Source organism: Callorhinchus milii, unplaced genomic scaffold (genome assembly GCF_018977255.1).
Source record: "Callorhinchus milii isolate IMCB2004 unplaced genomic scaffold, IMCB_Cmil_1.0 Scaffold4, whole genome shotgun sequence".
NCBI classification, from domain to species: Eukaryota; Metazoa; Chordata; class Chondrichthyes; order Chimaeriformes; family Callorhinchidae; genus Callorhinchus; species Callorhinchus milii.
In genome coordinates, this window is record NW_024704745.1 from 52,265,264 (window position 1) to 52,409,442 (window position 144,179).

At 40.3% G+C, this 144,179-nt stretch overlaps 2 protein-coding genes, 1 long non-coding RNA gene and 1 other non-coding gene across 4 annotated transcripts in view; 1 reads left to right on the top strand and 3 right to left on the bottom strand.

The window, feature by feature from the left end:
• Positions 1-36,093: 36,093 nt before the first annotated feature.
• mao (monoamine oxidase) lies at positions 36,094-113,436 on the bottom strand. The gene is made up of 15 exons (XM_007901666.2): positions 113,268-113,436; positions 89,733-89,827; positions 86,201-86,338; positions 65,148-65,252; positions 61,298-61,389; positions 60,867-61,008; positions 59,113-59,262; positions 58,774-58,933; positions 58,324-58,420; positions 57,237-57,290; positions 55,929-55,986; positions 54,963-55,060; positions 53,574-53,685; positions 40,135-40,197; positions 36,094-38,505 (listed from the first exon to the last, which is right to left on the bottom strand). Exons 1-15 carry the CDS (start codon positions 113,314-113,316, stop codon positions 38,350-38,352), a joined length of 1,569 nt encoding a protein of 522 aa, XP_007899857.1. The 5' UTR covers positions 113,317-113,436; the 3' UTR covers positions 36,094-38,349.
• On the top strand, positions 76,512-76,584 carry trnai-aau. The gene has a single exon. It is a non-coding gene; the product is annotated as a tRNA-Ile (tRNA).
• A 5,524-nt stretch (positions 113,437-118,960) lies between the features above and the next one.
• LOC103183912 (norrin cystine knot growth factor NDP) lies at positions 118,961-121,904 on the bottom strand. Its single transcript, XM_007901667.2, has 2 exons — positions 121,716-121,904; positions 118,961-119,759 (listed from the first exon to the last, which is right to left on the bottom strand). Exons 1-2 carry the CDS (start codon positions 121,863-121,865, stop codon positions 119,535-119,537), a joined length of 375 nt encoding a protein of 124 aa, XP_007899858.1. The 5' UTR covers positions 121,866-121,904; the 3' UTR covers positions 118,961-119,534.
• A 21,767-nt stretch (positions 121,905-143,671) lies between these two features.
• The window catches only part of LOC121848917, a 12,907-nt gene continuing 12,399 nt past the window's right edge, over positions 143,672-144,179 (bottom strand). The window contains exon 2 of the long non-coding RNA XR_006085057.1: positions 143,672-144,015. This is a non-coding gene — a long non-coding RNA (uncharacterized LOC121848917). The remainder of the gene's footprint in view (positions 144,016-144,179) is intronic.

Genomic DNA, 144,179 nt, shown 5'->3' on the forward strand with positions numbered 1-144,179 from the left:
ATAATCCCTCAAAAAAAATAATAATTTGGTCACTCAATCCACGACTGTTTGTGGGACCTGCTGTGTGCAATTGGCTGCTGCGTTTCGCCCACAATATACAGTCAATTCACTTTACAGTATATTCTACGAAGCGCTTTGAGATGCCTAGAAGACATGAAATTATTATCTCACCTCCCTGATACCGGCAATGCTGTGTTAAACAAGTCCCGTTTGCCTGTTCAGATGGATGTTCAAGATCCCACGTTACCATACGAAAAAAGAGAGTTTGTCCCGGTGTCTTGGTCAACATTCCTCCAGCTGAAATTGATCATTTACCTCATGGCTATTTGTGGGAAGACATTGATGTGTGCAGATGTTTACTTACAAATAGACTTTACAGTAAATCCTGTGAAGGACTTGAAGACAATTCAACAACATGATAAAGTGCTATATTCCGTACAACGATTATATTTAGATTTGACAGGAAACCACTGTGGTTTTCCATCACATGTGCAGCTCAAGCACGAATTGCTAAGGCCACATGAAAGAAATGGTTTGAGGCGCGATGGGACTGAGTTCCCTTTCACATTCTCCTTCAGATGCTCTGGGAACTCTGAACAGAAGATTGGAACTCTTATAATTCAGTATTGTGTTACCCTCCCTCAGCTTTGCACAAGACTTTAAAATTGTGAAAAAATTATTCCAGCATCTACTTCTGGATTGAATTTCATTCCGATTTTACTCTCTGATTTCCTAGATGCTATGTTTTCAAACCCCATGTGGGTATGCAGAAAATTAGCTAATTTGGACACAAACCCATGGACAAAAGGGCTTGACTTGCATCAATATTGGAAAACACGATTTTGCTGTTGTAAGCTAGGGGCCATAAAATTAATAGTAATGAAACAGGCTAATGAAGTGGCTGACCGTTGGAGCATACTTAGCAACCAGTCTCCAAGATGCAAATGGGAGGAATATATGCATCTGTTAGGTCCACATTCCTCCCATTGCTATCACATGTATGTTCATTTTTATTTAGTTTGGTCTTTGCTGGCTTGCTGCTCTCTTTCCCTGACTCTGACATAAGTCTGTAACCCGACTGTAAATTAATATCAAGAAGGAAAAAATTCTACTCCTTCTAGCCTCTATGTATGGACAAGATTTTCGCTAGTTGCCAACGTATCTGAACACAGCATATTAACTGGGCATAAACAAAGAGGCTGTTGCATGTCATTAAATATCCAGTAAACATTGGCAATTTGCGTGGGCAATTCAGAATTCATGCCTATGAAAAGGCTGCAAGTGAGATTGGAAGTGAAAAAAATACAAGCACACACTTCTTCTAGTTCAGGGGGCCTGGCATGAGGCTGTGACATGAACACTGGTTAATGAATGTGGTGCACTCTTGTTGGGTGCTGTTGCAATGTCTGTGATACGTGTAAGCTAAGAAATTGTTACAACAACTGAATACAGCTAACTCTGGCCAGATGCAGTAATGAAGTGCAGCATGGTCAAGTCATGTTTAGTGCAGAGGTGGATCCATTGAGGACCTCCTGCTGTTCACCAGCACACTCACATCTGTAGATCTGTTGCTTTTGGATTTGGACCTAGAACAATTGAACTATCATGGTGAGGTTTTATTTTTCGAACCTGCTGTCTTTCCTAATTCATTTATAATAAGAATCCTAGCATTTACTATAGGGCCTATAACATCAAACCATTTCAAAATGCTTTACAGTAATCAATTGTGTAGTTTCAGGCAAATGTGTGAGCCAATTTTCTGCACAGCAATGCCCTACAAACAGCCAAGAGTTAAATAAATTTATTGGTCCGCTAGAGCAGGTAGACAGGACCAAGATTTACCGTCTCTTTCAAGGGATAGCAATTTCCCATTATATCTCCTTTTAACTCATAAAACTTTTCAATTAATGAAATCTTCTGCAGACCTCAAGACTTTGAGAGCAATTTATTAGCTCTTTCAACAAGGCACTCTGTGCTCTAAGATAGTCCTCCATGGTCTGTAAAAATGAAAATAATATAAAAATGTTGGAAATCTAATATGAAAACTGCAAATGCTTGAAATAGAATGGAGATCTGAAGGAGAAAGAGAAACTGTGTTTACAGCTCTTATCTCTGACTAAACAAAGATAAAGGACGTTTTGGAGCAAGAATTCATTATTGGCCATTTATTCCATGAATCCCATTCCTTTGATGCACAACTATTCTGGAATCACCTACGCACTACCTGATTCACTTCTGCCGACCTGTTACTGATTATCTTTGTGAACATAGAGAGTTTTAGGGGTTCACTTCTTCATACCATCTATAATAATAATTCTTGCATTTGATATAGTGCCTTATCATGTCTTCGAGACATCTCAAAGCGCTTCACAGAATATACTGTAAAGTAAATTTTGTGGGCAAAGCACGACAACCAATTACGCACAGCAGTGTCCCACAAACAGTCGTGGATTGTTGGAACAACCATCTTTGTTGTTCTGACCAGGATTTTCTCCCTTGATTTCATTACACTTTACAGTATATCCTGTGAAGCATTTTGAGATGGCTCGAAGACGTAATAAGGCGTTATATCAAATGCAAAGATTATTATTATTATTATTCTATATAAGGAGCCAAAAACCTGATTTGATAAAGGCTTGCACTCACAACCAGCAATGCATTTCCAGTCTTTTTGCTTTTTAAAACCATGGTTTTGCAGTGATTCTCAATTGAGAAATCCAAATCAGCAACTCCTTCCTGTAAACCAGAGCACGACAGTGACTCGAGGGAATGCCACTCTGAACAAAGATTGAGATGAAGCGACATTCCTGAGTCTTGCATCTTGTCCTTCCAGATTTCTTAATTAAGAAATACTGCAATAAACTCACCCCTTTATTTCGATGACTTTTAAGGCGCTGCAGAATATAGGTTTCAGGCTTTTATCTTGTGAAGTCAATAACAGATTCAATTTCATTGAAAAGGCGCGTGTGTCTTTCTGATCCTCATCTGTCGGCACCAGTTCCATAAGTGACATCAGTTACAAATCCCAAGTGACCCATTCCTCCTCAGCAAGACACTATATTTGAATCATTTAAATTCACCTCCAATTTGACAGTTCAAACCAGAAAGTGACCATGGTTTAAGTTTTTAAGATGGTTGAAAGACAAATAGGTAACTCAAATCAGGGCTTCTTTTCACCTGCAGAATCACGTTTCATGTTGAAAAACAAGGAACATTGTTACCAGCAGAATACTAAAACTGCATTAATTTGGTCAATGCTAAATAAAGGCATAAATAATTGAAATATTCAACCTGATTCCACTGTCTCTGCATTCCCGAAAGGGTTTCAGAAAGAAACTTTGATAGTGCTATGGAGCATATAAAATGAAAGTATATCTTTGAGATATACGCATTTTAATTTAACATTTGAAAAAGGGTATGATTGATGGATAATAATAATAGAAGTATTCCTTGCATTTGATATAGCGCTTTTCATGTGTTCGAGACGTCTCAAAGATTTACTTTTTTAAGGATCTTGATTTATGCATAACTCAAAGGCAATTTTAGAATTTTCTATTCACAGAGCTTTATTGCTGAATTTGATTGAGCAACTTTTATTGTGTAATGCACATATTATTGTATTGGTATTTTAATGGGCTAATCAAAAAGCTCAAATTGTAACTCAGCACTTAGAACAACTTGTTTTTTAGAACTATATTCGTTGATATTTTGTCTTTTACCATGGAATAAATTAATTAAATTAAAAGGCAATTCATAATCGCAGGAGCTGAATAACATGGAAGAGGAGTAAAGTAGTCTGAATGAAATACCTGTACTGTGAACCTCCAGCTAATTACACTGGAGATTTGAGGCTTGAAATTTCTCATGTTCTAGTCTCAAGACCATTCATTTAAAAGGCAAGATCATGCAGAAGTTTGGAAAATTCTTAAATTCAGTCATAACGTTTTTTTAGAAATATCCAATTTCAAACACATCTCTAAACATGAATTTAAAGACTGTAGACTGTGGTTCAGTTTGCTGATTTATGAGTCAATAATTCTCATTGTATAAGTGGACTTAATTTGCAATCTTTTATAGCATTTGTACTTCAACACACAATTATATTTGTACCATTTCGAAGAGTGTTATAAGCCCTGTTTAAAGAAAAGTTCAAGTCTATCTGTAGAGACATCCTTTAATGGCAACTAACTACTAACTTCATGAGATTCTTCCTGTTAAAATAAACTAGATTAAAAATAAAGGTTTTGGTCATAGCTTGTCCTGTGAGTACACCCAAATCATTAACGCAAGCCCAGCTTTACAGTGAGTACGAAAATAAGGTCACAAAGCTTCTTCAGTACAATATATATGCTTGAACCAGGAAGTTGTGCATCATCCTTTGAATCATTCTAGTCATACAGTATTTAGAAGGTGAAAGTCACACTTTAGGTAAGTGTCATCGCTAAAGAGAGTGTAATCCCTTCTCTAAATAGAAGCACTGCACTAATATCATTTTGCCATAAATTATTCCAACATGCCTGCTCCAGATTGCACTAATCCAACTTGATGGGTATAGTTTTCCACAGAGGAGGCCTAAGAATTTACCTTTTTCTTTACTCTGATTGTGGAGGCAGAATCATCTTATGTCTCAAAGGTGAATGCATTGTACTGTATACAAACTGACCCTGTCCTATTCAGTTTTCATAATTACTTACATTACTAATGCAGCAGTGAAAAATGATGCCTCCAAAATCTGCCAATCAACTAACAACGAGTTCCTATTTACTGCTAGGTAAAACAGAGGTGTGTGGAGTAAGAAACATGCCCAACGTTTCGCCCTGCCGGATTTTTGTGCATTGCACATAGGAAATTACTCCAGTGTTGATCTTACAACCCAGAATTGGGCCATTTTTCATATTTTGGTTAGTCAGTTAATGCAACCGCTTAGACATTAGACCCAGACAACTGCATTATTATACCATATCATATAATGTGTCACAATGCATTTATCCCTCTATAATTCCATTGGTAATGGTCAAAGACACAGAGATCTCCCAGATGTCAAGGGAGAATATTCCACAACCTTCTTTTGTTTTTTAACAGCATGGTATAAAACAGAAGGTTACATGTCATCAAAAGCCATGTCATCCTTAAAGGCTAAAAGGAGCCATTGTCTTTAATTTCTTCAATGTCATTTTGCAGAATTGGGCATGTTTTAGCAAAACTGGCAAGCAGGGCTCCAAAATAGCGATATAACCACCTGTCATGATTTATCATAGTTGGTCAGCAAAAGCAGAACATGCCGATTTATTGTGATTATTAAGCAGTTTGGTAGGTAAATCTGGAACTAAATTTTTTTTTGTGGTTACAAGCAGATGAACTTTGGGTGCTTAAACCTGTTTAATGCATCCTTGAAATAGGTTTGACTGAAAATTATGTCTGAAAATTCAGTGGATGAGTTTGTAGATTTTGTCAGATTTCCCATTCAGGTCACCTGGTTGGGTACAACCTGATTGTGGGCCACTGGAGAACTTATTCCACCTCTACACCAGAGGACTACAGCGGAGTCTGGAAGCAAGTTCTCCTTCACTGGAATTCAAGGGAGCTTGTGGGAATAAAATGGTTTGATAAGGTTAACATAATAAGCTTTTCCACTGGTTGGGGAGTCGTAACTTGGGGACACAAGTATAAGATGGTGACTAGGGGATCAACAAGAGCATTTAGGAGGAACTAATTCATGCAGAAGGCGAGTGAGATTGTGGAATTTTCTGCCTGAAGCAGTGGTTGAATCAAATAGTATAGATGCATTCAGAGGACGCTATATCATCAAATGAAGGAGAGGGTAACAGAAGATTAGAGACAGTCAGTAAGGAATGGGTGAAGACTCGTGTGGGGTATAAACACCAGCACTGGTTGGTGCGTGTGGCCTATTTCTGTGCTGTACCTTCTTTCTTTGCATTTGGTTAGTGTTACATGTAACAGCTTTAGGTATGTTGGGTGCCAATGGAATTTCCCCCATTATAATCATACATCACCAAAGGCCCTATGCATAATGTTCACTTAAATTTCAGGCCAATAAAACTCATTACTTATAATGATCTTATAAAAAGTGGAGCCTCTTTCTCACAATTCCCCCTCCCCACTCCATGTAGACAATTGAGGCCCAACATTTCTCATGATCTTTAGCTGAAGATCATTTTGAAAAAGAAACACTCTGGGAAAAAAATGGCTTTCAAAACAAAAACAATTGATTTTTTCCCAACATTCTGACGAATTTAAATGTTAAGACCATGAAGGTTAAGAGTGGTCCTAAGGGAAGAGTTTGGAACTCCTGCTGGAATCACTTGAAAAAGTTGCCATCATCGAGACACCGAAGAAGTCCTGCAGTGTTGCCACATTGTTTAATTTTAGGTTAAAATTAATGTTGTTATTCAGAATCAAAATTCAGCCAAATTCTGCTTTGATTCAGATCAGATTTGTCCTAAGCTTGAATAAAAAGAGCCACATTTTTCAGACACACTCAATGCCTAGGATATGGTCAAACTCTGGTTATTTACATCTTCCCAAAGCACGAAATAACAGTTACTTATGGAAGCAGCTCACACAATGGTTTCAATTAGTAATGCAGTACCTTCAAACAAAATCCGATCAACACCGAAACAAAGAGATAAACAGCTTTAATTAAGATGCTTAATGTGATAAGAAGCTTTCTGGAGCAGCTTGTTTACAGCTTTTGAACAGATAAATTCTTTATTTGAAGTGCGTGAATAATTTTATGTCAGAGGGCTGTGTAAACCGAGAAACATGCTGTAAGTACTCCAAGGGAGAACCTTTTGTGATTTGATATCTTGTTTTAAATACCACAAAACTTTTTTTAAAAAGTATAAATGATGCAAGTGAATTAATGCTTTGGTTATAAACATAATAACTTTGTTACCTGTAAAACATAGAACTTAATACAGTTTTGGGTCATAAATTTATGAAAGTGTTCAACAAGCCCAAGCTCTTAGCTGCTGATTATGAACCATAACTTATAAACACAGCCTCCTGGGGTTATCCTAAATTTGGATGTTATTTGAGCATTTAATGCAGAGCAATTGCCCGCATTTGTCTACTCAAGCTGAAACATATTATTCCAGTGCTATTGTTTGTAATTTTACTGACAATGGCAAATCAACTAGAATCACTTTTTTAGGAACAGGAAAATAATTATCCTTGCATTTGATATAGAGCCTTATCACATCACTGAAATGCCTGAAAAAGCTTCATTGAATATATTGTATAGTGGATTGACTATATATTTTGTGGGTGAAATGTAGCAGCTAATTATGCAGAGTAGTGTCCCACACAGTTGTGGATTGAGTGACCAATTTTTTTTAAAAAAGGTTATTAAGTTTGTCAACCACTTTCTACTGGAGTCCCAACCCCTACCTACCTACCTTCTAACCATATCATTAATTCCTTTTCTCTCACCAATCAGTTAATAGTACTTTCCCTGGTAACTCTTTCCCTCAATCCCTCCACCTTGCCCCCTCTCTAACCACATTAAAATCCAGCCTAAAGACCTTCCTTTCGCCCATAAATATACAGTTAATTCACTCTACAGTGTATTCTGTGAAGCGCTTTGAGACGTCTAGAAGACGTGAAAAGCGCTCTATCAAATGCAAGGATTATTATTATTATTATTATTTTTGATCGTGCTTGCGGTCACCTCCCCCCTCCCTCTTCCCCTGGCACATTGTCAGACTCCACCACTGTGAAGCACTCTGGGACTTGTGAAAGGCGCTATATAAATGCCTGTAAAACCATTTTGATTTAAGATGTAAGATTATGCAGAATTATGCAACATTGTTAAATTCAGTCTCAATATGAAAATTGGGTTTCTGCAATTCTTAAAAAGAACTTGCCTCTAAATTAAGAATTTAGGAATTTTCCACAATTCTGTGTCATATAATTTAAGGAAAATGGTCTTACACCATGAGACTAGCTGAAATATCAGGTCTCCAGATCTCTCTGCCAACAAGCACATTCTAAGGCTGTACATTAAAGCCATCCACTGGAACATAAGTCAGAATCAGGGAAAATGGTTAAACCTTTTAACATCTGGAATTGCACCTCTTGATGTACATTAATTACTTTTTTCACACAAGTACTAATTGAGGCAACGTAGCAAAGTAAACCACACTGAGATGTCTGCCACATTTCAGAGAAAATCATTTAGTAAGAAATCATCTCTGAAAGGAAAGATTTTTCTCCATCCACATAAAATACAATGCATCATTTGCCAATGTACAGCAACAAACAATGATGGGATATAGGCTTGACTTTGCCATTTATCAAAATTCCCAATAAGGTACCAGTCACCTAAAGGAATTGTTGCATAAAGGCCAGTGTCTCCTCCTCCCTCGCCAGTGTGGGAGGGGCGATGGAGGGAGAGAGTTTAAATTCATATATTAAATGGGGGAATGTTCATTGGGCTGTAGGATTTTTAGGATTCCATCTGACGAACATCAGCATTCGAGTTGTGCAGAGAGCAGGCTGATTTGGCTTGTTCTCTCAGACAGAGGTATCTGCCCTGGGAGAACTCTGCAAGAGAATGGAAAGGAAGGAGGGGGGAAATGAATGAATGAATGAATGAATGAATGAACAGATAAACAAACAAACAAACAAATGAATCAATCAATCAATTAATAAATAGTCTTCCACAAAACTGAGGTGAAGAGGAATTAAGAACTTGTCAATATATCATTGATACATCGGAATCTGACATACCTTGATTGTTAAAGATAGCAATCTTTTCTTTACATCTTTATCATCATTATACTAGAAATGGTTTTCACACATAGAAATGTAGCAAAAACATTACAGGGCATCATTTACAGATTAGACCGTCATTACACCCTACGGTAAGTCCTGTGAAATGCTTTAAGACATCTTCCTAACATGAAAATCAGTAATATCAATTGCAAGGATTATCAATATCATAACAATTATTAATAATAATATTGATAAAAACATTTTAATAATAATGTAAAAATAAACTCTTTATCATAATCAAAGTGAAAAGTGGGAGATCGGTCAATTGTACTGCTGGCAGCATTTCTAGTTATATTTTTTTCACCCCTTCAGCAGTATTTACTGCCCTCAGCAACAACCTAGCACCTGAAATTAGTGCCAAGTAAAATTCAATCAAAAGTAAAGTGGTTGCATGCTGCCAACATCAATACTTGGCCAGGAAGTCAAGTGCAGTTTCCACAGCCTTTTTCTTATTTGTAAGCTAATTTCAAATTTCAGATAGTCCAAGTTTGTGGTAAATTCTGACCTCATCAGACCCTAAGAAAACTGTTGCTTAAAGAGTCATAATAGCCGCTGCCTTGAAGATACAGTCTATTCCACTCAAATAAAGAGCAACAGAAAATGTCAACGTTGCAATAAATAGCAGTCAGGTGGTTACTATGAAGCATTTGAATACAAGGGTGAGGATCTTGAAGTTGATCCTCTCTGGGATAGGCAGCCAATGCAGTCTGGCAAGGACTGGGGTGATTGGTGAGTGGAGTTTCGTGCGGGTGAGAATGCGGGTGGCAGAGTTTTGAATGATCTGGATATTATGGATGGTAGTGGATGGGAGACCGGCGAGGAGGGCGTTAGAATAATCCAGCCGAGAGGTGAGAAAGGCATGGACCAGGGTTTCAGCGGCTTGCGGAGAGAGGTATTGGCAGAGACGGGCGAGGCGTCGGGGGTGGAAGAAAGCGGTGCTGGTGAGGGACTGGATATGGGTGAGGAAGGATAATTGGGGGTCGAACCTGACGCCAAGGTTGCGTATGGGTTCGTAGAGTTTTAGCGGGAGATCGGGTAGGTGGAGGAGGTGAGAGCTGTGAGATTTTAGACGTTGATGAGAGCCAAAGAGTATGGCTTCCGTCTTGTCAACGTTCAGCTGAAGGAAATTCGGGCTCATCCAGCCCCTGAGATCTGACAGGCAGGCTGACAGAACATCAGGGGACTGGGGTTTGCAAAGAGAGGTGGAAAAATAGATTTGGGTGTCGTCCGCATACATGTGGAAATGTACCCCATGTCTGTGGATGACATCCCCAAGATCCGAAAGTGTAGATCAGAAAGTGGAGAGGGCCAAGGATGGATCGTTGGGGTACCCCGCAGATGACCGGGTGAGAGCAGGAGGAGATGTACTGCTGGCAGTTTGTGAGGTAGGACTCGAACCAGGCGAGTGCAGTCCCACTGAGGTGGATGACGGAGGAAAGGTGGTGGAGGAGGATGGCGTGATCGACTGTGTCGAATGCAGCAGAGAGGTCCAGGGGAACAAGGAGGCAGAGGGATCCCTGGTCACAGATAGAGAGGATGTCGTTGGTGACTTTCACAAGTGCAGTCTCTGTACTGTGGGCAGGGCGGAAACCGGACTGGAGGGGTTCGAAGAGGGAGTGGGAGGAGAGGTGTGCGCGAAGTTGGTTGGCAACAATGCGATCTCAGACTTTAGTGAGGAAGGGCAGGTTAGAAATGGAGCGGTAGTGGCTGGGGTTTTAGGGATCCAGGAAGGTTTCTTGAGGAGGGGGGTGATGACAGCAGTTTAGAGGGGGCAGCGGCTAATCTGGAGGAGAGGGACTGGTTGATGACGTCACCCAAAGTGGGCAGAGGAGGGGGAGCTGGGAGATCAGCAAGTTGGTGGGGGGGGGGTCGAGGCAGCAGGTGATGGGTTTCATGGAGGTAATGGTGGGTGAGAGGGAGGAGGCAGAGATGGGGAAGGAATGTAGGATGGGGGTGGTGGTAGGAGTAGATGATGGGGAGGATGAGGGGGACTGAGAGGGCATGGTGGTTGGTGATAAGGGGCAGGTGGATGAGGCTGCCTGGCGGATGTTGTGAATTTTAGATGAAAAGAAGTCCATGACCTCCTCGCACTTGGCACTTGATGTGAAGATTAAGGAGGCCTGAGGGGGGGCATGGAGGAAGTAGTGAGTGGTGGAAAAAAGGATTTTAGGGTTGTGTTTAGCCTCCAAGATGATGTTGGAGTAGAAAGCCGTTTTTGCACGTGTCGAGGGATGGCAGTAGCCGTGGAGATGCTCAAGCCACAGTTGACGGTGAACTGTCAGGCCAGTTTTCCGCCAACTGCGCTCGAGCAGCCGGGTTTGGGTTTTTAGGCGGTGGAGATGATTGTTATACCAGGGGGATCGGGTGGGTTTCGAGATGGTCCTGGATTTCAGGGGGCTAAGGGAGTTGAAGGTGGAGGAGAGGTGATCATGGAGCAGCTGGATGGCTGCTTCAGGATCTCCGTGGGTGGAAGGCCAGAGGGATAAGATGTTTGATGATGTGAGGGCCTTTGTGAGGGTCTTAGGGGGTATCCTTTTCCAAGGGCGGTAGAGGATGGTTGAGGGCTTGGTGGAGGAGAGAGGAATGTGGGACGAGAAGGAGATGAGGAAGTGGTCCGAGATGGCCTTGTCCACTATGCAACTGAGCTACAGGACTCCACGTAACACTTAGTGACACTTCCAGGTACTAATATGCACTGCTTACATTGTAAACATTATTCTCTCAACTAACGGTTATATATCAGTAAATAGTTGTGATGTATACAGTCACTTTGGTCTGTTTATTGACCTCTGTTGCTCCTTTTAGATGATATGCCCAATTTATTTAACAGGGTCTGCCTGATAATTACTTTTGGCACCTAGTTTACTTTTATGCTTCAGCGGCACGTGTGATGTTCAGTGATCCTATGTGTCAACACCACAGTGAACTTGATGTAAATCTGTTTATCTGTGCAAGTTGTTTGTTATATGGCTATCTGCCTTCCTCAAATAGGAATCCACATTGAATTTGACGTGTCACTAAACCACAGATCAGCAAGTCGGAGTCCTATTTTCTTTCCCCCTTGCATAATTCTATACTACTGTATTTCCTTTAGAAGCAACAACATTCAGCAATATGAAATGTAATTTGTATTGTATTGTATTGCGATGGAAATTATCACTGTATCTTTTTTCTCTCTCTCTCTATTTGTGCTATATTTAATAGTTGTAATCAAGTTTCCCATTTGGATAGACATTAGAGCATATTAAAGATAGTAATAGTGTTATTTCTAGGCAGCGTGATTGATATCATTTTAATTTTGCCTGAGATTCCCTCCTTTGTTGAGATTGTGTGCCTTGACATAGATCAAAAGGCCGAGCCTTGAAGTGTGAAACTACATCACTGGCGACTCATTAGTGCGGAGACCATACTGTGGGATTTAGTCCTGTTTCTGATGCCACCTGTGTTGCCATGGATACACGCCAGCCAGATACTGATCCAGCAAGAAAAGCTCTTTCGAGTCAAGAGTAATTTTGCAACAAAAGAGGCTGTGAAGCCAAGCTCGGGCTGAGCAACATGGGTCTAAAATAGCAACTGTCACGAGACAAGTAAATGGTATTTAGAGACAAAAAGCAAAAGGAAGTCTAGCAACCAAAGATGAGCCCCAAGTAATGAGGAAATGGTGCATTTTAAGCCTAATCAGAAGCATCGTGATTTCAATAGCTAATGACTGGCTGTGGGTGTGAAACTTGCACCCCCTCATGCCCCACCCAACCTCAACTCCCCAGTTCAACCTGCACAGAGGGCAGACTTCAGCCCCGTCATTGCTGTTGTTGATCACAGAGCATAGTGTTTCAGTAACGCTTTACACATTACGACCTTAACTGAGATTCAGTACTGCTGCATTGTCATTGATGCTGCCTATCAGCTGGGGTTTTAGATCTATGCTCCTTCTGCCTGATCAGGTTTACATTAAAGATCCAGGACACTATTAATGCAGAAAAAAGGGAAGTTTCTTCCAGTGGTCTGGCCAGTAATCCTTCAGATGAATTGGTCCGTGAATTCATGGCTGTTTGAGAGACTGTTATATTGGTCACAAAACGTGACAGTAATTATCTGTGAAGCACTTTCAGATTATTTATCATGATAATGCAAATGCAAGCTTTTTTCATTCTTTACACATGCTGAAATCAATAGAAATAAGGAGGATTAGGAGACGGTGAGCTGCATCTGATTTAGTTGTGTAATGGGTAATTGTTTGATTGCAGTATATTTTCTCAGGAGGACTGTGTCTCTGTGCATGCCAAAAAGATGTGAAGTTTGTGACCTCCCCATCACAGCCTCTCCAGCAATTTGTTGATAGGAGACACATGGCAATTCCAAAGGTTAATCTGTTTCCATTCTCTTAATTTATTATTGATAATTGATGATTATTGATGATTCTCCCATTAATAATAATAATCCTTGCATTTGATATAGCCCTTTATCACGTCTTCGAGGTGTATCAGATCGCTTCACAGAATATACTGTAAAGTGAATTGACTGTATATTTTTCATTGTCATTTAGGTATTATTCAAGATCACTTTCCCATGTTATCCTGACCAAAGATGGTGTATCTGTTTGAAGTTAGTTTGACCTCTTCAATAATAGGTATCTATCAAACCTTATTTACAACATGTTCAGTGAAATTAGCTTCTGAAAGAGAAGAGGGTAACTTTTCTTTTTTGTATACAATGTAACCCTTTTAAAAATGTCCCTTTTGTAAAGGAGAACTTCTTAAGATGCCCAACCTATATATTTTGTTTTAAAAGGTTAATTGTATGTTACTATCGAAACACATTTGGGAAATTTGACTTGACCTTGTCACATTTGTGACTATAACATATACCGTTGCTGCCAAGATTCATATTGTAAAATTCTGACGAAGGGTGGCAACAGAGGCATTATCCAGTCTTTCCAGATTCTAACCTATCATGCATTTCCAGTGCAGCACATTCTTATTTTATTCCAGCATTCACAGGGTTTCTTTTTATCTTTGTTTTCTCTGTTCCTTTAGCACTACTTGTGTGCTTCTTGAATTAGGTAAGCAGAATGTAGCCTTCCGGCACAAGAGAGTGTATTCCAGACAAAGGGAAATATTCATGCGTAGTTTGCATGAGTATGTGGAACACTCAGTCTGGTATGGCTACTTTTAAGCATGATGATGGGTTTCTGTGTGCTTCAGACACCTGACTGACCCAAAAAAGTACTTCCTTGTAGATGAGACTGAAGGCAATACTGATGTCCTTTACACAGCTTTATCTGCAGACAATTGACCAAGTTCAGAATGGCTCAGGAGGTCAATACAGAGATAAATGGAGAAGGAAAACAATTGCAAAACCATATTTTTTTTAAAATGAAAGGTTCACATGCATTCTTCTGGCGATAAAAAACAGAAAAACTTTGTAGTTCTAAAATAGTAGGACTATATGTCTAAGTACGTGACACATAATGAATTGCAATGCTTTGACGGAAAATGTAAGCAGGTGCGAGAGAACAAATCGATCCCGTGGTGTTTTTTTTCTTTTTGTTAAAGCAGACACACTTCTTCACTCTTGGAGAAAGCAGCATGTAATTCAATGCACATACAGCTGTCTCCTGGAACAGAAATGAAACCTTTCAAACTCTGCTCTACTTACTCTGACACAGCCTTGTTTAAGGGATGTTGTTAAGACTCCTAAGTAGATTCTTTCTTGGCAATCTCACTCCTCTGGTTCCCAAGGGATCTGGGTACACAGCACAAAACTCGCAGGAGCTTCAATACTTCAGTTCCTGTATGAACTTTGCGGCCATGATAGAAAGCTCAGAAACAACGAGTTCCCACAAGAAAGAACGTTATGTGCACTGAGGCAGCCCCTTTATAAACCAATACTCAAGAGTTCAGGCAATTTATATCCTGACTGTTCATTGTAAGCAAGACATCAATTTAGCCTTTGTTTTCTGGCCTAATTGCTACAATGGAAGTAATTGAATTTTGTCAAACCACTGGTTTGAACTTGATCTGGAAATTTGATCCATGCGTTCAATACGTAACAGATTTGTTCATATGGACCAAAGTCTATCCATTCAGTCAGCTTAGCAGTTTCTTCCCTGTGTCCATAGAAATAAATACAATGCAATTTTTAAATTATACATTGCAATTATTTCACATTACAGCAACAAGAGTTAAATTAATGAACGTATTTGCAGAATAACACCGAGGACATATCAACAATTCTGCTACACAGATTGCACAGATGTGGAATAATCCCCTCTTGTTACCCTGCAGATTGCCTCATACAGAGATAGAGGTTCCAATGCTATTGAGTAGTCCACTCAAGAATGAGCAAATCAAGATTGGGCAACTGAACTTAAGAACCTAAGAAAAAATGTAACATGAAAAGTCCATTTGATCTGTATATATCTACGCAACCCTATTCAATTCAGGATGATTGCCTTCCAAAATGATATTTTCTTGGTCTCAGCATCACAGAAACCATTGTTCTCAATGGGATTTGATTAGCTGTGACCAGATGTATCCTTATAAAGCTTCAGTTCTATTACTAAACACTTTCATTTGATGACTTTCAAATGTATTAACTGAAAACGACATGAATTTCTTTTGCTTGAATTGTGTTCTATACATATTCTGCTATATGGGGGCAGAAGAAAAATTTCTTCTCATTCCCTGTATCACCCGAGATTGGTTCATTTGTAATTGTGTTGTCTATTTCGCACTTGAATTGCTTATCTCGATACAACAAGAACGACAATCTTGTATTTATATAGTGCCCTTCACACAGGATATTTGTGGAGTCCTGTCGTTTAGCAGTTAGAGCACTTGACACGCAAGTGAGAGATCTAGGTTCGATTCCCGGCAGGGCGAAACCTTGGGCAAGTTTCTTTTCTCCACATGCCTGATAATAATCACTCAAGAAAAATAAATAAATAAAAATGTAGTCACTCAATCCATGACTGTTTGTGGGACACTGCTGTACACAATTGGCTGCTGCATTTCGCCCACAAATATGCAGTCAATTCACTTTACAGTTTATTCTGTGAAGCGCTTTGAGATGTCTAGAAGATGTGAAAAGCGTCATATGAAATGCAAGGATTACTATATTATTATATCATCTCAGAGTGCTGCACAGTGGCGATTGGATGCCAAGCAATGGAAAAGGAGAGGGGGTGACCATATAATGCATCCTTCTCATCACTCGAAAGACCTGGTCCATCCCTTGCATCTCTGTTCAAGAATTTCAATACAATCATCAATTTACAATTACATTTGCAATTATTTGAAATTACAGTGATTTAATGAATAATTATTATATACTAATAAAGACAAAGTGTCTGTGTGTTAATGTATCTGACAATCATGCAATAACTGATTGACGTAGAGACATGATTTATACCTCATCGGAAAGTTCTTGTATCTGGCAGGGTCATGGGCATATTTTTGGGGGATCTCCTATCATTGATGAGCTATATTAAAACATGCTTTAATTAAGTCCCAAAATATGAAATATACATCTCATTCTGCAACTACGTAGTGACAGAGGAAAGCACACACCCTTCAGAGAGATACATCTATATTCTGCAACAAATGTATAGCACTTTTTGCTGGTTGTCATGGTAGCTAGAGACCTCCCATGACAGACAAAGAGAGAGACTGACAAAGAGAGACTGAGATAGTGAGAGAGACTGAGAGAAAGAGAGAGAGAGAGTGAGACTGAGATAATGCGAGAGCCTGAGAGTGACTGAGAGAGACGGAGAGAGAGAGAGATTGAGAGAAAGAGACAGAGAGACTGAGAGAGACTGTGAAAGAAAATATATTAAAGGAGTCCTCCCACTGAGTCCTCCCAAAAGGTGTCCTCCCACAGGAGTCCTCCCAGCTCAGTATAGATAAAGATGAAATGTCTGTCTGTATGTGTGTCTGTGTGTCAATCTACCATCCATATTGGATCCTTTGGTTGCAAGCGAAGCTGCAATGGGTACAGCTAGTTCTTTATAAAACTCAGATTTGAAATATCATTAAATGCCTCTTAAAAAAAACCTAATTTATACCCATCAGATAGCCTTCAGCCACCGGTTTAGGTACCTTGTCAAAGATTCCAGTTGATTTGTAGCAATATAATTTATTAGGACATATGCACAATTCACAAAATGATTTGTAAATAAATGGACCGAAAGGTATCCAGAGACATATTAGGCTAACTTTCCGGAATTCTGTTATGAACTGATCTCCTGCCAAACACCAGGAGTCTCTATTTTGCCTGCAATCCAGCTCCATGGAAGATCAGCATCTAAGTAGATTTCTGGAGAGTTGGTTTAAGACACATCCATACATCTGCCAGATTCACTACTGTATGAACAAATCCTTTTGTGAATCTCCCAGATGTGAACCCTATTGTTTCTACATCTATGCAGCTTTGCTTTTTACTGCTGCTGGACTTTTTATTAAGGAATTCCATTAAGCAATATTATGAGTCAAACTCCAGTATCTATCTCTATATGAAGCTAAAAATGGATCCCTCCTCCTTTTTACAATTCATCTCTTTTTTGCCCTCACACTTCTTATAATAGCAATTTTCAATATCCTCAAGTTTTATGAATGATTCCCATTCATCAACACGTCCTGTTTCCTTGTTAATTTAAAATATTTCTGCCTGGCCTTTGCATTATATTGACTGCCTTTGCCATGTTTCAGTGCCTTGGGACGTACTCCCAGTGTGAAAGAAACTATACAAATGTAATTTGTTGTTGTTGTTCTGTCTACTTCTTAAACTGTCTCACTTTGCTTCCATGTTGTCTTTGAAAGACAATTGACCAGCAAGTAAAGAGAACAAGGAACTGAACTTTTTATCACTCTGATTATTAGGCCATGTGCTCTAATACACATGTTGGTAATGTTAACATAAATCTGAAGATCTTCATACAAAATACCATTCTCTTACAGATGATACAAAACAAAACATAAATAACCTTCAGTTCACATGAATAGGATATCTGAGTCAATTTATATGGCAAAGACCTCTGAGGAAAACAAAAATCAATGCATAGCGTGCAGAATATAATTGGCTGTAGATAGGATTCAATTGGATTTAATGGAAACAGAATTTTTTATCAAGGAAGGTGGCCTTTGGCCCATCACATCCGTGTCCCCGGTAACTCTATTTGTTAATACATTTTTATTAATGCAATTTACCAGCAATTGCACATATTCTTTAACATTTTACTTCAGATCAGGTCATTGTTAATAGCGTAGCATAGTTTTATTAGCCTCACAATCCTGTGGTTCTGGGTACTCCAGATGTTGCCTAGTGCTGAAAGCTACCAGATGTAGTTGCAAGGCATAATCTGTTATTAAGCTCAGCTTCGTATAATTAAAAAGTACAGTATGCTGGACTTAGTTAACTTCCTACACGTCTATGTTCACAGTAAGGAATCAAGAGTTGTACAAAAGAAGACTCTTTCTGGTAACCGGAAATATGTCACATTGCACTGCTGAGAATTCTGTTACAATGCAATCGATCTGCTCCTGGATTGAGGTTCCCACAAATCAACCGGAATTCCAATTGAATTCCTCATTAGGATGTTGTTAAGAAATGCTGCAAATGAGACCCCTAGTGACTTTTGTGCTGCTGGAGGGGCTGGGTGGAGAGGGAAAGTCGAGAAGAGAATATTGTTTGTGAAGGAAAGAAAGCCAAAGAGCTCTGTATGTTTTCTATCTTTACTGAACAGTGCAATGGACTCCCAACAAAAGCAATTAATGCTGTGTGGATTAACTTCTAACAAAAACAAAGTAAATCTCTGCCTTGGAATGTCATTATATAATAAATACTATGGAGGGCACTGTGATATTTTTTTTCCCATGGCCTAGAGCTAATGCGTCCATGGAGGAAAGCAGGCTAGAGTGGAACAGTGCAAATTTCAAAGATGGATGAATATTGTGGGAGTTTTGATTGTCTTTGTAGTGAGGGAGTTTCTTCCAGGAGATAGCATTTGTGTGGTGCAGTTCATGATGTAGCAGATTTTTGGGTGATCTTTGGAAGGAGTGGGCTGGGTGGGCTGCATGGTCCGTTACCATTTCCTGTTTATTATGTTCCTAGAGTTCAACAGATGACCATCCAACAGATGGCCAACTGGTCTGGACTTCTAATGCAGTACTATTCACTACTAGAGCTACCAGCCAGTACACAGGGAAGAGGTTTTGTCATGGAAATGATTCCACTAGACAGCTCCTTAATTAACGCTTATCATAGCAAAATGATTTTTAAAAATACATTTCATGAATCATGCACAGTATTTACACAAACAAATACAATATCTATTTACTCAGTGACCGGGAAGCAGCATTAGAATGCAAATCTCTTGCCACCTTCTGGTGATTTTGAGTTACTGCTGGAAAGTTGGCAGCAAATCATCGCTTTCTATCATGGTCATTTGTATTTAGTATTCATTTATATTTCAAAGCACATATTTGTGCCTGATGGCCTCCCTGCTGGTATTAATTATTCCAGAAGGTTTCTGTGATGGAGATGGATGGTCAAGGCTGAGCACAGAAGCAGGGTGGCAGGTCTGTGGGCTTCTCCACAACTGGAATTAATAGCAATTTTATGCCCTAGATTCTGTGTTCAGTGTAGTGACCGGCAAGGAAACATCATTAAAATAAGCCAATGTTGACATGCAGCATATATAGAGTTTCTCTTTCATTACTGTTCTGTGATTAGTCTACAACTATGTCAGAACTGAATGTGCGATCCACTACAATTCTATTTAAAATGAAGTGTTTGTGTTTTTTGTATTGTCTGTTGCTTAAAGAAAATAAAGGAAATAACCAATAAATGCTTACAATATGCCATTTGTTGAAATTCATGAATGAAAATGTTGCTGACAACCAAATCTAAGTGATATCTGCTGTTAATTGGGTATTTTAACCTTATTGGTTGTTGGTAGAAATCTCAAAAATCTTTTTAGATTCTCACCTAAGCCCTATATTGGTCCTTCACTCCAGGATAACAATATCACTATCAGCTTGTATTTGTATAGCAACTATCACCTACGGTGATGGCTCAGAACGTTTATAGGAATGGGGTTGGATGCCAAGCATGGGAGGGGGAGTTGGCCATAGGGGGGTTCAAAGAGGTAGGGTTTGAGGTGGGACTTCAAAACAGAAAGAGAGTGGGCGAGACGGAGTGGTAGAGAAAGAGGGTGCCAAAGGGTGCCAATCTTGACAACAGCTTGACAGCAGCCATCATATTAGAGTTTATTAGTAATTAAGTATTGTTTTCATGTTAATGCTGTTGCATGTTAATAGTGATTGTTTGTCAATGAGTACTATTTATTTATTCAATGCTGCTGTATGAATAACAACATCTAAAGTATATGACTGTTTTAGCTAAAGTACATCATACAGAATGTACTGTTTAGTGTCATGACCAGCTTTAGACTCACCCAGATTTACTGTGCTAGGATTGGAAATGTTCTTAGCTTATTTCAGGTCTCTAATTCTACTAACATGTAATGGAATATTAGGAATTTTGTGGATAACACATCAATCAATACATGTTTCTCATGTGGTCAAGAATGCAGTCTTACTTTTACAGATTGTAAAAGTTCCAAGGGAAACTGATCAAGAAATGTTTCTAATAGTAGCTTGCTTTTATTGAGGATTTCATGTCAAATAAACGTGTCTCAAAGTACTTTAGAAAATATAATTGATGAGAAACGTAAGTGAATGTTGTTATGCAGGCAAACTACAGTTAACTACAGTTAATCTGAGACACAATGTCCCATCAACACAAATTGGGTATCGATTTGGAGGAGACGGGAACTGAATATAAACCAGGATAACTGGGAAGAAATCTCTTGGATATAACAATGAAAATAAATAGTTTTACTATAATACACTAAAAAACTTAAAAGTGAAAATAGGAGACTGCTTGTACAAAATTGGATAGTCATAAGTGAAAGGAGTTGCCCTGATTCTAACAGAGGTGTGGTGGATAAATGCTATATTGCCATGCACAATATTCAAATGTAAAAGATCTGAAAGAGGGTTTAGGAGGAACATCTTTATACAGCGGGTGGTGAAAGAAATGTAAGCTAAATGGAAAATGTATTTCATTGATGCTGCTCAGATTTTGATTCATGGTTTTGCCACTTACATTTGGTATAAATTGTCAATATTGTCAAAGGTCAAAAATAAGGTAGTGAAAATTATAGGTGCAGGATAAGTTTAAGGATGATTTTTATTGAAGATAAATGTGACTGTGCTATTTTGGGGCTCATTGAGTCTAACGTATAATATTGCTTTATGGAAGCACTTTACAAAAAGGATGGTTCTGCTTTTTGGGAAAGCATTTTAAATCAAAAACAGTTTACAATGTGTGCCTCTGGCCTTTTGCATTATCAGGTCATCTTCTAAATTGCATTTGAATAGATAAAGAAGTGGATTTGAAGATATATCCCTTTTATTTAATGACTGTTTAATGTAGTTAATGATGAAACCTTGTTGTTTTTACACTAATGTAGTTAGATAATATGGTGGAAATTTATTTCATATGTTAAATTCTTCCTGACTCATATAGTGTCCCGCGGCACAAGCACAGATGTTGAAGATGAGGTGTAGGATGTCTTTCTGCCTCTAATGTAGCTTTGTCGATGTGCATTTGTACAGGAAAATTATAGGGTAAGTCCCACCAATTGGAAAGCTGGTGGCATGCATTAATGATAAGGAAATCCCATCGCAAGACAGACCACTGAGAGTATAAAGATAGCCCAGAAGCTTTCACTCTACATCATTTAGTGATGATGTCAGTCTGGCTCAGTTGCTAGCACTCTCAACTCTGAGTCAGAGGGTTCATAGAATCATAGAAATTTACAATGCAGAAGAAGGTCATTTGGCCCTTCAAATCTGTACTATCTCTCAGAGCAAACTGTTCTTTCAATCTCACCCTGCCCTATCCCATCTCCCTTCAAGCCTTTAACATTCATATACCAATTTCCGTCTTGAAACCCACAATGGACTTCTTGAAGATGTTATAAGGCGCTATATCGAATGCAAGGATTATTATTATTATTATAACCCTTCATCCCTGGGATGATTCTCATCAACATATTTTGCTACCCCTCCAACGCCTTAACTTTGTTCCTGAAGTGAGGAGTACATCCTGTGAAATGCTCTGCAATGTCCTTCTGATGGGAAAGGCGCTATATCCAATGCAAGGATTATTATTTATTTATACTACAGAAAAGACGAATAAAATGAAGCATGATCTAGGTCTTCAAACCATGAATAAAGTAGATGAGTGCAGGTTTTTTACCTTGATTGATTTAAAAACTAAAGGGCACAAGGACAAAATTAACATGCCTCAAGCAAGACCAGAGTTCGGATGTGAAGTACATTAGAAATGGATCTGTGTAACTGTGTAAATGTAATGTTGATTAACAACTAACTACATAAATATCTGATTTGGACTGAATTCAAGGAAAGAGCTCTCCGAATGGCCTACAACGCACATTAGTGTCTCTGGGCTCGATAGGTGAAACATGTCTCACACTCAGCATTTTGGAATGCCTCGCATTCATGTATTGTCTCTAACATTTGGATCACAAATGATTTTAAAATAGGTTTTACACCCATTTTATATGATCAGAGTAATTCCTAAACCTTGGCGTTTGTTACAAGAGCAATTTTCCACACTCATGTCCCCACTGTGAGTTCTGGAAGGTTGTGTTGTGTCCTGAGCACTGTTGATTTATTCTCTGGGTTCTAATTTCCCTTTAAAATTTATGCATTGCAGAGGGTGGATTACCTGGTGCCAATTTCATTTTAAGAATAAGCTGTATTTGGTGAAAAGTCTAATTGTTAGAGCATTATCCAAGCCTCTTTCAAGTATAACATTCACAAAATAATTATTTGTTCCAAATTAAAACATCACTTAATGAAATTAAAATGCACAATAGTAAATGATAACTAAGCCCTGAGGTTATTAGGCTAATAGTAAATTAATGTTTATGTAAGAAACTTGGCATTTCTGCGAGCAGGCATTACTGTTAGCCAGTGGGTGGTATTAGACCTCAATTCAAGTTTGACTTAAATAGCACACATTTAGTGTAAAAAAAACAAAAGCCGAAACATTGTAGTCTAGATTGTTCGACTGTGATCCACCCTATCTTTAATTGGTGTTTTAGGCAACCAGTGCTTTTCAATTAAAATTGTGTTCAATATTATTTGGGCCATGCAAGCCAGTGGTAATTCCCAAACGTTGAAATTATACACAGTGGTAACATACTGCTTACACATTAATCCTTCTTAACTGCACTGATTCCTCTACAAGTATCTTTCTTATTTCAAGACTTTCCACTCAATCCTCTTTCTTACTACAGGGAGATACTGGACACTGAATGTCCCTTTCTCATCAGGATAGCAGTGAGGATGGTCCCCAGTGTTAAAGGGATGAGCTACGAGGAACAATTAGATAAGCTAGGCTTTTTGGCCTTGAAACTAGACATCTCAGACGGAACCGTATAGAGATACATAAAATTCTAAATGGGATTGAGAAAATAACCCAGCCAGAACAGCACTGTCAGATACGCCAGTGCAGAAGAACAAGTGGGCACAGGTTGAGATTTGCAAAGGCAATTTCAGAACAGACACCAGCAAGTGAAGAACTAACAAATGGACAGGTAGGGTAGTTAATCCCTGGGCGCTAGACTCACATAAGAAATGAATGGATGGTACTATTCCAGCAAAGGACCTTCTTCATCTAAACTTCTCTTGGGATTTTGTGATCTGAACATCATGACAAACTGGGATCCTTCAGCTTATTGCTCTGTGGTTTCAGGCTCCAGTCACTCTATCACTGCTTCAACTCTGTCAATCCAATATCTGAAACTATTGTATTTGAGTGAAATATGAAAGGTTGTAAAAGTTACCCAGTTTATACAAATTTCTTCATAATGCCCACAAAAGATACAGTCAATTCACTTTACTGTATATTCTGTCAAGCGCTTTGAGACGTCTCGAAGACGTGATAAGGAACTATATCAAATTTAAGGATTATTATTATTATTATTAACATCGGCATCAGAAAAACAACTGCACAAAGTTCTAAGTGCCAGACCTTTCCCAAACAATAGCCTGCATATCATGTTTGAGCACCAATAACCTGAGCACAAAATGTCAGTCAGCATCCTCGGAGGCACCAGTACCACATTACACTATCACTACTGAAAAGGAGAGTAAAGAGCTGCTGCATGGGAGATAGAGGGAGAGGTAGGCAATGTTCCTTCAGCAACCTGCCACCTGCCCTTCATCCCTTTAGTTTCTCCTGCTGTCCTGGCTAGCAATCCTACAAATAAAATGGATCATCCCCCCTCGGGGCTGTTTGTGGGACACTATGGTGTGTGTAAATTGGCTGCCATGTTCATCTACAGAAAATATTATCAATGCACTTTACAGTATATCCTGTGAAGCGCTTTCAGGGCGAAACCTTGGGTAAGTTTTCTTACTCCACACACCTAATAATAATCCCTAATAATAATAATTATTATTATAATAACGCCTAATAATAATATTAGTAAAAAAAATTAGTCATTTTCAATCCATGACTGTTTGTGGGACATTGCTGTGCGCAATTGGCTGCCGCGTTTGCCCACAAATATACAGTCAATTCACTTTACAGTATATTCTGCGAAGCGCTTTGGGACGTTTAGAAGACGTGAAAAGCGCTATATCAAATGCAAGGATTATTATTATTATTTATATTATTGAGATATCCTCCTGACATGAAAGGTGCTAATAATAATAATAAATAATCCTTGCATTTGATATAGCGCTTTTCACGTCTTCTAGACGTCTCAAAGCGCTTCACAGAATAGACTGTAAAGTGAATTGACTGTATATATTTGTGGGCGAAATGTGGCAGCCAATTGCGCACAGCAGTGTCCCACAAACAGTCGTGGATTGAAGTGACCAATTTTTTATTGTTTTTTTGAGGGATTATTATTAGGCGTGTAGAGTAAGGAAACTTGCACAAGGTTTCACCCCGCCGGGAATCGAACCAGGATCTCTCGCTTGTAAAGCGAGTGTTCTAACCACTGAGCTACAGGACTCCATTGCTACAAGGATTATTATTATTATCATTATTATCTCCCACCCAGTTCGGCCTCCCTCTGTAAATCACTTTGAGACATTCTACTACACAAAAGATGCTATATAAGTGCGAGTTGTGCAGATGCTGCCCCACATAAAGGGTGCAATATAAATGCAAGTTGTTGTTGTTGAGCTGTGTTCTTGTTGTTGGCAATGCTGGAAGCTCACTGCAGCATAAATAATACATTTACAAGTGCTGTGGTGCTCAGTGAGACTCGGGTTGTGGGGTGGGAGTGAAATTTGGCATTCTCAGTGTAAATCATAAATAACTTACAAAGCATGATGTGATGACATAACAGATGGTGGGACACCCTTTCATTTAGCTGGTGAGCTATTCTGTGGAATAATTGGTTTTCAAATGAAAAAATATTTCCAGTTACATGTTCCCCATTAGGCTTATCCAGACAATATGCATATGAGAGAGAAGCTACCTTAATGATGTTAATGAAACACAGATGTTAGAGCAGCCCCATGATGGTAGGTCCCACCGCTACCCTGAGTAACTGGCAGCAATAATAAAACAACACAATTGGTTGAGCCAGTGCTCCACACAAGGTTGCTACTTAATTTATCAGGAGGGTTCTTGGCAGTTGCTTTATGTACTTGGATTATAAATCCCCTAAAGCAAATATAGCTTTTCTTTAATTAGTCTTTTTTCAAGTAAGAAACAATACTAATATGCACTTGAAGGCTTTTCAGAAAGTTTCTGCACTGGTGTTAACTTTATCTCTAGGGAAGAGAATAACATGGCTCTGTACCATCATTCGCACCCAGCAATTCCTTAAATAATGCTTACAGGGGTTGAACAAGCACTGCTTTGGGAAGCAACAACTTCACTGGTGCCTGAACACTGGGAAAGATGCTCTGCCATACAATCTTTAATTTTATATATATATATATCCACTTATATACAGAATATATTAATAAAATATCCTTGCATTTGATAGAATCTTTCATGATAGGAGAACATCTCAAAGCACTTCACAGGATTTACTGTAAAGTGTAGTGACTGTATATTTTGTAGGCAAACTTGTCAGCCAATTTTCACAGAGCAATGTCCCACAAACAGTGAATGGTGAATTTTATTTGGGGGATTGTTGCCCAGAACTCCAATAGAAACTCCCTTTTCTTTTGGAATAGTGCCATGGGACTTTTAATACCCACATGAACAGGCGGAGATGGGATAATGCATCAGGTGAATGCCTCATCCGAAGACGGCATCTCTAACAATGCAGAGCTCCCCCAAGCACTGCACTGGAGTATCAGCCGAGACTGGGGCATGAACTCACAATTTTGTAACTCAGAGCCAGACTAATACATGTCTGAGTCTATACCAATATATGGTGTACATATCTATAGTTTTGTACAAATATCTATGTACTGTGTGCTTGTATGTGATCTGATATGAACTGTGTGTGTGGCGGTGTTTAACACATCTACGAAGGCACTTTGACCTAAGAGTGAACAGAAAACACCCTCACATATGACGAGTGCAACTATAGTAGATTGATAAAAGATCCCCAGCAATTCTCATTTTTGTCACATTGAATATATCTTACTACTAGCACTATGAGTGATAGTGAACAAGAACAAGATTTAATATTCATTTACAGTGCAGCCTGGAGTGGTACCTTTACTGCAAATTGTATTATAATTTGGATTCTGTTGTAAGTAGATATGAGAATGCCTATTTTCCAGTTGCAATTGGGCAGAAACAGCTGGAGATGCTTCAATAAGTCAAGGGATTCTTCATTACAATTTATGCTTTTTGCAGCACAAACTGTTCAAAGACAATTGTCATTTTCCAAGGACACGTTTTTCATTTAAAATATGAAAAGATCAGCCATTTTCAATCCACAATATTATTTAGGAATTCATGGTCAGTGCTAGGCAACCAGCATTTGGATAAATTTAAAAAGTGGTATAAATTCCTATGAGCATCAACCTTCAAACAAATTGTCTGCTCTAATATTAATCACAAATTACATATGGTTGTGCTTATAGTCTGGGACATGGAACCATTTGCACTGAGCTAATCATTGGCAAATGGAGTTCAGTACAGATCAATGCAAAAACCCTCATAAAGAAAATAAAAAAAGGCACATGTTCTTTATAGATGGGGTAGAATTCACCAAGGGGAAAGGTGAAAGAGACCTCGGAGTGGTAGTTGACCATGTCCTAAACAATGTGAAGTAGGAATAAATATGGCATATAAGAAGTTGGCTCCATTATCAAATCAGTTCCGTTTAGGTCCCCTGAAGTCTTAATCAATTAGACTGTACCTCAATTATTGTATACAATTCTGTCCCCTATAAGAGCTGTTCAGGAGCTTTCAGGTTTGCTACAGGAGCAGGAACGTGATATTTTGATAACACCGGGAGGTATTTCTTTCACAAACAGTTAATCAATTGCTTAGAAAAAAGATTCCCAAGAAGGGTGTTAGAGACCAGAACAATTGGTTTGAAACATTTTTTAAAAAACCTTGATGATTTATTGGGAATACAATGAATGAATGCTGTGGAAGGAGATAATAGTAATAGTAATAATCATTGCATTTGATATAGTGTTTTATCATATCTTCGAGATGTCTCAAAGCCCTACACAGAATATACTGTAAAGTGAAATGACTGAATATTCTGTGGGTGAAACGCGACAGCCAATTGTACACAGCAATGTCCTACAAACAGTCGTTGAAGTAATCAACTTATTATTATTTTTTAAGAAATTATTAACCCCGGAAAATCGACTAACAACTGGGTTCCTACTTACTGCTAAGATCAGATGGCCATACGTGCCTTCTTTAACTATACCTCTTGTGATTATCTGAGTTCAATTCAAGAAAGTTAAAACCCATTGTGTTTGCAGTTGATCTACATTACTATTGACATCTTTTACATGTTGAATCTGGTGACATTGCACGCTGTCCTTCAGTGAGAGATATTCATTGGTTAGATCGTTATCTTTTTTTAGACATGGAGAAAAACACCAGTGTGGGCTTTGATAGGCGTTACCTGCAAAATATACAGTCACTACACTTAATAGTAAAATCCTGTGAGACACTTTTAGATTTCCTTTTGACGTGAAAGGTGCTACATCAAATGCAATAATTATTATTATTTATTTAAAAGGCCTGTGCCTGTACTGGAACATTCTACAATTTTACAGCTGCCTTCGATTGGACACATCCTGTTTCACATTAGATCTACCTGTTTAAATTCCATATGGGGTAATAATCCCTCAAAAAATAAAATTTGGTCACTCAATCCACGACTATTTGTGGGACAATGCTGTGTGCAATTGGCTGCTGCTTTTCTTCCACAAACTCACTTCACTTTACAATATATTCTGTGAAGCGCTTTGTGATGTCTCGAAGATGTGGTAAGTGCTATACCAATGCAAAGATTATTATAAAATGTTTAGCCATTTCCCTTTCAAATGTTATAGATATAGATGATCCCATGGAGGACAAGTGAAAACCAATGATAAACAGTTTTGATGACTCCACAGTAGCTCAGCAATATTCAAGAATGGGCACTTGGACAAGGTATACAAAGGCATCCATGAAAATGCAATCAAAATTAGATTCCCCTATAGAAACACCGGCCAACATTCAGTCGTGATTCAGTCTGGATGATAAAACGTACTGTGTGTTGAGTTTTCATTTGACAATCACATACATAATACAAGAATATCATCTGGATTCTATCTAGTCAAACCTTTCTTGTTTATTAGCTCATTTTCATCCTTTGCTGACATAAAGTTAGAGTCGATGTATCCAGCGTTGCATAAACCTATAATTGGGTTTGGCTGGTGCTCAGTTTCCTTTCTTGTGCAAGTGATACAATTTCTAATCTGTGCAACAAGCTGTGAGAGAGGAATAAACAAAGCAGATTGGATTAGTTCAAACCAGTACATTGATAAAATGCTGAACTGGTTCATAAATTTGTTGCTGAAGCATTAAGAATGCCCTTTGATGCCTTGGCTGAATGAGAGAAGTGCCTCTAATATCCTTTTAATGTAGAAGTGTTTAAACCTCAGGATTCTCCTTGCTGACACTTCCTACTCCTATTTTTTTCCTTTGACCCATACAAAGATTTTCACCGGGATATACAGATATTCAATTATATAATTATACTCTTTGTACCCAATGATTCAATATTCTAGCATTGATCATTGTTTAAAATGATCACACTGTAATGTATTCAGTAAAACAGTACAAATGAAGTCAGTTTTAAAATGCCCTCCTCCTTCCAGTCAGGAATCATGTATCCATTCCTCTGCATTTCCATCTAATGACACAGTGAAGGCAAGGAACTTGCTAAGTGGGCAACTACATTTGCTATCCCATTATGGCCCAATGCATTGGATCAACAACATGTGGCACATCTATAAGAAGATGTAGGTGAATCATCCCAAGTGCAACTGTTCAAGTATTTGATTAGGAATTAAATAAATAATGCTACCTAAGTGCTTCCACATGAGCTATTTATTGTTTATAGATTGACCTCCCATGGTACGTTAAATCATTTAAGTCAATCTTAGATGCAATCACATAAATCAGTGAGCTCTAAAATGAACCACGTGGCTGTTAATAAGTTTCTGCTGGTGTTAATCCTGGGAAAAAAAACATGCAAAACTAAACTAATACAATAATACCTACTTTAAGAAATACAAGCTTGTTGTCTTATTGAAACTGTTCTTGAAAACAAAACAGGCATTTGAGATAAAAAAGTTGTTTTCTGTGCAGTGCTCAAAAATTGGAAAAGAAGTAGCTTCTCACACAATAGCCATGAAATGAATATCATGGATCTAAGCAGCCCACACAAAGGGTTGAGAAGCAAATAGCAGAGACAAAGTAGTTCAACTTCCACTGGAGAAACAACAGCTGCTATCCTGCACAACAGGATCAAAAAGTGGACTTTTGCAACAGAATTCGGGATTACAGCCTCAAGAATCTAATATGGGCTGATCCTATTGTAAACCACCACTTGCTCGACCCCATTGTGTACTATGTTGATGCTGGCTTATAGCAATTCTCCTTTGAAGCGCCAGAAGTATCTTCCTGCAAGTCGTCTGTGATGTTTGGCCATCTCTGGCAGGATTCTCCATTGGTGACTGAGTTCACTATAAGTGAATGCTGGTCCAAACCGACACATTTTCCACCCAAATAAATCAAAAGAAAACATAGAAATTAGAACCATAGAAATTTAAAGCACAGAAAAGGCCATTTGCCCCATTGTGCCTTTTAAGAGCATATCTTCCCATTCTCTCAATATGATAACTTTTCTAGGACTTTGGTTTTGAATTAATTTATCTTTACACTCACCAAGATGGCAGATGTTAGAACTGGAAAATAATCACTTTTCTATTTGGGGAACTCATTATTAGCACTAAGCCCTTTCTGATCATGCTGTTATAATAATGATTATAGTAATAATAATCCTTGCATTTGATATAGCACCTGTCACATTGGGCGGACATCCCAAAGTACTTCACAGGATTTACTATAAAGTGCAGTGACTGTGGATTTTGTAGGCGTACACAGCAGCCATTTTTCACACAACCATGTCCCACAAACAGCCATGAAGTGATGACCATTTTTATCTTGGGGGGTGTTGGTCAGGATACTGAGTACAACAACAACAACTTGCACTTATATAGTGCCCTTCACGCGGAGTAGCATCTCAGAGCACTTGAAAGGGAGTAACCCTCCCTTCTATTTTCAAATAATGCAGTGGGATGTTTAATGTCTACCTGAACAGTTAAACGGGTCCTTGGTTTAAAATCTCATCCAAAGGATAGCACCTCTGACAATAAAAGCAATGTAAGCTCAAAGTTCCAATATGGCTTGAACCCACAACCCAATCACTCAGAGGCGTGAGGGCTGCTAACTGAGCTTGGCTGACACTTGGTTAGATGCGAAGTAAAGCTCTTCTGTTTTGCTCCAACAATAGCCACAAGAGAAACCTCATATTAAACCAGTGTAATGTTTTTTGCTTTTCCCTAGCCAGCACATCCACCTCAGAGTGAGATTGTCAATTCAGTGCCATATCAGAGGCAATGTTTTGCAGTGAGCCTGCTAAGAATTGTGTCGAGACTTCCCAGATTAATTTCACAGGTTTCACAGCCAACAGAGTGTAGAGATTTAATTTCTTTAGCCTGAACTGGATTTGAAGGCAACTCCCACACCTGAAAGGCTAATGTTTGACCCACTATGATATTCAGCTCAGCAACATTATTTCTCCTACGACTGCCAGGATTATTATTATCATTCTCAGTTTTGTTAGAAAACAATACTTAACTGTTTCTTAAATGAGTCGAATCTCCTGACCTCTACTGCCTATACTGATGACCCTTTTCTGCTTGTAATCACCTTTCGTTTAATGAAATTATTCCTTTTTTCCTGGCCTAAATTTGTCCTTCACACCCTCAACTCAAGCCCTTTCGTCCTGCTACCTTGCTATCATAGAATCAAAGAATCTTACAGCACAGAAGGAGGCCATTTGGCTTTTTGAAAGAGCTATCCAACTAGTCCCACTACCCTGCTCTAACCCCATAGCACTTCAAATGTTTCCTTGTCATGTACCTAACCAATTCCCTTTTGAAACCTACTATCGAATCTGCTTCCATCACTCTTTTAGGCAGTGCAATCCAGATCGTAACAACTCTCTGGGTAAATTACCTTAAATCTATGACCTCTGGTTACCGACCCACTCACCAGAGGATACAGCCTCGCCCTTTCTAATCTTTTCAAAACCCCTCATCATTTTTTAATGATATATCTGAAATAATTGTTATGAGTTTAGGAGTTTAGTTTCACAATCACAGTTAGCATTCTTCTTTAAGATCCTGACACATTCAGCGATGACTGTCCCCTTTTATGTACTTTGCAAATATGCCAAGTTTCTGCCGTTGGAATGATGTAACATCGCTTCCAGCTGTGCACATTTGGGAACAGTGAGCAGAATTTATATTTCCTATTCTCAATCTCTCTCTCTGGGGCCGGAGAATGCTACACAATTAAAGCAAATGTGCAGAGCTCCATTAACCAGCATTAGATTTTAATGTAATTTAAAAGGCTCCCTTTAAGGTTTCAAGGTGGCCTGAGCGCTTTTAAGGGACTATTTTTGAGCAGAGGCTAAATCAATACCTGCCTGTAATTTCACTGAATGATATCCTGGTAAAATCACCCACTGAAGGCTGAGACCAAGTGATAGGGAATGCCCTACATGCTCTTGGCAGAGCTGAACAGAGGCACCATATCCTTGTTTCACAGTATGCAGGTTGCCGAGACAACATCGGCCAAGGTGGTTACGCCATCTGCCAACTATACAGACCTGCCAGTGTTCTCTGTGTGGTTCAGTCAACAGTTAAATCCCTTAAGAGTCCTCTGGTCACGATATCAGGGCTAGGGATGGGGTTCAGTGGCATTATGGCCGATACGTTACTTTTCTGAACCTGGACCAATGAAAGATCCGTATAAAAGTACACAATTACTACATATTTATAACTTGGGATGTACTCCTGATGTGAAAGGCGCTATATAAATTATACAGTAAATCCTGTGAAGCATTTGAAACATTTCGACAATATACCAAATGCAAGGGTTATTATGTCAGATAAAACATTAAACCAAGGTCCCATCTGCCTGTTATGATTAGAGATCCTATTACACTATGCGAAAAGAGAAGGGAGTTTCTCCTGGTCCCTGGCCAATAAATCCCCCCAAATAAAATTGGTCACTCACTCCATGGCTGTCTGTGGGACATGCCTGTGTGCAATTGGCTGCTGTGTTTTGCCCACAGTCAATTCACTTCACAGTTTATCTTGTGAAGCACTTTTAGATGTTGTGACGACGTGATAAGGTGTGAAATTCAAGGTTTATTATTATGAATATCAAATGTAAGGATTATTATTAAAAATAAATGATGAAAAATAGTATTGTATTCTTAGGTTGTTGTTAATCGTCACTGTTGTTAATCTATTCTTGACGTAATTAACTTGCAGGAAGAATTAACAGTAACAACAACAACTTGCACTTATATAGCGCCCTCCACACAGGGTAGCGTCTCAGAGCGCTTAACAGTGGTGGAGCCTGACTCTGAGCCGGTGGGAGAGGGGAGGTGGCCATTAGCACGGTCAAAGAGGTAACTTTTCAGGCTTCACCAAACACCAAACAGTAAGAGTCACCAAACATACTTTCCTCTTAGTTATAACAGACAGGTCGATACAACAATCCAAGATTGTATCTTGGAAACATTGTCACACAGTTATTTCAAAACCAGATTGATCCCCAATGTGTTTTTATACTCTATCCTGAGCAGTGAATCACTACTATATCTCAGCAATTTGCTACCAAATTCAGGATAAATTTGGTTTAAATCACTTGGATCACACTGGAGCAGCTGAGTTCAGGAGCAGTGGGATTGGAGCCTGTCACGGTATAAACACAGCGGGTAAGAAATGAACTGGGCTCTCTTCCCTGTGGGCTGCTAAACGTTGTCAGGATATTCCTTGAACCATCTGGAACAATGCGACTCAGATGGTTCAATGAATGCTTCAGGATCTAAATGTGGAATTTCTAATGGGATTTCTTAATAAAGATTTTGAATCACGCAAATAGCAACTCCTTCCAGCAGAGGAAATACATGACGCTAATTTCCGGGAACTCCGAATGAGGACAATCTGCTTCCAAAGCATCATTCTGGGAATTTAATTGGGAATCCTTAGTAAGGAATTCTGTTCGACCCTTTGATATCCACATTGACAGAGCAAGGACAGAGCCCACCACCAACAACAAAAAATTATATTTGTATAGCACCTTTCAAGTAAGGAAGACGTCCCACCACCCTGGAACTGTCAAACCTCGCTGTCAGTCGGTCTGAAGGAAGGTGTGTGTCCCTGCCCAGCCCAGAGCCATAAAGGATGTGGAAAGGTTTAGAAACACTGATCCATCCTCAGCAAGTTCCCAATGTTAGTAGTCGACGTAGGAATCTTCTCAGAAACCCTGCATTATTAAGGCGCTGATTGCACAACCAGTTAGGTACACATTGATTTGTAAGTGCTAAGATGGATACATGCAAAACCCAGAAGCAGCACTTTTTGAAAGAGCCCGATGGGATATTGTAAATCAAGCTTTCTACTTCACATTACTCTACCCCTAGGAGCAAAATGAGTTCGCTCCCGGCAGTATAAACGCAGCATTAGTCTTTAATTCTCTGCATATGTAATGAATGAGCAACCTTGATAATCAGCTGGAGTGCTGCCACATTTTTTGACAAACGAATACTGCTCCTCATTATTCAGAAACCCATTTATCCGTGCGGAAATGCCTGCTTGTGACGGACTCCTTCACATGTTACAATTTATCAAATCAAAAAAAGATTCTTCGTTCTCCACTGGCATTCGTCTTGAAAGATTATGTCCTTCGTTATGTCGAGCTCATCTTTCTCTCAGAGCTATGAACAAAAACAAAGCTGCTGCTCACAGGAATTTTAAAAATTATCTAAAACCAGTATTAAAACCTTCAATTTTTACAATAAAAACAAAAAGCAGACCTTACTCATGACACGTGTAAATCAGATTTGACTTCCTTACTTAATGGATATCCCTCTCAGTTCTGAGGGGTTGTGTGTGCTGCATTCATTATTATTTTATTCAGTTTTTATAAAACTGAAGCAGCTCTATTGTCATTAAAATAAATGGTTAATTGCAATATTCCCCCAATTTTTTATTCTCTTCAATAACCCATTCCCTCACCACCACATAGTCAATACCAAAAAAAAGTAATACTAGAATCAAAGAGTTGCCTATGAAAGTGAAAGCCATCAGATGCCGAAATAGTTTGAATTCCACGGTTAACAATAATCCTTACCCTTCATGTAGGACCTTTTTATGTCGAGAGCCAGATGTTTTATTCCCAAAGGCCTTCCCTTTCACTATGCCCACCCCCGGAGAGGTTTTTCCCATCTGGCTTCAAATCTTTGAATTTAGAGTTGTATTTAGCATGCTGGGTATCTGGAGTTAAAAGAACCCTCAATACATAGAGAAAAAGAGCCTGCAAATTGACAACTAACAAGGCACATTGAAATTTCATGTTTTCTGATTTCAAAGATAGCATTGGGCTTCCTAGTAGGTGAAGCACAGTCAATACAATGCAAAATGCAAGGCAATGAGGCTTACACTGGATCTTGAAATAACATCTTGGTTCCTGTGATGTCTAAATCAGTAGATCTCTATCAGCAGGCCCTGGGATGCTCACCTCCAGATCTTTTTCATCCATTTCTGAATCTGGTTTGCACTGTAGATTCTAGAGGGATCTATTTAGGTTCTATTTCCCCCCTGCTCGGGTCATGACCCAACTGTGCAGCGCCTTGGGACGTCCTCCTGACGTGAAAGGCGCTTTATAAATGGAATCTTGTTGTTGTTGTTGTTAGTTGTCATATCACTGGTATTGTGAAATATAAGTTTGTAGAGCCAATGCCACTTCTAATTCCTCTCTGGCTGAGCAGTCCACACTAGCCTTGCATAAGTGCTAGACAGATCATGCTTCCACACCCCCACCCCTCATTCCCTACTCCTATTCTCAGATGTGAGGTCAGATATCTGGAACTTATTCCAGCATTGAATTTTTATAGGTTAAGTATTGGTGTCAATGTAATGTCCATGCTAGTACAAGGATATACTCCTACAGATGCTATTTTATTGTCATGGGGGAGTGGTAGAGTAGATGTTTTGGAAGGATGAGATCGAATGGGCCAAAGAGCCTTCTTCATCCAAACCAATCTTGTGATGACTAGTCCATCCCAATGTTTTGGTGTTAAGATGTGTAAGTGAGGTGCTTTTCAAAAGTAACACTTGAGATACATTTTTCCAGATCTTGCTGCACGGGATCCTGACAATGCAATCCTATGATTAAATCACTGCCATAAGACTGGACTTTTCACCATTTCAAACATATCTTTAGAAAAAACGATGGAATGAAAAAAGACCAGAAGAGCATCTTGCCTGCAAACTGTTAGGATGTGCACTCCAACAATTTTCTGAGTTGCAAACAATAATTCTTTCCCAGTCTGTTATAATGTACATACAGAATTTCCATTTCTTTATATAAATAAATAGACTGTTACACCCAGACTTTTTTTCACATCAGTTTTATTATCAGATCTGTAACCAAACTGTATTAATTTTTATATAATAAACACAAGACTGGATTGGCCCTAATTTATCCAAAACAATTTTACACCAAATGCTTGATTATCCAATTGCATACCTAATCTCGTAACTCTGCGCTCACGGTACAAGTTACCTGTGCATTCTCAAAGTTGCTCATAAATTCTGCAAGGTCTAGTAATAAATTACAAGTGGCTGACCCTGCTTATTGGTGGTTCCTATTCACAATTAAGCCATAATTAGTTCTACCAAGCAACACTTTAGACACTGGTTTAGCATGAGATTTGCACAATGTTCAAATAAACCCAAAAAAATCCACTGACATATTTATCCATTAACAGCTGACACCAGCTTCACATTATTGTCTGCTTATCAACATTAGAAATAAAAATGTCACAGTTGACAATAGAAAACTTTGAAACATTACAGGTTGAAATTGTGTACATTAAAGACAGTCACGTAGGCACTTGAGAAAGGAAAATTACCACAAAGAGATAAGGCACAAGATCCAACAAAGACTAAACACAACGTCTTTGGAAGAGGGACACAATTAGCATCACTGTAAGATTTCAAATACATTGATTTCAACATAGCCAGATACGCAAATTGCACCATTCATCACTGTAATTCCATGTCAGCTCCACCACGATTACATCGAGTTCACGTCTATGTTTATTGACAACTATTTAGGCAATTCCCTGCTTAATCATTACACACATTAGTGGTGTAGTCTCCCCCCTTTAAATTAATTGAATAAAACAGTGATGTGCTGCTGCATTGTGTCTGGTCACCTGCTCAGCTCCTGATATTTAACATGAAGTTGAATTAACACAGTTCAATTTCCCTAAGTTATTAAACATTTAACATCACAAAAGATAAAACTGCAAAAACGGCATCTTCAGTCAGCAAACTGGTTGCAAATGCATTATCAGAAACGTTAGGATTTTAGTCCAGAAATATAATGTTTAGAGTAAGTGCATATTGGTAAAATCAAGTTTTAACTTCACTTGGGTTTGTACATTGGAAAAATGCATAAGGGAGAAAAAGGACAGAGCAAAGACTTTCCGAATCATTAACTGAGAGGATTACATCAAATCCGGATTAAATGGTTCAAATTTTCCCTGGTGGGGACTATATGGTCCATTTGAGTAGCAATTATTATACCTGTAGTCTATTGGGGTTCTTGACTTGGGACATCTGGAATAAGTTTAGTGGCCCTGGTTAGTCAAACTAGACAAAAGCCACACCATCACACCTTTTGATTTTTAAAAATATATCTGTAGTTTGTATAACTACTTTAATCAAACACTTGCTTTTAACATAAATTCTGAATTAGGACATTGGCTTTTTACAAAAAAGAATATATTATTCATGAAACAAAGACACCTGTCGTGAACAGAGAGGCAACTTAGCTGCCTTATGCTTACAGACTTTTATAATGCTCAAGAAAGCTGTGGATCATATCCCCAGCTGTCGTACCATATATACTTTATAGTCTTTCAACAACAACAAATTCCACATGTATAGAGCATTTCACTTCGAGAGGACAGTCAGGGATTTGGATCACTAAACTTATCTAGCATAACTTGTCATGTACTTGTTTACAACGCTATCCCTTTGTGTCTCAATCTGTCTCTGATGGGTCTCAAAGTCATTAAATAACATTAAGGATCTAAAATTTTAGAAAGGCGTCACTGTCTAAAATAGGCTGATAACAACGAGGAGATTCATGAGATTTTAGATTGTATTTCCTATACTGGACACAACTATTTATTAAATAAGGTTCAGCTACCTGTAATTAGAGACAAAAATGTAATCATAAATGCAACTTCTTATTTAACATGATTAATATTAAATGCAAGCATTAAGGTGCAACTATAAGCAAATTATAATCATAAGTTTAAGGGATCTAATGATAATGTGATGAGAAAGTAGATGCAGAATAAAAAACATCAAGTGCCAGGTGATTCTCAATAGATGCAAACCCCTTTTTTATTATTATAAATGCTAAATTAATGTTCTCTAATAGATCAGAGGAATTTTAATGGAAAACTTACAGGATTCGCAGTGACTGTCTATCTTTTGTCATGTGAAACCTAAACGATCATGCGGATCAACGGGATGGAATTTCTTTTCAGATTACTGAATCGGCAGGTGACATGAATGTGATATCGTGCATTAAGGAAAAGGTAGCACGTTTCATTGTGGAAGTCTTTACAGCTCAGTTCTTTCCCAGGAGTCCCTTTTTATATGCAAACAGACCTGCAGCCGCTCCAGAGGTGAGGACTGTAGACCACCCGACAAATTTAAGACATGTTGACACTGAAGGCAAGTTTCTCTCCCAGAAAGTCATTTTGAATGGAATTGCAGGGACATCCTGAAAGAAATAATTGAGCCTAGGTTAGGGTCTTGTTCAATTAAAATATACAATGCCTCAGTATTTTAAAGACCATACAGATATGATGACATCTGAAATAAGTTCTCTTTGAATTCATTAATCTGCCCCTCTACCATATGCTGTCATAGAGATGGGATCAGTCTATAGAGAGGTGAGCAATTCCACATGTTATTTTCAGTTTCATCCGTGACTTGTCCTTGCAATTTTCTTGGCCAATTTTCATGCTTCTTGTTTCCTGCTACAGTTTGATGGGGGGGGGGGGGGGGGGGGGAGGAGATGGGGAAGGGTCAGGTGTCAGGTGAGGTATTTTTCACCATGAAATAGATGTTATTCACTCTATTCCAGATGTTGGCAGTGAAATAACAAAAGGGTTTAGTTTCCCCATTTTGCACAAAGCAGATACATTTGCAAAACGATAATGGTCATAACATGGATCTGCTCCCTCCAGCCCTCCCCCACCCCTTAATTTCCATTCCACCACAACTCTGGTGCTGAAACACAGTTGCTTCATTAGCATTTGAAAGGAAAGCCACCTTATTAAAATCTACCCTGAATATCTGAGACAGCATTAAGCCACATCACTTTAATAACTAGGTTATTAAGTGGACAATGCTTTATCCAAACATAGTCAGAATTGCAATCAACCTCCCAGATAAGTGGTGCTTCATGTAGACTAGAATTGTCTAGTCTAGTGTATGCAGAACAAACTCAGTGCTGTTGGCTTCTGTGATATGTTCGAAATCACTTCCCACATCAAAAAAATGAAACACAAGAACATTTTAAAAATACACTTGATGCTGTTGCATCAAATTTTGGTTTGGACTCCAACGGAAATGAAATTACACAGAAACAAAAGATCCTTAAACTTGAGAACTTTCTTTTTAAAAAATTAAATAGAATAGAATATGAGAGAGGGGATAAAAGAAAAAGAAAAACAATCGGATTCAGAAAGGGCGTCAATGGGAAAATCACAGATTATCACACGTGACACACCTTATGTATCGAGGCATTTCTTTCCAGTGCTCACACCAATTGCACCAACCAACATTTTCCCACTCAAGCCCTTTCTTTCATGCTATTATAATGCAGCAGAGAGATTCCTCTCGCTCTGAGTGCAGGACATAAAAAATTAATCATGTGATTTGGGGGTGAAACACTGAGTATTTAGGCAGTGAGGTGACAGGCAAAAGAAATGCTGGTTAAATATGATATTTCATGGGAGGGAGGGAGGGAGTGGGCTGGGCTTCCAAATGGGTGCTTGCTACATGATCAGTTTGATAATTTTAAACCATGTGACTGGTAAACAGGTGAGCAAGCGTACAAATCTATGTATAAGGAAGACAGCACTGAAAAGCAGCTTTGCATCAAATGGTCTAACAACCACTTTCTTTAACATTAAGGGCCAGAAGGCGTACAATTAATCATTTTAGAAATGCATGGAACAATATATTTAACAGGAGCACCCAGAGGTCTTTATTGACCAATATAAAGAGTGACAGGTTAACCCCAATGCCAGCAATGCCAGTTTGCTTCCAGCAGGCAATAAATGAGATCGCAGACAGGACACAGTGTGAAGCATCAGGAAATAATGATCAATCAGGAACTCACCACAGACGCTGGCTCGTCTTGCCAGATCTCACATTCTGAAATAGTCCCCATTTTGTGCAGAATCTGGAAGAAAAATGCAGAATTCTCTGTCAGAATAAACCCTAGTAATAGGTCTGGATGCAGTGACAGAGGCTGGATGAAAGCTACAAGTGGGTTGACATTTACTGAGTGACTCCTGTTATCAAAGACTACTAAAAGTGACAATAATGCCAATTCACATGAGCATGGCTACATTCTAATGTGGGGAGTTAGCAGTAACTCTCCACCTTTCCGCATATAGGTTCTAAAGCGTAAACTCCTTCTGTGAATGATTAGCAGCTTAAGTGAAAATATGGCTGTTTGTGGGGCATTGCTATGCACCAATTGGCTATCCCATTCGCTTGTCAAGTACACAGTCACTTTACATCAAATCCTGTGAAATGCTTTAAGACATCCTTCTGATATGAAAGGCGCTGCGCTAAATGTAAGGAATATTATTATTACAGTTTGTACATAATTTTTATGACAGCGTAAAGTCAAGTGCTAGTGTTAATCTTCCCAAGATTGTATATTTTGCAGGTGATCAGTATAAGTGCAAAAAACGTGCGTCAGCTGTCAGAATGGTGCAAGACCCTCCCCTTCTAAAGGACAACAAAAACAACAAATGACCCTTGTATAGCGTCCTTCACGTCGGAAAGACCTCCCAGGATGTTGGACAATCAGGAGTTTTGGTTCCGAGCTGGGAGTTGGGGTCAGAAGGGGAGGGCAAGGGCTGGTGGGTGTGGGAGGGTGGCCGAAGGCACGATCGAAGAGGAAGGTCTTCAGATGGGAATTGAACGAGGCAAGAGAGGGGGTGAGGCAGAGGGATTGCGGGATAGAGTTCCAGAGTGTGGGGGCAGAGATGCTGAATGCCCGACTGCCACTGGTGGGGCGGGAAACACGGGGGACCTGAAGCAGCCGGTGTCTGCCAATCGGAGGGAGCGGATAGGTTCATATGGGGTCAGAGAGCTAGGGCAGGAGCAAGACCATGGAGAGCCTTGAAGGTAAGACTAAGTGTTTTGTACTCAATTCTCTGAGGAATGGGGAGCCAGTGAAGCTGGGCAAGAACAGGGGTGATAGGTTCCCGGAGCCTGGTGCGGGAGAGGACACGAACTGTGGAGTTCTGAATAATCTGCAGCTTGTGGAGGGAAGAGTTGGGAAGTCCAGTGAGCAGGCAGTTGGTGTGGTCAAACCAGGACATAATGAAAGCCTGGATCAGAGTCTCGGCGGCCTGCGGTGGCAGAGGCGGGCAATGTTGCGGAGGTGTGGAAAGGCAGAACGGACAAATGTTTGACCTGTAGCCAATGTTGCCCTACAACAGCAGAGCTGAGATCAGCATGATCCAGCGGGTGGACACACACTCTGCGCCATGGCTCGCTCCTGCTCAGCGACACATGCTAGAAATCTGAAGCCCTGCACTGCTACGTTTCACACACTGGCACTTTATTGGCGCAAAACATTTCTAGTGTTTAGAGTCAGCACAATATTGGCATTAACTCAGATAATAAAACAGTTTTTCATTAAAAAAAAATTAAAAAACACTTTTTGGACACTCAGTTGTTTTTATGACCATTCCTACAATATGATCCACTTTGTTCATGTTTTCTTCTCCCTAAGCCTAGTCATATCCCTCTGGGTGGGCAGCTGTTCCTGCTTCACATTGGGCAGAGCTACACTGCTCTCCCATTGCTGCTATTTCCACTCCATGGGGTTTTATGACATTAAAAGTGATTTATGAACAGGCATAAGGACTTGCATGAAGGCAGTGAGTGTGTCTATTTTATGTGGAGTGTTCAAATGATTTAAAAGCTAAACCCCGCTACACATTTACTTAGATCCTCACATTTCAGTGGCAGAGCCATCATTCCATTTAGAGTTTCACTGGCCTTCAAACATCGCACTATGGATTTCAATCATACAGCATTATCAAGAACACACTTGGATTGCTAAACATCTGTAAGTTAGGCCAATAGATATGTCACTTGTTTACGTTTTAAAAATCTCCTAATGGCAACACATAGACAAGTTCCAGATTTATTAAAACTCAACAAATTAGATCTCACATATCTAAATATTTCTTAACAGAAAACAATGTTCAAATATTGCCTTTTTCAACTCCTTTTTAGAGTGCTCAAATCATTCAAAAAGTAATGCCATACACTTTGAAGCGCCTTGAGATGTCTCAAAGACATGATAAGGCACTATATCAAATGCAATCATTATTCTTATTTATTTGGCATGCAGTTTCGCAACAAAGCTCATACTCGATTTAGAATTTCCCTGCATGACAACTACACAATGGTGCAAAATATGTGCAAGTTGTTGTTGCTGCTGCAATTCTTCTTCTTGCTTGCCATCATTTGTGCCCTGTAGGTCTACATTCCCTGGGATCGAGGTTGTGCTAACTTTGTGTAAACTGTTATGTGTAAAAGGGGTCACGGGTACCCTTAACTATGAGTAATGAGACATGGCACAAACTATGACACATTAAACTAATAAGCAATGATAAGGTTAAAGAATTAGGTGTGATCTTCTTTGATTACTAACTACATAATTAAGGTACCCATGATTCCCTCAGTACATATGTGATTGCACACAGTTAACACAACCCGCAAACTAGACCCCACAAAATGTAAATGGTTTAGAAATGAGTTGAAAAAAAACTAACCAGAGCAAATAGCTTAAAATCATCTTAAAAAGAGTATTTGCCACTTCAAGAAAGGGCAATGAAAAGAAAATACAAGCAATCTTTTTAATGTTATCGGAAGGAAGGAATTGATCACGTCTAAATATGATAATTGTTAAGAATGATGCATATTTCATGTGAACGCTATAAGAGATGCTATCGAGTTTCTTTTTTCCAGTTTGACAATGGGAATTGATTTGCTGCAACCTTGTTCATCTTCATGTTAATCATTAACCAAACCTGAACAGGTCAAATTGCCTGCATCACAGGATTTTGTCACAAATTGCAGTGGTCAGTGGAGTTAAACGGGTTGTATATTAGAAAAGGGGAGCTTGTGCAACATCAAATTAATTCTTTCATCGAAAAGGTTAACTCGCAGTGAACTGTTCCCATAGACTCACTTGATAGTGGAGCACTGGCTGCATTCCCCAGCCTAGAGCAGCAGTGAGGTGGAAAATCTCCTTCCCTCTCAGCTGAAGCAATGACACAGAAATAACCTGGTCAATGGACTTCACCAGCAGTCAAAATCTCTGATGGTGGCAGGAGACTGTCACAGGAATGGAGGAATCATGGTACTAGAGGTTTGTTGACAGTCACAAAATCAAACCACATAAAATCATAAAGAGAGAATATAATTTAACCAGTGATCTGCAGGCTTGAGACTAACAGGTTTTGTGGGAAGTTATGACTGAGTAGTTAATCCGTACAAATCAAGTTAAAATCATATAAACTAATAATAATCCTTGTAATTGATATAGAGCCTTTCACGTCAGGAAAAAGTCTCAAAGCGCTTCACAGGACCTACTGTAAAGTGAAGCGAATGAATAAATGACTAGTTTTATCTGAGGAATTGCTGGCTAGGATATCGGGAGAAACTCCCTTCTTTTCAAACAGTGCCATAGGATCTGTGACATCCACTTGAGCAGGCAGACAAGGCCTCATCTTTATTGTCTCATCCGAAGGACAGCACCTCCAACAATTCAGTACACCTTCAGCATCATATCGGCCTAGATTATATGACATTAATGTTCTGACTTGGAGCATAAACCCACAACCTTGTGACTCAGAGGCGATAGTGCTGCCAACTGAGCCAGGTTAATCACTGATATCCTGATTGCAAAGTTGACCTGTGTGAATCCCATATCTTGAATGTACAATAATATTCCTGGAGTTTATTGCCTCCGGTAGTGATGACGAGAGGAAATCTAGATTAATATTCCTCCTTCCCAATCTCGGTTAACATGGGGGTGAGTGCTCTGTGCGTTTGCAACTAAACATGTCCAAAGCTCTGCTAATTAGCATTAATTTTTAATCCTATCAATACTTAGGTTTGATAATGTTACAAACTGCTCCTTGACTGTTCTTGAGCTGTCCATGGGGTGGTCAAATACTTTGTTTTTGAGTGGAGGCCAATTTGATTTACATTTATACCAGAGCTAATCAATATTCTGGGATGGGCTCTGGTGCCAATCATTTCAAGATCGAATGTCTCACGGCAGATGTATACTGAATTTCACGGGGATTCACTGGGCTTGAGTGAAGGGAATTTGTTAAACTGGCTTTCAGATAATGGGCATTTTGTCCCTTGTGGGCTAAAACACAGCTCATGTTGCTCTGCATTCTGGTTAACAATCCCACAGATTCAATTAGTCATTCATTTCAATGTTGTTTGTGGGAACGCTGCTATGCGCAAACTGGTTGTCATGTTTGCCTGCAAATACACAGTCACTACATTTCATAGTAAAATCCCACTTTGAGGCAGCTTAACAAAGTGGTAAGGTGGAATATCAAATACAAGGATTATTACTATTATCCTGCTATGAGACGATTATAAAGTCTGTTACTCTGCTAGTGTGCTTGGGTGATCATCATGTGATAGGAAGCAACAACACTACACCGTTTCCCCCACTGACTCTAGCTGCACTGTCTACATGTCTTTCCAACTGTGGAAAGGTAGAAAAATTAAATTCATGCTTCACATCTTGGAAACAACTCTTGGTACTTGAATTTGCACATAAGCAGTTATGTCCTTGTTGGTGATATTGCTGCAAATTTCACCTCAGAGCAAACAGTGCAGAATACTAGCCCCAGAACCTCTTTATTTGCCTGTACAGGACCTGAGGTAACCCTGTTCAGAAATCTGTCATTCATACCAATTATGTCCATTGTAGACTTTGAACGACTCGCATTGATTGATTCAGGTTCAGCTTTGGATTTACAAAGGTACAATTAAGATGAGGCCTCCTGATACAATAACAACAAATTACATTTGTATTGCATCTTTTATATCGGGAGGACATCCCAAGCGCTGGACAGTCAGGGATTTGGACTCGAGCAGGGGGTTGGGATCAGAGGGGGTGGAGGGCACGGAGGGTGGGAGAGTGGCCGAAGGCACGGTTGAAGAAGAAGGTCTTGAGATGTCCTTTGAAGGAGGCAAGTGAGGGAGCAAGGCAAAGGGACTGTGGATGGAGTTCCAAAGAGTGAGGGGGGGACATTGAAGGCCCGACCACCAACGATGGGGCGGGGCGGATGGAGGATGTGGAGGAAGCCGGAGTCTGCTGAGCAGAGGTAGTGGACAGGTTGATATGGATTTAGCAGGTCACAGAGGTAGGAAGGAACAAGGCCATTGACGGCCTTCAAGGCGAGGATTTTGAACTCTATCCTCCAGGGGATGGGGAACAAGAGGAGCCAGGAGACGGTGGGGGTGATGGGGTCACAGAGCCTGGTACAGGAGAGGACACAAGCTGCAGAGTTCTGGATGATCTGCAGCTTGTGGAGGGAGATTTGGAAAGGCCGACAAGCAGGGAGTTGTGTAGTCAAGCCTAGATGTAATAAATGCGTGGATGAGGGTTTTGGCAGCTTGAGGGGAGAGGCAATGTCAGAGTCGGGCGATGTTGCGGAGGTGGGGGAAGGCAGAGCGGGTTATAGCATGGATATGGGGTAGAAAGGACAGTTGAGGGTCAAACAAGATGCCAAGATTCTGGATTGACTCAATGAGGTGGAGTGTGCGTCCATGGACAAAAAGCAAACAGGTACAAAGCGCGAGCAAAGGCTAATGGAACGTTGACCTTTATCTCATGGGGGTCGGAACAGAAAAACAAGGAGGTGATGCTTCAGTTGTACAGAGCTTTATTCAGACCCCATCTGGAGTTGTGCATTCGGTTTTAGACACTGCACCTCAGCAAAGATGTACTGGTCCTGGAGGAGGTATGGCACAGATTCACCAGAATGGTAATGGGGATGGAAAGGTTAAATTATGAGGATAAGGTGCATAAACTTGGTTTGTATTCCCTGGAGTTCAGAAGGTTGAGGGGTGATCTAGTCGAGGTGTTTAAAATGATGAAGAGACTCGATAGAATAGATTTAGAGAAACTATTTCTTCTGGTGAGGGAATTCTCCCATAAGGGGACATAAGCATAAATTAGAGCTACACCTCTTTGGAGTGAAACCAGGAAGCATTTTTTCCACACAAAGGTGTGCAAATCTGGAATCTTCTTCCTTAGAAGCTAGTGGATGCTGAGTCAATTGGAACTTTTAAAATTAAGGTCAACAGGTATTTGTTAGGTAACAATATCAAGGGATGTGGAGAAAAGCAGAGAAAATGTAGTTCAGGTACAAATCAGCCGGGATCTATGTAACAGGCTCAAGGGACTGAATGGCCCATGTTCCTATGAGCCCGACTCAGGAAACGCTACACTGTGGATAAGAGTTAAATTAGGGAAACAATTTAGCATTGTAAGTAGACTTGCCGTTAAACCACAACTGCACAACAAAAGAACAGATTAGGATAGATAGCAATACACCGAGGTGGTATTAACATTGAAAGGAGGAAGTTGAATCACAAGTTAAATCCCCTCAATTTTCAGCCTTCTATCTGAAAGAGGACATTGCTGTATTAGAAAGGTTGCACAGAAGTGATTGAAGAATTCTGCTGACTGAGCTCACTGTGCTACAAGTGGTTAGAACACTTGCCTTGCAAGCGAGACATTTGGGTTCAATTCCAGGCAGGGTAAATCCTTGGGCAAGTTTCCTTACTCCACACGCCTAATAATAATCCCTCCAAAAACAAAAACGATAATAAATTGGTCACTTTCAATCCACGACTGTTTGTGGGACACTGCTGTGCGCAATTGGCTGCCACGTTTCGACCACAAATATACGGTCAATTCACTTTACAGTCTATTCTGTGAAGCGCTTTGAGTCCTCGAGAAGACGTAAAAAGTCCTATATCAAATGCAAGGATTATTATATTATTATATAACTTCTTTCATCTTTGCACTGAAGGTAGAACACAGAATAATATTAAACACTGGGAGCTTTCTCTCAGTGGATTGCTATGATTAATTTATGTGTCTATACCTTCAGTACAAAGACAGTTGAATCAGCAGTTATTTAACAAAATTTTTGAGAGGTTATAGACTTGAACATTTGGTAGATTAAGATGTGTTAAGAGTCTGAGGAGCACAGTGAATCTAAAATACTCCTAAAAGGGCAGGCAAGTAACCAACTAAGAGCAGCAAATTCGCTGGTTTAGTAAAGGACTGAAGTACCAAAGGCCTTTTGTGTTCTTTATATTGTTGCAGATTATTTTCCTCTTGTCTTTAAGTAAAGTGACATTAACAATAATAATCCTTGCATTTGGTATAGCGCTTTTCACGTCTTCTAGGCGTCTCAAAGCACTTCGCAGAATATACTGTAAAGTGAATTGACTGTATATTTGTGGACAAAATGACATTGATGTTATTATAGTTGCTATACATTGCAAATGTGTCTTACAGCGTTTTTCCCCCCATGAGAGGATGATGTCGTTCCTAATGTTTCTTAATTCTAAACAGGATTACAAGAAATTAAAAATGTAAAATTCAAAGTTCAGGTTCCCAGATTCTGAGCTCCCAGTTCATTCAGCAATCCATCTCCTGTTATTCAGAACTGCAGCCAGCAACAAGGGACACAAACTCAAACAATAGCAATGTCAATGTGTTGACAGCAATTATACAGCAGGCAGGTGGATTTTTATATCTCGATATGCCTTGAACACTGCCTTTATAGTTTGATAGGCTACTACAATAGAAATCAGTGCATTTGCCAAAGGAGAATAAACAGTTCTCTTTAGGTCATGCGGTTCATTGAGATGAAAGGAGATTGACTGCTGGAAACACATTTTCTAGTGCTATTGGCAGATTTAGCTGTGGTCCATTAAGTGAGTGGGTTTAACCAGGATTGAATGAAACTATATTATGCGCTATGTGTAATCACATATGTACAGAGAGAAAGATTTGGTTAATTACATAATTTGATTAATTGCATAATTAAGGCCACCTAACCTTTTCTCGAACTTGCATAATAGATCCCAGTATCGAATTTTGTTAAAAAGAGACCATTCTTCCATAAGGAAAACAGCTTCAAATTATTTATGACTCATGTGAAGAAATTTGTATTCCTTGTGGGAAGATAGAAATATTAGTGGTTTGGGAATATTTGGAACTTTCCACACATCATTAAGCTATTTCAATTATACAGACAGTAATATTCAGCAAGGATACTGGTAATTTTAGGTGCAAAAAATAGCAACAATTTACCCTGCAACAACTGCAATATATACTTTCAGTTTTCAATCTCTTACATTTATTTATGTCAAATTTAATGTTTTCAACTAAAGCTAAAATGTGCACAACAAAATATCTAACTGTGGCCCTTCACTGCCCCACGTGCAGTATTGGTTGGGGCAGAAGGAGTGAGAATGGACTGGGTCAATCTTGGTGCAAGCACGGGAAGAGTAGGGAAAGGGTGAGTGTTTTTCTTCATTCAATGGAATAACATAAATTAATGTTACTGTACATGGATACAATTGCTCTGCCCGGGCTGCTTCTCATTATTTCTTGGCTGAGCTGGTAGATAAGAGAGCCCCAGGACAGGAAAATGCTCGACCTCAGGGAAATAAATTCTATTATGCTTATTTGGCCAAGCACCAACAAGTGCAGATATCATCCACTCAGCCTGGCCTTTGCTTTTAGCCTAAAGGAACCATGACATGCAGAACCATGTGTGGAGGCAGATGAGAAAAACGAACACAGACACCAAAAGTAGTAACAGCAACACAATAAGTAAATCAATATAAAACATAGTTGTATCTAGCCAACTGGCAGCCGTGCACACCTGTGTTTGTCTTGGATGTATTGGCGGCAGTTTCATGGGTTGGTGCTTTTGATACGTGACTATTAAGTGAGTGGCCCAGAAACACAGAGACAGATGACCTCTGTAGACAGGCAGTCTATTGCCTCTGCAAAAAAAAGGATGTGAAATCTGCCGGAGCTTTGGGAGCTTTTAGAGGCCATTTGCTGCTGAGGTTACATTATGTAACAATCCAAAGCATTTAATCTCTTCTTCCCCCCTCCCCCAATCCAGCTATTGGATCTAACTTTTAAACAAGGACCCCCTGTAACATGGAAAAAAAACAACTTGAATTTATACATTACCCTTCACGCAAGATAGTGTCTTGGAGTGGAGGAAGGGAGTGAGAACAGCATGAAATGTTTGAATGAGTATGTGATGGAAAATATTCAGAGTGCTTTATAATGCAAATCCAGAGAAACTCACAAATCCAGAGGTTGTCATCTGATAGCCAGTCAGCAGTGGCTTTCAGTTCCCCTCAGTGAACACTGAGGTATTGAAGGAATCCTTGATACCTCAGGACTCCATGGTGACAGGAAATGCATTAATGGTATTAATAGATTTAATATTCAATAATTATAATACAAATTACATTTTTAATGAGTTTAACGGCAGCAAAAACTGCATTTCAAGATTACTTTTACATCAGAAACCAATTTATTCTGCATGCGCTGATGCACTCCAGATTAAATTTAAGTGAAATGGCAAATTAATTCTGACATGCATTACGCACCAATAATAAAACTATTTATTTATCTCTGCTTAATTAAAGCTGTAGTATACTACAGGAGGCATTTCAATTATTTTATCAATATAGTGTATATTGTTCAGGCAAAATAAAATTTCCTGCAGAATTTCAGATGCAACCTCCAATTCGTACTTATCAATTTTCCACCATTTCTATTCAGTTGTACCAATCTTTAAACAGTATTTCATCTCTCTTTCTTTGCCTCACAGATTACAAGATCACAAGATTGCTTTGGATTACGAAGGACCTGTAGCCCATCCAATCTCATCCTTCCAGAACACTCAGTTTTCTCCCATCACAGCATCAAGCTGATTTTTATTGAAACCAGTGCCCTGACCTGTCACCTTTCCTGACAACTTGTTCCAGCCGCTAATTACTCTCTGCGTGAAGAAAAAGTTCCTGGTGTCTGTCCTGAAATTGCTCTTTATAACTAAACCTGTGACCTTGTGTTCTACTAAATTAAAGTGAAATGAGTGAGTAGCCAAGTTCTAAACTTAGCAAAAGTGGGTGCAAGGTCAAGTGCCAAACTCTACCTGAACCTCATCCTTCGTGCTGTACCCATAGGAAGCATAAAAAAAACAAAATTCCTCATGATTTTAGCTTTATAATCATTAACGTCAGGACTACTATTCTGTGTTTTTGATCATCTTTCCCTTCCCCAACCTCTCTTGGCTCCATTCTCCAGCTCCAGTGCCAAAGCAGTATTGTTAAGGACTTTGGGACATCCTCCAAACAGGAAAGACACAATGTAAATGTAAATTTGTATTGTAATTTCTATTGTATTCGTTTTAAAATTTAAGACCGTACAGAACTTTGAAAACAATTCTTAAATTTATCACAATTTGGAATCTGCTGCGGAGAACAACAGCTTCCAAATTGTTCTAAAGAAGCTGTAGGAATTTCCAGGCCTCTGCTGAGGAAACTCTGAAGGCTGCTTTTGTGAGGCCAACTATCTGCACTCTGAAAAGTGCTCAGCTTGTGGCACTGACACGCAAGCATCACTCTCAGTGCACTCGCATGTTTATGTTCTATGTTCAACAATCTCATAGGCGGAATTCCTTATGTCTGGCACTTTAAACAGCAGCACCAACAGGCAATGTCCCAGCAGGAAGGGCAATTACGCTTTAAACCTTTTTAAAACATGTTTTCCCTGATCAACTGCTACAGTAACAATGGAATAACAATACTAATCTTTGGATTTGATATAGCGCCTTATCATGTCTTCGAGATATCTCAAAGCGTTTCACAGAATTTACTGTAAAGTGTAGTGACTGTATGTTTTGTGAGTGAAACGTGGCAGTCAATTGAGCACAATAGTGTCCCACAAACAGTTGTGGATTGAGTGACTAGATTACTATTTTTTTTAAAAAGGGATGATTACCCCCAGAAAAGCGATCCACCAATCGACTAACAACTGGGTTCCTACTTACTGCTAGGTAAACCGAGGCATGTGTGTGGAGTAAGGAAACTTCCCTCAGGTTTTGTCTTGCCCGGGAATCAAACCCAGGTTCTCTCGCTTGCGAGGCGAGTGCTCTAACCACTAAGCTACAGATCTTTGACCAAAAGGAACAGGGAACACGGTATGAGGACAGTGAGATGTACACGCACATACACACAGACTTTAAGAGGTTCTTTTCCCAGAAAAAAACACTGGATAAATCTCAGCACTGCACATCAGACAACTGTGCCCCCAGCTGTTTACCTCCAGTTATGCTACTCCTATTTAGGTGGTATTAAAGAGTTTTAAAACTCCTGTGCAGGATTGACCAAGTAAGTCTCCATTATCTCTGCAGCTGAGGTTTCAGATAATGGAATAGGGGCAGTGACACAAGACAGACCCACCAGTAGTAAGGGTCAGCTACTTGATAAGTGACCGTTTTTTCATTCTGATTTGCCTGCCTGCCACGAGAAGGGTTTCCAGCAAATCTGTATTGTAAAAGTGGGATAACTCTATCACTCTGTGTCTACCTTGCAGTGTAAAAGAGGGTGGATTTCACAGCACCAGGGACTCAGGATATGACATTACTGCTTCCACTTGTAAGATAAGAGCAACAAAAGAAAAAAAAATCCATTCATTCTCAACAGCTGCAAATGTCACTACCCAAGGGATCAATATCACATCTCCGAAAATCCAAAGTGCTAAATTCACAGATTAATTAACACTTAAAAGCAGCAATACCATAGAGTCATTGATTTTTACAGCACAGATGGAGGCCATTCAGCCCACTGTGTCTGTGTCTGCTCCTTGAAAAGAGTTATCCAAATCAATCCCATTCCCCTGCTCTCCCCATAGCCCTGCAAACTTGTCCTCCCCAAATAATTATCTACTTCTCTCTTAAAATCTGCTATTGAATTGGCTTCCACCGCTCTTCCAGGCAATGCATTCCAAATCCGAACAACTCGTTGTGTGAAAAAAATGTCTCCGCACCTCCCCTCTGTTTCTTTTAACAACTATTTTAAATCGGTGTCCCCAGGTTAGCGACCCACCCCCCAGTGGAAATGGTTTCTCCTTGTTCACCCTATCGAATCCCCTCATAATTTGGAAAACTTCCATTAAGTCTCCTCTTAACCTTTTCTGCTCCAAGGAGAATAATTCTAGCTTCTCTAGCCTTTCCTGATAACTAAAGTCCTTCATTCCTGATACCATCCTTTGCACCCTCTCCAATGCCTTGACATCCTTGCTAAAGTGTGGGGCCCAGAACTGAACACAGTACTGTAGCTGAGCCCTAACCAGTGTTTTATAAAGTTTCATCATAACTTCCTGACTTTTGTATTCTATGCCCCTATTTATAAAGCCTAGTATCCCGTATGCTTTTTTAGCAGCTTTATTTTCCTGTCCTGCCACCTTCAAAGATTTACTTATATGAACCCCCAGGTCTCTGTTCTTTCACTCCCTTTAAGATTGTACCATCAGCTTATATTGCCTCTCCTCATTCTTCCACCCAAAATGCATCACTTCATATTTTTCCATATTAAACTTCATCTGCCACGTGTCTGCCCATGTTACCAGTCTGTCTATGTCCATTTGAAGTCTGCTATTAACCTCCTCACTGTTTACTACTTTCCTAGCTTAGTATCATCTACAAACTTGGAAGTTGTACTCCCTATACCCAAGTCCAGGTTATTTATATAGATAAAAAAAAACCTGACCATGTTCCAGACACAGAAAATTACCCTGCTTGGTGTGGTGAGATGTACAGTGTCCTTCCAAATTTATTGCACGGGTCTTTCAGATTCACAGCAAGCTCTCAATGGCAAGCTAAGCAGTTTTAGCTGGTTAGACGCCAGCAGTACCCCAACTTACACTCTGGGATCCCCAAGCATTGCTTTTGCCAGCCTGCGCCTAATACCCCCCAGAATTAGGTAAATTGGTGCATTGTTCCAGGAATGGTGGCAAATAATGTCTGGGTTAGATACTCTTAAGCACAGCGATGAGTGTCCCCATGTGTCAGGTACCTGAATGACCTCACAAAAATTCAGATTCATGAAAGAATTAGTGTAACTTACAATCACTAGTCATCTACCTACTCCAATTCTGAGTCTCAACATTTCTCAAGGTCTTAGCCTTTACACCATTTTCTTGGTTGAAAGTTGTGTAGATTTTGGAAATTACTTTAATTGAATCTTAAGCCAGTTTTCTGAAATTTCTTTTAACAACCAATCTCCAAATTAAGACTAGGTTTAAAATAAATTCCAAAGTTCTGCACAAACCTAAATTTTAAGACGATAGTCACGAGGCCAAGGCCAGGCAAAATTTCAAGCAAACATGGACCAAAAACACAAGCATGTGATATTACAGTATTCCGCTCTCCATACCTCTCTGGCAGCTCTTTCACCAGCCTGCACAGCACCCTCCATGTACCCACTCCACTCGGTAGCTGTCTCAGTACCAGCAAAGTAGATCTTCTTAAACGGCTCCCTCAGGACTCTTCATACAGACAAAATTATTCATTAGCAATGTCAAATACAAAGTTCTAAACATTAGTGCAACTACTCAGGGGGAATATTTATGTGCATGAATGTAAAACTAGTTATTATTAATAATCTTTGCATTTGATATAGCGCCTTATCACGTCTTCGAGGTAACTCAAAAAACGCGTCACAGAATATACTGAAACATGAATTGACTGTATATTTTGTGGGCGAAAGTTATTTAGTTATTCCATATATTTGAAGCAATATTATATATACATAGCCCAGTATAGTACATATACATACAAGATTGTGGATAGTAGACCAGTGCTAATTCTATTTTCTTTTGGTTATTTTTTCTCTTTTATATGCTTCTCTAAATTGATATAAGCACTGGGGATGGACTACTAAGGTTTTTTGCTCCCTGCAACAGAGTGATGCATACTCAAGTCAGCTACAGCACCCAAATACAGAGACTTAATTTTTTTAAAAACAGTTTTGCGCAGTGTGCCTGAGATCACAAGGTATTGTTACTTTGAGATGTCCTCCCGACACTAAAGATTCTATATAAATCTAAATTGTATTGCATTGTACCAGGTCAAAAAGGCCCAAATTCATGTCACATAGGACTTTTACAGACCAACAGACAAAAGAAGAATTTTATCCTGTAGGTCTTGGCTGGATTTCGTACCAGGGGATGGATAGGTGAAAGGGTCATCCAGACCCTCTGAGTTAATATTTAGAAAGTAGGCAGCTTGCTCATACATACATATATACATAAATACATACTGTACATGGTTTATGCATGCAAAATTTAAGTTTAAATGTAATGAAAAAGTGGAGAAATGTGTTTTTAAACAGTGTTCACTTTTGTGACCGAAATAGTGACTTCAACAACACAAACGACTACACTCAAAATGTCTTGCAATTGAGTCACACTGACGATTGCATCAGTTAATAAATGAGAAATGCGCTGCACACTTTATTAAATTAGGTTAACAAGGCACAGTAATCCAAGGAACACATCACAATTAACAGAAACAGTTACAGTTAGCAATGCACAACCTTTTAATTTAATCCAGGGAAGACACAGCAAATGTTCCCAGTGCCTCCAGGAGGTGTCGAGGTCTCCTTTTACTCTGCCTTAATGGCAGTAAAATTTGTTTGAATGTTCCGTATTAGTGCTCTGATTCATTTGGGCTATTTTCTTCCCTAGATGCACCAACCTAAATCAGTCCAATATTTTACAATTGTTTTAACTGCTAATGTAGATAATAAAATTGCTGGACTTACTTGCCAAACTGAGTCATGATTCCGGGGGGGTAGTACGCAGTGTAACATCCGCCCGAGTACTGCTCCTCACACCAGTTCTTCTCCTCATAATGAACCGGCTGGGTACAGACACAAAACACACAGGTCACAATGAGAGAGTAAAAAAACTACCCTATTATATGCCACATGCAGTAAATTTTCTTCTGTTTTTCCCCATTGTTCTCTTCTTTTGGTTAATCACATAATCTCGAAGATTAAGATTGGAACAGTTTGATCGTTTTGTGGATAATGCTCTAAAGTGAGAGTACCTCCCATCCCCTGTACTGTATATAGTGAAGTACACTCACAGTGGGTGTTGAGGTGCACTCACAGAATGATGCATACCAACAGAGTGATGCATACTCACAGTGAGGTGCATTCACATTGAGCTTTATTAAGGTTTATTTATAGTGAGGTCCATTCATACAGTGAATATTATGCATACAGTTAGGTATGCACACATGATGAAATTTTTTCAAATAGTGAGGTTTACTTGTCAAAAATGAGGTATGCTCATATATAATAAATAATAATCCTTGCATTTGATATAGTGCTTATCAAGTCTTTGAGACGTTTCAAAGCGCTTCACAGAATAGACTGTAAAGTGAATTGACTGTATATTTGTCGGCGAAACGCAGCAGCCAATTGCGCACAGCAGCGTCCCACAAATAGTCGTGGATTGAGTGACAAATTATTATTTTATTATTTTTTCTTGAGAAATTATTATCAGGCTTGTGGAGTAAGGAAACTTGCCCAAGGTTTCGCCCAGGACCACTTACAAGGCGAGTGCTCTAATCACTGAGCTATGGACTCCACTATATGTGAGTTATACTTTTATAACACTTCTTTCCCTATAAAATCTAGAGTCGTAGACCATTTGTAATATAAAATGCAATTTAAGCATTGATAAATAAAACAAACTAGCAAGGAAGAGGATAATCAGCTTACATGCAAAGCCTCCTCCGAGCCAAGGACTTTAGCATAAATCTCACAAATCTTCTGCTTCCTGCAAAGTAAAGATGATAAACCAAGTTACATCAAACCAGGTTTGGTGAGTTTCTACACCTCATACGGAATGAATCAGGGTGGGATAAATTCTGTTACTTTAAAGTTCCGAGGATGAATATCGAAGCTGGAATCTAATCATCAAGCTTTTTAAAACATAAATGCTTGCACTGATGCACATTACCTTGCACATCTTTTATCATTTTTTCTTCATATTACAAGTTTTTAAATATTTTTCTTTGATAGGCAAAACCTGCTAAATGAATTAATTGAATTAACAGCTTGAAGCAATTCCAGAGACCAACAGATGAAGTAACAGAGTAACCTCCATAGATATTAACTGTGTTGCTTCACACCTGATCCAGCCATTCCGGATAAGCTTTAACTTATTTCCAACTACTAAGTGACAGACCTCAGTATCTAATTTTTCCTGTGTTTAAGTTGTAGTATCTCTTAAAATAATAATCTTTGCACCTGATATAGTGCTCATCACATCAATGAGACGTCTCTGAGAGTTTCACTAGATCTCCTATAAAATGGAGTAACTGTGTAGGCAAACATGGCAGCCTATTTGTGCACAGCAATGTCCACAAATAACCATGAAGTAAATGAACAATTTTATCTTGGGGATTGTTGGCCAAGACACCAAGAGAAACTTCTTTCTCTTTTCAAAAAGTGCTGTGGGGTCTTTAAGATCCACTTGAACAGGCAGGCTGGGATTCGGTTTAACATCTCATCTTAAGGACAGTATCTCTGACAATGCAGAGCTCCCCCACAACTATACAGGGGTGCCAGTTTAGACTGTGGTACCAACTTGGGTTTTGAACCCACAATCTTCTGATTCATAGGCAAGATTTCTTACAAAGGAGCATCATTGCTTCTTAAGGTTGATAGAGTTGCAGTCACCCGAGCTGGTGGTTGGGGTCAGGAGGGGTGGAGCGTGGGTGGGTAGGGGTAGGACAGTGACCGAAGGCTTGGTCCAAGAGGAGGGTCTTGAGACAGGTCTTGAAGGAGGCAAGGGAGGGGACGAGGCGAAGGGACTGTGGGATGGAGTTCCAGAGGATGGGGTCAGAGATACAACAGATTAGACCACAGTATTGTTGTTCTGTTGATTTCAATCCTTTACCCAGAACAAGGTAATCCATTATGACTTTTTTTTAAAAAAAAACCAATTGGGAACAGTGGTTTGCAAATACTGTATTGCTGAATTATTTGCCACGACTTCATCAATAAGTATTTGTGGTTTCTCACCTCTGTTCCTCTGTGAGACTTACAAGTCTCCGTGCATTTCGAGCAAGGATAAATCTGAAAAAAAATTAGAAAAATCAAGGTACATCATTTTGTTTCTCTGAGATTCATTTAAAATATGTTTAACATATAAAGTTATTGTTCTCTCCCACAATACTGTCTCAATGTAAAAATAAGTAACATGTCTTATCTAATTGTAAGGCAAGACATTATTCATGTGTAGAAACATGCCCATCAAAGTAAACACTACTCTATTGCACACAATTTTCTGTTACAGAACAATGTATCTGGGTGGGAATAAAATGCACAAAAATTCTAATCAAACAACACAAACTGTTGTATGGTCATAGAGTGGATTGTAATTCAATACAATGGCTGAATCTGTGTATGACCTTTGAGAACATGGTGGATAACTAGCGATAGCTGAGTGCTTGATACATCTACACATCTGAACACTGAAAATGGACCAATAGATAGGTATCCTTAACCTGCCAAGACTGCCAAACTGAACTAAAGATGCCCAGGTGGTGTCAATTACAGATTTTGAGGGTTAGGGTGGACAAATTCTACACCACACAAAATATAGGATTTAGCAGTGAAATGTAAGCTGATATCATACTTGTGTGTGCTTGTTTAATTGAAAAACCTAGGTGAAAAGTTGTGGTGTGCAGTACAATACATCATATCAACACAGAGGAAACTAGGACAGAGACCAATGTAAATTAAGAAATGGCGGTTAGCAGATGCTATTCTTGAGTTGCAAAAGCCTGCGACAGATTGTAGCAGGAGGGAGGACTGAGGGTGCTATGGAGTTCCAGTGTCTTGAGGTTCAGACAATGAGAACATTACTGTGGAAGACAACACATTGACATTTCATTTTGCTACAGCAAGGTGAAGTCACAGTAAGAGGGCAATTCATATTAAGAACTTTCTAAATTTAGACTTTGAGTCAAACCTCAGCGAGTGTCTATGCCAGTTGTGCGATTTAATCCTACAATAATCCTTCCATTTAGTATAGCGCCTTTCATGTCGGGAGGACACAGGATTTACTATGAAGTGGAATGACTGTGTATTTTGTAGGCAAACGTACCCTATGATGGCAGGGAAAGTTCCATCTGGTTTGGTGTCATCCAGAGTCAGGCCAATAGGAGACTTCTCGTCTTGAATGACCATGCTACCACAGTAACCTGGTTGAAACAGGAAATAAAGGACATCTAATTCAGAACTTCAGAGGGCAACAAATTTAAAGCGACTGCACCTGTCTTTTTCAAAGTAAAACATTTTAATATGGCTCAGAGTTTCCTTTTTGTATGAAAGCCCTTTATTCTCATCCCTCAATAATTTAGTCTATTCAATCTGACGTTATAGCACAAAAGGAAGCGTTTAAAAAATGCTGAATTAGAATGTTACACAAAGTTCATTAATGTAGCTCCAGTTAAGTTTTTTTTATATCAAAAATTATGTTTAAGAGTGTGGCTTAGCAATGCCATCCTGGACAAGTGAGCACATGAACAAGAGTCCAATATACAAAAACACAAACCCTTCTTCCTCCAAAAGTTCTCCTTGTAGTACATCATACACTTAATGACGGATCCCATGGGAACACGCTGGATCAGCTGATTTTTTAGGACAGGCAGAGATGGGTCATAATGGATCTTCATACTGAGGGCTGGCGGGATGGCACTGATAACATAGTTGGCCTGCATAATGATAAAATGGGGTTATTTTAATTTATCTTCCTGATCTCTCGTATCTCAACAACAAATTACATTTGGATAGTGCTTTTCACGTCAGGAGAATGTCCTAAGGCGCTGAAATAATTCCCCCTTTCCCATTTTTGCCAATTGAAGTGAAGTACATTTTCAGTTGTTTCCCTCACCTCAAACCTTTCATGATCCAGTGTCTCCACAATGACTGTACTGCCCGTCTGGTCAATCCGGATCACTGGCTTCTCGAGTTTCACACAGTTTCCAAGATGATGCATTAATCTTTCACAAATCTGACCAGACCCACCAACAAACTTCCTCTCCTGCAAGTAAAGAATGCATATGACCACCACAATCTATCTTACACCTGTGCTAAAAATGTCATTTTTTATTGCTTCTTAAAAATCCCTTCATAAAAAAAACATTTTTTAAAATTGATTAAAAAAAACGATTTTAGCAATCAGGATATGATACATCCTAGTATCTTTGAACATTGTGAATCATAAAAATGCAGTTAATTACAAAACAAGTAAGCAGATGCACACAGTGAGACCTGCAAGGAAGTATAATATTAGAAAATGCGTATCTCTTCCATAGATCACATACACACCCTGTCTTTAACTTAGCACACTTACTTCCTCTCTAAATGTAATGTTCAGTAAAGCTGCCTCTTGACAGACAAAGTTAACTGACTAAAGCACTTTTGTGCTCAATGGCCTTTTTGCTGACTTTGCCAACCTGAGATTTGTGTTTCACGAGCTGTGAATATTGCTGCAAAATTGTAAATCACACAACAAATCTGGTTTGTACATAAAACAAATCTGACCCCATTTCCAATATGCTCTACAATTGCATTTACAATGTCTGCTTAATTTTCCCACTGGCCATATAAAACATCAATGCTTTTCTTCACCAGCATTATTATTGATGGATTGCACTCACCAGACTACCAAGTAACTTAAAATGTATCAGATCAATTGGACCATGAAGGCACTCTGCTGTCACAGACAGCCACCAGAGAAATTAGATGCCTGAATTCTTTATCACTGCACCACCAGGGATATTGAACAACATGACTGAAGAGCACCCAAACCAACGGTAAATCAGATACCGTAAAGAGAACAATGCCAGGCACAAAGGCAAACATGATACTACAGATGGAAAACCACTGCACTGCAAGGGAATTGGTTGGCATAGATACAAGTGGCAATATAATATAAATATAATATATATAACTGAAACATAAAGAATTGCACGTTCTTGTTTAAGAAAAAGGTCTACTGAAAGATCAAGTGTTATTTTCCAGGTTACTGGAAGTTTTAGGGAGTTTTGAGGAAACAAAATGTCCAACATTCTCTGCTTGATCACCCACCATAATGCTGGCAGAGATGTGTCATCCAATCCAATTGGAGCTGTAATGGTTGACACGCTCCTGGAGGTAATACACATTAAAGAGCAAATACAGCAACAACTTGCACTTCCCTGCAAAATAAATGTCTTGAAGCCAGAATTCTGAGAAGCTATCTGCGTGCAAGGCACTTTATAAGTGCAAGCTATTGTTGTTTGAAGCATTTCACAAAATAAGATTATTTAAAACTGAAATGAACATAGTTAAATAGAGGAATGAAGCAGTTTATTTATACCAGCAGCGTCCATATAAAACATCAATCGACTGAGAAGCTAGTTCATTTGAAATTGCGGCTGCGTTTGGTTGAGGATGTCCCCACCTCAGCAGATGGAACCTAAGTTAATGGTATAAAAAAAACAAAAGATAATGATCTAGAAATAAAAGAATAATAAATACAGATTCACCCTCCCTCGTACTATCATCATCCAACAACTGAGTCTCTCCAACATTATTTGTAATCCACTATAGAAACCTAACAGTTAAATCAGAACCCACAGTGTTTCACATTTTTTTGCGTACCTGTCCACCGTTGGTTGTTGAAAATATCCTTGAGGTTCCCCCGCACTGCTTGACATACCACAGAAACCAGAGAGCAGAGACTTCATATGGTTCAGAGGTGACGTTTACATTTACAAATAGTCGAGCGAAGTGCTTGGCAATTCTACAAATTGAAATGAACATGGAAGCGACTGAAGAATTTATGAGATATTCATGCAATTGCTCAGATTAACAACAACATCATCAATTTACATTTTATATAACGTCTTCCACGTTGGGCTGGAGTGAACAATTTGTATGGTATTGTTGACGAACATTTGAACTCACTAACTAAATACTCGGTTGATAAACAGGAGTTTGTATATCAGTTACCATAGAAAAGCTATGACCAGTGCTCTTAAAAGTTACTGTCAATATTTCTCCAGTGCTGTGATACTGAACGTTAATCTTACCTGGTCCAGCAAAGTTTGTCAATCAGGTGTTGCATTGTTATTTTATCCCATTCGTCAGCATGAGGTGCTCTCCATGGTGCTTCAGGCGGAATCTAAGAGAAGAACACTCATTATACCTCCCATCCAAGCACATTGCCCTGCATCGCAACTGGGGGACTATGAAAACAGTGCTAAAGTGAGCTGTAGTAACATGGCTAACCTAATATGCTGACATCTCTTTTCTAATGGCAATGGAGAAAGAACCCCCCCTCCTCAAAACCATGAGTCAATGAGAAAATGGCACAAGTCCATAACACGCCGACCTTGCCTCCAAATACATAATCACTACACAATACAGTAAAATCCCTGAAGTGCATTGAGATATCATGACAATGTGATAAGGCGCTAAATCAAATGTAAGGATTATTGTTAATATTTATTTTAAACTGGATTATGAGGTTCTCTTTTATGCAATGACACCCTTCCTCTACTTCCCCCTCCCTGAAACCCCAAATATAGGAATAAGAAAGGGCCGATTCATTCTTTCAACTCAGGGCCTATGTCACAATATGGTAATTTATTTTTAAGCAATCTTTTTGTTTCTTCAAACCATGACCCTCTTTTCTTTTCTAAAGTTTAAACAATTCCATTTTTGGTTGCTTCAGCGGAGCAGTATTAACGCACTGGTTTATTACCATCAATCAATGCCTCCTTCAATTTAGTTTGTTCCATCTCTTTTTCAGTTTATTTGTTTATTTATTTGTTACCTCTTCTTGTCAACACTGTTTCTGAAATAATCCAATTAGGTTCCTGGCTCTGTTCCCATCCTTTGTCTTCACTCTGCTGGGTACAGTTATTGTCGGATAGAGGCTTGGCTGCAAGGTTCGGGTCTCAATCTGTGCTGAGATTAGCTAATCATAGTCAAGAGCACCACAACTGGCTTTGTTAAAATACAGTAATACTTGTATTTGATTTTAAAATGCTTTAGAAACCTTTTTCTATAAAATGTAGTGATTGTGTATTTGCACACAGCAATGTCCCACAATCAGCCATGACCAACGACCAATTTTATCTGGAGGATTGTTAGCCAAAATACTGGGAGAAACTCCCTTCTCTTTTCAAGTGGGATCTTTAAAGTTCCACCTGAACAGGAACTCATGCAAAGGACAGCACCTATAAAAATGCAGTGCAGTCCCAGCGCTGCATTTGATTGCCAGCCAAGACTGTGAGTTCAAAGTCCCAAGTTAGGGCATGAACCCACGACCTACTGATGCAGGGTGAGAGTGGTAACAAATGAGCCAGGCTGACACTTGAACTGGGAAAGAAAAGGGTGAGCAATGATTTTCAGTCCTCACAATTGAACAGTTCACTAACACTTGACATTTTAGTTGCACAATAAACTGGAGGGAGGCATCAGATAACTGTACAGCCATGCCTCAAAATACGTGAAACGAAAGGCAAAGTACTGCAGATGCTGGAAATCTGATTTAAACGCAAGTCACTGGGAATACGCAGCAGGTCAGGCAGCATCCATGGAGAGAGGAAAATTAGTTAACGTTTCAGGTCAATGACCTTTCCTCAGAATATGTGCATTCCTCCAGGAAGGGAGGGAGAAAACTCCAATAAGACTATTTGACTTAGAACATGAGACTAAAGCTAGACGGTATACAATTACATTTCAAGAGCCTCGAACAAGACTATATCATAAAAGGAATTGTGTTTCCCACAAAGGATTAGATACTTGGAACAAGGAAGTTCAATGTGCAAATGAACTCCTATAGAAATAATTGGCTACATATCTGCTTGGGGATCGGAGTATGTAGGGAATAACTGTAGATTGAGATGAACAAATATTCCACAAGGCAAAATGATTTCTGTGCTGCTGGGCAGGTGGAGAAATGTCTATGAAAGGAAAGGTCCTGAGAATCAATCCTAATGATTCAAAGTCCTTGAGAGAGCCATTGCCTCCCAGCTTTGTTCTTTCCTCTCCTCCCACTCCCTCCATGAGCCCCTCCAATCGGGTTTCTGTGCTGCCCACAGCACGGAAACTGCTCTGGTCAAGGTCACAAATGACACCCTGAGTATGTGTGACCAGGGCTCCCTCTGCCTCCTCGTCCTCTCTGCCGCTTTTGACACTGTGGATCATTCAATCCTCCTCCACCGACTCTCCTCCCACCTTAACCTCCAAGATTCTCTCCTTGACTGATTCAGGTCCTTCCCAACTCATCCCTCCACAGGCTGCAGATAATCCAGAACTCTGCAGCCCATGTCCTCTCCCGCCCCAAACTCTGTTACCCCATCTCCCCCATTCTCGCTGGACTCCATTGGCTCCCTAGCCTTCAGAGGATCCAGTTCAAGATCCTGGTCCTCACCTACAAAGCCCTCCATGGCCTCACTCCACCCTACTTCTGCAACCTCCTAACCCTCTACCAACCCGCCTGCTCCTTCCGCTTAGCTGGCTCTGACCTGCTCCACGTCCCCCGACCCACCCGCCCCACCATTGGCGGGAGAGCCTTCAGCCACTCTGCCCCCAACTTCGGAATTCCATCCCCCAATCAGTCCGCCTTGCCCTCTCCTTAGCCTCCTTCAAATCCTGCCGCAAGACCCTCCTCTTCGACCATGCCATCGGCCACCCCTCTTCCCTCCCCTCCGACCCCAGTTCGGGTATGAAATGCTGTACACTGTCCAGCGCCTTGGGACGTCCTTCTGACATGAAAGGTGCTATGCAAATGTAATCTTCTTGTTGTTGTATGCTCTTACCCAATTCTATTTTGACCCACTCAGTGTCCCAGTGCTGCTTTGCCTCATCCACCTCCCAATATTTGTTCCAGCTCCATACTGGAAAAGCTGAACCGTGTGCCCTGATTTCCAGACTAACAGCTCCATCATGTACTGCCCAGCAGTGCAGAATGACACCATATCAGGGCTGGGATGTGACAGTTCGCTAGCTGAATTCAACACCTGTGATTCAGAGTCACAAATAGTGACTCCTCATGGTAGACAGACGAGTGTCACAATGACCTGAGAGAAATGATGTGATTGTCTTCCAGAGCAGACAACCTGCAGGTCAGCAATATGGACTACAGGGATTGTCAGGAGTCACTATCTGCAATTCTGAGTTGCTCATTGCTGATCCAGGTAGTGTACAGTGCATGATTCAAGCCCCATTGTATTGGTATAAGGAAGGCAGCACACAAGAGCAAAGATTCATTTTAAACACAAGGAAACCAGCATCATTCATTCTCTTTATTTTAAAAACAAAACATCAATGGGATCACATGGTCCATCCTAATGCAGTGCAGTTTAAACAATGCATTCATGTTTTCATGTTTGAAGATCCATGACTTGATTTTTATTCTAGGCTCTACATCGCCACTAAGCAGCATAGGAGATTGATCAGGCGAAGAATCTATCACTGACCTCCTCACACTGAAACAAGAGTATCTAGTCAATATATTGGAGAGGCGGCCTAAAATGGAAATGCACTGCAGTACTTCACCTCTCCTCCAACTGGATATCTTTTACCTATGTTTATCACAGATTTATTAAAAACTTAGGCTTTTGAAAGGAATGAACAAATATTTTTCCCCACCACAACTTTCAAATTAGTTACATTTTGTGACAATTTTTCAGCCGCCCCAAAGCTTCCCAGTAATAACCTTTGAAGGAATATCTTGCATCTTAAAGAGGGGCATGCAAGGGGTGAACACACGCTCTCTAAAAATGTAGACCAACAAATCTACTTACCAAGAATTCTCCTTTATATACACCTACAACATTCAATCGGTACATTGTTTTCAGATTTACCTCTACTGTAAAATGCATTGAATGATCTTTACCAGCCATCTGTAGAAGCCCTGGTTCTTCTTACCTCCTTGCCCATTTGATCCAGCGTTCTCCATAGGTTGTTGTAATCCATATAGGCAAATGGGTTCCACATGGGTGGGAAAGGACCTCTGAAAGGATAGGATTTTCCCTAAAACAGAACAAAATCAGAATATAACCAGGTGGTTGCCAAAACTATCTGGTGACTTTTGAAAACAAAATTATTTTACCAAACAAAGCAGGAGGCATTGTTAACAATCTGTCCCGAGTATTCGGCAATACTCTCATAAATAACAGTCCAAATTCAATAGTACTGCGAGAGGCAGAGCAATCAAACAGCATATTGAGCTTTATAAAGACATGAAAGACAATTCTTGGGCCAAATATTTGCTGCTGCCTCTGAACGTCCAAACATCCAACACTGAACTTTGGATATGAGAGTCTGAAGGGACTCCGATGGAGTAAACTCCACGGTCTAAAGTAATTTGCAGCAATGTTGGGTTGCATGAAGTGGTTTGGAAAATTAGGCAAAATCATTCTTCACACCACCTAAATAAACACCAGTAAGTAATCGAACATATTGAAATTAACATTGTAAGACATATAATGGTAGCATCTGTGGAATCCTTAATTTATACATGGAAACCCTTCAATTGAGACTTCATGTAATTGGATTAAATTGAAATTTTCCATTATGGCAGCTGTCGGTAAAGTGCTGTTAACTGATGTCTGCCTGAATTTGGTATTCGGCACCTATAAAATTTGGTATCTGCCAGTAGATGAGTAACAGGAAATAATGCAATGCTACTTCAGAAATATGCAGTGAAGTGATGATCTACTCCTAGTAAAGTACAGAATCATGCATAAACAACCACATTGCAAAGTTTAATGAACGTCAATGGCATATGCAGCAGATTGGCAAATTCATAGCAGTACTTATGCCACAAGGCATGCATTAATGAGTCATGTTGCTGCACTAACATACATTATGTAAAGGATGGAAAGCACATGCTGCGTAATGTGACACTGTACAGTGATCAATGTTAAGCAAGGAATGAAATGTTGTATAACGCCCAATTAACTGGTATATGGATCATGTCATACATTGTTAGTAGATAGACACTATTAGCTACAATGTAGAAAATTTTGTCAGCATATTGCTACAAGTGAACATCACCATATTCCAGTTCCATGAAACCACCAACATAAACAATATCCAATAATAATAATCATCCCTACATTTGATATAGATTTTTCACATCAGGAGGATATCTCAAAGAGCTTCACAGTATGAACTGTAAAGTGTATCGACTGTGTGCTTTTGTTTTAGGTGAACCCTGTAGCCAATTTGCACATAGAAATGTCCAACAAACAACCATGAAATAAGTGATTAATTTTATTTGGGGATTTTTGGCTAGGATGCCAGGAGAAACACCCTCCTCTTTTCAAATAGTGATATGGGAGCTTTAACGTCTACCTGAACAGAGACAGGACTTTAGTTTAACATTTCATCCAAAGGATAGCACCTCCAGCATTGTAGCACACCCCCAGCAATGCATTGGAATATCAGCTACATGAATTCCAAGTCCTGATATGGGGCTTGAATTCACAGCCTTCTGAATTAGAAGTGAGAGTGCTACCAACTGCACCAGGCTGACACAAAGTGTTGGTGCTGAAAATCCTATATAAACCTTGCATGGAAAAGTACAAAATGGATGTGCTGCTTTCAGTTATGTTTCAAAATACGTAAGGGATTTGTATCAGTTGTACACCGCTTGCATACAAGAGAGCAAAAGCAGCTTTTTTTTTATTAAGTCATCCATGTATATTTTACCTTCATGCATGATATTGAAGAAAACTGTATTTTACCTCTCTCTTTCATGGATTGCACGTGTCATCTAATGAACACAAAATGTATACAGTTTTTATTTTGATATTCCATTAAGAAATAGAGCAAAAAAGGCCATTAAACATTTCGGGCATATTTTACAATCTAGCAACTGCTAACTAAGATTAATGAATCTCCTCACCATTTAATCCAGTGTAATTTTTTTCACTGCACCGAAAACTTCAGAAATCAGGTCATTTGCATTGCAGGCAGAGTGCACTCTCCTCTCTCTCTCTCTTTCTCAGACATGCTTTGAGCAGGGCATTCTTAGTTAAATTTGCATAACTGCAGGCTCCATATGGGAATGCCCTAGCACCCTAACTGTACACTCTCCTTCATACAAAGAAATCCTACCTCTATATCAGTTGATTTTTTGTAGCACATCCAAGTCTCTCAGAATATGCCTGAATGTTATCTACAGTCACGAGTGCTTTTTCTGCATCTTACCCACTACATTTTACCTCAGGTACTTCTGTAGTTTGCTTGCATTAAGCCTTTAGCCCATCCTCAGTTCCAGGCTAGGGATTGATACCTTTGTAAAGGTCAAACTAACCGGAATTATACAAGACTTGAGGCAGACCAACCCATTAATGACCAATAATTCCTGTTAATGATGAGCCATTGCTTAACTCTGCTACACTATTATATCATTAACATTAGCTTGTCTGGATCTACTCCAGTGTTGTTCACACTATCACAATCGCATCTCTTTGTAACGTGCACCATTTTAATAACTCTAACAATCCGCCCCTTAAGCATAGCGAACAGAGAAAACTGAAACTGATTGAATCTCTTCCTGCTTAGTAAGAGATTTTTTCAAATATATAAAACTGAAAGGACTTTCTGACAACATTCATCTACCCACAAGGATTTACAAAGAGGTCTCCTATCATCCAGATAATGGCCTCTGCTTACAATGTGGCATAGTGCCCTCAGCTCCTGTCTACTAGATCATACACAACAACTTGCACTTATATGGCACTCTCCACGCACGGTAGAGTCTCAGAGCGAGGAGTGCGTTGGAGTAATCCAAGCGGGAAGTGACAAACGCATGCACGAGGGTTTCGGCTGCATTTGGGGTAAGGTACGGTTGGAGGCAGGCGGTCCTGGTCAGGGACCGGATGTTGGGGAGGGATGACAGCTGGAAGTTGAACCGGGTGCCTAGGTTGTGCCCTGGTTCAGTGAGTGTGAGGGAGAGCCAGGGAGGTTGAGGAGTTTAGATCCGCAGGAGTGAAGACATTGACGGGAGCCTAGGAGTATGGCTTCCATCTTGTCCATATTCAGCTGCAGGAAGTTTACGCTCATCCAGGCCTTGTTGTCTGCCTGACAAGCTGATAGAACATCGGAGGACCTGGAGTTGGTACTGGAGGAGACAAAGTAGATTTGGGTGTCATCCACATACATGTGGATCTATTGGGAATATAAAGTGCCATGAACACATCCAATTTCTCCAGTCCATCAGACCATAAGACGTAGGAGCAGGAGTAGGCCATTCAGCCCCTCGAGCCTGCCCCGCCATTTAATAAGATCATGGCTGAACTTCTAACCTAATTCCATTTACCTGCCCTATCCCCATATCTCTTAATCCCTCTATTCTTTAGATATCTATCAACCTCAGTCTTGAATATGTTCAAGGACTGAGCATTCACAGCCTTCTGGGATAGAGAATTCCACAAATTCACTACCCTCTGAGTGAAGAAATGTTTCCTCAACTCAGTTCAAAAAGGCTGACCCTTAATCTTGAGACTATGACCCCTAGTTTTAGACAGTCAGAGATAAACGTTTATCCCAAGACACAGGAAGGAGTTGGATGTAATGAAAAGCAAACCAAACTAAACTTAGCAACACATTCAATTTGGCTCCCTGCCCTGGAGACTTACTGGGTCTGCACATGTATGTTGTTCATCTTATGTCATCTCTTCTCACAACATCACAAAATTGGTCAGGATGAAGAAGGCCCTTTGGCGCATCTGATCTCATCCCAACAGAACACCCTACCTATCATTCCTCTCATCAAAGCATTAAGCTGTATTATAAATCTAGTGTCCTGGCTTCTACCGTGCTTCACGTCAACCTGTTCCATTTGTTGATTACCCTCCTTTATAACTGAAAACCTATGTCCTCTTGTTCCTTTTTCTACAACAAATTAGATTTAACTAGAGTTCACCAAAGCCATAGTTGTGCCCTACTGCAAAGTGAGCATTACTCATCAATGCTCATTTCTCTTTCCATCGATTAATAATGTTTTATAATGTTTGTGCGTAATGGATTGTGCCCTGCACAAACATTGTGATAATCCAAACACAAAAAGGAACACAAGGGGGCAGCAGAGAGCCAGGACTGCCAAACAATAATAATAATAATAATAATCCTTGCATTTGATATAGCGCTTTTCACGTCGGGAGGACGTCCCAAAGCGCTTCACAGAACATACTGCAAAGTGAATTGACTGTATATTTGTGGGCGAACGCGGCAGCCAATTGCGCACAGCAATGTCCCACAAACAGTCGTAGATTGAAAATGACCAATTTATTATTGTTTTTTGGTTTTGGAGGGATTATTATTAGGCGTGTGGAGTAAGGAAACTTGCCCAAGGTTTCGCCCTGACCTGCCTGGAATTGAACTCAGGTCTCTCACTTGCAAAGCGAGTGCTCTAACCACTGAGCTACAGGACTCCACACGTCAATGGAAAAATAATTAACTCTAATAAACTCTCATTTATCTTTGAAAACAAGACCTTGTAGTCTTGATTCGGGAGAAAAACTCAAATAGTGAAGCCAGACTTAGTTACATATTCCATCTCTCCACTGGATTGTCATTATTCAGATCTGTACAAGTGTGATAATAATAATAATCTTTGCAACTGGTGTAGTGCCTTTCACGTCCGAAAGCGATTCACAGGATTTACTGTGAAGTGGAGTGACTGTGCATTTGTAGGCGAATACACAGCCAATTTGCACACAGCAACGTCCCACAAGCATTCATGAACTGAATGATCATTTTTTTTATTTGGCAAAGAGGACACAAGAAACTCCCATCTCTTTTTTAATACTGCTATGAGATCTTTAACATCCACCTGAACAGGCCGACGGGATCTCGGTTGAGCGTCTCATCCAAAGGATGGTACCTCTGACAATGCAACGCCGCCCCCTCCCCCAGCACTGGAGGGTCACCTTAGACTATGTGATTCGAATCCCGAAGTATGGCTTGAACCCACAGTGGAGTCCTGTAGCTCAGTGGTTAGAACACTCACCTCGCAAGTGAAAAGACCCGGGATCGATTCCAGGTTGGGGCGAAACGTTGGGCAAGTTTCCTAATTCCACACACCTCTGTTTACCTAGCAGTAAGTAGGAACCCGCGTGTTAGTCAATTGGCGGATCCCTTTTAATAATCCTTGCAAACAAAAAATGTGATCACTGAATCCACGATTGTGTGTGGGACACTGCTGTGTGCAATTGGCTGCTGTGTTTCCCCCACAAAATATACAGCCAATTCACTTTACAGTGTATGCTGTGAAGCGCTTTGAGACGTCTCGAAGACATGTTAAGGCACAATATCAAATGCAAAGACTATTATTATTAACCTGACTCAGAGGCATTACCACTGAGCCAGGCTGGCACACAAATTGTCCTTCACAACCTTTGAACCCATATTAAATGCCTGCAATTAAGGTTCAGACAGGTCACAATCCTACTCACAACATACCAATGGAGCTGATAAGGAAATACTGCACTAGACTTGCGAAGTAGAAGTGGGTTATGATCTCACTCAGTTTTCTAACCGACCTTGTGATCTTGTGATATATAAGCAGGATTAAAAAAGCAAATAAAAGCTGGGGAATATTTGAATATTTGAGAGAGAAAAAGAATAAAATCAAAAACGAACGTAAACAAATTAAACCCTGGCAAATACCCTCTTTTAGAAGTATTATTAAACAAGTGATGGGCTTAGTTTATTTACTCCGAAATCAGACTTTTCACATGCTTGTTAAGATTAACCACATGGCCAGTCATACTGAGACTATCTTTCGTTAATTTACAGCTTTAAAGGTTTAGCTGAATTGTGCTTAACTGCAGTAGCAACCCCTGGTCCACCCACTCACTCTATGAAATGCTGGTATGTCAATAAACTAGACTCAGGACAAGAGGAAGTGATACATATGAAGCAGTCAACTAGATGTGTTGCTAAATTTCTGAAATTCTAAGACCTTCTCAAATTTCTATTGCTTGGTTAGGTAAACGTATAGCCAGAATTTGGGGACAAGTTCATTTGGACATCACAAGATTAAAAACAGAAGTTTGGATGAAAACCAACAACAAATTGCAGTCATATAGCGCTTTCATGTTGGGAGGAGTTCCCAAGGTGCTGGACATGAGGGCTTTTGCACCCTAGCAGCGAAAAAAAAGAAAGCCCTTTGTCCCATTTGATCTCATCCTTCCAGATAAATAATAGGAACAATCCTTGAATTTGATACAGAACTTTTCACCCATTAGGTGTCCTCTCATTTTAACATCAAGCTGTTTCTTAAATGAGTCCAACAACAACAATTTGCATTTATATAGCGCCCCTCACGCATGGTAATGTCTCAGAGCACTTGACAGTGGTGGAGCACGACGCCAAGCTGGTGAGGAAGGGTTTGGCTACCGTAGACACGGTCGAAGAGGAAGGTCTTCAGGCGCAATCCGAAGAAGGGGAAGCAAGACGGAGGGATAGAGGAAGAGTGTTCCAGAGTTTCAGGGAGTAGTGGCTGAAAGTGCAGCCACCAATGGTGGAACGGAGGGCACAAGGGACTCGCAGGAGGCCAAAGCCAGTCGAGCAGAGGCAGACGGTAGTGGGTTGTGAAGTAAGCAGGTGGGAGAGGTAAGGAGGTGCAAGGACATGAAGGGATTTGAAGACAAGTGTGAGGATCTTGAAATTGATCCATTCGGCGATAGGGAGCCAGTGGAGCCTGGCTAGAACTGGTGTGATGGGGTTATGGAGTTTAGTGTGCGTAAGTATGTGGGTGGCGGAGATTTAGATCAGATAGATTTTTATGGATGGTGGAACTGGGGAGACCAGCAAGGAGGGTATTTAAATAGTCCAGTGTCCTATCCTTAACAACTCCTTCTCGTAACCTGTTCTGGTCACTAATTGTCCCCTGGGTTAAGAAATCTTCCAGGTGTCTATCCTGAAAATGCATTTTGCAACCCTGAACCTGTGAGGGAACAGGATAAGATATGAATTGGAAGAATGAATCTTTTTCTGCATCCATTTCTTTTCTCTGCATCTCATATATTGTAGTCAAATGTAAAACAGTGATCCTATATCTGTAGGTATCCATTGAAATGCTAATGAGATTCTGGGCAAATAATAATAATAATCCTTAAATTTGATATAGCTCCTTTCACATCCCAAAACATAATAATAATCCTACACAATAGATATGAATGTTATCTTGAGAAACAGAAATCAATCACACATAAGTGTTACCAAAAATATTACAGTAACAATTGTTCTTGGCTTGTTAAGAGCTGTACTATAGAATCATAGAATATTACAGCACAAAAGGAGGCCATTTGGCCCATCGTGCCTGTGTCAGCTCCCAGGAAGAGCTACCCGATCAGTCCCACTCCCCTGCTCTTTCCCCATATCCCTGCAATTTTTTTCTTTTCAGGTACCCGTCCAATTTCCTCTTGAAAATTGTCATTGAATCTGTTTCCACCACCCTTTCAAGCAGTGCATTCCAGATCACAACAACTCCCGGTGTAAACAAAATTCTCCTCATTTCCCCTCTAGTTCTTTTGCCAATTATCTTAAATCTATGTCCCCTGTTTACCGACCCACCCACCAGTGGCACAGTTTCTCCCTATCTACTCTCAAGACCCCTCACCATTTTGAACACCTCCATTAAATCTCCCCCTTAACTTTCACTGCTCTATTGGGAACAATCCCAGCTTCTCTAGTCCCTCCACATAACTAAAGTCCCTCATCCCTGGTACCATTCTGGTAAATCTCCTCTGCATCCTCTCCAAGGACTTGTTATCTGTCTATCACACAGTGTGGTGCCCAATGTATTTCTGCTTGAAGCTTCATTATGTGAGACGGGTAGGTATTAATTATCTACACGAGCTGTTAATTCCACAACAACAACAACTTGGATTTATATAGCGCCCTCCTTGCCGGATGGCGTCTCAGAGCGCTTTCCAGTTTAGGATCCCGGACCGAACCAAGGGGAGGGGTGGGAAGATGACCAAAGGTACGGTCGAAACAAAAGGTCTTCAGCAGAGACCTGAAAATGGGAAGGGAGGGAGCTAGATGAAAGGAGTGAGGAAGGCAGTTCCAGAGCCTCGGGGCACGGCCGCCGAGGGTGGAGCGGAGGACTTGGGGGACAAGGAGGAGGCCTTGTACACAATACTTTACAAAATAAAGTTTTACTCTTGGACAGTGGGTCGAGTCCACTGGTCCATAAAGATCCCACACACGATTGGAAAAGAGAAGAGAGTTTCTGCAGCTGTCCTGGCCAACATTCCCCAGAAGAATTGATCCTTCACCACATGGTTTCTCCTCCAGCCCCCACACTATCATGTGCAGTGTTCCTCAGGGCTCTGGCCTCTCCTCTTCAACCTGTAAATGCTCCCTCTTGGTGACATCATCTGCAGACATGGGGTCAACTTCCACATGTACACCAATGACACCCAACTCTATCTTTCTGTCTCCACCCTCATCCCCAGGACCACTGATGTCCTGACAGACTGTCTGTCAGACATCAAGTCCTGGATGACAGCCAACTTTCTACAGTTGAATGTCAGCAAGACTGAGGCCCTCCTGATTGGCTCCCATCAGCGACTCCGCACCTCAGGCACTGGCAGCATCAGCATCCACAGATGCACACTCCACCTCACTAAGCTAATCAGGAACCTAGGCATCTTGTTCAACCCTCAACTGTGCTTTCTCCCCCACATCCGTGCCATGACCCGTTCTGCCTTCCCCCACCTCCGCAACATTGCCTGACTCTACCACTGCCTCACCATTCAGGCCGCCGAAACCCTCACACACGACTTCAATACAGCTTGTTGGCCTTCCTAACTCTTCCCACCACAAGCTGCAGATCATCCAGAACTCTGCAGCTCGTGTCCTCTCCCGCACCAGGCTCTGTGACCCCATCACACCCACCCTCACCCGACTCCACTGGCTTCACATCCTCAATGGATCGAGTTCAAAATTCTCGTCCAAACCTTCAAGTCCCTCCATGACCTTGCCCCCACCTACCTCTCCGGCCTGCTAATCCCTTATCAACCTGTCCACTCCCTCCACTCAGCTGGCTCTGGCCTGGTCCATGTCCCCTGCCCAGCCTGCCCACCATCAGTGATTGGGCCTTCAGCCTCTCTGCCCCCACCCTATGAAACTCCATCCCACATTCCCTTCACCTCGCTCCCTCCCTGGGTTCCTTCAAGGCACGCCTCAAGACCCTCCTCTTTGAGCGTGCCTTCGGCTACCCTCCTACCCCCACCCACCTGCCCTCTACCCTCCTTGATCCCAACCACCCCCCCAATCCGCTCGGGTCCTAATCCCTGGGTGTTCAGCCCCTTGGGATGTTTTCCCCACCTGAAAGGTGCTTTACAAATGTAATTTTGTATTGTATGGCTGTTTGTAATAGACACAATGGCTACTGTATTAGGCAATAAAAAACAATCACTACACTTGACAATAATTACTGTAAAGGACTTTGAAATATTTCAACATTATAGATGCTATAAAAACACAAGATCATTGATGCAGAATAATCTGAGTATAATGACCAGAATCTAATCTACTTACAGCAATCCATCCTTCAGTGAAGATAAACAAATATTCTTTGTCTAATACTTAGCTGACAAGCACCTTTTCTGATTTAAAAGAACTTCCATCAAACCTACTTTCTTTTTTTTTAGTCACCCGGGTGTCTGACATGTGGAAACCCATCACCAGGCTTAAGAATATCCAAACCAAGATGAGATTTCCATGTAACCCACCTACACACGAAAATCCCAGAGATAGATTGTTGGAATGGAATGTGCACTCTCTCCCTGGAGGGATGCTTCCTGCTGACCTAATTCCTGAGAGTATTAGGAGTAGGTTGGCAAGAGCCAAGGCTTGGGGACCCCAGAGTGTGCGTTGGGGTACTGCGGGAGTTCAACCAGCTAAACCCGCATAGCTTACCACTGCTTCCTACTTCTTGTAGAATATGCATTTGAATGGTGAAAAATAAGGTCTTCAAATGCTACTATATAGCATCTTTCATGTCTAGAGAACGTCTCAAAGGACTTCACAGTGACTATAGGTTTTGCAGGCAAACATTTTGCCTATAATATAAAAATGTGTCAAAGCTTTCACAGGGAATTATTGTTAAGTGTAATCATTGCTAGACAAGCATGGTGGTCAATTAGCACCGATCCAATCATTTTTTTTCAAATTATAATAGAAATTTATCCCGGTTTTGAGATTCTTTCTTGATCCATATTTATGTTAGAATGTATGCGAGCTCAAATTCTTTATATATAAATTATATAAATCAATGTATGCACATTAAACAGATCCTTGAAACTGCCATGAGATGAATAGCTAATTTATCTGGTGAATTGATGGCTGGGACATTTGGAGAAACTGCCTTCTCTTTTTGATTAGTGTCATTCATTTTAAGCATTAATTTTAATGGCTCATTCCAAGGATGGCACTTCCAATAATGCAGCCCTCCCTCAGGCCTGCACTGGAGTATCAGCCTAGACTATGAGCTCAAATCCAGATGAAATTGTCTCATTCATTGCTGATAGTACATATTGCCACACTTCACAAATTTAAAAGTTACATCAAAAAATAAATTACTTTAATTGGATATAATCATGCATTAAGTTATAATCAAATACTTTCCTTCAGAACTCTTGAATTGCCACCACCTGCCTTCATGAACTTATGAATTTAGTTAGAACCATGTGATTCCCATGTGATTACTCACATTCTATTTAGAGTCCCACTTAGTCATATTCAGTGATATTTTTTTTTTTGCATGCTAGTCCAGTGGAGACTCACTAAATCCAATCTCACTGAAAGACAGTCATTGTGCTGATGTTTACAATTCTTATAGTAGAGCACAGATCAGTATCTATCCTGACACTGGACTCTAAACCCAAGGTTCGAAAGCCTCATGCTCTTAATAATAATAATCCTTGCATTTGATATAGCGTCTTATCACGTCTTCGAGAAGTCTCAAAGTGCTTCACAGATTACACTGCAAAGTAAATTGACTGAGATTGAAGACCTTTGGTTTAAAATTCAAGAACGTGCAGAAATTTTGGAAAATTCTTAAAAACTGATTATCCTGTGTTTTTTTTATTTTGGGTATTGTGGGCGGAAAAAAACCTTCAAAATTAAAACTTTTAGAATTTAAGATTTTTCCAAAATTCAGCTCGATCTTAAATTTTTAAGAATATGATCCTAAGGCTAAAACTATGAGAAATTTCAACCCAAAATTACTGCACAGCAATTTTCAGGACCTGACTGAATTGGAGTCCTGTAGCTCAGCGGTTAGAGCACTCGCCTAATAAGAGAGAGGACCTGGGTTTGATTCCCAGTGGGGCGAAATGTTGGACAAGTTTCCTTATTCCACACGCCTCTGTTTACCTAGCAGTAAGTAGGAACCCGGTTGTTATTCAATTGACAGATCGCTTTTTGGGGGATAACAATCCGTTCCAAAACAAATATAAATAATAATTTGGTCGAGATCCACAACTATTTGTGGGACATTGCTGTGCGCAATTGGCTGCCACATTTGCCTACAAATACAGTCACTTAATTTAACAGTTAATCCTGTGAAGTGCTTTGAGACATCCTTCTGATGCGATAAGGTGCTATACCAATTGCAAAAATTATTAATACTATTAAATACACAAAGGAATACCTCTTGACAAATATTGCATGATGTAGACTTTGCTGGAAATCAAATTCACAATATGTTTGCCTTCCTGTCTCTACCACTAGAAATAATGTTAATGTTTAACTGCATTTAGATTGCATCTACAGCAGTTCAAAATACATTCTACCTCAACTGAAATAAAACCTGAATTGCTGCCAAGTCATATAGCATGTAGAGGCTGGAGAGTTTAGGTTTGCATGAATTCAAATTTCACAGATAAATGTTGACCCTTGGTTTATGTGATGTGCATGTGTTCAAACAACAACAACAAATTATATTTATATAGCGCCTTACACGTTAGGAGGACAGGCTGGGGGTGTTTCTCCTCTCCCATATTCAGTGACTAATTTTCTTTACTTATTAATGAAATACATAGAGATAATTCAGGACTTTAATTTTGCACTATTTGCACAATACCAACCACAGATTGTTCCCAACAAAATTCTTCCATCATTATTTTGACGATTTCTGGGGTGTTTAAGTAAAGTGTTTTGGATTCCAGTACAACAATATTATAATATGAATTGTTATAAGCACTGGATCAGGTCGCTTTATAGACAACTTCTGAAACCCAGGTAGAAGGGTAGACTTTATTGTCATCACAAGGCACAAAGCAAGCAAACCCACTTCCATCATATAGTTTCAGAATAAATTTAGCTTTCAATCCAACCATGTGGACAGCTTTTTACTGAGTTTCAAAATCAGACACAATATTGCCCCCAATTCTACGTCAATTGAGTCAAATGGGTCCACATGTTTGAGTACCAATCTCAATCTTTCCAGTGTTGTAATTCTGACAAGAACTATGGAAACATTATTGATGTGTTATTTGGCGTGACTTTTTTGAAAGGGAATCTGCTGCAGGTCCATGTGTATCAAGGAAATCATGACAACAAAATAAATACAAGACCAATACTCTCTAGGAAATCAAATTAATTGCAACAATGCACAATGCCAGGATTAAAAAACAGAAAGTCGCATCCCAACGGAATGCAACTGGAATGTAGGTACTTAAAAAAATAATAATCCTTGCATTTGATATAGCCCTTATCATGTCTTCTAGACATCTCAAAGCGCTTCACAGAATATACTGTAAAGTGAATTGACTCGTAAATTATAATCATAAGGCAGTGCTTAAATGCTCCTTGGCTCACCTGATGGCTCACTTGGTAAAGAGACTTTCCAGAGCGAAGCTGAGCCAGACAGAAACGGAAACTGGGAAAGTTTCAATTACACAATTGAATCCTTTAAATATTTTTCATTGCTTGTTATTCACATAATTAAAGGCATCTGCAATTCCCTCTGGGTACATTTATTTACACATTGTTTACACATGGTGGCTTGCTTGGTATTTTTGGTTAAGTTAATTCCAGAGCCAGCCAACACTGATAACCACTTTACACAATAGACACATCAAGAGGAACATTGGCCCTTAGTGCAGTGACATTTGACTGCTTTGTGTTGTGGGGATGTTCCACTGCACTGGAGCAAGAGAAATAGTGGTGCAATAATTGTCTGAAAATCAGTTTGAGGCTAAGTACAATCCCATTAAAACACACTGTTATTTTTGTGGATTGGTTTATAGGCCCCTTTTATGGAAGGCTGCCGGTGCAAATTAGCTGTCTTGTTTGCCGACATAACATGCACTTCATTTTTAATTAGTGCTATTCAGTAAAATGCTTAAGGGTTTTTTTTGGTAAAAGATGCTTTAGAAATGTAAATTATTGTTGTGACCCCTGTAAAATAAAAGGGGATACAAAATTCTGCCAAGCCTGATATTGTCCCTTCAAAAAAAGAAAATAATTTGGTCACTCAATCCACCACTGTTTGTGGGACACTGCTAAAGGCAATTGTCTGCCATGTGTTGCCTACAAATTCTACAGGCTATTCACTTTAAAGTATATTCTGTGAAGCGCTTTGAGACATCTCGAAGATGTGATAAGGCATTATATCAAATGCAAGGATTATTATTGTGAGCACTGCATTTATTCTGTGTAATTTACTGTGTGTGTAGTATAATTCATATTTTTAAGATGTTTCTCTATCAAGCACATAAAACCAATAACACACTTGTCAGCTCGCCTTTGGCTTTGTGGAGATGTGTTTACAAACCTAGCAAAATGTCCTGTTAAAAAACCTGACAGAAATAACAATGACAATGTCAATGTCCATTTAGCTTCTGAAGTTGGAGGATGTGTGATCTTCTCTTGCACATCTCATTTTGTCTTCCTCACTAAGTGCAGCTCTCTATTACTGCCAGTATTGAGAAAACAGAATCTGTGATCCTGAGACAATACTGGTCATCACAGTTAAGGAAAGAAAAAAAAAGCCATCCCTTGAGGATGGAGAGGAATTGTCTCCATGGTAATGATATAATGCCATTATCTACCAGGCCATGGGAAAACATTCAAGCAGAAGGGATTGGTCAAGGTAAGCTCTCCTCTTCCAAAAAAGGAACACCTCGTGTCCACTGGGTACTCCATCTTACAACTGATGAATCCACCCAACCCAAGCAATTCAGCAATGGATCTTGAACTAACCACCTTTTCAACTTGACTCTCAATCACAACTCCTTGAGATGATCAGCTTACAGCAGGGAACTGTGTGATGGGATTTCTCAGGGGTTAAGTAGGAGAGGACTGGACTGAAATTTAAAGCATTGCTCAAGGTGACACAATGCATTAGCACTTGAGAAGGTCAAAGTCAAACCCAGATACTTTGCAACCTTTTATAAGATGAAGCAAAATGATTGTTAGTACCAAAAGTAGCAAAAAGAAAGGTCATGCTAAATATCACATCAATAATGTTTTGCACAGTTATTGTCATTTTCTATTTACTATGAAAGTTTTAGTCAGACGCGATGCTGAAGATATTTCCAACAGGAATCAAAAGGGAACTTTGATGTTTATTTTGGATCGTACTGAGGCAACTGAAAGCTGAAAGGTCAATTAAAATAGCAAATGCTGAACAGCAGTTTCCATGGTGTATTTGGAATTTATCCAGTGTCTGACTGGACTGAACCAGTGAAATTCACAGGAAAGTAAGAAATGTGTTTCTCCCCTTCCTGGATGGATTGCTTTGTGCTTTATGTACAATGCTCTTTTGCTTCTATTTGATGTGAAAATAGAGGCACTGAATGGACGCTGTAATTGCAGTATAGTAAAACCATAGCAGTCAGGACAATATCGTTTAATATGAATTATATGAAGTCCAAGTTGCAGGCGAATTGTATTAGTAGTAGAAAATGTTATTTAATCAATAATCTACACTGCGCATGCGTAATATAATGCAGCTGGTAAGTGCGCATGCGTAACTTAGTCACTGCAGCTGGTAAATGCACACGCAGAACTTAAGTCACTCCAGCTGGTAAGTGCGCTTTTGGTGATGTGTCAAGACTACATTTCCCACAATTCAATTTATCTAGACCCATGCTGTATGCACACATACCAGCAACTGTTAGAATCGCATTGAATCATGAAGTCCTTCTGCACATGTGTTGACGGATCAAGACTACGTTTCCCATGAAGCGGCCAGTAAGTGCCCATGTGCTGACGGGTCAGGTCGTCATTTCCCACGATTCAAATCAGCTGGTAAGTGAGGAGTAATGGAGGATTGGGGAGCGGCTATAAGAGTTAGGAGGTGATTAATAGGACTAGTGCAAAAAAACTAAGTGGTTTTGGTAGGAAACTGAATGGGACTCGGGCGAATGTACAATTTAGGCAATTAGACAATTTATAATTTAGAAAAGAAAGTGAGTTAACGTTTTGGGTCCATGTGTTCTGATGAAGGGTCGTGGACCCAAAACGTTGACTCACTTTCCTTTCTCCATAGATGCTGCCTGACCTGCTGAGTGTTCCCAACCGCTTCTGTTTTTGTTTATAAAGATGAAAATTATTCAAGTTTTACTGTATCAACAATCCCTGCTGCAGTACCAACCAAATTGGTCTCTGCTCAAGAAATAGCCCAACAAAAGTTCTCTTTTGACCATTCTTAAGTTTTATGAATGTTATATATGGCCCTTCATGCAGGCAGATCTTTTAGAACATTACAAAGCAAACAAGGATTCAATGGGGATTATTGGAGTGTGCAGGCACAATGAATTGCCTTGAGCAGAGCCCTTTTCAGTCTCTGGCTAATATGGTTTTCATGCAGGAAAATTTAATGTCATATCAATGGGTGCTTTACCATTCCCTCTTAATGTTTCCCCATGTGGTTGAGTGTCTCCTGATCCTCCTGTACTAAGTGTGTAACAGTAATCAGGCTAACTCTCCTTATGAAGACCAAAATTTCACCTAGACACTAGCCATTAAATACATTTTGTCTAAAATTAATTTTAAGAATATACAGAATTCTGCAAAAATTCTAAATTTCCCAAATTAATATAGATGTTTCAGAATTTTATTAAAAATGACTGTTTTTGACAAAGTGTTTTTGATAAATTTTTTGACAAGCTAAAACTAAAACAAACTGGGATTTCAAGGCCCCAGCAAGTTGTCCAATGTTTCTTCGGGGTGAGGGCTGTACAAGTTTTTTTCTTCCTTTCCAATGATCCAATCTTTCGATCAGTGTGGGGAAAATGAGTGACACACCCATAAACTGAAAGTGCAAACAGAAACCACAAGCAACCTCTGTGCTGCTGCTATCTTCATTATGTATTTAACATTGCAAATTGTTATGTTCCTTTTAGCTAATCGAGTGATGTGGTGCACAGCACCAAATGGTTCCCAAGGTTCTCATCGAAATGTGATTTCATGTTGCAAAGTACATGTAAATAGCTGAAGGGAAAAAACAAAATATATTGCAAAGACAATTGCAACAAAGGTTGACTATGTGCCTCTAGGAGGACTGGTGTACCGGGTGTATGGCTGAAAGTGGTTCATTGTCCTTATAGAGTGTTAACATGTAAGCTGGACTGGTATTAACGTCAATAAGAGCCATTCAATTTGATTCTACCTTTACTGACAAGCAGAGAATATTTGCTCACAGAAAAAGATCAGTAAATTTGCTGACAAGAGGCCAATAACCCCTCGGATTGTTTTAACAGTAATAATAATTCTTCCATTTGATAGGCTGCCTTTCACACTAGGAGGATGTCTGAAAACGCTTTACGTGTTACAAGTGTAGTGACTGTATATTTGTAGGTCAATACAGCCACCAATTTGAATAGAGCAATGTCCCACACAAAAAACATTGTTTTATTAATGGGACAGGTATCTCCAAGACTCCTCAATTGTGCTAACCATGTCAAAGTCCACCTCCAAGAGAGCAGAAGGTAACACTCTAGATTCAAAGACATCCACAGTATCTGGGAGAGAATGGTCCAGGCTTGTGGTCGGCTGAAATTATTTTGCTGTTATTTATGTGACCAAGTGCAGCGCGCTAAATAAATACCATTGTTTTTGCTGCGTTAAGGTCATTGCAACATGTCATTTTTATTGCTTGTCAGTGGGCCAGTCATCTTAAAATAAGTGCTAAGCTTGCTGGAAATAGCATCAAGTGCTTGCTACTCAGAGGATCAACACTCCAAGCTGATTATGTGCAGCTAAGGGATCTAAATCCTTAAATGTTTCAGACAGAGTAAGGAATTTTTTATCAATCTATTCATACAGGTCTCAAAATAATTACTAATTACAAGAGGAGGGATAGCTGCTGATTATTTGAACTGTGTAAATGACTGAACCCAAATAATAAAGGAAACTTTTTTTCCCTGAACTATTACTGAAAGGCCCAAGTGGCTGGCAGTCAGTTTAGCACCAGCAGCACATTACATTTGTATAGCGCAGTAACACTGATAGCTTCTTCACAGCTGCAGAGATATTGTGACATCTTTACATAATAACCAGGTTTATCTTCTTAATATTTTAACCAGCTTGAAATAACGAATACAAATCCAGTTCATTACACATTCTTCTTTGTTTAAAATTTAAAAGGTCAATAAATTTAAATTTATTAGTGCAATTCCTTCTATAAATCTTTAATTAAAAACAATTGATATTTTATGTCAATGGGATACTTCAGCTGTCTGTAAGCTCTGAAATCTGCTCTGGAGTTAAACTGCAATGCAACCAGCTCAACCACTGGTGTTTTTTAAGTTGTTAACAGCAAGGCCAGATGGGAAGGACCTGGGTTAATAAAACTCGCCCACCATGACCTTGAAACATTTTCTGTTTGGCCATTGGCCATTGGCCATGTGGCTTCTCCACATTGTTACCGTCAGTTTGCAAGAGGTGTTTCCTATTCGACCTCTTATTGCTCTTTGAAAAATTATACTTCATCAGCTTCCATCCCTTCCAGGATTTTCCCCACAAGACAACGTGCTTTCTGCACAGCCGCAGAGCTTTCACCACACTAGGAGCCTCTGATGCCTTTGCCAGTCATGGTCATGCTGACCCAGCCAGGGCCTCATCGCTTCCAGTTTGAAGTTCTCCTCCAAGAGCTCACAAACAAAATACCTTAACTTGTGCTTTTAATGACCTTTTTTGAAGAACACCTTCTCCTTGCACCCTTCCTGCCCACTTCCAAATCCCGCCTAAAGACCTTCTTTTTGATTGTGCTTATGGTCACCTACCCCCTCCCTCTCCCCCTGGTTTGGGGTCAGACTCCGCCATAGTGAAGTGCTCCGAGATGCTACCCGGCGTGAAGGGCACTATGTAAATGCAAGTTGTTGTGGTGAGTCTTTAACGTGCCTATTGAACAGAGAGAAACAATTCATTCTTGTTACTGGAAGTTTTCAGTTTACATGGTATGCACCACCTCATGGTGCACAGACTCTGCTCTTTAGGAAAAGGTACAGGAGTGACGTGCGATTACTGGCGGCAATAGTCTCTGCTGGTCAGTTAATTCATCAACCTTTAGTGGGATTTCCCAGTCTAATCCCACACTGACAAAGGTCATTAAACATACTAATAAGCAGAGAATAACACTCACTCAGCCTGTGGTGTTTCACGCCCACAGAGAACTGAGCCAATTTGGTAGCAGAGAAATGAACTTTTCCCAAACAGTTTGATATTTTTTATATTAAACTGAAAATACTAGCACCATAAAGTGGCATCTAATTTGCATGAGTCACTGAAGTATTTTAAATAGAAAATAGTGTATCCTTCAGGAATCCGAACACTTCCTTGACAGACTTTGTAACCGAGACTGACTTGGACACCAATCTCAGTTTTGACCTTTAAGAAGCCAGACTGTAGGATGCCCTGGGCACTGGTTGTCAATTATATCTGTGCAGCATTCCAGAGGATCAGCCTAACACACAGCCAGAAACCTACAGAATCCTCGTTTCACCAATCCCTTTGCAAATATTGCAAATTAGACCGCTGTGAATTCCACCGATGCCTTGTCAGACATGCAAGTTCATTTCGTGCATTTGCATGATTCACATATTCACAGTAGCTTCACATAATTCAGGCTAAAGGCATTTAATATTAATTGGCAACTTCAATTTGATTCAAGAAATGCGCAATGAAACATCAAAAGGGCAACCACGAAAGATTCAAAGGCTACAATTAAAGCATTTTTTTTCATATGAGAATCCAGACATTCCAGCTGAATTGGTGTGTACAATGTCCATTTTTACATATGTAATAAAGCACATTTTGTTCAATAAAAGTTTACTAATTCAAGGAATGGATTTGAAAGAATGATCAGGACAAAGGTAGAAAAATGGGGATGCAGTAATATTAAGCTGCCATTTTCAATTGGGTGGGGGTGGAATTAAGATGGAATTTTGTTCAGAATTAGTACATCAGCTGAAACAATTATTGCTCTAATTCTGCAAGTTTCAGGATGCAAACCTCCTGCAGCGCAGCAGAAACAACCAGTGGCAAAACACTGGCGGGTTTGAACACTGACAGATCTGTAAGTGCTGTAAGAATCAACAGGAATAGCCAGCGAAAAACATTCTGAGCCACAAAAGCCTTGCAACATATCCAGTCCTAATAGCCTTTTGATTGATTTCATCTCCATGGTAACCATGAGAAGAAGGGACAAGAAAGCATTGATAAGAAGGGCTTCAGCTGAGCCAGCTTTCAGGTTATTGAATTAAATGGAAAAAAGCTTTTAACGGCATGAAGCAAACCTACTGTTTTCATATTGAGAACAAGTCTTCGCCGCATATAAAAACATCACATAGGTGTGCTGATCTCTAATCTTGAACGCAACATTTAATTCTGCATTTCAAAAATAATTTAAAAGCAACCCTGCATTATATCAGTACTGCTGTTCGTTATGCCAGTGGTGGACACTATTACAGACTATTATTTATTATTATTTAAATGTTGATCAGAATAGTAGGGAGAGTTCCAGGTAAAAGGTTCTAGTTCAAGGTCCCAGCACCTTGGGACGTCCTCCCGACATGAAAGGCTCTCTATAAATGTAATTTTGTTGTTGTTGTTGTTATAGGTAATAAAGAAAATCCCTCTGACCACTTTTGCACACCTCTCAATTACTGTGTTGAAATGACAATGGCCAAAGTAAGTCTGCTGCCCGAGCCACCTCTCAGCAGGGAGTGTGTGTGGCACAGGCACTGTCTGCACCACCCTATGTGAGAGTTAAACAAGTCTGGCAAGGTTCTTCTCTATTTGGAAATAAACTGAGTCTTAAATGTAGGATGCTACAAAACAATTTCTGTCCATCTGTTCTGTGATTTTATCAGGCCAAATAAAGCCACTGCTATTGACTTCAATACCTAGGAACTATCCGAGTCTTACAAAAGGGCACAAGGTAATGTCTGGCAGGTTCCTATGAGAATCATCCTGGGCACATCACTACATGATCTATCCAATGATAGATCCTCCTGGCTGCTCTTAAAAGGATCATTACTTCATTTTAACACTCAAGAGAATATTCTACCTCTTCTTGTTACATTTTGTTGGTCAACCTGCCACACACAGAAATCCACCACCGTATTTTAAGAGTATCCAAACCAAATTGTTGAGAGTTCCACTCACGCATGAGAAATACTCATTTGTTCACAGAGTGAGTACTATATCCCCAGAGAGATGCACTCTGCTCACTTAATCCTGATAATACCTGTAGGTTGGCAAGAGCCACGGTGTGGAGACTCTAAAGCGTGTGATGTGGTGCTGATGAAGTTGATTTTAACCAGCTAAAACTGAGCAGCTGACCATTTTGAGCACTGACAGGCAAGTTTTGTGCTATTTGCCCGGCTAGGACTATCCAACTCCTTATGGCTTTGCCTTGCAGATATAACATGAACTAAGTGACCCAGTGACTGATCTGCTCCTACAAGTCCAGTAATGCCTGGACAATAAGCTCTTACCTTTACATAGTAAACCAGGTGCTCAACTTCATTCACTTTGTAGGTTTCCAGCCCCAGCTCCTTTGATATTCGTAGGATTCGGTTTTGAGTGGGACCCACGTAGGCTCCACCCAGGTCCACATACTTCACGTTTTGATTCTGATGAAAGATAACAAATAATGTGTTCAAAACATTGAGGAACATACAATGAATGTCCCTGGGTTGTTACCCCAGTTTACAGGATTAACACAAAAATACTCAAAAAGCACCAGAAGGAAGATGACCATAGGTATGGTCGAAGAAAGAGGTCTTCAAGCGAGACTTGAAAATGGGGAGAGAGTGGGCAAGGTGAAGGGACTGAGGGAGAGAGTTCTACAACTTCAAGGTGTAATGGCTGAAAGCATGTCCTCCGACGGTGGGGCAGAGAGGCCAGGGGACAAGTAAGAGGCTGGAGCCAGTCGAGGGGAGGCAGCAGGTACTAGTGTAGGGAGAGAGCAGGTTGGAGAGATAGGGGGGTGCCAGCGCGTGAAGGGATTTAAATACAAGAGTGAGGATCTTGAAATTGATCTGCTCTGTGGGCAGCCAATGGAGTTTGACAAGGAATACCTACGAATTTGCCGAAGAGTGTCCAGACAAAATGCTGAGAGTTTTACATTTGCATAGAAATTTCCATTTATTTGGAATGGATTGTACACTCAATTCATATAGGGACACTCGCTGCTCACTAATCCCTGGAAATGATACTGACATCCGCCACATCTAAAAAGGCTTTCTCAGTCATTTTGAGGCAGTTTGCAAATGTGTCCGTTAAATCCACTAATACAGTCATTGAAATTCAACACTAAACCTTGCCAAACTGTTACGTGACTGCCAATTTGTTCCACTTTCTCCCCAGAGTAACTCTTCTTTTTAATTGCACATATGGAGCAATAATGTTTGTCACAGTAAAGTGTGATAAAAATGAGATATAAAGCCAATCGTCTTTTCGCAAAAGATTATCCCAAAGTTGAACAATGTATTTAGGATACTGAAAGCTCTGCACACTGCATGAGCAATTATATTCTCTGAAAGGAATGAATGACCCAAACCAATGAGCAATAAATTACTTTATCATTTAATGGATCCTTCAGAACAATTTTTTTACAAACCCCCCCCAAAAGGAAAATGTGTCACATAACGTGTGCGCTTTAATGTAAGGAACTTCATGCATCAGATCTGAATAGGTACCAGTTGACCACTGAACTCTGTAGCTTTGTGTTCCATTCTACAGAGCTTTAGATTGCAGATTTCCAGAAGGGATTGGCAACGGAGAAGGATTAATCTCAAATGCATAAAATAAATATCTTGTTAAAAAAAGACAGGCACAGAGAAGAAACAAGTAAAACTACTTCCATGAGCAATTAAAAAAAGACACTTTTCAACTTTATCATAAGTTAGGCACTCATAAAAGCAGGAGGAGGTAAACTCTGCCATTGATGGTACACATTAGCATACAGCAGCAAGAAAGATTTTCATAAGACTGGTACTATAATGACTAATCCCCAATTTAGAAGAAAAAAGATAAATAGGATTGCAGGAGGATTAATCTAATCAGCAACGTGGGAAAAGTGTTTGTGAAGTTGTCCTGGCATGGGATGGCTAAACAAAGACAAGAGATTTCTGCATTATCTGAGGCTCAAATTGGGTTTAAGAACAGAACAGCACAGAGATTTTATTTCCTCTGCAGCAAGTGGCTGTAGAAAAGAAGAAGGGACTTGAAAGTAAAGCAACCTTTGTTGCTAGGGTTTTCGGTAGGCCTTTGAGAGACTGGGATTAAAATCCGGTGTGCAGTGGGATAATTATCACTGGTGATAATAGTCACATTGTGGGATCTAATTGCTCCTGAAGACATCTTAGTCGACTACTGCCATACCACATCACCACCCCCATCCCTACTCACTCTAACAGTTTTCAAATAATTTTGCCCAAGAGCCACTTTATGCAGCTATTGGGCAAGCGGCAATCTGAAACCTGTTATCACTTTTAACAGCATGAATTAAGCAGTTGTTCTCTGAACCAGCATTGAATCACCAAGTTCTGAATGCCAGCAAGTTCCAAAGCCAATTAAACCATTGAATTGGTGTAAATCCTACATCTGTCTAAATTGGACCCGGCAGTTTCACAAATAATAATAATAACCCTTGCATTTAATACAGGGCCTTATCACGTCGTTGAGTGTTTCACAGAACATACTGCTAGTGATTTTAATGTAGAAAATTGTTTGTAATAATAATAATAATAATCCTTGCATTTGATATAGCGCTTTTCACGTCGGGAGGACGTCCCAAAGCGCTTCACAGAACACACTGTAAAGTGAATTGACTGTATTTGTGGGCGAACATGTTGGTCACCAGTGGCCTTAAATTCTCCTTGTCTTAAATCTGTAGAATATTTAGCCTTAAAATTTAAGATTGTGCAGAATTGTGAAAATACTGTACTTAGTTTCAGTCTTGATTTTGAAGCAGATCTTAAAGGGAAGCCAGCTTCCCCATTGAGACTGAATGCAAAAGATTTTCCACAATTCTGGTCAATCTTTAATTTTGAGATATAATCCAGTTTCACAGGCTAAGACTAGGTTGAATTTTGGGCCTCTGGAGCTCAAGCAAATATCTGCACCTTCTCCTGAAGACACTGACTTTTGCTAGCGAATTGTTTCATGGTTGCCAGTAGCATTATTATTCTCCATGCATCATGGACAAATCTGATCCTATTTTCACATAAAATCCACACAAGCACAGGGTGGAACCCTGGCTGATTCTTCTCCTTTCTAACCCAGGGAGGGGGTTGGGGGCAATTAGGGCAATTCTTGTACCTGACCGGTGCCCTGGTTCAGATCAGCTAACGCAGCACAAAGCAGGAATCTAATCTCCAACCTTGTGATACGTTTCACCTAGTCCTGCACTGAGCTGATCAATTATTTACTGCACCTTTAAAGGAGCCCTGACTTTGTCTTCCTAACTCGACTACAATAAATCTCACTATCAGAAGGCATATTCAAACACATTCAAACACAGTTTCTATACATTTCCTACTCCTCATGTTTCGAGGGTAAGGCAAGGTTTATAAGAATCCAAATATCTGCAGCAGCAACATCCAAGAGTTAAACCTTTTATAAAAAANTATTTTGCTCATCTTGCAATGTCATTTCCCAGCCACTGAGAAATGTAAATATTTATGAAAGCTGTCATCATTAACTCAAGACATGGGCGGAACAGCTTGCCAGGAAAACTCACAAATTAGAAAGGATTTTTGTGTCCACAGCAGAGCTTATGTAAGACAAGCCTGTCGAAGACCCCAGAACGTTCAGAGCCTTTTAAGCAAACAGATTTTATTCTATGCTATTATTCCAGGCCAGCAACACTCCACATGTAGTCATTTCAAATTTATTTTAAATATTTAAACAGCAGAGCAACAAGCAAACACAAATTACACTGTGCAATGTTGGTTTGATAAACAAACTACCATCCTACGCCAGCGATCATACCCTTGTTCAGTGTTTCTCCACAGGACTTACTCTTGTTGTGTACGTCCTGCCTCCAACCCTGTCCCGGGCCTCCAGCACCACCACTTTCTGGCCAGATTCTACTAACAGCTTGGCTGCCGACAGACCTAAGAGATGAAAAGAACACAAAATGTCAATGTTCCCACGTAGCAGAATGGCCTGCCTGCCTCAAACTGAAGAATTGCATTTGTTTTGCAAGTCATTTGAATTCTATGGATATAAAAACAGTTCATAAAGTCAAATATAACAATAATCCTTGGATTTGATATTGCATCTTTCACGTCTGGAGGATATCTCACAATGCTTCACAGAGTATGCTGTAAAGTGTAGTGACTGTTTTTTTGTGCGTGAACTGTGCTCTGAGACCCTACCCCATGTGATGGGTGCGATATAAATGCAAGATGTTGTTGTTGAACACAGCAAACAATTTGTGCACCTCAATAACACATAAATAGCTGTGAAGTCAATGACCAATTTTATTTGGGGAATTGTTCATTATGAGAGAAGAAGGGAGAAATTCTCTTCTCTTTGCAAATAATGGCAAATAATGAAAATGCAGACTGGACCTCAGTTTAATGTCTCACCCAAAGGATGGCACCTTCAACACTGCAGGACTCCCCCGGAGCACTACACTGAATGTCAGCCTTGGATTTATGAGCTCAAAATTCTGAGGTGAGGCTTTGAACCCTCACCTTCTAAGCCAGGGTACAAGTGCCTCCAATTTAGCCATCTTTATTCTTGATATTTTAGGAATTTGCAGCATATTTTGTAGTACTATTTTATAATGGGATTCCTTAGAATTTCCATCAACCAGCAGAAGTGGTGCAAATACTTATTTGTATGTTATTTGATTCTCTTTATCTAAAAATCTCATTTCAAAATGCAAGTTAGACCACAAAGAAACTCCCAAAAATTCAAATGAAAGCATAGAGTATACGATACAGAACATCAGAATTTTTGTTTTGGATGCGTTTTTCATGAGTAGTGCAAATCTTGATTAACAATGTACCAACAGTGTCCAACAGCCCTCAGTTTTGTGACCAAACCACAAGCTGAAGTTGCATTGTCGAAGACAGGTGGGTTTCAAACACTCCAGTTTCCCACCTTAGCCTCAAGGTAGTCAAATTCCCAGGTAAATATCCAACTCAGCCAAACATCAAAGAAAGCAAAAAGGTTGGAAAAGAACTGGTTTTGCATTGTCAATACGACCCCATGTTCAAAGTCATATCTCAGACAGGAATTACAACAAATTCACTTAGATTGATAGAACAAGACCATGTCATTCTTCATTAATAAAATAAAGCAAAACTAGGGCAGATCCTGCAGTTTTCATTACCAACTTAGCTTGCAATTTGTTCCAAAGATTTCTACTTATTTTGGGGAACAAAAGCCAGCAAAGAGCACCCTCAGGTCAGATATGATCAGGATCAGTAAAGCTCGCGCACACGCTCTCTCTCTTTCTCTCTCTGAACCAAACATCACAATTCTAGCCTCGGAATAACATTACTTATTTTGTCCTCATGTCCTCTCCTGCACCAGGCTCCATGACCCTATCAACCCCACCCCTGCCAAGCTCCACTGGCTCCCGATCCCCCAGAGGATAGAGTTCAAAGTCTTCGCCTTCAAAGCCCTCCTTCCTACCTCTGTGCCTGTCTGCTCCCTTCGCTCAGCAGGCTCCAGCCTGATCCACATCCGCCGCCATTGGCGGTTGGGCCTTCAGCCTCTCTGCCCCCACCCATTAGAACTCTATTCCACAGTCCCTCCGCCTCGCTCCCTCCCTTGCCTCCTCTGAAACACCTCTTTTTAAGGCTGAAAATTCCTTGCTTATCTAATCCTTGCTCATAGCTCATTCCTCTAACGACAGGGAGCTTCAATTATTTTGAACCTGCCTACAGGTCATCAGAGAATACACTATTGATGAAAATATATATTCATTATGTTTCCTGAATACAAAAATCACAATGATAAGTGCAGAGTACTGTACTACACAATTGTATTCAAGTCTTCCTACAAAGGCTATAAGAACTCTCTTTGTGTCATGATTTTGGTGCTGCAGTTCTCCAGGTTTCCATGTGCGGATTAAGAAACAAGAAATTGCATTTATTAGGGTGTCTTTTTAATGCCAAAACATCTCGGCGCTTCAGAGTAATTACTTTCAAGTTCGGAGACATCAACAATATTTTGTTTAAGGTGATTGATGCAGGCATTTTGAACATCGTAAAGTGCCACAGTTACTGGATGAATGACCAATTGGTAGTAATTTGGTGGATTGTCAGCCAGAAGAAACTAGGAGTAATCCTCTTCCCCTCTATATAAATACAAGTTGTTTTCGTTTCAAATAATATCATCAATTTCTAGATTGAAAAAAGCTGCTCCACTTATTCACTGGGGAGAAATATTTAAGCAACACAGGATTCCATTCAATCTACTGACATTCATACGAAAAACTCTGACTTCCAGCAGTTATACTGTTTGCATATTGTTGGATAATATTACAGTGATGAGAAGTGGCTAGAGTTATGTGGACTTGGGAAATTGCAGCAGAGAAGGTTAAAGGCAGGATCTAATAGAGCTTTTCAAAACTATGGTGCTTTTGGTGCAAATAGTCCACCTCTGTTCACTCTTTTCAAAACTCTCAGAATTTAATTTTGCTCCATCTTGCTCCATCACATCAGAACAACCCCAACAGATATTACCTTAAAATAGAATTTTCAGCTTTTGTTAAGATTTCTGCACAAAAATGAGTAGATCTTGCAAAGTTGGTTGTCAGAATAATTAAAGACTGTATTGAGTTGATTGTATTGTACAATACTATGCACACATCACAGTTTTATTTGAAGCTATTGAACATTTCGGCAATATCAGCTTATAGATTGATGACAACTGTACAGGATTGGAATGGCAATTTCCACCAATACCCACTTATTAGCCTTTGAGCAAGATGTATTGTTCAGTCATATTTCAGAACATATACAATAACACAAAATTCATAAACTATGCATCTGGAGGAGTGTACCATGTTGATATCGGGCCTTTCACTTACTTGTAATGAGAAGATTCAGAAGCATCTGCTCACACAGAGGGGAGCGAGGCACCTTCGTGTATGCGCAGTGCCACTCCCCTCTCAAGTTTGTATGTGATAAGAGGGGAGGCACTGCGTACGCGTGAGAGCGCCTTTCTCCCCAGGCTCATCTGCATACCTGGAGTGGACAGAGGCACTCCCACACAAGTGCAATCCTCCCTCTTCTCAGAAACACATCACCAGACGTGCCTGTGCATGCAGAGCAGGGGGGGAGATCAAGACTTGGCATGCGTTGTTGCGATCAGGACAGGTAACTCTTTTTGGTGTTTTTCTGGTGTTTATTGGATAAACACTGATTTAATTTTTTGTATTGGGTGTGTTTTCGCGGGTTTTAATCGGGTAAAACTGAAAATCAGAAACCCTATAATAATAATAATCCTTGTATTTGATACAGCGCCTTATCACACCTTCGAGAAGTCTCAAAACACTTCACATCATTTACTGTAAAGTGAATTGACTGTATATTTTGTGGGCAAAACTATATACTGGTAACTGAGAGTGCATTTCACATCATGAATAACAAACATCATTCACGCTTTGAAGATTTTACAGCTTGAAATATTGCAGCAAATAAGGTTTTATGTTTTTGCTGGATCTTGTTATTAGATCAGGATAAACCCAAGCAGAAAATCCTGATGCCATTTCTATGGTTACGGATTGATCATGCAACAAGCTGCCGTCACTTGGAGGCAAAATTGCAAAGGAAGCTTGCTTTCAAAGTGTTTCATTTCTGGAGGTCAAGATTATTTAAGAGTCTATCACTACCTGAGAATTCAATGTAATATTTTGATTTAAAAATAAAAAAATGACCAATTTCATTGAATGCAGGCTCACAAACTTAATCTAGACATCTGTTACATTTCTTGTTTATCTCTGGTGTTTCTGAATGATAAAGGATTTTCAATAATAATGTAATCAAATGCCGAGGTATTTGGCTGAATTACTAAATTGCGTTTTATTGCAACCAAGAAGCTTTCTTCATTTCTGGAATCCAATAGATTCAGAGTGCAGAGTGCAGACCACAAACCTTCGTTGTAAAGTCAGGTGTTAGACCAGTGGTTGCCAAAATTGGCCCACTGGTCACAATCCCCTGCTCCTCAACCAGATGTTTTTATACACAGCTTAAACTGTCATGAACAGACAAGGTACTTAATAATAATAATAACAATCCTTGCATTTGATAAAGGGTTTTTCACGTCTTCTAGAGTCTCAAAGCGCTTCACAGAATAGACTGTAAAGTGAATTGACTGTATATTTGTGGGCGAAATGCAGCAGCCAATTGCGCACAGCAGTGTCCCACAAACAGTCATGGATTGAAATAACCAATTTATTATTGTTTTTTTTGAGGGATTATTATCAGGCGTTTGGAGCAAGAAAACTTGCCTAAGGTTTCACTCTGCCGGGAATCAAACCCAGGTCTCTCGCTTGCAAAGCGAGTGCTCTAACCACTGAGCAACAAGACTCCACTTGTATCTTATCAGTACACTGTTTAAGACTGGCTTGTACTATATGGTCAGGGAACACAGTACAGCACAAAAAGCAACTAACTGTTAGACCTGAATTCAACCATCTCACCCATCTAGGGGATCGAGGATCTAAAAGAGAAATTAAGAGGAACTTCTGTACTCATGCAGTGAGATTGTGGAACTCACTGCTGAAGCTGTGGTTGAATCAGACAGTATGGATACCTTTAAGAGGAAGCTAGACCTTCGCATGAGAAACCATTAGAACGGTATTGGAGTCAGTAAAGGAATGGGTGAAGACTCATGTCAAGTATAAAAACCAGCAAAGACTGGTTGGACTAAATGGCCTGTTTTCATGCTGTACATTCTTTGTAAACTCTTTGTGAGTAAATGTAGCAGACTGGCTACATATCCAAGCGTACAGTTTCACCAGACAGACTCAAACAGCAATTTTATTTGTACACAGAGGGGAAAATTAAGGTCACAGTCTTTTTAAATATATTATATCAGACAGTTACATGTAGATAATATGGATTTAGAAACCTCAAATCATTTTTTCCGTAACGGATAATTTTACCATTACAGTTGTGAATCATTCTAATTGTGAAGCTTGGTGGCTTGTAGACAAGGTTTTACAATGTCAATGTGCACAGCATGCTTGGAATATAAAACAATTGCAGCATTTCACAAAGATGTGTTGGTAATCTTCTCATTTCATCACCCCCCCAATTACTGTATTTGAATTACTGTACAATTTAAAAGTGCTTTTATAGGTACGATGAGTTTAAATCTTTCTCAGAGGCTGGTTAGTGAAAAGAACTTCCTGATGAAATTATCTTCTTATACCCAGCCAGCTGTGATAAACATCATGGTTCTGCTATGGTGGAGCAGGGAGGAGGAATTTGATGGACATTGGGAATATTAACCTCCTGCTGGCTGTGAAAAATGTCCTTTTTAAAGGAAATGGTGATAGGGACCAATGACTCCTTAACCCTCTTCACCCCCACCCCACCCCAACAAAAAAAATAAAGCAGGAAAGAAAAATACAGGACAGTTGGCTATGCTATTTTTAATTAGTCATTCACTCCATGCTTCTTTGTGGGCAATTAGCTGCAGAGTTCACCGACAAATACACAATCACTGTACTTTACAGGTAATCCCGTGAAATGTTTTGAACATCTCGACCTTGTGATAAGCCACTACATTACATGCAAGGATTATTATACCTGCTACTGGTCAAACTGTATTGTTGCTTCAATGTTCCTAGAATCAAAAACCACAACATTTCATAACAGATTTGATGTGGTGGTACAGAATCTGGTTATGAATAATTATAATCCTTGCATTTAGTATAGCACTTTATCATGTCGGAAGGATGCCTTAACAATAACAAATTACATTTATACAACACCTTTCACATCAAGAAGTACCAAGGCGCTTCATACGATTTACTGTGAAATGGAGTCACTGTGTATTTGTGGCAATTGTGCACATCAATGTCCCACAAACAGCCATGAAGTGAATGACCAATTTTCTCTGGGGGATTGTTGACCAGCACACTAGGAGAAACACCCTTTTCTTTTTGAATAGTGCCATGGGATCTTTAACAACTACCTGAACACGCCTGGTTTAACATCTCATATGAAAGACAGCACTTCCAGCAACGCAGCACACCCCAGCACTCTTTGGAGGGTTAGCATAGACTTATGTGAGTTCAAGTCCTGATGTCACAACAACAACAACAACAAAATTACATTTGTATAGTGCCTTTCACGTCAGGAGGACGTCCCAAGGCGCTGGACAGAAGAGTTACTGACCTGAGCTGGGGGTTGGGGTGGGGGAGGGTGGAGAGCAGACGAGGAAGCAGGGGGATCGAAAGCACAGTTGAATAGGAGGGTCTTGAGGGGGTCTTGAAGGTGGCGATGGAGAGGGATGAGACGGAGGGACTGCAGGATGGCGTTCCAGAGGGCGAGTGCAGAGTGGCGGAAGGCCCACACGCCAATAGTGGGGCGAGCAAGGCGTCGAAAGTGAAGCAGGCCGAAGCCCGCTGAGCGGAGGGAGCGAACAGGGCGGTAGGGGTTAGGAGGTGACTCAGAGGTGAGAGTACTACCACTGCCAAACAAACTTTACTTATTTACTTTACACACTTACACACAAGAGTGTATGATGAGAGTATTTGATGAAAGTATATGATGAGAGTATGTTAAAAGCTTCATATGGACTTCACACATTTAGGAGTGTCAGTCCTGATAATAGTCAACCCACTCATCATTTATTTCGTAACAATTTTCTATTCATTCCTAAAGACTGGCTGTAGACCTGAACCCTGGCACCCTTGTGCTAGTAAAAAGGTGTTCCCCTTTCAAACAACTTTGCCATCAGTTTTTTGCTATTTTGCTACTAAGCATGCCTAACTTGTTTTTCTCACTCCTGGAGCTAACATTTCAGTGCTGTTTGCAGCATATCAACTGAGTTAAGTCAGTGTCCTATTTTAGTTGCATTCAAATGCCCAACTCAATAATCGAAAGCAGTAACGCTCTGTAGAATGATTATGCCGAGACAGAAAGAGGGGGGAAATTATTTCTTCCCCCCCTCCCCGGCATTATAGTTGGGCACGGAAAAATCTCTCCATTGTTTTGCTGCTAATGATCACAGAAATCGGAAAACTTAGTCAGTGTCCACATGGAATCTCTTACAAAATATTTCTTTTTCACTTCTCCCACAGAATGACACAGCACAGAAACAAGCCATTCAGCCCAATCAAGTCAGGGTTGGTGTTTTTTTCCACGTGAGCCATTAGTTTATTCCTACTTATAATAAGCACTAATACATAATAATAATCCTTGCATTTGATATAGGGCCTTATCATGTCTTTGAGACGTCTCAAAGCACTTCACAGAATATACTGTAAACTGAATTGACTTATATTTTGTGAGCAATAATAACAATACGTATTATAATTATATGTTAATACATCAACATAATGATGGTTAAAACAGTACATGTATGAAGCTAAATAAGGCTCTGTAGTAGGATCATGTAAATAAGATGCTCTGAGCACCTTAAATGCTTTGAGACGCTACCCAGGGTGAAGGGATGCTATAAATGCAAGCTGTTGTTGTAAGGTGCCTTACAACAGTCTGCGTCCCTCTGGGGAAAGAGTGTGCATTCCACTCCAAACATGGGAATTTCAATGTGTCGGTGGGATGCTTGGAATTCTGTTTGATTTGCATAATAAACATAATGATAGGTTTACGCATATGACAGACACCAGGCTGACTAACACAAAGGAAAACAGTTAAATTGAGAGCAGACGAACATGGATTTATTTCATAAAGTTAAGAACTTTTTTTTTCCAAACCCAGAAACAAAATGATGCAGTGTTTACAAGGATTTTATATTAAAAACGTCTATAAATACCCTCAGCTTGAAGGTTCCTTTTAAAATGAGTGGAGACTGATTTTATTTTTGTACTGATACAATTTACTCACTCAAAATAAATACAACATATGTTCTCCAATCCTATCAGCATTTCTTTCAATAAGGTTACTTCAATCAGAGGCCTCAACACATTGTCAGAACCAATCTATTAAATGATAAGCAGAACCTTACATTTCAGAATCTGTACTATTTGGTCAATGCTAATTTCATTAAATGCTTGGCAACAATGAATCTCTGACAGTTTTGTTATTGTGTTTATTGGTCCGAGTGAAAGAAAAGGTCATTAACTTCACACATTTGATAGAATCAGTCCTGACATTAATCAACCCCTCTCATCATTATTTGTTAATTCTTCTTTCCTGGTTGTGAAATTGAGGGCTGGTTCAACTGCTCTCTGCCTCTGAGAAAACAACCATCTGGATTTCCCCCGCCCCTCCCCCACCCCCCATCTCATAAGAACATAAGAACATAAGAATTAGGAGCAGGAGTAGGCCATTCGTCCCCTCTAGACTGTCTCGCCATTCAATAAGATCATGGCTGATCTATTCTAACTCCGCCTACCCCCTTGTCCCCATATCCCTTAATCCTTTTATTCACAAGAAATCTATCAATCTCAGTCTTGAATATGTTCAAGGACTGAGCATCTACAACCCTTTGGGGTAGAGAATTCCATAAATTCGCTACCCTCTGAGTGAAGAAGTTTTTCCTCAACTCAGTGCGAAAGGGCTTACCTCTAATTTTAAGACTGTGACCCCGGTTATAGTTTCTCCAACCAGGGAAAAAAGTCTCCCACTATCTATTCCGTCGTGCCCCTTTATAATCTTATAGGTTTCTATAAGATCACCTCTCATTCTTCTATATTCTAGAGAATATAGGCCTAAATTGCTCAACCTATCCTCATAACTCATCCCCCTCATCCCAGGTACCAATCTAGTGAATCTACATTGTAACCCCTCCAAGGCGAGTACATCCTTTCTTAAATAAGGAGACCAAAACTGCACACAAAACTCTGGGTGCGGTCTCACCAGGGCACTATACAGTTGCAGCAAGACTTCCCTACTTTTATATTCTAACCCTTTTGTAACAAATGCCAACATATCATTAGCCTTCCTAATTGCTTGCTGTACCTGCAAACTAAGTTTTTGTGACTGGTGTACAAGGACACCCAAGTCCCTCTGAACGCTAACACTATCTAGCCTCTCCCTTTCTAAAAANTAATCTGCTCTACTGTTTTTGCCACCTAGGTGGATGACTTCACACTTCCCTACATTATACATCTGCCACCTATTTGCCCACTCACCGAGCCTATATATATCTTGTTGCATTTTTTTAAATGTCATCCTCGGTGTTTACTCTCCCTCCTAGATTAGTGTCATCCGCGAATTTGGATATATTTAGTTCGATGTCCTCATCTAGATTGTTGATGTAGATCGTAAATAGTTGAGGCCCAAGCACTGATCCTTGTGACACTCCACTAGTCACATCCCGCCAATCTGAGAAGGACCCATTTATCCCTACTCTTTGTTTTCTTCCCATTAGCCATTCTTCAATCCGTGCTAATTTATTGCCCTTAATTCCATGGGCCCTAATCTTGTGGATCAACCTTTTATGGGGCACCTCATCGAATGCGTTTTGGAAATCTAAATACAAGACATCCACTGATTCCCCCCTATCTAATCTACTTGATACGTCCTCAAAAAAATTTAAAAGATTTCTTAAGCATGACTTCCTTTTTGTAAAGCCATGTTGACTCTGTCTAATCATATTGTGATCCTCTAAGTATCCCACTACTACATCTGTAATTAAGGATTCTAGAATTTTCCCTACCACCAATGTCAGATTAACTGGTCTACAGTTCCCCATCTTTTCTCTCCCACCCTTCTTAAATAATGGTGTGACGTTTGCGATCTTCCAATCAATGGGAACTGTTCCAGAATCCAAAGAATTTTGGAAGATCAGACACAAGGCCTTTACTATCTCATGAGCTACCTCTTTTAAAATCCTAGGATGCAAACCATCAGGTCCAGGGGACTTATCACTTTTTAATGCCAATAATTTCCCTAGCACCAATTCTTTGCCAATGTAAATTTCCCTAAGTCGCTCCCTGTCATTAGCCCCTTGGTTCATCTCTATTTCTGGTAAACTTCTTGTGTCTTCTAACGTGAAGACAGAAACAAAGTATTTATTTAGGGACTTTGCCGTATCCATATCCTCCATTATAATTCCTCCTGTCTCTGCCTGTAATGGACCCACGTTTACTTTTGCTAGCCTATTCCTCTTAATGTATTTATAAAAACTCTTACAATCTGTCTTAATGTTCCTAGCCAGCTTGCCCTCATAATCCATTTTCTCACTCTTAATGAGCTTTTTGGTTTTCCTCTGTTGGTCCCTGAAGCACTCCCAGTCCTCAGGTTTGCTACTCTTTTTGGCAGTTTTATAGGCCTTTTCTTTTAGTTTTATACTTTCTATAACTGCTCTAGTTAGCCACGGATGAACTGCTTTCCCTGTGGTACTTTTATTCCTCAAGGGAATATGTGACTGTTGAGAATTAGAGTAGCCTTAATATCTATATTACCGACTAGCTCTGATTTGTTACCCAAAACAAAGGTCTAGGATGGCCTAATAGGTTCCTCAGCATACTGCTCCAGAAAGCTATCTCTCATACATTCTATAAACTCCTCCTCTACCCTACTTTTGCCGATTTGGTTTTCCCAATCTATGTGAAGATTGAAATCACCCACAATTTCTGTATTACCTTTGCGACATGCTCCTCAAATTTCTTGATTAATACCTTGTGCTATGCTGTGATCACTGTTTGGGGGTCTATAAACTACTACCACTAATGTTTTCTGCCCCTTGTTATTTCGTAATTCTACCCATACCATCTCTACATCCTGGTTATCCGATTTGAAATCCTTCCTCTCTACTGTTTTTATTCCATCCTTTATTAACAATGCTACCCCCACTCGTTTTCCACATTGTCTATCCTTCCTATAAGCTGAAAACCCCGTAATATTTAACTCTTACCCTAGATCTCCCTGTAACCGTGTCTCAGTAATGGCTATTAGATCATACCTGTTGGTATCTATCTGTGCCTTTAATTCATCTATCTTATTTCAAATGCTTCATGCATTCAGATATAGCAATTTTAATTTCTTACCATACCCCCTACTCTCTGATGCCCTATCTTCTTTACTGAGCTTCTTACCCCTCTTTGACCTATTCTCTTTATTTCTCTCGCTATTCTGTTCTGCCACCTTTAGTTTTCTTAAAATTGCTGGCTTGCGATTATTTGTAATTGTATCCCCACCCACAACTGCGCACAACTCCCTCAGCCAACCATTTAACTCTCTAATTTGCTTATTCCTGTACCAATTTGCACATGTCAAAAGCAGCAATCCTGATATCACTACCTTTGATGTTCTTTATTTAAATTTAGTTCCCAGCTCCTTGAACTCCCTCCTCAATTCATCACAGCTAACCCTACCCATGTGAAGTACCACCAATGGATCCTCGCCCTCATGTTTTAGATTCTCCTCCAGCCCCGCCGAGACGTTCTTCATCCCGGCCCCAGGAAGGCAACAAAGCCTTTGGGTCTCCTGGTTGCGGTTGCAGGTAAGTGTATCTGTCCGCCTGATAGTCTTGTCCCCAATTACTACAACTTTCTGTTTATGTTTCCCCTAATATTGGAATCACGTTTTCCTTCCTCCTCACAGGCTTCCTTGTCCACACAGGTTGCAAGGATCTCGTACCTGTTGGCCAAGGTTAAAGACTGAGGCTTCACTACCATTCTCTCTGGTGTTCCCTTAACCTCCTACCTGTCAGATACCCTATCCTGTACTTGACTAACACTATTATCTGTACATCCCCGGAGCCTCAGAGGAGTGAAACTATCCAGGAAGCACTCACTGTCCCTGATGCTGTGTAATGTCTGCACCTCGGATTCCAGCTCAGATGCTCTGAGCTGGAGCTGCCTCAGTTGCAGACATTTGCTGCAGATGTGGTCGCCCGGGCTCAGACTGCCCTCCAGCAACTCCCACATGTTACAGTCCTCACACAACACCTGCCCCGCCATTGTCACCTCTCCCACCCCCACTGTGAATTAAAGTTTCATTTAATTAATTATTATTATTTTTTAAAAGTTAAATTCTTAATTAATTTTTTTAAAAATTTATTTTATTTTTACTGTTGTTAGTTAGTAGTTAATGTTAGTTTACTCTTTCAGAATGTTTTAGTTGTGATGTCTGTCTGACATCACTTTCTAATTTTCCCACTGGTCGCTTGGTTTTTTTAATCTCTCTCCTGCCTCTGCTCCTGACTGCTCTCCTCGCTCTCCTGCCTCTGCTCCTGACTGCTCTCCTCGCTCTCCTGCTTCTGCTCCTGACTGCTCTCCTCACTCTCCTGCTTCTGCTCCTGACTGCTCTCCTCGCCCTCCTGCCTCTGCTCCTGACTGCTCTCCTCGCTCTCCTGCCTCTGCTCCTGACTGCTCTCCTCGCTCTCCTGCCTCTGCGCCTGACTGCTCTCCTCGCTCTCCTGCTTCTGCTCCTGACTGCTCTCCTTGCCCTCCTGCTTCTGCTCCTGACTGCTCTCCTCGCCCTCCTGCCTCTGCTCCTGACTGCTCTCCTCGCCCTCCTGCCTCTGCTCCTGACTGCTCTCCTCGCTCTCCTGCCTCTGCTCCTGACTGCTCTCCTCGCTCTCCTGCCTCTGCTCCTGACTGCTCTCCTCGCTCTCCTGCTTCTGCTCCTGACTGCTCTCCTCGCCCTCCTGCTTCTGCTCCTGACTGCTCTCCTCGCCCTCCTGCCTCTGCTCCTGACTGCTCTCCTCGCTCTCCTGCCTCTGCTCCTGACTGCTCTCCTCGCTCTCCTGCCTCTGCTCCTGACTCATATGTGGCTGTACCGAATGAGATGTGTGAGATAACAAAGACACCGCCATGTCCTTGATGAAGTCAGTTCAAATAAATGCCACAAAACCACCGTAATGTCTCCACTTTGTGAAGTCTGGTTTGGATACTCTTAAGCATAGTGATGGGTGTGTGTCAGACAACCGGCTGACCAAAGAAAATCCACCTTGAATTCACACCCCACCCTCATTAACAACGTCAGTTCTTATTATACCCTTGTATCTGCTACATTAATCTCATTGGCACTTTTGTTCTTCCCTCCTGAACTCATACCTATGAGAGGTATTTCATATGGTGCCATCCAAGGATATTCAGTGCCAGAGCAACAAGTCTATTTCCATCACTTGTTCCGAAGAGGGAGGATAACATGATTAAGAACAGGCCGTGTAAAATTAATATAGGATAAGCCTTAAAAATTAGCCATACAGGTTAAAGGACAGTACCTTGCATTATATAATAAATATTTATAATATAGACTTTTCTACTAATCTTCCGATCTCAGTAACGTTTATACCATATTCCAAGCACTGGAAGTTGGTAAATTGCTTTGAACCACAGCAGCCTAAAGGGAAGACCCAACACTTCTCAGGCAACACATGCTGGTAATGTCAGGGTTGACGAGAGAGTTAAAAACAATGCAGACCCTCCAGTAAGCAGAAGCATTTAAAATGCCTGCATTTATCTGTTGCTGTACTAACACTCTGGGAAGCTGGCAGATTCTGTTCTTTATTAAAATTCCAGTTCAAAAGAACAAAAATGAAAACATGCAACCAAATATTTTTTACCGAGGTACTCTAAATGTGCTAGTTATTGGCACATACAGTACATGCTGTGAGTAATCTTTCCAGTGTCAGATGTTTAATCAGCTGTTGAAAGCAATTGTGCAGATGATTGCTTTGACAACAAAAGCATATTTGTAGCAGAAGGAACTAGTGTAACTAACCTTTGGGTGTCTCATTCTAAAGCAGCATCAAGTCCACTCTTTTCAATGAACAGTCTATAATGCTGTTTTCTTCTGCCCTCTGAAATGTTCCCTTGTTCCTCATGGTTCATCCCTCTAAAATTGTGTCTAGCTTTGTGCTCTCTTCTATGATCTGGGCAGCTCTCTTATATTTACCGCAGCAATCAGATCCATGCAACGTATTCAAGTCATGGCTTGTCCAAGAACACTATACAATTTGAACATGATACCTGGGGATTTTAAGTCAATTGATTTAACAATATATAACCCTGTTTATTGCTGCTTCACACTGTGTCAGAATGGTGATATACAAGCCAACTCATACTGGTCACTTTCAATGCATTTTTTCCATTGTTTTACTTGATTTGCCCATATTCGCCCACAAAAGAAAAACAAGTCTCTCCATTTTATAATATATATTGTGAAGTGCTTCGAGACGTCCCTCTTACATGAAAGTGTCTACACCATACGCAAGGATTATTATTATTCAACATTAGGATGTGTTACATTGCACAGTTGATTGAAAAATCTGTACAAGTAATAATAATGATAATAGTAATCTTTGCATTTGATATAGCGCTTTTCATGTCGGGAGGACGTCCCAAAGCGCTTCACAGAACACACTGTAAAGTGAATTGACTGTATATTTGTGGGCGAAGGCGGCAGTCAATTGCGCACAGCAATGTCCCACAAACAGTCGTAGATTGAAAATGACCAATTTATTATTGTTTTTGGTTTTGGAGGGATTATTATTAGGCGTGTGGAGTAAGGAAACTTGCCCAAGGTTTCGCCCTGCCTGGAATTGACATGCAGAATTGCATAATATTTGCACACTACTGTACTATTGCTAAACATTTGAGAAGATGCAGAAATAAAATCTTTAGTGTTTTTCTAAAGATATTGAGGATAAGACTTTTCTGTCCATTTCCTTTGGTCTCTACAGGTCAATCAAAGCAAATAGGGGCGGGAGAATTCTGCCCTTTCTTTAAAAAAAAGATTTCCACACACAATAAAGAGAATTCATTTTTGTTCAAAATAACTGCTTTCTGCTGTGAAACTTAGTCAGATTGTGAAAAACGTTGGGATAATTCTGTGACATCACCAATTGCAAATGCCCTTCAGCATTGTAATACATTAACAGAGACTGTCTGATTGTTGTGCAACTTCACTAAAGATGAGCAGATGGTGCCAAGGCACAAGCAATGTAGAGGATAAGTGCCAAATGTTCCCCACAACATGAATTAAAACTTATAAGTCCTGGCAATATATCCTTAACTCAAAATTGCGTAAATATTAACAAAAGCATTTAATTTTCCAAAGTTTAGGTTAAGGTATGAACTTGTGTGCCTTGACCATCGGCTCATGTATTTTACATACCTTAATGTGACATAAATAATACCTGCATGATTACATAATTTCTTATTTCATGCTCCTCAACCAGGTATTTTTATACTTATCTTGAACTGCAGTATTTCGCCCACAAAACACAGTCAAAACTACTTATAGTATATCCTGTGAAGCAGTTTGAGACGTCTTGAATACGTGATAAGGCACTACATCAAGGATGATTATTATTATTATTATGTGTACAGTTCTTATTGTACAGTAATTACAAGTATATCAAAATGACTTAAGATACAATAGTATAGAGCATATAATAATAATCCTTGTATTTGATATAGAGCCTTATCTCGTCTTCGAGACGTCTCAATGCGCTTCACAGAATACACTGTAAATTGACTGTATGTTTTGTGGGTGAAACGCAGCAGACAATTGCACATAACAGTGTCCCACAAAAAGTGGTGGACTGAGTGACCAAATTATTTTTATTTATTTTGGAGGAATTATTACCCCCAGAAAAGTGATTCGCCAATCGACCGGGGTCATACTTACTGCTAGGTAAACAGAGGCATGTGGAGTAAGGAAACTTGCCCAACATTTCGCCCTGCTGGCAATCGAACCCAGGTCCTCTTGCTTGCGAGGCGAGTGCTCTAACCCCTAAACTATAGGACTACACAAGCAGTATATACCTCAATTTCACTTTATAAACTGAACACAAACAAAAAAATATATATTTTTAAACAGGAATAATAGTCCTTGCAATTTGGCAAAAAAACATTAAAATGCTGATTTTTCTACTCAGTGCCCTAAGTTTAACCATTTATTAATATGCAAGCAACTAAAGCCATTTTATGATTATTTAACTTTGAAATGTTTTTTAAAATTATAAATTAATTATTTAGAATTTGAAATGTATGTCATTTTCATTTTATGCACATGTTAACCAAATCATTTAAAAGAGTAAAATGAGCAGTATAACCTCAGGCCCACTGAGAAATTGTTTATGTTGAGCAAAGGGCAGAATAACCTCCCTGGTTTGATGCTTATAGTCCATGTAAGCTGCTTAACTCTATCTTATCCATGCCTTTCAGCATTTCAAAGACCTAGCTCATGTCCTCAATCAATCAGTTTTTCTCCAATATACACATTCAATTTGTGGATTTCTCTTCAGAAGATATGAGTTCTAAGCTAGATTCCACCCTCAGCCTCCTGCCAATTGTCAACCTTCCGAAAGGCTGTCTTATTCCCAACCTAATTATACCAATACTATTTTTACATGAACTTAAAATAGTTGCAAATCATATCATTTACATCTTTGGAGCTGACAATTTGGGAGCAACTTCATTTTAACATTATAACCTGAAAATTTCTAATCAAAAACACTGACTTAATCTTGCTTGCTTTTAAGACTTATTGTTTTATCCATCACTCAAATAATAGTATTGGGTGAAAAGGTGAACAAGTATCTATATTAACATCTATAATTGTAAAACTTGATAAATGATTAGCATTTGGCACAGTTCTAAAGCATTTTGCCTGTTAAGTTATTTCATGCAGATATAAGTGTATATTACAGTCAACTTCATAATCTAAAAAATGCTGACTAGGTGAATCAAAGTACAAAGAGCAGTTTATTGTTGAATAATTGTAAGAAAGTTACTGAAATAAATGATGCTTCAAAGGGAATTTTGTAGTTTAGGCAAATACAAGGTGCCAATTTGCACAGAGCAAAGTCCCAAAGATCATGAGGCAAGTGACTGATTTATGTGGCAAATTGTTGATAAGAACAGAATCATGGGATATCGAACGTCTACCTGAACAGGAAGATGGGACTTTTGTTTAATGTTTTATTAGAAGAATGGCATCTCGAATCATACATTAAATCAACAATAATAATAATAATCCTTGCATTTCATATAGCATCTTATCACGTCTTTGAGACATGAATATTGTAAAGTAAATTGACTGTTTATTTTGTGAACCGAGGCCAATTGCTCACAGCTGTGTCCCACAAACAGTTGTGGATTGGGTAACCAACTTTTTTTTGGAGGGATTATTACCCCGCTTGCGAGGAGAGCACGTTAACCACTTCGCTGTGGGACTCCAACAATGTAGCACAATGTACATTGGACCACGATCGTTTTATCTGATCCTGTATATTTCTGTTTTGCAATGCAACATTAATGTCAATAAGCTCTGTAACCTTGTATATCCCTATGTTACTATGTGCCAAATGCTGTTTTAGCTGGTTAGACTCGAGCAGTAACTCAGTGCACATTCTGGGGAACCCAAGCCTTGACTCTTGCCAACTTACGCTTAATACTTAGGTAAGCAGGAGGCATTAGGCAAACAGAATGCATCCCTCCAGCGAGAGAGTACCCATTCCAACAATCTATATATGGAATTTCCATGTGTAGGTGGGATGCATGGAATTCTCAGTTTGGTTTAGATACTCTTAAGCCTGGTGATACGATTCTGCATGTGTCAGTCACCCGACTGACCAAGAAAAAATGTCAATGAATACTCTAGGTACAGTGCCAACTACTTACCAAAAAAAAACTTTCACAGGCTTTCTATTTTTCAAGAAGATCCCAATTTTCTTGTAATTTAACTAAATCATCATTAAATAAATTCTAAGAGAGCCAACTTTATAAAGCTCCCCTTCAACCAATAAGCTGTACATTTATATAGCATCATGTAACATCTATCCAAAGGCAAATAGGCTTTAGTCAGAGTTGCATTGTCTTATTTAGGGAAAAAACATGAATATTCACAAACTGGATTTGTTGCAATACCATCTTTGCAAATTCCAGTTTATGACTGCGAGATTTCTGGTTGTCGAACCGCAAATCTAAAATGCAATTTTCACAAAGAACCTGACCATCTTGGGATTTGCTTCATATTTGCTGAATTTTACTTTCATAGGAACTGACCCACTCTGTGGGCTGAGAGGAGTTCCCTGTCATGTAGACAGGATCCCAAGTTTACATTAACTCAGGGATCAAGCCAAGCATGGCAGCCATCTCTTCCAGTCGTCCCCCACCAGTAATAATAATAATAATCCTTGCATGTCTCAATCAGCATTTGTTCTTCAGCTTTGGGTGGGATTGTTGGGAGTTTGGTGGGTGAAGTACATTAGATATGCTTTTTCTATGCTGGCGCTGTTTCATTTTGCTGCAGAATTGAGGTCATATAGAACAATTTCCAGATTTCACTCCAGGTCTTGCTGGCTACTGAGGTAAGTGATCTCCCAGGCATTCTGTTGTCATTGAGGACAGAGCTGAGGAGAGGCAAGAAATGGGCCAAAGTGACCCCTTGTCACTGTGTGCTTATCATAGGGAAACGTTACTGACTTTGCCATTGTGTGGTTGTGTTTCAATGTGTTTTCAATATGTTTCAACTTGTGACAAAACAATCTGTTCTAACAAAGCATTTGTGTAAAAAGGTTTCTTCCAAATCTGTTACCCTTTCCTCTACCTCTTCCAGTAATATTCCTGTGTTTACTAATTTATGTGAAAGCAAAGTGGCTCAGAAGGAGAAGCACACTTATAGACTTCTGCTTATCTCAAGACTAAGAAACAGGGAGGTACTAGAAGCTGTTAATCTCTCTCTTTGCAAAACAGTCTAATAAGGGACTAGCATCTTGAGGAAGTTGGGGGCTGCAGCTTAATTTTCTTTCAGACGAAAAACTAGAGACAAAGAAACCATCTTGTAAAAGATGAAGTAGGAGAAATCTCATCTTCCAACTGGATAAAGAGAGATCAATTTGAGAAGAGAATCAAAAGAGACAGGGTGTTAGAACTTGGAGTCGCAAACCATATTCCAGCTTCAAAAGAAGGAAGACTAAGACTTAGACGAATGTCAACAATTTTATCAACGCTCTCCAGTCAGCAACAGTACAGAAGTACATGGATACCTTTTGGTAGATTAAATTGGACATTAAATCGGACATTATTCCTCCATCTCTTCCGCAACATTTAGTTTGGGCAACCTTAATCATTGTGACCTGTACGTGGCTATGTAAGCATTATTTTGTTGTATTCTTTTAACTACCTATAACCATTACTAATCTGAATTAAGAAACGTTTTTTGTATAAGATTTATGTCAGTCTTTACTTCACTGCAGGGTTAAAATGGAAATCAACAACAACAACAAGATTACATTTGTATAGAGCTTTTCACGTCAGGAGGATGTCTCAAGGCCCTGGGCAGAGTACAGCATTTAAGACCCGAGCTGCGGTCTCGGGGGGGAAGGGAGGGGAAGGGGGGTGGCTGATGGCATGGACGAAGAGGAGGGTCTTGAGGCGGGACTTGAAGGAGGCTAAGGAGGGGGCGAGGTGGAGAGTGGGGGATGGAATTCCAGAGTTGGGGGCAGAGTGGCTGAAGGCTCTCCCGCCAATCGTGGGGCGGGTGGGTCAGGGGACGTGGAGCAGGCCGGAGCCAGCTGAGCGGAGGGAACGGGCGGATTGGTAGGGGGTTAGGAGGTCGCAGAGGTAGGGTGGGTCGAGGCCATGGAGAGCTTTGTGTGTGAGGACCAGGATCTTGAACTGGATCCTCTGAAGGATCGGGAGGCAATGGAGTCGGGCGAGAGTGGGGGAGATGGGGTCACGGAGTTTGGTGCGGGAGAGGACACGGGCTGCAGAGTTCTGGATTATCCGCAGCCTGTGGAGGGAGAAGTTGGGAAAGCCGACAAGCAGGGTGTGTGCATAGTCGAGCCTGGAGGTGATGAAGGCATGAACAAGAGTTTTAGCGGTCTGAGGGGTGAGGTAGTGGCAGAGTCGGGCAATGTTACGGAGTGAGGGAAGGCAGAGTGGATCATGGCTTGGATATGGGGAAGAAAAGACAGTTGAGGATCGAACAAGACACCTCGGCTCCTGACTGGCTTGATGAGTTGTAGTGTGCAACCATGGAGGTTGATGCTGACAGAGCCTGAGGTGCTGAATTCAATGTTAGCAAGTGTGAAATTATTCACCTAGGTAGCAAGAATAAAAGAACAGATTATTTTCTGGAAGGGGAGAAGTTAGATAGTGTTAGTATTCAAAGGGATTTGGGTGTCCTTGTACACCAGTCCTAAAAAGTTAGTTTGCAGGTACAGCAAGCAACTAAGAAGGCGAACGGCATGTTAGCGTTCATTTCGAAAGGTTTAGAATATAAGAGTAGGGAAGTCTTGCTGCAACTGTATAGGGCTTTGGTGAGACCGCACCTAGAGTATTGTGTGCAGTTTTGGTCTTCTTATTTAAAAAAGGACATACTTGCCCTAGAGGGGGTGCAGCGTAGATTCACTGGTTAGTTCCTGGGATGAGGGGACTGACCTATGAGGATAGGCTGAATAAACTAGGGCTGTATTCTCTAGAGTACAGAAGAATTAGGGGGGATCTTATTGAAACATATAAGATTCTTAAAGGGCTGGATAAAGTAGACACTGAGGGACTGTTTCCCCTGGTAGGAGAATCTATAACCATGGGTCACAGTCTTAAAATTAAGGGCCAGCCTTTTAGAACAGAGTTGAGGAAACATCTCTTCACTCAGAGGGTAGTGAACTTATGGAATTCACTACCCCAGAAGGCTGTAGATGCTCAGTCCTTGAAAATTTTCAAGGACTGAGACTGATAGATTCTTGAAAAATAGAGGGATTAGGGAATATGGGGATAGGGCAGGTAATCAGAGTTAGGTGAGAAGATCAGCCATGATCTTATTGAATGGCGGAGCAGGCACGAAGGGCCGAATGGCTTACTCCTGCTCCTAATTCTTATGTTCTTATGTTCTTATTATGTTTATAAACTGAAGAAAAAAGTAGAGTGATTTACCAATAAAATATTTCTAAAATACTTCTGCTGCTGGGAATTATTTTGTGGCATTTTCTGTTTTTATGAAGGAAAAAGTTTATTCTCTACCCATGTTTTGAAAATTTAGCTGAAGCCAAACTGAATTCCCACCAAGCTATACTCTTCTCATTTTAAATCATGTATCACAAACTCAGCTCTACTCACCAATATTATAATAATTCCTGAATTTGATATAGTGTCTTTCACATCAGAAGGAGGTCTCGAAGCACTTCACAGGATTTACTGTAAAGTATTTTGTAGGCAAATGCAGCAGCCAATTTGCACACAACAATATCCCAATAGTCCACCTCACCAAGCCAGTTAGGAACCTGGGCGTCTTGTTCGATCCTCAACTGTCCTTTTTTCCCCACATCCTTGCCATGACCTGCTCTGCCTTCCCCCACCGCTGCAACATTGCCCGACTCTCCCACTGCCTCACCTATCAGGCCACCGAAACCCTCATACATGGCTTCATTACAACCATGCTCGACTGTTCCAACGCCACACTTGTCGGCCTTCCCAACTCTTCCAAGCTGCAGATCATCCAGAAAACTGCAGCTTGTGTCCTCTCTTGCACCAGGCTTCATGATCCCATCACACCCACCCTCGCCCAGCTCCACTGGCTTCCCATCCCTCAGAGGATCAAGTTCAAAATTCTCGCCTTCATCTTCAAGACCCTTTATGGCCTTGCCTCCGCCAACTCTCTGACCTGCTAACACTTTATCAACCTGTCCGCTCCCTCTGCTCAGCAGCCTGCTCCATGCCCCCCGCCCAGCCCACCCCACCATCGATGGTCAGGCCTTTAGCCTCTCTGTCCCCACCCTCTGAAACTCCATCCCATAGTCCCTTCGCCTCGCTCCCTCCCTTAATAATAAATAATAATAATAATGATCCTTGCATTTGATATAGCGCTTTTCACGTCAGGAGGACGTCCCAAAGCGCTTCACAGAACACACTGTAAAGTGAATTGACTGTATATTTGTGGGCGAACGCGGCAGCCAATTGCGCACAGCAATGTCCCACAAACAGTCGTAAATTGAAAATGACCAATTTATTATTGTTTTTTTGTTTTGGAGGGATTATTATTAGGCGTGTGGAGTAAGGAAACTTGCCCAAGGTTTTGCCCTGCCTGGAATTGAACTCAGGTTTCTCGCTTGCAAAGCGAGTGCTCTAACCACTGAGCTACAGGACTCCACATTGCCTTCAAGGCACGTCTCAAGACCCTCCTCTTTGACCGTGCCTACGTCCACCCTCCTTACCCCACCCTCCCTGCCCTTCTTGATCCCAAACCCCCCCACCCCACCACCCACTCAAGTCCTAATCCCCGACTGTTCAGCGCCTTGGGATGTCCTCCTAATGTGAAAGGCGCTTTACAAATGTTATTTTTTATTGTATTGTGTATTGTAATGGCGAATGATCAATTTTATAAGGTTACATTCTTTTGCTCCCAGAAATCTGTTGATGACATTAGAGTAGTCTCCGTGTGTAACCAACAGCAACAGAAAGGGATTAAAGAAATGCATCCAGTCAGGTTTCTTCCCAAAAAATGCTACAATATTTAAATTATTCCATTTCACTATGTAATGTAAGGCAATTCAGAAACAAGATGTAGGAGTTTTGGTCTGTGGTAGCAAGACATTTGATTCTGTAGCCTTAAAGCAGAGCTGATGTAGTAATATTGTAACATAACAGGACATTTTGACTGGATAACTGCAGCTCTCAGTGTCCTTATTAAATAACTACAGCAGTGCAAAAAGCATCGTAAGCATGCAGATAATTGAATCACAGTAAAGAGAGGTTATAATTCAAAATAACTCATTCAAAACAGCTGTCAGCATCTTTCAATTCAAATGGTTTAATGTACAGTATTCTTTTGCCAATAATAATAATCCTTGCATTTGATATAGCGCCTTATCACGTCGTTGAGACGTCTCAAAGTGCTTCACAGAATATACTGTAAGGTGAATGGACTGTAATATTTTGTGGGCGAAATTTGGAAGCCAATTGCGCACAACAGCGTCCCACCAACCGTGGTGTGTGCGCGGATGCAATGGTTCATTTCACTCCAATAAATGCAACAATTTGCAGTCGAGCTCTTTTATGGGGCTGATCCCTTGGGACAGTTCAGAGCAAAGGATGGAATTGAACATAAAACCAACATTGCTGCTTGTGATGGGTTGCTCCAGAGGCAGCTCCTGTCCCGTTTGAACACTTCACCCGGTACTGTACATACTGTTGTGGGAAAGGGTCGGGAGAGTGGATCAAAACCACAGCTGCGGAACGACCTTAACCTCACCCCCTTTTTTTAAAAAAAATAATATATATTTTCATTTCAAACCTTCAGTGCGCACAGACGCAAACGCTGCAGATCAGGAGGACTACTGGGACCTGATCCCTGATGTTACGCAGCGCCGAGAGGGGTTTGCTGGACTTTTCGCCATTTGCGTGTTGTGGTTTTTTTTTCCCTCTCTCTTCGCGTCGTCGCCGATTGCAACAAAGCTCTAAAGCGCTTTTTGACGGAACTTTGCACTCACCTGAGATGCCGCCGCCGATGATGATCACGTCGCATGTGCTGCTGGTCATGTTGCCCCCGGTGCCCCCGGTGCCCCCGGTGCCGCGTGCGCTCAGCCGAGGTTGCAGGCGATCGGGCAGTGAGCGCTGGGAGCTGCATCCGAGAGGTCCCCAGCGTGCAGCTCCGCCTCTGGGCCGTCACTCCGGCCTCATCAGGCAGCTCCGCCTCGGGGACTCGCTGTTTCCACAGCAACTTCCGCCACGGCTGATTCCGCCCGTCTCAGCGTGCGGTTTCATCTCTGGGATGTCAATGTCCCCATCGTGGAGCTCCGCCTCTGGGTCATCACACTGTCCGCCTTCTGATGTCCCCCCCCTACAGCCCAATGCTTCTGCTCTGGTTTGACATTGATCCACTCTGATTCCACTCTCTTTCTACTCCATTTACCTCACCACAAAGCCGGTTGTTAGTCAATTGGCGGATCACTTTCCAGAGATAATAATCCATCCCCCCCCCCACCCAACCCCCACCCAACCCCCACCAAAATTACCGTTTTGTCACTCAATCTAGGACTGGTTGTGGGACACTGCCCAATCGACTGCTTCGGTTCACCCACAAAATAGAGTCAATTCACTTTACAATATATTCTGTGCAGCACTTTGAGACGACTCAATGGCGTGATAAGGTCCTATATCAAATGCAAGGATGATTTATTATTGTTAAGCATCACCGGTTTTCCTGATTGTTTTCCCAAGTCACAGCTGCTTTGTCAAGAAGTGTCTCGGGATTCACCCTGATTGGTGTGGAGAGAGTGAGGCAGTAGCTGCTCAAGCTCTGCCCCTCCAACTGATCAGTCAAATAGTCAGGGATGTGTGATCCACAAGTGGGTTGCCTTATTTTGTGCTTTTTTTTTGGTCAGCCAGATATCTGACACATGCAAAAACCCATCACCATGCTTAGATTTTCATGCATCCCACCACACAAGGAAAATCCCAGAGATAGATTGTTGGAATGGAATGTGCTCTCTCTCCCTGGAGGGATTCATCCTGCTTACTTAATTCTGGAAAGTATTAGGTGCAAGTTGGCAAGGACCCAAGGCTTGGGGACCCCGGAGTGTACATTGGGGTACTGCTGGAGACTAACCAGCAAAAACTGCATAGCTTGCCATTGATATTGCTGTCAGGCAAACTTTCCTGCTGTCACCATCACTGACAAGGCCATCTCTGACCACCATTTCATCTCCCTCAACAACCATATCACTCTCCCCGCTGCTTCCAAATCTACCACCATCTTCTACCGCCCGTGGAAGAAGATCTCCCCGCAATCTCTCCCTGCTGCCCTGGAGTCCTCTGAATTCCTCCCCCTCTGGCCCACCTCTCGGAACAATCCACTCACTGCCCTCACTCTTCTCCACAGCACCCTCTCCACCACGCTTGACGTCCTTACCCCCCTCATCTCCTGAACTGCCTCCTATTCCCGATCCTCACCTTGGTTCACCAGCCACCTCTGCTTAAGGGCCAGGTGCGGGCTGCTGAATGCACTTGACTCAAATCCGGCCTAACGGTCCACCACCATATCTGGCTGGACCTCATTAAGAACTACCTCTCCACTCTCGCCTCAGCCAAATCATCCTTCTATTCCAGGTTAATCCTGGAAGTGAAAGGCAATCCCAGGCTCTTGTTCTCCACCACTAACCGGCTCCTCCGCCCTCCCCGACACGCCTCGCAGATACTTTCCTCCGACTCTCACTGCGAGAAAATGCTGAACTTACTCGAGTCCAAAATTGAGGGAATCCACACAACTGCCATTGCCCTCCCAACTTCCAACCCCTCCCTACCCTCACCCCACACAATTACCCATCCAACAATTACCCATCCCTCCTTCCACAACTTTGAACCTGTCACCTCCTCCTCTGTCTTCAACACAGTAACCTCCATGAAGTCCACCACCTGCTCTCTCGACCCCATCCCCACCCCTCTTCTTAAATCCCAGCTCCACCTCCTTGCCCCACTACTCGCTGACATCATTAACCTCTCCATGTCATCTGGCAATGTTCCTTCCCCCCTCAAAACAGCCACTATCACCCCCACCTTGAAAAAACCTTCCCTCGACCCATCACAGCTAGCTAGCTATCAACCCATCTCAAGTCTCCCTTTCCTATCCAAATCTCCCTTTCCTATCCTTGAGAGAGACGTTGCCTCCCAGCTTCGCTGTTCCATCTCCTCTCACTCCCTCCATGAACCCCTCCAATTGGGTTTCCATGCTGCCCACAGCACAGAAGCTGCTCTAGTCAAGGTCACAAACGATATCCTGACCATGTGTGACAAGGGCTCCCTCTGCCTCCTCAACCTCTCCGCTGCCTTTGACATCGTAGACCACTCAATCTTCCTCCACCGCGTCTCCTCCCACCTCAACCTTCAAGGTTTTGTCCTTGACTGGTTCAGGTACTACCTTTCACACCACCTCCACTTCGTCTCTGCAAACAGTTTCTCCTCCAGCCCCCACACTGTCTCGTGCTGTGTTCCTCAGGGCTCTGTCCGCGGTCCCCTCCTCTTCACCCTCTACATGCTCTCCCTTGGTGACGTCATCCGCAGACATGGGGTAAATTTCCACATGTATGTGGATGACACCCAACTCTTACCTCTCTGCCTCCACCCTGAACTCCAGGGCTACTGAGATCCTGACCGACTGCCTGTCCGACATCAAGTCCTGGATGAGAGCCAACTTTCTCCAACTCAACGTCAGTAAGACTGAGGCCTTCCTGATTGGCTCGCGCCAGTGCCTCTGCACCTCGGGCACTGGCAGCATCAGCCTCCATGGCTGCACACTCAACCTCACTAAGCCTGTCAGGAACCTGGTTGTCTTGTTTGACCCTGAACTGTCCTTTCTCCCCCACATCTGCGCCATGACCTACCACCACCTCCGCGACATTGCCAGACTCTGCCGCTGCCTCACCCCTCAGGCTGCGGAAACCCTCAGCCACATTCATCACTTCAAGGCGTGATTACGGGAACTCCCTGCTCATCGGCCTTCCCAACTCTTCCCTTCACAAGCTGCAGATCATCCAAAACTCTGCAGCTCATGTACTCTCACCACCAAGCTCCGTGACCCCATAACTCCCACCCTCGCCTGACTCCACTGGCTCCCCATCCCCAGAGGATCGAGTTCAAGATCCTCATCTTTAAGGCCATCCATGGCCTTGCCCCCTTCTACCTCTCTGACCTGCTGACTCCCTACCAACCTGCCCACTCCCTCCATTCATAAGGCTCCAGCCTGCTCCATGTCTCCCGCCCGACCCGCCCTACCATCAGTGGCCAGGTGTTCAGCCTCTTTGCCCGCACACTCTTGAACTCCATCCCACGGACCTTTCGCTTCGCTTCTTCCCTCGCATCTTTCAAGGCTGGTCTCAAGACCCTTCTCTTTGACCATGCCTTTGGTCTCCTTCCCACCTCTCTGCCTTCCCTCATCCCTACAGCACCACTCCCCTATGCTCGGACCCCGACACCTGACTGTTCAGTGCTTTGGGACATCCTCCCGACGTGAAAGGCGCTCTATAAATGTAATTTTGTTGTTGTTGTTGCTTGTCCAGCTAGTACCACCCTCCCCGTTAGGGCTTTGGCTTGCAGGGTTAATGAGCTGAGTGGGATAACTCTCTGGCCCCAGTGACTGGTCTGCCTTTCAAGGTCCTGCTAATGAGCCAGGCTGGCTGTGTTGTCCTCAGCAGTGCCCTATAATACTGTGGACCTGCCTGGCGAAGAAAATCCCTCCTATCCTCCTCTCTTTTGACACCATGGATCATTCCTTCCTCCTTGATTACCACTTCTTCATCTTCCATTTCTGTGGGCTTCTCCTCCAGTCCTCACAAGGTCACCAATGGAGTATCTTAGATCTCTATCCTCAACTCCCACTCTTTCCTCATCCTGCATGCTTCCCTTTGGTGTCATCCACAGACACAGGGTTAATATATGCAGATGACACCCAAATCTACATCTGTATTTCCACTCTTGACTCCAGTTCCACTGATATTCTGTCAACTTGCCCATTGGATATCATGAGTCTTAATTTAAGCACTCTTAGATGCCGTCCGGTGTGAAAGGCACTATATAAATGCAAGTTGTTGTTATTGTTAATTTACATCGGAACAAATGTAGGCTATTCAGCCCCTCAAGCCTGTTCTTCCATTCTGTTAAATCATGACTGAGACCCGAATTTCTTGCAACATAAGTTATAGTAAATCACTTTGCAACACCTCTTGACGTGAAAGGCACTATATCAAATGCAAAAATCATTATAACTATATTCACTATATATCACATAAGTTAAACTATCTAGTTTGCCAAAACCGTTATCAGCAGTTATCAAAACGTGTCATTTGAAGAGCAAGTTTATTGGTAGGGTTTGTTGTATACAAATTTCAATGTCTTGTTCAGAAACAATTTGCTTAGATCTGATTTTTATGTACTCATGTGAATGCCACAGCAGTTTGTTCATGCCATGTTGTGGCAGAAAGCGGTAATGCACCTTTTGATACCATTGACAAAATATTATGACATTTATTTTCTAAACATAAACAAAATCAACAGCTGAAAATATGTCACTGTAGCACAACAATTACAAATACACTGCCTCCTCTGATGACAATGCCAGGTCTGTCATAGTTCTCACTTGATCCTTGGTGTGTGCTGCCTATTCTCAGGCAGGAAAGATACTAGCGTTAGCCTCAAAGCTCCTGGGCTCGGCAGAGGAAAACATTTAGCCAGGGTTCCTGCTCCACATTGCTATGCAGTGACTCCTGCGGGAAACGTTCTTGGTTGGCTGGGTTATCCACCCAAACCACAATGGTTAGTCAGCCTATAAATACTCACTCTCCAGCACACACAGGTAGAATAACTACTTGGACAAGGAAGTGGTGGCAAACCAACATGAGCCAATACGTTCAATAATTCCAATGTAGGTAGAACAGGGAATTTTAAAGAGGGAATTTCTTTGTAGCATTTAAGTTTGTAGCAAGTGAGTCTTTACAACATTGCTTCTTATTTTCTCTATACAAAAGATATAAAAAGTGGGAGTTTTTATGGCTTGCAAAACAAATACAGGGTAAAAAAAATTATACCCTTATAATGTCTAATGAGTCTTAAAGAGACATTGATTTTTTTACATAATAGGATAGATATCACAACTTTATATTCATCTGTAGTTTGCCTCAAATTGGCAAAAAGACCATATTCCTTTCAAAGTATGCTATATGAAAAATTATGTTAAAGCAACTGAGAGGATTGATGGAAATGGTTCACCAATTAACGGATACATTAATGGATGGAATTAACCTGGATGGAATGCAGAGATTTTGTGGGATCTTGGTGGAAATGTGATCGTGCTTCAAAGCAGGGAGAAAGGTGTGCATGGAATTTCCTGAACTGAGTGGGGTACAAGATATTTGCCTGACAATGGAATTTTGGAACAGAGTTGATTCTCTGTGGCAGTCTTGGTGGTCTAATTCCTGAGCCAGGCAGGTACATAGTGCTTCAAGGCACTGTTGATGACAGACCAGCTAGTGTGGCTCACTGACAGGACTTGGAGGAATAGACCGTTCACTGGGGAGAGATTTTTCCCACTCAGTTTCTCTCAATTCTGCAAAGCAAAGCCCTCAGGAATAGGATGGTCTAAACTGGGCAAGTCACAGAAAGCTTGCCAGACAATTGCAAGCTCTGCAGTTTTAGCTGGCTAAACTCCAGCAGTAACCCAACGCTCACTTTGAGGTCCCTGAGCTTAGCTCTCGCCAACATGCAACTATTAGTATCCAGGATTAATTAAGCAGGTTGCATCTCTTGGGGAGAGAGTGCACACTCCATTCCAGGCAAGAGGGAAATTTCCATGCAATTGTGGAACTCTCGGTTTATTTGGGATTCTCTTAATCATAGCAACAGGTTTCCACATGTCAGAGAGTCAGCTATCCAACACAAACTTCTGCCAATTTCAGTAAATTAACATATAAAAAAATTAAGACGGCCTGAGGGGACAATAGTACAATAACTGCTCTACTGGGTAATATATTCAAGAAGGAAAGATGCAAACCAAAGTCTGCTCAATTCCAATACACATAATAGTTTCTTCTTAGCAGTTTGCATAGCTAGACTTGTTTGTTCCTTCCCTGACTCCAGGTGGAATGCTGCCAGATTTCCAAGCAATCTGGGTAGCAGCTAGTTTATCTCCTTTCATACTCTCAGTACTGTATCTCTCAGCTTGTCGGATTTATTCCTCACCTTCTGCATTTATACACAGTAACATCTCATTAACCACATTCCTCGCAGCTACAGGACAGGATGTATCGATAAGTAGCTGTCAGTCTTTTTCCATTCACGCAGCGCAAACGGACGGCTTTCAGTTTAGAGGCTTTAGGTTTGCAACATTGGCAGGTGAAGCTGAATGGGTGTTTGAGTACGGTGCTGAATGAGATGAGGGGTTCCGACTTGGAAGTGTGACCACAGCGTCCTTCGCAGCGAGAGAAAAGCACCATCTGAAAGAAATTCACATGCATTAGGAACATGAAACTGCAAGGAGCACACTCCTTTGGTCTCTGATGCACTGGGTCTCTAACACATGCAGAAAATCATCACCATGCTTAAGAGTATCCAAACCAGATTGAGAATTCCACATAGGTATGCCACAGACACATGGAAATTTTCTTGCATCTGGAACAAAATATACATTCTCTACCTGAAGAGCCAAGGATTGGCGACCCCAGACCCCAGTGTTTTGGAATAATGCTGGAGTTTAACCAGCAAATACTGTATAGCTTGCCATTAAGTGCACTTCTGGCAAACATCCCGCTGCTTATCCAACAAGAAGCACACTACCTGTTAGTGCTTTGGCTTGTAGGGTCAACAGGAGCCGAGTAAGAAGAATCCCTGATCCCAGTGGGGTCTGCCAGTCCAAATCTGGTCAATGAGCCAGCCTGGCTGGTCTGTCATTAGCATTGCTCTGGAGTACAGCGGGCCTACTTGGCACAGGAAACACGCTGCCAAGGCTGCCACAGAGAATTGAACTTGATTCCAATATCTCATTGCCAACTATGTCACCCTGGAGCCAATACAGCCTTAATAAGATTCCGCTTACCACCCCCACCCCCATGAGGATATAATAATAATAATCCTTGTATTTCATAGAGCGCTTTTCACATCTTCTTGACGTCTCAAAGCGCTTCACAGAATATGCTGTAAAGTGAATTGACCGTATATTTCTGGGTGAAACGCAGCAGCCAATTGCGCACAGCAGTGTCCCACAAACAGTCGTGGATTGAAAATGACCAATTTATTATTTTTTTAAATTTTTTTGGAGGGATTATTATTAAGCGTATGAAGTAAGGAAACTTGCCCAAGGTTTCGCCCTGCCTGGAATTGAACCCAGGTGTCTCGCTTGCAAGGCAACCGCTCTAACCACTGAGCTACAGGAGTCCATATTTCACTCCCCGGAGTGTCAAATTCACGAGACAGACAAAAATCAGAAATGATTAGGCAAATAAGTAGTATTGTTTAGACTCACTCTCTATTTACATGTTTGACTATGTTCAGAAACTCTAAATGGCAAATGGAAGATTTGAATCCTTGCAGTCATAATTAGTGCTCAGAAAGTTCGACTTCCATCGCTGCCTTTAGGCTTCTTTTCAGGAGCAAGAACTCTTGCTGATTTTTTCTCTTTAGCCCAGAGTTTCAGGCCAGTTGCAGTGTCCCAACTGCTGTCCTGACTGAGATCAGATAATTTTGCACAGAACAGGAATCTTTCTGCTCTAATCTGGCTGGTGTGGGTCACAAGATTACAAGAGAAGTTTGGATGTAGAAGGCCTTTCGGCCCATTTAATCTCATCCTTCAAGAATAACAACCTTACTGTCTTTACTGCAGAATCAAGCTGGTTTGTAAATGAGATACTAGTTGATGCACATACTCAATCAAACACTGAGAGCAGTGATACACAGATAATGTCTTAACATCACATGCACTTAACTTCTCGTCAAGGACAGAATTTAAGGGCATGTATTACAGCAATTTCTATCCAATTGATAACCTTTTCTTTCCTTAGATGTGGTTAGGAATACCAGAATTTTTTCTCATTATGTTTAATGTTTTGAGCTTTAACAAGGATTCTTTGTAATGACATGCAAATTATGTTTTATTTAATGAAGTATTTGTACAGAAACAGGAACACAAGTTGTTATTGTTTTAAATAATATAAATAAACCACGTTATTCATTCATTTTAAGAGACTATTAAGGTCTCATAGGGTAAAATAAATCATTCTGAGATCAAAACAACAACTATATTATTTAGGTTAGAGTCACTTACTTATTTAGAACACAACTTCACCCTAACTCAATAATGTGATATTTTGGCAGTAATTTGATGAGTAAAGAATCATTGCATTTTTTTATTATCAAAGCTTAGAAATATCTGGGACCCCAGTCCTAGTTATTCTTACCTTTGAATTGCACTTGTACGATGGATGACTGATAGTTTCCACAAAGTGGTGCCTCATGCATCTCTGAGGGTCCATGTTTATTATTGCCACTGCACTCCTGGTTTTACAATCTGTCATCTGCACCAATGCTAGCAGGGGGAACAGTGGCATCCAAATTGCCAACTGGGATTTCCCTCTAGAGCAGATGCCTCTCATTATTATCTCTGCTTGTGGAAATATGAGAGTACTTCAAAGCAGGGCAGCTGCTGGTCAATCAGACCCCACAACAGGAACTCAAGCCACAGCTTCTCACAAGAATTCACAACAATTTTGCATTCATTGAGTTATGTGAAACTGTTGATTTCACTGCACTCTGCAGCTTCACCACCTGCAATGTAAAATATAACAAGAACCAAACGTTACTATCACATAACTTGAGTTAATATTACATTGAAGTTCACGCTAAACAGGGAGCCAATGAAATATGTGGGATAGTACTTTATGAAGCAGTTCAAGCTCTTGAAAATATTATATAAAAAACACCCATGATGTTTTCAACCATGATGCCCATGACGTTTTCACAATAAACATTGTGTCAGCAGTTTATCCTTGTTTTTTTACAAATAATATTGTAAATAGTTGTGACAAATGTTACTGACAAACTGTTCTGGGGAATGCAACAGTTTTTCATGCAGAAAAGGAACACCAGTGCTCCAAGGTAAGACATAACTGCAGAAATTTGCCTTTATCGAATTAACTTTTCCAACCCCAAGTGATTCTGGACCAAATAATGAGCAGTTGTTGTGGACCTTATCTCACGAGGAGATGGATCTAGAATTCCCCCAAACCCATCCCCATTGAATGTTCAGGTGAAATACTGATTGCAGGTGTTGTGTTGACTAACTCGCTGCTGCATGCAACAACAACTTGCATTTACACGGGGACTTACAGGTAGGATAGCATCTTGGATCAGTAGGGTTGGAGTACAACTAAGGAAAAAATAGAGAGGGGGAACTGACCATAGGCTCGATCAAAGTCTTTTGGTGGGATTTAAAGATGGATAAAGAGGCAGAGGGATTGAGCAACGGAGCATCTGATGGAAAAAATCCAAAATGTTGATCCAACCTCTGCTATAATGTTAGTTGAAGTTTGATACTTTTATATAGTATATAGTGGCGTCCAGTAGCTCAGTGGTTAGAGCACTCGCTTTGCAAGTGAGTAGACCCGAGTTCAATTCCCGGCAGGTCAGGGCGAAACCTTGGGCAAGTTTCCTTACTGCACACAGAGCCTAATAATAATCCCTCCAAAACCAAAACAATAATAAATTGGTCATTTTCAATCCACGACTGTTTGTGGGACATTGCTGTGCGCAATTGGCTGCCGCGTTCGCCCACAAATATACAGTCAATTCACTTTACAGTATATTCTGTGAAGCGCTTTGGGACGTCCTCCCGACGTGAAAAGCGCTATATCAAATGCAAGGATTATTATTATAAGGTTACAGACAAGCAAAGTCACTGAAAGGTTTGGTATGAGGTAAGGAATCCCCCTTCATGTTGCACAGTGCATATATCTTTCCCCATTTTTGTGTATTCAGTTATATAAACAAAAGCGGCTGCACTGTTTACAAATTTCTAAATCTGCAACGCCTCATAAACACATTTGTTAGTTTTAGAATTTATCTTTAAATTATGTCATTTAATTTTTAAAAATACTCCTTTTGGAGATGCATTTATTTTTATGGATGAGACTGAGGTCAACAAAAAAAATTGCACCACCTCTAGTTTAAAGTTGAGTTTGTTTCCCATTACCGGCTTGACTAATATAAATTTCATGCAAAAATAAATTCAAATGAAGCAATCTGACTAACATGGAGGTCTATTTAGCTCTCATTATTATGGTTAAAGAGCAACATTGTAAGAATTAAAACAGTATGAATAATGCATTGATGCTGTAGCAAAAGAAAGGTAGTTTCCTCTTAGGACTTTTTGCTTAATTTGGGGGCTGATGGCTAATGTTGCTTATTACCAGAGAAAATCAGTGTTTAGAAGGATGATTCAAAATGTTATATAAAATGTGACAAATTGTTGCACTGTGCATGTTCCCGGCTCTGAAATCAGACAATAAAAAATGATGAAATTACATTTTTAAAGCTCCTTTCACATCAGGAGGACGTCCCAAGATGCTGAACAGTTGGGGATTAGGACCCAAGTGGGGGGGGTGGGGATTGGGATCAGGGAGGGTGGAGGACATGGAGGATGGGAGAAGGAGGATGGCCGAAGACAAGGTCGGAGGGGTCTTGAGACGTACCTCGAAGGAGGCAAAGGAGGGAGTGAGGCGAAGGGAATGTGGGATGGAGTTCCTGAGGGAATGGGGGGGCAGGAGAGGCTGAAGGCCCGACCGCTGATGGTGGGGTGGGCCGGGCGGGTGACATGGATCAGGCCGGAGTCTGCTGAGACCTAATTGCACAAGACTGTGTGGAGGCTTGAGGAGAAGCCACTTGTGGAGACAAAGTGGAGCCGATGTGAAAGATAGGATCTGAACCATTTTAGGACAGAACATTGAAAGTTAAGGTGAGAGGATAGGCGGTGGATGAGGATAGAGTGGTTCACAGTGTCAAAGGCAGCAGAGAGGTTAAGGAGGATGAGGAGAATGAGGGAGCCCTGGTCACAGGTGGACAGAATGTCATTTGTCATGTTGACCAGGGCTGTTTCCGTGCTGTAGGCAGCAGGAAACCCGATTAGAGAGGTTCATAAAGAGAGTGTAGGAGAGGAAGGAGTGGAGCTGGGAATCAACAACTCTTTCAAGGACCTTGGAAAGGAAAGCAAGGTTGGAGTTGGGGCAGTAGTTAGTGAGCAGGGATGGGTCCAGAGAAGGTGTTTTTAGGATAGGGGTGATGACAGTAGTTTTAGGGGGTGGTAACTGTGCCAGTTTACAGGCAGAGGTTGAAGAGGTCTGAGAGTAAAGGGGCAAGGAGGTTGAGCTAGGAGGTAAGGAGAGGGGGAGGGATGGGGTCGAGAGAGCAGGTGGTGGGCTTCATGTGGGTTATAGTGGTGGTGAGAGTGGAGGAGGAGACAGATTCGAAGGTGTGGAGAGAAGGTGGATGGTTAGGGGCTGGAGTGTGAAGGAGAGATGGGGAGGAGGGAACGGTTGGGAGAGAAGAGGCAGCTGAATGGATCCCCTTGATTTTGATTTTGAGGAAATCCAGCATCTCCTCACAGTTGAAGTTGGAGGAGAGGATGAGCAAGGCGTGAGAGGGTGGACGGAGGAGCCGGTTGGTAGAAGAGAAGCCTGGGGCTGTCCTTGGCCGCCAAAATTACCTAGTGAAATTTCACATATACGCAGGTCTCCACTGAATGGTCCTCTTCTGAGCCTGAGACCACAGCACCATTGGAGCCATTGTTAATCCACCACTGTTTTAAATCTGTTGCTTTGAGAGTGCATAGAGGGCTTTTACTACAAGCCTGAGGGCAGCCCTGTTCATTTTGGAGAATCATGGGACTGATATTATAATAATAATAATCCTTGCATTTGATATAGCGCTTTTCACGTCGGGAGGACGTCCCAAAGCGCTTTGAAGCACTTATATTAATAAAAACATCTATTTAAACAGCAATAACTTCACAATGTAACTTTCATACTGGACAATGTACAATTGCCACAATGAATATAATAATAATAATCCTTGCATTTGATATAGTGCCTTATCACGTCCTCGAGACGTCTCAAAATTACATGCCATTGCAGTAAGGCTTTATTTGCAATATTCCAATCAAATTAATTGTTTAAATAAGATGTTTTTTTTCATGAAAAAAAAATTCCTTTTCACACACGAGGCAGAATCACTTTGATTAGAAAAACAGCCACTTCATCTTTGAGAAAAGTGTATTAAAAGGAAACATGATCACAAAGTATTTTGTTTCTTTCTGCACATGTACAATTCCATTAATTCTAGAGCCAAACTTAACGTGAATCCAGTTTCAAAATAACTCAAACCTGTCCAAACGTTACAGATCTAAATGTTATCACTTGACATTTGTTTTAAAAAAANTGTATATATTATAGTCGACATCAATGCGCGAAATAAAAGTTAAAAGTATTTCAAACGAAGAAGAAGCCTTACCTTCTGGGAATGAATGAGTTATAAAGTCGATAAAACCACTCGGATCGGGATCAGCTCTTCGCCCCTTTCGCGTTGTTTCCTTCCCTCTTCTCTGCAAAGGCTTCTGTGCGCTTTTCAATATGAAACCAGAAAGTTAGAGGTTTCTGCAATGTTGGTGTCAAAGCAGCTCAGGGCCATTGGGGCCATAGATCAGCCAAGACACCACAACACCGTGTCAGCTGGGAATTCCTCCTCCTCCTCCTCACAGCAGCTCTCCTCTCTCTATCTCAGCAATCACCAACCCTCCCTCATCTGTGTGGAGGTGTTGGGGCACCGAGTGTTTATCAAGTGAGATCAGAGATCAAATAAATTCAGCTTCTTTTAAATACTCAGGACAGATGAGTACACACAGCAGCATCTCACAGGCACTGCCAGAGAGCCTTTTTCAAGGTGCCCTCTGCTAAGTACTTTCTCATCACAGAAGTGCAGAGTTAATACATGGAACTGTCGTGTTTGGATCCTTTTCGCCCCTCACCCCCTGAAGAGGCAGATTCGTTCTGAAATACAATTCTATGTGTGTCGGCTTTCCTCCAGTATCTCCCCCCAAAGTGCCTTTTCACGTGAGTCCAGACATCAACCTTGTTTGATGTGATCTCCTTATCTCAGGGACAGTGAGGGCAATGCTGACTGCCTGGCGCTGCCGAGTGATGTGCACTCCTAATGGAAACATCCTATTATACATGTGAATCGTCAGTCACCTCTCACTGCACTCATCGTCGACAGGAATCTCTTGCTCCTTTGTAGCTTTCGTGTTTGGTAAGTCTACCTCGCACCTGGTAAGTGGAGTGGGCAAGTAACCTTGTCCCAGGTATTTGCTAAGTTTGCACTGTAACCACTGGGAGGTGCACAGAGTGAGTGCCTGGTTTTAGCAGTCTCCTGGGCACAGTATATTTGTTGCAGTGCATTGGATTACAAAGGATAAAATCTGTCAGGGTTCTCCCTCCTGATCACAATCACAAAATCGTCTTGTGCTGACATTGAGTGAAGACAGGACTGGGGGTTGGCTCCTAATAATAATAATCCCTGCATTTTATATTGCACCTATAAAGTCTGGAATGTTTCAAAGCATTTCTCAGAGTTTCTGTAAGTATAGTAACTGCATTTGTAGGTGAATGCAGCAGCTAATCTGCTTTACTGCAATGTCCCACAAACATCCATGAAGCAGTGATCATTTTTATCTGGGGCATTGTTGCCAGGACACCAGAAAAAACTCCTTTCTCTTTTCATATAGTGCCTTAGGATCTCTAGCATCCACCTGAACAGGAAAACAGGACCTTGGTTTAGCATCTCATCGACAGACAATGCAGTACCTCACAGTCATAGAGCCAGCAAACACTGTCAGGTTCACACATTAATAATTGCCATTTAGGTGAAATACCAGAGGGCACCCTGGAACCGCACATTAGTAGAAGATTGCAGGAGTGAAAAATGGAAGGAAGTGGAGAAAATGAAAGAAGTAAAATTGGTGAGAGAGCAATAATGTTTTAGAGGTGGATGATACATATCACTGTTCACCACTCCAGTTACAAATAACAAATATGTTTATCAGGACACCGGGATCTGTTTCACAACATACTGCTTCAAAGCTTTACACATGATATTAAAAATAAGTAAACTTACAAATAAAATTAATTCTGATCTTTCTCATCCTCGGTTTATTCATTTTCTTTTTCCTTCCCCTTTTTAATAATAATCCTTGCATTTGCTATTGTGCTTTATCACGTCGTTGGAATGTCTCAAAGCACGTCACAGGATATACTGCAAATTGGATTGGCTGTGTATTCTGTGGGTGAAAGTAAGGGATATGGGGATAAGGCAGGGTTATGGTATTAGCTGGAGTTAGATTTGAAGATCAGCCATGATTGAATGGTGGGGCAGGCTCGAAGGGCCAAATGGCTACTCCTGCTCCTAAATGTTATGTTATGAAATAAAAATGATTTTCTTGCTCTCTCACGTTTGCTGACTTTTTGAGATTGACAGATTCATTGAGCTCCATTACATTTCAAAGGTTTCTGCCAGTGCTGTGTCATAAGGAGGTAACATGGATAAAAGATTTATTTCAAATAAAGTAAACCCCTTCATGTTAAGCTCTTTGAAGACTGAATGTCCTTTGCAGCTTTCAAAATCTAGTGTATCTGAGTTTCCACTGAACATCTGTAAAAGTGCTTTATTGAGAGGGTGGCAAGGCTAATATCTCTGCCTAATTGAGATTTGAACCTTCATGGATTTGCAAAACCTCTGGTCAAACACAGAAGCAGCATTTTATCACAGACTAAGTCCAATGGTTTCTTCAAAAGCCATTTTTTTTATTATTACAGCCCTGAAAGAATTGAAGCCTCTGCCAATTCTGTTGTAAGCAGCTGCTAGAACAAGACAGTCTCTGTGATTTCAGAAGGATTTCCTTATACCTGCCTGAGAGGGCAGAGCAAAGATCTGCCCAGGAAACAACAAGTGCAAACCCACATCCTGTGAACGGCCCTGGTCACTGATGCACATCAACCTACTGCTCCATTGAACCATCTCCCAGCATATTCCATCAAAGCCCCCCATCATTTATCTTTGCAACCAGTTTTTGTTAAGGAAATTGCTATTGATTTTCTCCAAAGACTTGCATGTTTGAGCTTTCAAACTGGGTGCAAACTTACTCCTGCAGAAGATGCTGAAAATCTATTATTTTTTGCAGTGCCTCATCATCTCTTCCTGTGGGCTAATCGTATAACTTTTTTTTCCAGAAGTCAGCAGTCTATTCCGTGCAGCTATCTCACAATGGTTTCCTTTGGCATCCAGCAACGAGAAGCTACTTTATTTATAATGTCAAATGGTCACTATCAGTCATGGAGCATCACTGTGAGGGGCCGAGTACCTTGTATCATTTGTCATCCTATGGCCTTTGTGGGAATAAATCAGCATTGCCCTGCTCAGATGCCGTGGAGCCAGTTGTAATTTATTTCATTCATAGCAAACACAAGCTTTAAACTTTCAGCAGCATTCTGAGGTGAAATTGCCATAGCTTGAATTCTTTTCATTGGAACAAAGGCAGCAGACTCAGAGCACATCACAGCATCTGGAAAGGATGCATATCCCTGTTCACCACTCCAGTTACAAATAACAAATATGTTTACCAGGACACTGGGATCTGTTTCACAACATACTGCTTCAAAGCTTTACAGATGGTATTAAAAATAAGTAAACTTACACAAATAAAATTAATTCTGATCTTTTCCATCCACACTTTATTTTCTTATTCCTTCCTTTTTAATAATAATCCATGCATTTGCTATTGTGCCTTATTACATCATTGGGATGTCTCAAAGCACTTCACAGGATATACCGTAAATTGGATTGACTGTATTCTGTGGGCAAAATAAAAAATCATTTTCTTGCTCTTACATGAACTGCTGCAATTCTTCTGCCAATACAATTCCGTGCCATCCACTAGGAGGGGTATGAGAGCCTCACAGGCTCTCTCTCTCCCTTGGGAAGCACATGGTCTGCTCTTCTTTAGCTTTGGGGCCCAACTGAAGTCAACAACCCATCATACGGGGACTCAACAACCCAGCTCACCTCCTGTTCCTGTTTTCTTAAATTGACAAGATCCTTTAAAAGCAAAATAAAAGTTGCTAATTCCTATTTCACAGAAAACAAAAGAACATTAAACATCTCAAAAGGTTGTGACTTGCTCGTCCATTTTAATATGCTCAGATAAATGCAGTTTACCAGAAGAACTCAGCACCATTTTACTTGGGACTGCTAGATTCAGAGGCATTCAGACATGAGCGAAGGCAGATTTCCCCACCTTCAGTCCCAGTGTCTTGTACAGGCTGAAACTGATCTTCACAACCCGAGGATCAAGGAAGCCTTAGACATTTGGGTGTTAGACTTTGGGAACCAAGCTTGGTGGGTGTCAACAATCTACCGTATAATAGATACCAGGGGTTAGTTACATGCAGTAATTCCATGGAGAACTTTAGATGAGATCATAAAATATGAAAGAGAAATGGTTATTAAGTCTTATAAGCTCCAGGATAGAGTTACTGCAGAGTTAATTCCTTCCCTGTTTGTTATATATAATAAAGACTCTGTGTTCAGTCACATTTTTAGCTTTCATCTGTTTGGAACAAACTATTTGGATGCAAAACCCTTGCCTGGAGCAGTGGGGAAGCTAAATGTACAGAAATTACAGGAATAGAAAAGGGGACTAGTGACATTTAATTGGAAGAATAACAATATTGCATTTTTCAGTAAATCCCTGTAATTTTCGCATCCTGGGCTCTGGTTTGCAGTATTTCTTAATAGGATTCTTTAATTAGGAGCATATGTTATTGAGCCGTCAAATCATTTTATGCATAATATTAGTTCCCCAATTATCACTGTTAATACAGTGTTTGACATTAGTTTCAACTCTGGAGTGCACATATTATGAATGGTGGAAGGTGACTTTAAACATAAGTACTGGAACGATCATTTTAGAAGACCCAAGGGCTACTCAGTAGAAACTCAGGTCTTTAAATGGGCTTCAAAGGACTACTCAGGGAACAGTGGCTGAGCTACCAGGGTCAACAGTCAGCTTGGAGGTAGGTGCTCCTGATCTCCTGAGGATTCAATCCTCTCAATGTCCAAGAGCCTGAAATAAGATTGGGCAAAGTGCTGGATAAAATTAAATGGATCCCAAGGGGACACCTGGGAATAAAATTGACTATTTTTCTGTTGTGGCCACATTTAGAGAATGATTGCACTTGCTGTTGAAGTTCTGATTCATTGCATCCAAATCACTGTAAATGGAGAATAGAATTGAATTTCCAAAAGAAGCTGCTTGGCATTACTTTTAAATAATACTGATCAGTGCAATAACTGATGTAACTGGAGGCATTGCAAAGCAAGGCTTTTTTACCTAAGAGCTAACCACTGCAGGTGGTTGACTGATCTCTGGGTGCATTGGAAGTATCACAAGGAATAAAACTCGAGTGCTACACTGATACCCACTGTCAGGGGCATTGCATGAAGTAAGGTCATTTAACACCATAGTTAAGCAGTACTCCTATTTTTTCCTGCTCACATAAGGAATTTGAAAAATAGCATTCAATTAACTCAAATAGGCTGCAACATAAAGCTTGCTATTACACATCAACGCAAAAAAATCAAAAAATCACACAATTAATAAAAAGAATACAACAGAGGTCCCGCCTACCTATTCATGCGGATATTAAATATCCCCTGACATTATTCTTGAAGAGAAAGGAGTTTCTCCTGGTGTCCTGACCAACAATCCTCCAAATAGTAAAAAAATATTAATTTAATGGCGTTTTCAGGGCATTATTGTATGAAATTTGCTGCCACGTTCATCTACAAACACTGTTACTATACTGTACAGTAAGCACTTTAAAGTACTTTGAGATGTTTCAGTGTAATAAGGAGCTATATCAAACACAAGGAATGTTTTATTAAAAACTCAACAGATAACAAAAGTTCAGATATATTATTCATTTACAATGACATATTTTACTTCTGTGCCAGGAACACCATTCCCAGTACACTCATATACATTTCTAGAAGGGATAAAAAGGATACTTTTGTTCTTCTCTTCTGCATTGCCAATCATGGTATGCTGTAGCAGACCTTTCACTCGTTTAGTTCTAAGGGCTTTGTTGGAGCTGACAACCAAGAAGAAAATTCAGTTTTTGTTCCAAAAAACACGAATAGTAAGGCCTGTAGTAACTAGATGTGTGTCGCACACCAACTTGCATTGAGTGGTATATGATACAGATCTGTGTTTTTTTTATACTGAATCAACCTTATGGTCCTTTCCAGTGTGGTGCATTCCAATGTTTCTATAATCTTCTGCAATGCAATTTACTGCTGGAGTGGAATTCCAGTGCTGTGGAGTTCCAGTTCCTAGAGGAATTGCTATTTCTGTTATTCTTACTCCTATTATGAATACCACGTTTTCAATTTTGGTGGAAAATTTATTTTGCAGAGCTAAAATATTGCACTGAATAGCTATAAAATATAGAGCAGAATAGCTATATGCTTCCTTATAAAAAGCAACCTCAGAATAAGATTACCTGGAGATGGATCAATGCCAAACAATTTTAAAAACAATTCCTCTAATCTTTCCCACCTGCCATTGTGCTGGGAGACAATGAACATTTGCTGATCAGAAGGGACAGGAATATGCAGAAATTAAATAAAAGTTGAATCAAAACTGCACAGAGACCTTTGCTCTGTCTCCTCAGATCCTGTTCTAGAGAAGACTTGGGATGGCCTTGTGACACAAAAAAGAGAGAGAAATGTAATTTTGTTTGTTATTAGATGATCACCTGATTCATGCATTTGCTGAACAATGTGGTCTGAACAAGTTATAGGTCGTTGAATGTCATTTCCCCAAAAATGTGCAAGTTACTCAATATACATTGAAAGTAGGAAGTGAAAACAGGAGCTTGAAAGTCACAAGTGGATTATGGTCAGCCATATGAGTGAGATAGTTATCATGTGTCTTTCTGTCCATGAAATTTTCTCTTTGCACATTATTTTTAAAAAGTATTTGTTAACATACAAATGAACCTTTTGTTTGGCCAGGGGATTTTTTAATCTCGCAATTGGTTCCATGAATTATCTTTCACCTTTCTAAAGATGTCTGATTGCTTTTGGATGCACCGAGACAGCAGAACAAGAGGGCACATGTTTAGGGTTGCAAAGGGCAATTTCAAAACAGACACCAAGAAACATTTCTTTTCTCAAGGGATGATTTCCAGGCAGGTCAGGGCGAAACCTTGGGCAAGTTTCCTTACTCCACACGCCTAATAATAATCCCTTCAAAGCCAAAAACAATAATAAATTGGTCATTTTCAATCTACGACTGTTTGTGGGACATTGCTGTGCGCAATTGGCTGCCGCGTTCGCCCTCAAATATACAGTTAATTCACTTTACAGTATATTCTGTGAAGCGCTTTGGGACGTCCTCCCGACGTGAAAAGCGCTATATCAAATGCAAGGATTATTATTATTATTATTATTATTAATGACTGGAACTGGTTATCAGAAAGGTTGAGGCCTGGATACTGGACTCACTTATAAAACAGCTCATTGCTGTGATGGGAGGGTAGATATTCTGGAAGGATGAGATGGGGATTCTTCATCCAGACCTCTCTTGTGATTCTAAATAATGAATAAATAATCTGCATTTTATATAACACATTTCATGTTGGGAGGATATGTCCCAGTATGTTGTAGATGAAAGTAGTAGCCAAGTTGTGTATAGCAAAATCCCACAAACATCCTTGAAGTGATTTTATGATCAATTCTGTAAGCACCTCATTTTGAAGCTGGTTTTCTGTAAATTATTTTAAGAACTACAGAAAGTCAACTTCAAAATTAATACTGAATTTACCAATTTGCCAAATTCTGGATATTTTGAAATGTTATATAAATAGGGTAAATCCAGACCCAGGTGGAACTTCTCTAATGTATGAAATTGTTTATCTAAAGTCAAAAAAGGAAATAAAAACTTAGAAACTAAAAGGAAGTTTGCTTGTAGACAACAGGTCAGAGTCTGCAGATAAAAATGTACATGTGGACCATTTAGAACTAACATAATATTGTTTATCTGCTCTCTGTCCACGTAGAAATAATGTCCATTAGTTAAGTTTTTACAGGTTCAAAAAAAAATCAAGGTTCAAAAGAATTGGTTAGATAAATGAAGACACAGTGGTTAGGTAATGGCAGAATTGGATTTTAAAATCATTCCAGCTGAATAGGAAAGGAAGACTGAGCGAGGTAAGGAATTCCATAGCATTGAAGTCCCCTGGAAGAGAGCACAAATGAGTTTGCACTTCAACATTGAGAGAATGCAACAAGAAAGAAGATAGTGCAGGATAGCAGATTTGGAGTTAGGAGGAACAATGGAGGAAAGTTCACAGGAAGAAACATTGTGACAGCAAGAGAGAGAGAGAGAGATACAGTTCGTGGTTAGAAGTGAGAGTAGACATCTATCAGACAACAATCCGTTTCTGATCTCCTGTCCAGAACTGTGAAGGGCATTACTATAATGTGGAAGTAGAAGAATTGCCACCAATATAATTGGGGAATAATTGCTTTGACTAAATAAGGAAACAGAACTTCCTGGAGGCAGGCTGAATAATGGAAACGATATGAAAGTTGCATTTATAATAATAATCCTTGCATTTAATATCACCTTATCACGTCTTTGAGATGTCTGAAAGTGCTTTACAGAATATACAGTAAATTGAATTGACTGTATATTTTGTGAGCGAAACGCAGCAGCCAATTGTGGAGAGCAGTGTCCCACAAGAAGTCGTGGATTGAGTGACCAATTATTATTATTTATTTTGGAGGGATTATTACCCGAAATGTGATCTGCCAATCGACTAACAACTTGGTTCCTACTTACTGCCAGGTAAACGGAGGCGTGTGGAGTAAGGAAACTTGTCCAAAGTTTTGACCTGTATATATGAAGATTTAAAATCACATACTGTCTGAACAGTAATTTTCATCACTGCAGGTAAAAATGGGAAAACATGCATTTGAGATCAGAGATCATGAGGTCAAAACGTGCAACTGATGACGATCTAAGTGTAAAACCATCAAAGGTAATAAGCAATATTTGCTGGTTGAACTTGTTAAACTTGTGAAAGACGCAAAGGAACTATTATTGCTGTAATAAGGAGCCTGCATTTCAGCAGATTTAAGGATTGACCTATTGCATTGCATGTACAACTTGAAGGGAGATGCTGAATGTGTAGTGGAATCATCAGCAAATGATGGACAGAGCTGGATGTTTAATGCATGAGGTCATTGATATGGAGAAGCAACAAAGTGGGAGAGAACACAGACCTCTGAAGAATACCTGTGTTGATAGTAAAGAGTTAAGGGATGAACCATCAACTATAGCATGGATAGAGCAATTTGAAAGGATAATAGCCAGCCATGAATGTTATTTTCCCCACAAACAATGGCCAGGAGAAATTGGGCCCCTGTAGGGCTTTTTTTAGTACCTCTGGATGACAAGTAGCAACAACTTAATTACACATTATCCTTGACAGCTCAGAGGCCTGGTTAATGACACCCCTCAGTGTATTGGGAAAACGTCAAGCCTGTCATTGAAGTGCAGACCTCTGTCAAAGTCCAGTTCTGCACAGCCTTTCGGGCATTGTTTCAGTGCTGTGAAAAATCCATTAAAGTTAAGAAAACAAATTGCACTGCTATTGGTCAAAGGCACCAAAACCAATAAGATATCTTGTTTTCCTAAAAGAGTTTGCTTATGTGTAGTGTAGTGCTTATTTTGTTATGTGTAACATACTTTAGTTCAGCTTATATAGAATGTGATAAATGGTCACAGCAAAGAACTTAGAACTCAGTTTTCTAACTGCTATCTGTATTCAGAAATAAAATAACAAAATTAAATAAGTCACATGAACCATTATTTCTTTGCTAGAATTGTAATATTAAAGACTGATTTAACTAGCCTATATATCTAATTGCATAATTTCAATACATTTATCAGAATCATATTGTAAATCATAAAACTAAACATCTTTTGGCAATTTCAATGTTACTACAATAATGTTTAAACATTACAACAAGATTTGCAAAAACGATTTTCATTCAGTAATTTATGCCCACCTGTGGGAATTCCATTCCAATGCAATCTGCTGCCAGAGCAGAACTCCCTAATATTGGCGTGACATTTCCAGTTACCAGAAAATGTTGTTATTTATAACTTGTTTTACAAATACTGCATTTTAGATATCAATAAAAGTAAGGACCAGGCATTGTGACTTCATACTTGCACTTATAACAGCAACAAATCACATCTATATTGTGCCTTTCATGTCAGGAAGACATCCCAAAACACTGGCACTATTTACTTTAAATCTAAACTGAAACATTTAAATAATATTTATCAATACTTCTATTTCTAAAATAAATGACCATAAATGAAGCAAGCACATAAAGACAAATTTCCAAACCCGACCAAACCAAGCAGAATAACCCCTTTTGAGTGTTTATCTTTTCAATATATTGTATTTCACCCTTATAGCAAGTCAGTATTTGGTCTAATTTGATTAATAATCTCACGAATAAAAAGATTAGTATTAGGGTTAAGTCACCCAAATCATTTATTCAAGATCATGCTTAAGTTGCTTGCAACTTCCCCATAGTCTTCATTTACACAGAACAGCCTACCTCCCATTCATAAAGTAATAATCACATGGCACTGACACTGGAACAGGTTTGTCTCCATACCTATTTATTACTGTTATATTTGTAATTTAGAATCCTGAATGTGATTTGCTAAAGTGCATTGTAACATATGAAATAGTTATGTAAATGTTGTCTGCTGTCTGGGTGCTGCTGAAAGAAATGGCTGCAGTTCTGTAATTAATATCACAATAGAGGAAAAACAATTCTCAAATGCCCAGATCCAGGCTCTTGTATGTACTATTCACTACATTTAACCATGGTTAATTATGTCTCATTACTCCTGCTTCAAAATGCACATGTAATGCTTCTGACAGTGAAATAGCTTGTCAACCACTCTCTAGGTTTGCCCAAGAGTAAAACTTAAATTTTTGTGAGCGTGGATTTCTCCCTTTCTTGGCAGATTAACACAGGAACATAAATATCTCACAAAAAAAGCTTTAGAAGCCATTCAAGGAATTAAAATTTATAAAATAACATATTCACCTCAAAATAAAGAGGCAGGTACTTAGATTGTATAAGGAAGAAACTACTTACCTAGAAAAATGTCTTGGCAATAGTTAAGGATTATTACAAACTATACTCCTAATATTCTATAACTCCTAGACTCTTCTCTTCATGTTCACCAATTGGATTTGTCAGGCAAAGGTTGATACACACACCTATTTCCTCCGTCCAGAATCTGCTCTCAATATCCGCATCCTACTCACATGTCTTACTAAAAACTAGTCGTAGATATGAAATGCAAGGATTATTATTATGAACTATCCCTCCCTTCATCACAATGACTAGGGTTAAGAGATCTTGGGCTCAGTTGACAGCACTCTTTGCCTCTGAATCATTATCTCTATGGCTAATTGTTCGATATTCTTGTGTGCAAATTGGCTGCCACATTATTCTACAAATGCAATCACTACATTTTATAGAAAACTGTGAAGTGTTTTGAGACATTTCAGCATGATAAAGTGTTATATCAAATGCAATTATTATATTTTGTTATTTCACATTGATATGTACCTAAAGAAATTACTTTCCCTCACCACCTCCATCCTGATACTTTAATGTAGCTCCTGGGATCCAGCATTCATTCCCCCCACCTATTCTGTAAAAAAACATCAGATCTAATATCTTACTGACTCAAGGCCATCTTGACCTGGTGCTGTTTCATGCTTCTTCTACATAGTTTAAATTAATCCTCATCTTATCTCTTCTCATCATTCTCTGACTGCTGTTGGCACAATGCGTTTCCAGACTTTACAATGCAACATAAAACAAATACTTTATCTACTATGCAGAGAATAAAGTGTACAAAATTTGTGAAGAACAAATTAACGTTGAAAACAAAATTCACAATTAAAACTCTCCATCGTAGCAATCAGTAATAATTAAAAAATAAGAATAACCATTTTGAAGGGTAAATGTTCTACTTGTTTCTATTACTTGGCTTCATGGGTGAAGCTTTGCATTAACCTCAACAGCTGAAGTGAACAATGAATGATCCAGGGAAGCAAAGGTCAAGCTGATTAAGTTGAAAAATTAAGAACCTTTGTGCTGGTGAAGAGCATTAATATACTTCTGTCGCTTGAACTTTAATGTTTAAATGATTCATACAAGCAGCGAAGAATACTGAAGACGGAATTAATGGCATTATAAATGACTAAAAGTTATTTTTATATAATGCTAAACAGCAGGTTATTTAGTCAAACTAGACACAACAATAAATTTCAAATTAACTCCTGTTAAACCAATGTATGAATGAAGATGTAGACTACTCCAGGCTCTATCGTCCAATTACTCTGTGGAGGTGAAAATGCGACACATTATCACTTATGATACATAAAAAAGTGCAACTAACTGGCTACAGGAGTGAACAATCCCTTCTCCCACCCTCTCCCATTCAGACTTTGGCACAATGTTTGAGCCCAAAGCTTTCATTGACCGGTATTGTCATCTGTGCAGGGAGGCATTTTACAAGTAGTCCTTAGTTTTCGACTGGCTCAAACAGAATGTTCAACAATTATCACATCACAGGTCACAATTTTTACCCCTGCATTTCCATGTTATTATCATAAAATCATAGAATTATACAGCACAGAAGGAGGCCATTCAGCCTATCTTTATCTGTGCTGGCTCTTTGAAAAGAGGTATCCAATTCAATCCCATTCCCGCGCTCTCTCCCCATAGCCCTGCAAACTTGTCCTCCCCAAATAATTACCTACTTCTCTCTTAAAACCTGTTATCGAATTGGCTTCCACCACCCTTTCAGGCAATGCATTCCAGATCCGAACAACTTGCTGTGTGTAAAAAAAATCTTCTCACCTTCCCTCTATATATTTTAAATCGGTGTCCTCGGGTTACCAATCCACCTGCCAGTGGAAATAGTTTCTTCTTGTTCACCCTATCGAATCCCCTCATAATTTGGAAAACGTCTATTAAGGCTCCTCTTAACCTTCTCAGCTCCAAGGAGAATCATCTTGGCTTCTCCAGCCTCTCCTGATAACTGAAGTCCCTCATTCCTGGTACCATCCTGGTAAATCTCCTTTACACCCTCTCCAATGCCTTGACATTCTTCCTAAAGTGTGGTGCCCAGAACTGAACACAGTACTCTAACTGAGGCCTAACCAGTGTTTTATAAAGGTTCATCATAACTTCCTGACTTTTGTATTCTATGCCCCTATTTATAAAGCCTAGTATCCCATATGTTTTTTTTTAAAACAGCTTTATCTACCTGTCCTGCCACCTTCAAAGATTTTCTTATATGAATCCTCAAGTCTCTGTTTCTTCACTCCCTTTAAGATTGTACCATCAGCTTATATTGCCTCTCCTCATTCTTCCTCTCAAAATGCATCACTTTGCATTTCTCCACATTAAACTTCATCTGCCACGTGTCTTTTTACCAGTCTGTCTATGCCCATATGCAGTCTGCTACTATCCTCCTCAGTTTACTACTTTCCTAGCTTAGTATCATCTGCAAACTTGGAAATTGTACTCCCCATACCCAAGTCCAGGTCATTTATATAGATCAAAAACAGCAGTGGTCCCAATACTGACCCCTGGGGGACACCACTTCCCTGCAGTCAGAAAAACAAACGTTCACCACTACTCTCTGCTTTCTGTCTCCCAGCCAGTTCTGTATCCATGCTGCCACTGTCCCTTTAATACCATGGGCTTCTATTTTGCTTACAAGTCTCTTATGTGGCACTTTATCAAACGCCTTTTGAAAATCCATATAAACTACATCAACTGCACTACCTTCATCCACCCTTTTCGTTACATCATCAAAAAACTAAAGTTTGTTAGACATGATTTGCCTTTAACAAATCCGTGTTGGCTGTCCTTTATTAACCCAGATTTTTCTAAGTGAAAATTGATTTTGTCCCAGGTTATAGCATCTAGACGTTTCCCCACCACTGATGTTAGGCTGACAGGCCCGTAGTTTCTGGGTTTATCCTTCTGCCCCTTTTTGTACAGGGGAGTTACTTTTGCAACCCTCCAGTCCTCCGGCATCACCCCGTTGTCCAAGGAGGATTGAAAGAGAGTAGCCAGAGCCTCCGTTATTTCCACCCTTACTTCCCTCAGTAACCTAGGATGCATCCCGTCCAGACTGGGTGACTTATCTACCTTGAACACCGACAACCTTTTTAGCATCTCCTCTTGGTTTATTCTTATTTTATCCAATTTCTCTACCCTTTCCTCCAATACTGTGGCATTGGTTGCATCCTCTTCTTTTGTGAAGACAGAGGCAAAGTACTCATTCAATATGTCAGCCATGTCCTCTGCCTTCACAAGAAGATTTCTTCTTTGGTCCCTAATTGGATTCACCATACCTTTGACTAACCTTTTATTCTTTGTATGCTTATAAAATACCTCAGGGTTCCCTTTTATGTTACCCGCTAATCCTTTCTCATACAATCTCTTTGCCCCTCTTATTTCCTTTTTCAGTTCTCCTCAGTACTTTCTTGATTCTATTTGATTATCTTCTGTATTTTGGACCTGACATTTATCATAAGCCTCCTTTTTCTGTTTTATTTTACTTCCAATTTCCTTATCCACCCAGGAAGATTTGGATGCCCTATCTTTCCCCTTTTGTGGGAATGTATTTGTTCTGTCCCTGAACTATCTCCTCCTTGAAGGCTTCCCATTGCTTGTTAGCTGTTTTACCTGCCAATCTTTCTTTCCAGTCCACCTTAGCTAGGTCCCTTTTTAACTCACTGAAATTAGCCCTGTACCGATTGAATACCTTCACCTTTGATTGCTCCTTGTCGCTTTCCAAAAGTACTCTAAACCTTATGATATTGGGATCACTGTTGTCCAGATGCTCTTCTATTGAAACCTGCTCCACTTGCCCCACTTCATTCCCTAGATCTAGATCCAACACTGTTTCCTTCCTCATTAGGCTGGAAACATACTGATCCAGGAAGTTATCTTGCACACATTTCAGGAATCCTTGCACTGTTTTTATTCCAGTCTACGTTGGGATAATTGAATTCCCCCATTATCACTACTCTACTGGTTTTGCATCTGTCTGAAATCTGCTTGCACATTTGCTCATCCATCTCCTTCCCACTATTTGGTGGTCTATAGTATACATGTAACATAGTAACAGCTCCTTTTCTGTTCTTTAATTCTAACAAAATAGATTTTGTTTTTGGACCCTCTAGCATATTGTCCCTGTCCAGGGCCATAACCATATCGTTAATCAATATTGCCACACCCCCTCCTTTTTTTCCTTTTCTGTCCCTCCTGAATACATTGTAGCCAGGAATATTCAGCTCTCATTCCTGCCCTTGTTTGAGCCAGGTCTCCATTATTGCCACTACATCATAACCTCATGTGGCAACTTGAGCCTACAGCTCACCAATCTTATTTGTCACATTCCGTGCATTTACGCACATGCACTCCAAGACCAACTTAGTCTGTTCTGCATTTCTCCCCCATCTAATTCCCCCTTATTCTGGATTACTCCTTATTACATTACTATTTGCCTCTCCCAGCCCTCTTTGTAACTTGTTTGTCCTCTCTGATGCTACATCCTGATTCCCTTCCCCCCTCAAAATTAGTTTAAACCCTTCCCCACAGCACGAGTTAACTTCCCTGAGAGGACATTGGTCCCAGCCCTATTCAGGTGTAACCCATCCACTTTGTACAGATCCCACCTGCCCCAATGATCCAGGAACCCGAAGCCTCCTTCTGCACCATTTCTCCAACCAAGCATTCACATGTTTGATCCAGCTGTTTTGATACTTGCTTGCACAAGGCACTGGGAGTAATCCAGAGATCACCATCTTCAAGGTCCTACGTTTTAGCTTTTTCCCTAGCTTCTTATACTCTCCCTGGGGGATCTCAGACCTTTTTGTTCCCTACATCATGGATCCTTACATGGATCGCAACTTCTGGATGTTCCCCTTCCCCCTGTAGAACATTTTGCACCCATCCTATGATGTCTTCAACCCTGGCACCAGGGAGGCAACATACCATGCAAGAGTCACGCCTTTGGTTATAGAAATATCTGTCTACTCCTTTCACTATTGTATCCCCAATGACAATTGCAGTGACACTCTTTCCTGTGTCCCCCTGTGCATCCATTTGCTTTTGACTCTTCTCCCCAGAGGTGTCATCACCCTGACTGATATTCAGTGCAGGGAACCAGTTTGTGAGGCTCAAGCAGTTGGAGGCACTTCCTTCACACATGTCTGTCCAGTGCACACAAAGCATCCTGCAGTTCCCACATGGCACACATTGTGCACACAACCAGTCTCAGGTGTCCTGCCATATTCCCAGACATGTTTTAGATTATTTTAATATAACTATTGTATATTTTATAATTATGCACCATTTTACCATTCTCACCAAATTCCTTAACAGAATTCTCACTCTGTTCCACTTCACTCAGCTCCCTCCTCACAGTGCTAGGCTCTCTGCTCATATGAGGTTCTCACAAGTCTTTTCCTTTATATAGGACTCAAACAAAAGCACTCAGTTTTGACTGGTTAGTAGATTTTTTAATCCCCAACACATAGACTATGATTAAATGCTGATTGACTTGTTTGCCTGCTTACATGTAAGGTTGCCTCTAACTCAAGATAGATTTCACACTCTTCTGCTGAATGAAAGAGTTTTCTCTTGTTCTCTGATATCTCTCTTGCTGAAGAATTCCCACTCTCACCAAATTCTTTAACAGAATTCTCACTCTGTTCCACCTCACTCAGTTCCCTCCTCATGCTGCTGGATTCTCTGCTCCTATGACATCCTTTTGCATAAATAATTGAATAGGCAGTAACTATGAGGTTTGGGGCCTGAAACATTAGGAGTATGGAGTAAGTAACTCTTTTGTGATATTATAGTGGGACACTTAGGCAAAAATTGAAAATATTCACTCAGGCAAAGGGCAGCATCCATTATGACTTATTTATGGTTCAACATAAGTAGACACCTGAGGCATATGAAGTACTTGAGTGGAACATTATTTAGACCCAGAGGTATTCATGCTTCCCTTGAGCTTTGAAACCTGAATATTACTTAGTAATGGTTGTCTTGTTTCAGATTATAAAAGAGAATTACCTCCCAATATTAGTAAAGAGCAAGGGGATTTAAGCAGCATCAGACACATGCAGTTTTATTGGAGTCAGAAGCAATAGGAAAAGTGTAGGTGAAAGCAAATAATAAGTCAGTACCACGGTCTATCATTTTTCCAAGCTTGTCTTCAAGATGATCATACTTGGTTACCTCAGAGAGCCTCTTATAAGAGAGAGGTACTTATAGAACTGCCAATAAATGTTACTCTATGTGATGTTTACATAGGTAACCTTTAAACTCTTGGATTTAGACAACTGCAAAACAATATATGCAATGGTTTCAATTAGTAAGATAAACTGTAAAGTGGTGGGCTATCGTTTGGATGGTCAACGAAATAATTGTTTCTTTATTGAATTTCTATCCATTTATGGCTGTGCAGTGGGTATCGCGTCTCAGTAGCTACTGGAAACATGGTATTGATTTGGCACGGACTGGCGTGGGTGTTTGGTGGGACACTTTTTCTCCCCCCCACCCCTCCCCAAGTGGATCGCAGACCTCTGTATTACACTGGTGTAGTGGCCTTAGTATTATGGTCACTGAATCTGTGCCCTTCATTGCCCTGCACACAATGCTACTAAATCTAGTCACTGCTTCACTGTACTATCAAACCATTTAAAAAATTATAATCATGTGCTCTCATGACAAATGATATCCGATATCCCTCATGACAATGAGAATAATCACAGATTTGTTTATTATTTGTGGTAATTTTACCACATACTATATTTTGGATTAGAAACTGCTGTGCTTATAGGAAAAAAAACAAACTCAGTGGTTTTCAAATTCAAATGAAGAGGCATGTCAATGACATTCAGTGCATATTTAAATAGTCATTCCAGGAGGTGCACTCAATTTCTTGGTGTTCACATGCTATTAAGGTGGTGGCAAGTCTTCAGTTGAACCCTCTAGGTTATGAAATGATTGTGCTGTATTCACAAAAGGTTACCTCTAAACACACCTGAGATCTACTGGAAACATATTTGATGAGATTAAAATCACATACACATATGAAACTATCTAATGTTGTAAATGTACCAATTTATTTTTAGTTAATTAATCTATCAGACCTGAGACAAACATTTCCATCATAACAAATGCATCTTTTTAGAGCCAATTAGTGAACCTCTTATCCTCCATTTACACTTTTGGCTGATTTCTATTGCGTCAATGTCAACAGTGTGCCTTTTGAGCTGCACTAATTGTAAGAAAATAACTATTGACCTAGTTGTGGTTTCAGATAATCCTTTCTACAATGTTGCTGGGAGTAACATCCATGCTTCACTCCTGCTTGCCAAACAGATCCTCTATCAAAGCTATATAGTTGATCACCTTGACTGGCTGAGTTGGAGGTTCTCCATTCCATCCCTGAAATAATAATAGGAAGAAAATTTAGAACAGGCTTAAAAAAATAAATTGGAATCCAGAAATTCAGCAGACAAAATATATGATCAATGTTCCCATATCATATTACATTATCAATTTTTATTGTTTTTTTCTAATAATCACAGGAGTGCAAATGCACTGAGAAA

Coding starts and splice junctions, on each gene's coding strand:
- mao (XM_007901666.2), bottom strand. CDS start 113,316: ATGACCAGCAGCACATGCGACGTGATCATCATCGGCGGCGGCATCTCA. Junction 58,934..59,112: donor TGGATCATGAAAGGTTTGAG/GTGAGGGAAACA, acceptor ATCATTATGCAG/GCCAACTATGTTATCAGTGC. Junction 53,686..54,962: donor ATCATGACTCAGTTTGGCAA/GTAAGTCCAGCA, acceptor GTCTGTATGAAG/AGTCCTGAGGGAGCCGTTTA.
- LOC103183912 (XM_007901667.2), bottom strand. CDS start 121,865: ATGCCACTGTTCCCCCTGCTAGCATTGGTGCAGATGACAGATTGTAAA. Junction 119,760..121,715: donor CGTACAAGTGCAATTCAAAG/GTAAGAATAACT, acceptor AATTTCTTTCAG/ATGGTGCTTTTCTCTCGCTG.